The sequence below is a fragment of the Dermochelys coriacea genome, chromosome 2, assembly GCF_009764565.3.
Source record: "Dermochelys coriacea isolate rDerCor1 chromosome 2, rDerCor1.pri.v4, whole genome shotgun sequence".
Lineage (NCBI taxonomy): Eukaryota > Metazoa > Chordata > Testudines > Dermochelyidae > Dermochelys > Dermochelys coriacea.
Window position 1 is genome coordinate 181,824,883 of NC_050069.1, and position 144,179 is coordinate 181,969,061.

The 144,179-nt window shown below is 42.4% G+C and overlaps 1 protein-coding gene across 1 annotated transcript; it reads right to left on the bottom strand.

The window, feature by feature from the left end:
• Nucleotides 1–29,521: 29,521 nt before the first annotated feature.
• On the bottom strand, nucleotides 29,522–111,448 carry NPSR1 (neuropeptide S receptor 1). The gene is given in 11 exon segments (XM_038389091.2): nucleotides 29,522–29,716; nucleotides 29,893–30,073; nucleotides 36,342–36,443; nucleotides 38,614–38,619; nucleotides 40,599–40,669; nucleotides 56,740–56,812; nucleotides 61,560–61,653; nucleotides 63,789–63,802; nucleotides 63,805–63,891; nucleotides 92,370–92,508; nucleotides 111,302–111,448. Coding segments are annotated over 11 exon segments (1,005 nt in total). The 3' UTR covers nucleotides 29,522–29,625.
• Nucleotides 111,449–144,179: the final 32,731 nt, after the last annotated feature.

Genomic DNA, 144,179 nt, shown 5'->3' on the forward strand with positions numbered 1-144,179 from the left:
CTGTTATCCCTATAATATCTGGTTTCACTTCTTGCACCAGTAGCTCTAGTTCCTCCATTTTATTACCTAGGCTCCTTGCATTGGTGTACAAACATCTTAATTTTTGCTGTTTGGCCTCGCTCACATTTTGTACTCTATTAGGCACATTCTACAGCCAGTATAACCTATTAGACTAGTATCCACACTGCCCTCACTCCTTATATACATTCTCCTACCCACGGCTGTATCCTTTCTTACTTCGTCTTCTTCCCTCTCAATGCTAAAATCTGGTGTGAAGATTACCTGGACATCTCCCAACCATCTCCCCCAAATTCCTAGTTTAAAGCTCTCTTTATCAGTTGTGCCAGCCTTCATCCTAGAAGTCTATTTCCTTCCCTACTCAGATGAAGTCCATCCAGAGAAATGTCCTCTGTCCATGAATGCCTCCCAGTGGCCATACATCCCAAAGCCCTCCTTATAGCACCACTGCCTAAACCATCTGTTGACAGTCATAATCTTCTCACACCTTTGTTGCCCTTCTCTAGGAACAGGCAGGATCCCACTAAAGATCACCTGAGCCTCAATTTCCTTAAGCATCTTCCCCAGCCTAGCATAGTCTCCCTTAATACTTTCCAGCGAGAATCTAGCCGTATCATTTGTTCCCACATGAAGGATAATTAGGGGATTCTTTCCCGCTCCCTTTAGGATCCTTTTCAACCTCAGGTCTACATCCCATATCTTAGCACCCGGAAGGCAGCACACCCTTCTATTCTCTGGATCAGCTCTAGTTACAGGCCTGTCTATTCTTCTAAATAAAGAGTCCCCTATCACATAGACCTGTCTTTTCCTGGTGACAGTGCTATTCTCCAGTCTCTCCCCTGTTCCCTCTGGCTGCAAGTTCTTTCCATTCCTATTTTCCCTTATAATCTTCTTCAACCCATCCTGTATCCTCCTGGGGCTCATATTTGGTGTAGTCTCCCTTGACTCTTCCCCTTTTCCTATAGGACTAGCCTCTCTTCTCTTCTTCCTTACCCTTCCACCTTCAGCAACTACCTGCTGAGCCCCTTCTTCATTTTCCAACTCTGCAAACCTGTTCCTAAGCTCTATTTCTCCTTCACTAGCCCGTCTTCTCCTCTGCCTGGTTCTTTTAGTCACATGCTTCCACTGACCACTTTCCTCACCCAGTCTCCCCTCAAAATTCCCCAGCCCTGCTTCCATCTGTAAGTCTGAGCTTTTCCCTTCAGATACCTCATATCTTTGCTCCATCATCTGCTCAAACCCCTTCCTAAACTCAACCAGACTTTCCACCTGCATCTCCAGACCTTGGATCTTTTCCTCCATCAGCTCTATCAGATGGCATTTCATGCAGAAAAAACTCTTACCAGGTCCCCCCTCCAGGATCATGTACATACCACAGCTTCCACATCCAGTCATCCTCATTGTGTCTTCCACTACAGGAGTCACTCCCACAGCTGCCTCCATATCTGTCATCACCTTCCCATCTAAGTCCTGTTAATCTGGGAAACACAAGCCACACCAAAAAGACCACCCCCCCAGCAAAAGCAAACCCCAAACAAGCACCACAATACAAACTCCTCCAACAGAACTCCCACTCAAACTCCCCTGTTTACAGCTCCGTTTGCTAGTTCCTGTGCCGCTGCAGCTGTCTGATACAAAAGTTTGGGTTTTGTTTTGAAAAAGAGGGGTTTCTGAACATATTTTCCTGTTGTTCTATGTGAATAAATTCTAAGTATATTTGAGTTCTAATTTTATTTTGCAACCTCTTGACCAGGCACTTCAGCTACTGAATCTCAGTGACAACAAATCAATACAAGAAAAGGAGTACTTGTGGCACCTTAGAGACTAACAAATTTATTAGAGCATAAGCTTTCGTGAGCTACAGCTCACTTCATCGGATGCATTTGGTGGAAAAAACAGAGGAGAGATTTATATACACACACACAGAGAACATGAAACAATGGGTTTATCATACACACTGTAAGGAGAGTGATCACTTAAGATAAGCCATCACCAGCAGCGGGGGGGGGGGGGGGAAAGGAGGAAAACCTTTCATGGTGACAAGCAAGGTAGGCTAATTCCAGCAGTTAACAAGAATATCAGAAGAACAGTGGGGGGTGGGGTGGGAGGGAGAAATACCATGGGGAAATAGTTTTACTTTGTGTAATGACTCATCCATTCCCAGTCTCTATTCAAGCCTAAGTTAATTGTATCCAGTTTGCAAATTAATTCCAATTCAGCAGTCTCTCGTTGGAGTCTGTTTTTGAAGCTTTTTTGTTGAAGTATAGCCACTCTTAGGTCTGTGATCGAGTGACCAGAGAGATTGAAGTGTTCTCCAACTGGTTTTTGAATGTTATAATTCTTGACGTCTGATTTGTGTCCATTCATTCTTTTACGTAGAGACTGTCCAGTTTGGCCAATGTACATGGCAGAGGGGCATTGCTGGCACATGATGGCATATATCACATTGGTAGATGCGCAGGTGAACGAGCCTCTGATAGTGTGGCTGATGTGATTAGGCCCTATGATGGTATCCCCTGAATAGATATGTGGACAGAGTTGGCAACGGGCTTTGTTGCAAGGATAGGTTCCTGGGTTAGTGGTTCTGTTGTGTGGTGTGTGGTTGCTGGTGAGTATTTGCTTCAGATAGGGGGGCTGTCTGTAAGCAAGGACTGGTCTGTCTCCCAAGATCTGTGAGAGTGATGGGTCGTCCTTCAGGATAGGTTGTAGATCCTTGATGATGCGTTGGAGAGGTTTTAGTTGGGGGCTGAAGGTGATGGCTAGTGGCGTTCTGTTGTTTTCTTTGTTGGGCCTGTCCTGTAGTAGGTGACTTCTGGGTACTCTTCTGGCTCTGTCAATCTGTTTCTTCACTTCAGCAGGTGGGTATTGTAGTTGTAGGAATGCATGATAGAGATCTTGTAGGTGTTTGTCTCTGTCTGAGGGGTTGGAGCAAATGCGGTTATATCGTAGCGCTTGGCTGTAGACAATGGATCGAGTGGTATGATCTGGATGAAAGCTAGAGGCATGTAGGTAGGAATAGCGGTCAGTAGGTTTCCGATAGAGGGTGGTGTTTATGTGACCATCGCTTATTAGCACCGTAGTGTCCAGGAAGTGGATCTCTTGTGTGGACTGGTCCAGGCTGAGGTTGATGGTGGGATGGAAATTGTTGAAATCATGGTGGAATTCCTCAAGAGCTTCTTTTCCATGGGTCCAGATGATGAAGATGTCATCAATGTAGCGCAAGTAGAGTAGGGGCATTAGGGGACGAGGAAACTACAGTCCATTGGTGATCTTCCTAATAACACCATCCTAGCCACTATGGATGTAGAAGCCCTCTACACCAACATTCCACACAAAGATGGACTACAAGCCGTCAGGAACAGTATCCCCGATACTGTCACGGCTAACCTGGTGGCTGAACTTTGTGACTTTGTCCTGACCCATAACTATTTCACATTTGGTGACAATGTATACCTTCAAATCAGCGGCACTGCGATGGGTACCCACATGGCCCCACAGTATGCCAACATTTTTATGGCTGACTTAGAACAATGCTTCCTCAGCTCTCGTCCCCTAATTGCATTGTCTACAGCCAAGCGCTACGATATAACAGCATTTGCTCCAACCCCTCAGACAGAGACAAACACCTACAAGATCTCTATCATTCATTCCTACAACTACAATACCCACCCGCTGAAGTGAAGAAACAGATTGACAGAGCCAGAAGAGTACCCAGAAGTCACCTACTACAGGACAGGCCCAACAAAGAAAACAACAGAACGCCACTAGCCATCACCTTCAGCCCCCAACTAAAACCTCTCCAACGCATCATCAAGGATCTACAACCTATCCTGAAGGACGACCCATCACTCTCACAGATCTTGGGAGACAGACCAGTCCTTGCTTACAGACAGCCCCCCAATCTGAAGCAAATACTCACCAGCAAGCACACACCACACAACAGAACCACTAACCCAGGAACCTATCCTTGCAACAAAGCCCGTTGCCAACTCTGTCCACATATCTATTCAGGGGATACCATCATAGGGCCTAATCACATCAGCCACACTATCAGAGACTCGTTCACCTGCGCATCTACCAATGGGATATATGCCATCATGTGCCAGCAATGCCCCTCTGCCATGTACATTGGCCAAACTGGACAGTCTCTACGTAAAATAATGAATGGACACAAATCAGACATCAAGAATTATAACATTCAAAAACCAGTTGGAGAACACTTCAATCTCTCTGGTCACTCGATCACAGACCTAAGAGTGGCTATACTTCAACAAAAAGGCTTCAAAACCAGACTCCAACGAGAGACTGCTGAATTGGAATTAATTTGCAAGCTGGATACAATTAACTTAGGCTTGAATAGAGATTGGGAATGGATGAGTCATTACACAAAGTAAAACTATTTCCCATGGTATTTCTCCCTCCCACCCCACCCCACACTGTTCCTCTGATATTCTTGTTAACTGCTGGAATTAGCCTACCTTGCTTGTCACCATGAAAGGTTTTCCTCCTTTCCCCCCCCTGCTGCTGGTGATGGCTTATCTTAAGTGATCACTCTCCTTACAGTGTGTATGATAAACCCATTGTTTCATGTTCTCTGTGTGTGTGTATATAAATCTCTCCTCTGTTTTTTCCACCAAATGCATCCGATGAAGTGAGCTGTAGCTCACGAAAGCTTATGCTCTAATAAATTTGTTAGTCTCTAAGGTGCCACAAGTACTCCTTTTCTTTTTGCGAATACAGACTAACACGGCTGCTACTCTGAAACAAATCAATAGGGTCCATATTTTCAAGTAGTACAAACTGTTTATTCCCTTTGAACATTTTCTATCATTGAAGCTGCCTCTCACCAGCCCACTCCCCTATTTCTCTACAGTGCAACACAGCTCAGGTCAAAATGAGAATAGGGAGGGGCAGAATCACAAAAAAGCGTTAATATCAGGCACTTATCCTAAATTAGAGGGGCATAAGACATGCTGATACTAATCCCCAACCCAGTGTCACTGAGGAACCTACTACTGAAGGGACACATCAGGCCATTTAGAAATCAAACTGAAAGCCATGCATAGCACTGAACAGCTAATAATGATGGCATCAGATGCCTGTCTCCCCTTCTTTCTTAGTATCCTCCACTGAATAAATGGATGAAGAACCCAATGCAACAGTTGTTCCATCTACAGTCAAGGGAAAAAACCTTGAAGAAAGAAAGAACCTGCAGCAAGTAGTAAGAGTGACCATTACTGGTTTCTAGCCTGATAATGCTGTGCTGATGATTTGTGTTTCTGTATGTTTCCACAGCGGTACGGTGATTTAATGATAACAGATAACAATGGCGCAGAGGCTAAATTGTTTGTAGGTTTGTTGCTATGACCTGGGAGAAAAGAAAATTAGACAAACTTTGGAACTCAAGCACAGATGATAGATACTGAAATACTAAATTAACCTTTAAGCTCTCTTCTGAGAAAAAATAGAGACAGGAGAAGCAATGGATACTCAATATTTTATTAACCTTGACAATCACTGAGTATATATAATCAGGTTTTCTTATGTATTCCCTAGCACATCTCCAAGCTGCTAATACTATATTTTGTTTACATTTTGCTCATGTGTCCTACTAAATTAATAATATTATGGTCTGAACCAGGGGGATTGGTGGATATATTTTGCATAAATCTGGACTCAGTTGAGCTAGAAAGCATGAGTTAGAAATTTTCAACTCGCACATTATTAAGTTCACATGCCATTTTAGAGAGACTGTAATAAGAAGGCCAATCCCATACCTGTTGAAGTTAATAGGACCTTTGCCATTGGCTTAAATAAGTGTTGGTTCAGGTGCCAAATGACCATAGGGAGTACAGAAAAAAGAAATATTGATTTGAAAATTTAAATACAACAGATCAAATATTCAAAAGAGCCTTATCCCAGCATCTATTTCATGTGCGTGCATATGCATGTGGACACATGCACTCTGAGCACTAATATTGCATACACAGATGTGTGGGCTGCTGGTAGAAACGACCTAGGCAAAGCCTATTACTTAAGCTTTTGCAGATGGAGGCTACTACTTGAGAACTCATCTCAGAATATAGAACTGCATGGGAAGGCACCCTCTTGGACCAGCCTTGAATTTGTGATGTGATTATCTATCATTGATATTATATATAAAACAAGCTTCCCTACAAGAAAACATGCAGGAAGGGACAAAGAGGGATGAAATAGCCACAAGGATCTGTTCAGTGTTGTTCTATGTTTGTCACATTGGGGAAGAAGGGGGGAAAGGGGGCTTTTTCCAACCATGGAAAGAATTGTGGGGCCAGCTTACAAACATGAAGAATCCCCAGGAACCTACAGAATTAGTGACATCTGCACTGAGGCTCTAACCTCTACCCTGCTCCATGGCCTATGGGTACTCTTCCTGGCTTTGATTGCCCCACAAATACCCCCGCTGCAGAGGTGGCTCTGTGGAACGGGTCAGACAGCCTCAGGATTCCTTTCCTGAAAAATCTTCACAGGACCTGAGAGAGAGAGATGCAAAGCAGGGCCATGCTGTCCTTGTCCCATTCACTGTCTCCTTTCTCCTCTTGAAGATCCAGACCCCATGGAACACCCTGTGTGAATACCTGGGAAGGGATGAAGCTACCACTGATACCTGGTTTCACACTTTTCTTGTTTATCAAGCATGATCTTAACACTGTCCTTGAATTATGTTGAATATCATCATGACAAACATGTTGAGATGACAGACAATAAAATACAGTATTTTGCCAAGCTCCTGTAGACTTACTGAATGACTTAAGACCACAGGCATGTGATAGCCAATGCATGCAATTAACAAACTTTCTGGGAACAGCTATCTCTATTAGAATTCTCATTTTTTCAAAATGTTTAAAAGGACTAAAAATAAGGGATTAGAATAAACGTGCCATCTCATCCTTAACTTGCAGTGACATTGTAATAGTGAGAGCCATAAATGAGTTTAATAAAGATGGCAGGAGCTTTACAAATCCTTTTGGTTAAAACTTCAGAGTAGGTTAATGTAGCAACTCAAGAATGAAGGATGGGGAAAATCTGATCATACATTTTGTGCTAGCAATTAACTGGAGAGATCTTGAATATATTCTGCAAGTCAAACAAAGGAATTACAACAGTCAATTAAGCAATGTTTATAATTTAAACTGACTCACATTGACAGGAGTTTGCTTTAATTCAAAATGAAGTGTGGACTCCAATTCAGATGTTCATGGTAGGCTTGTTGACTCTTGAATAAATGTTGCTTATGGACCAAAGCCAACCCTGTTGAAGTCTGGAGGAGAACTTGAATGGATTGGGCTGGTATAACCTTCAAATTATGACAAAACGACAAGTCTGTGTGCTTTCTAAACCACACGGGTCATTTCTTTTCCTTGGAAACTAACAATGTCTGACTATCCACTGAATGTTAATGGATGCAAATTGCACTAAAGATAGGAATGAAGGCAGAGTAATAGTCAAATAACGATACATTCTCTAAAATGAAGAGTGTTTTAAAAATGATGTCAACCCAACATGTCCTACTAAAACTTACAGGAATGAATATATGAGTAAAGGACAGAACAAGGCCCTGGGAAGGGGGAGGGATGGATAAAATTGTTTTGAAAAATATGCCATTTTTAATACAAACCAGTAGATTCAAAGGGCAAGTAATAAAACCGTGCTCTTCCAAAGTACTCTTCCATATCCAGATATCAACTCAATTATTGAAAGAGATAGTATACACAGTGCTAAAAGCCAGAGATGAAACTAACTGAAATCTGACAGAAGCAGGGACACTTATCTATCACTTCAAGTTTTGACCTCTTTAGTGCTGACTGAGAAAAATGTTATTACATCTGTTGTTTCAAAAATATTCTATATACATTAATTTGCTTATTGCACCAAATAAAAACTGGCATAGAGGCTAAGAGGCCCATCCTTTTGGTTGTACAGAAAAATGTTTATTTTTTTCTCACGAAAATAAACAATTTTGTCCCAGTGCCATTGTTCTATATGTTGGGATTATTTTTGTACCCCTCCATTTTAGTAAACACCTTAATTACAATAAATCAAACTGTATATGTCTCTGTGATAACCATACAAACTTCTAAGATCAACATAAAGTATCCCTTCTATGCCTAAAAGAATTCATGACTTTAATATTCTATATCTACTTATTGTAGTGTTTTTACGTTGCTGTCCATCATCATAGTATCTGAGTCTCTTCCATGTAACAGCAATAGCAAAGTCCCTACTGGACTTCCTACAATCTCTGGCATTTCTCCCTTTTTGGAGTAACATCTCTGCTTGGAGTAGGGTTTTGATTTTGATTTTTTTTAAGCTTTTATTAATTTATCTTTTTAGATGGATTTGTTTCAGGGACTGTTTGGGAGTTTCTTTGCATGAGGTTTAATTGGCATGAGGGAGTGTCAATGTGGTGAGTGTCATTCTTATGGTGGAAATACCTTTTCAAAGAAGAAGGTTTTCTAGTGTTGTGAAGACCATCAGATTCTGGATTTTCCTAGCTGCTGTCAATTTTGTTCCATAGCTGGTTTCCCTCACTGAGAATGCTTTGTCTCCAGTTCTCAAGTGCTTACTCTCAGAATATCTTAGGAAAGTGTTCTGAGCCCTTTTGGGAAGCTGGAAATCTCCCTTTGCCATGGCCTAATGTTCCTATTTCTAACCCTGCAAAGATGTGAAATGGTGGACTTCAAAATTGTGACTTTTTATATGTAGGAAAGCTATTACTAAATACTGCCCATCCTAAGCCTGAGGCAGACATGATTTAGATGAGAGGTGGAGGGAACTTCAAAGCTGATGATGACAGTATTTCTAGCAGGTTGATTTTTTTAAAAGTCAGCTGCTCAGAGCTGCTCAGGGAGTTGGAATATAAGAATGAGTCTTGGTATAAACGGACAGAAGACAAGTGAAGTGCATGATCGATCATTTTATCACTTAGATACCAGCTCAGCATATGTGGCACTTATGTTGTACTAAGATGTAAAACCAGCCTTTTGAATACTCAAAGGCATTGGGATGGAAGACTCAGCACATTTCATCCATTCATTGTTTGGCAAACAAAAAAATCTCTTTTTCCAAGAGTCGTGAGCAAAAAGATACCTATAACAAGGTTATAAACATTTTCTCTGTAGCTAAAAAACTCTCTTCTCAGAGAGAGACACATAATGGTCTGATTTTTATCTTAATCTTCATGCTGCATGCAGTCTGCACAAGCCACCACCAGCCCTACAGCCTGCATGATTAACTCAAGAACAAATGATTACCTAGTTTGCATGCACTGTAAGACTTTCAGATATCATGGATGCAGTTTAACAGCTGTGCTTGAGCAAGTGTTAGAAATATGGGTGGCATGTTATTTTAGCATCCTCTGTTCAATACTTGACTCTGCATTGGTACCTCGGTCTCCCACTTCCTGGTGTCTCAGAACCCATCTGCAGCAGTGGCTTCACTCTACTTTGCCCTTCTGGTGGTTTTCAGACTCTTTAGATTTCCTCTGAAAAACTTATTGGTGTTTTCTCCTCAGGGAATTTTCCCTTGAGTCTCTTGCCACTGCTCTCCATTGCATTGTGCTGGACTCTATTTGAACATAAGTTTTCAGAACAGTTTGGGCAGACGTTCTGTGCTTAGCACTCAGCTTTCTGTACTTCCTGGAGCTGGTCCCACACTTTAATTAAAACTTGGATTAACAACTTTAAGTTTCTTCCTCTGGGATCCAAGTGCATAGGTAGCCCAGAGCTGGTTGAGGACTCCAGATGGGAAGGGGAGGGATCTTTCTGCCAGCACCTTTGGTGAGCGAGGGGAAATGACAGATTGGGCCAGGCCTTATTGACATTTTGGTATTGTCACAGTTTGGGTCATTTTGGTTAAAATACAGTTCGGTTTTGCATTTGGGGGCACTAAAATGGTGCTATCATGCTGAGAAGTGAAAGGACAAAAGAAATGCACCAAAAGTGCCTGGAGTGATGAGTTGCCATGACTGAGACTTCTGTCAGGCACCATTGGGTAAGGGAGGCTAGACAGCAGAAAAGGGGAAGAGAGAGAGAGAAAGTAACTCCTGTTTTCTGTTGGAAGCATGCCTCTAGCAGTACAGACTCTGGAAGGGTCCTATAGACCACTGATCTCTCGCCAAAGACTCACCACAGAGGTACCTTCAAGATAGCAAGTGGCTTTGAGGCAGCAGACAGAGATAAGCTGAGGTGGTTTGGGCCAAAGCTGCAGAGAGTAGTGGCCTACCTGAAGGGCTCCAGCATGGCCCTCCCTAACCAGCAATCAAAGCTGACATCACATCAGTTGGGCCAGGTAGTAGAGCTGCTGGAGCAGCCCAGGCAGCACTTCCCTTAGGAGTTGGAGACTAACCTGCCAGAATTCTTGGACTCCTCCAACCTTGGACAGCAAACTGTGAGTGGGAGAGCTGGGGAGAAGGGATATGGCTAGAATGTATCAGCCACTCACAGCTGCAAGAAGTTGGACCTATTGCTAAGACATCCTAGGGTATGCGTGTGAGGAGTCTTGCCAAATAGTGTTAATTTATTAATTGCTGACTTTCCAAGTTTATTCTCAGGTCCCTCTACCCAATAACATTCTGTTTGTAAAAACCCTTGTGATGGGAAACCTTACCCATCAATGACTCCCTAGGATGTATATTTAGGTTCCCAGGTTTCTGGATGGGAGCTCAAGCCAGTGTTTAAGTTTTCAAAAGAACTCCTAGAAAACTGAACCTGGCCTATTTTGCTGATGATAATACTTGGCAGAAGGGTTATATATATTTTACTCAAATTGATTTATTATGGATCCCTCAGATTATCTTCTTCAGTATGCCTTGTTCTCATCAGCCCAGTCATCCAGGAATGCCACTTACAGGTAGCAGCAAATAAGACTGATCACATAGCCTAAGGCTGCTGATACATTGCTTTATGTTCTCTAAAGATTTTTCTTTGATTGTGGAGAATTCATTAGGGGAATTACCAATAGTTGTTGCAAAATTTGTAAAATTGTAGTGATTAAATACCATTCCTTATTGACCTAGTATTAATTATTAAAGAGATTGTGTGATTTCTTTCTTTATCTTTGGTTTGGGATGGTCCTTAGTTCCTGGGGGATTTTGTTCCACAGACTGGGACCAGCCCCCAAGGAGGTTCTTACTGTTGAGAGAGCCACTGGGCCTGAGGAGCAAAGTGCTTGACAGTGACCCTCTTTTAAAGCTTGACACAATCTTGTAAATATCCTGGGCCCAGGCCATGGAGTGCTTGGAAGATAAGGACATGTCCAAAAGGAAGCTGGATTTGTCTTGGATGGTTTAATCACAACAAATCCTGCATTTTGGCAGGGGGTTAGACTAGCTGACCCTTGAAGTCCCTTCTAACCCTACGGTTCCATGATTCTATATGCATGTCTTGAAATTTCGCTGAGTGGGGATGCTGTTTGGTTAATGTCACAGAGGCAGAGGTATGTGAGAGAATACATTCCTTGGGAGAACAGGCTAGAGGAAAGGTTAGGTTTGAGTATTTGCTTACCAACATCAAATACAAATTTGAACATTATCCCAACTTGAAGCAAACTAAACCAAAACTGATTTCTTGGGGTTTTTTTTTTTAAGGTTAGGAAAATGTTGGCTAACTTTCATTTTTCATTATTTATCATTTTCATGCTACTATGCAGGTCCTGGTTCCAGCCGGAATGAGAAGTAGATGTGCTGAAGTACTATGGGAGATGCTTCTCCTTGTTGTATCTAGCCTGATTGACAAATTGAGACCAGGGCTGTGAGTAGATACTGCTGTCTTCTGCCCATGAAATTAGAGTAATCATTTGAAGGCTTTTAAAATTTTGTGTGTAGAATGTGTAGAACAACAAACAAACATGATACATACTCCTTAATAACCAGTTGTTGTCAGGGCTGGCATTCAGAGGTAACAAGCAGAGCAATTGCCCTGGGACCCACATCACATGGGCTCCCATGCCTTGCAGAAATCCAATGTGTGAGCAGATAAAGGAGCTCAGGTAGGGGCCCATCCCTTTATTTCTGCCCTGGGCCCCAGCGAGTCTGCCAGTCCTGGTTCCTGTAGTTCAAAATGATTCACAGGCATATTCCTGTGGTGTTTAGAAGATGCTTGTAATTATTAGAATTGGGAGCACAGGCTGTTGGGAGCCTTAGAGGACAGGAAACAGGAAGGAGGGGGAGGAGTTGAGAGGCTGGGAGAAAGCTATGAGAGTGGAGCAGCAGCTTGATAAAGAGGTTTCCACTTTGAAAATAAAGTCCTCTTGAAGCTTGTTAGTACCTTGCCTGGTTGATACAACAATTCCTTAATTAACTGATGCAAGGCCAGAGCGTGGACTGGTGTAAACTGGCATAGTTCCACTGAACCTGGTAGAGTTATGCTGATGTTCCCCAGCTGAGGATATGGCTCAGAATGAGTAAATAGCTATAAAGGTGTAACGCTGGGTTCCCAAAATGCCATTTCCATTTATTGTAGAGCGCTTTCTAGGAGTCCTTTCTTTGACTCCACAGTCAAATGTGTTTAAAAAAGTATCTTACTCATGTTTTTGGGACGTGAGGGAAGCATTTGTTGTAGTAATACTTCAGGCTAACTAATCTCCCCTACTAAACAATGTTTGTCAATCTATAGCAAGACAGGAATAGATGGATTCCAAAACCCTCCTGATACTCAGGGGTTAAATGCCCAATGGCAAGCTAATTGTGCAGTATGCAGAACTGTTTGCTGGTATCACAAACACTAGCACACTGAAGTCACTGCTTCCTTAAAAATTAAAAGCACATTTTTTCTCTCTGTGTCACATAGATAAAAAAATTATAGCCTGTGCATAATAATACTAGCTCACTCAGGCTTATAAATGTATGTCCCTTCACAGACCATTCTCTCAGTGTGGGCTCAAGCTAGGAAAGGCCACTAGACTCAGTTTGAGAACACTCTTTAGTGTACATTAGTGTGACAGATGGTTCAAACAACAGAGAGAGTCAAATACTTTCCAAGATATCCATTCAAGTGTATGATCCTTTAAGAGTTTACTTTTGGGCCTTGCTTACAAAATCTGAAAGTATAATCTAGACGAATGTGTTACTTGTTAGCACTTCTGCCACTTTCCTGTGCTACTGCACAGCTATATTCTTGTTTCTTAAGCTTTCTTTTCTCTTATAACATAGCCATGGAGAACACTTCTAAAGAAGGCAGCCACCCTTCCATATCATCACCAGTACTGTACGACCATAAAGTAATAATATCATTGCTATGTATTTATTTTTAACTGACCCAGGCTAGTCAATTAACAGTATATTGCAAGTAATTAGAGAATCTAATGGTTCCTTCTTGGGAAGAGTGGTTTCCATCAGTTATCTTGGAAAACTGGAACACAATCCAATATATTTTTTGTCTGGAAGTTTTTCTTGATGTTCATCCTAATTTCTCTTATTTCTTAACTTCATCTGCAATAATACCATTTTCTCCCATCATCAACAATGTCTCTGCCTCATTGTTTACAACCTTCAAATATTTGCTGATGGGTATGATTGGCCTTACTTGTCACTCTGCCGGTTAGTAGATCCATTCAATAACCATATGATTATGACGAAGGCATTTTAATAATTTATGGTTCCAGATTAGATTAAAAGGAAGATTTGATTTTTTTTCATATCATTTCTACATGGCATCACTACAGGGCAGAATTAAAGTTGTTTGAGCATCTGACTGCAGATTTCCATACTTAACATGTTTGGATTGCTTTGAAGTTTAACTTCAGTTCCGAACTTCTTGGCTTTGTAATGTTTCTTTTTAGAAATAATTACCACATTCAACTTGCATAGCTTTGCCATTTTTTGTCCAAGGAGCTATGTGAATTAAAGACAATATGGCCAAAAAGGCTAATGCAATCCTTGGATGTATCGTCTTGAATAGGCATAGGGATGTTATATTACCTTTGTATTTGGCTGGTGTGACCGCTGCTGGAAATCTCTGTCCCATTCTGGTATCCACAATTCAAGAAGGATGTTGGTAAATTGGGGAGGGTTCAGAGAAGAGTCACAAAAATTATTAAAGAGTTGAAAAACATTCCTTATAGTGGTAGACTCAAGGAGCTCAATCAATTTAGCTTAACAAAGACAAGGCTAAGGGGTGACTTGATCACAGTCTATAAGTACATACTTGGGGAACAAAACTTTGATAACAGGCAATTCTTCAATCTAGCAAATAATGGTATAACAAGATCCAGTGGCTGGAAATTGAAGCTAGACAATTTCAGATTAGAAATAAAGTGCAATTTTTTAGCAAGGAAAGTTGTTATCCATTAGAACAATTAACCAAAGGTCATGGTGGATCCTCCATCACTGACAATTTTTAAATTGAGATTGGATATTTGTCTAAAAGATATGCACTAGTTCAAAGAGGAATTAGCTCAGGGAAGTCCTATGGCCTGTGTTATACAGAAGGTCAGACCAGATGATCACAGAGATCCCATCTGGCCTGATCTACGATTCCTATAATGGACTTTTGATCTTAACTCCTTAACACCAGCTTAATATCCTGTTTTGCATGTGGGAAAATACAAATGTAAAGAGCTTTATAAATATTAACTTAAGTTGCAATGTTCAAAGGAACCTGTGGGGGAAATTGCTGTTGACCTGACCCCTTCCCATTCTGCAGCACAATCTATGCGCTATATGCAACATATACAAGAGCTGTAATGCAAGAGGCCTATAGGCCTTTATCCTGTAAGACTTGGCTTAAGCTAAGTGCATTTACGTATGCTGGGCTGTGGCACTTGACCCAGATAACGGACTAGGCCAATCTCTAATTAGAAAAGAACCAAAGGGCCTCCAGAAGAGTCCCTAGCTGTCCATTATATGCACCCTCCACCCTGCAAAAGTCCCTAGTCAAAACGCTGCCACAGCAAACCACAGATCTTGATGATGATAAGGTGCATCAGCACAGTGCTAATTATGAAACTGTCTTTCATTATTTCCTTTTAAGGCTTTATTAATAATGCTTGAGTGGTGAAAAATAAGTAATAAGGAAATGTATCATTTGGCTTGGATTTGGAGCTATATAAGACTGGTATTACAGGGGCAGGGTAGAGAGAGACCAGAGTGGCCCCTGCGTGTGACCATCTCTGTCTCCCTCTCCCTGCATGCTTGTATTCAATAAAAGGCCTCAGGCTGTTTGAACCAAACACATGGTGTGACTTGTTTTCCACAACAAACCTAATGAATCTGAATGCATTTGAGTTCCTAAATCCCCTGAGGTATTTTGAAAATGTTAGCCTCAAGCCCTGATCCTGTAAAGACTTACACACGTGCTTAATTCTATGCACTATGAATAGTCCCATTGATTTCAAATGCACTACACACAGTGCATAAAGTTAAACAGATGCATGAATCTTTACAGGAGCCAAGTATTAGTGTCTTCTAATCATTTTATACAGTCCATCACTATATCTAGCTATGTAATGAGTAAACAAACCCCACACTAGGGGACAGGGTGTTAAAGAGCTGCTCTGGGCTCAGTCAGTCCTGCCTTGCCACACCCACAAGACTTGCACAGGCTGGAGGAGGAGTTAAAAGGGAAGCAGAGCAGCCCATTTGTGGGCAGAGCAGGGAAGGGGTCAGACCTTTAACTTGCAGCTCCTGAGGAAAGGGCTTCCATAACAACTGCCTGAAGGTCCCCCGAGGGAAGGGAGCACATGATTTTGATCCATCCTGAAAAGGAGGCATTTCCCATCCCTCTCTCATATTGGCTCAATTTGTTTGTGTTAATTCCCCTTGTTTTTGTTTATGGATGACCTCAGAAGGGGAGAGACTTGGAAGTCACCTAGCTGGAGGGCCATGTCACAGTAAGCATGCCATCGCCAGAGCAGAGCAGACGGAGAGAGAGAGCTGCCATGCCATGCCACACATGGCTACAAGGAGGAGCCAAGCGGTGAGCTGACCCTTTCACAAGCTTATCATAAGGTCAAAGCCACTCTAATAATTATTTTAAGAAATTGTGGTGGTTCTCAATAAAGCTGTGCAGGAACTGAAATGTCAATTTTGAGGAAAATTCCACTATTTTGAAATGTTTGTTTACATTCCCAATTGCAAAGAACACAAAGAATTTTAAAATTTCCCATTAAATGAGATGTTTGAGAAAAATTCATTTTGGGTCCATCAAAATGTTTGTAGATTCAATAAAATTAAAACGTTTCATATCAGCTTTGACTTTTTAAATTTTTTTAATATAAAATAAAATACATTTCTAAATGAAAAGTCATTTCAAAATGAAAAATTGAAATATTCTGTTCTGAACATGTCAAAACAGAACTTTTTGACCATATCAACCTTTTCTTTTCCTTACCAAAATTTTGTCAAAATGGACACATTCCCAGGGAAAGTTTCAGTTTTGATGAACCAGCATTTTTCAAAGGAAAAATATTCCATCAGAAAAATGTTGATCAACATTAGTTCTCAACAACCTAAATGTAATGTGCAATGTGGTAATACATTTGTGAATGTCTCTGGGCATGTATTTCATATATTTAACACCTACGGATTACTGCAAATATGCACTTGTCCCTTAAAATTTTTACAAAATATTTTTTTGCATAGCACTCTCATTCTGAACTATTGTACTGAACAGCTTGCTTTATGTTAAAAACAATTTTTAAGCCACAAACAAGGCTCCAGGCTGGGCCAGGGGGTTGGGGAGCGGAAGGGGGTGTGGGGTTCTGGTGGCGCTTACCATGGCTCTGAGGAAGTGGCCGCCAGGTCTCTGCAGTCTCTAGGTGCATGGGCAGCCAGGTGGCTCTGCACAGGTGCTTCTCCCGCACAGCTCCCATTGGTCGTGACTCCTGACCAATGGGAGCTGCGGAGCCAGTACTCAGGGTGGGGATAGTGTGCGGAGCCTCCCAGTCCCTAGCCACCCCAGCACCTAGGGGCCACAGGGACCTGGTGGCCACCTTTGGGAGCAGCGTGGAGCCAAAGCAGGCAGGGAGTCTACTTTAGCCCTGGCTCCTGCTGCGCCACAGACTGGATTTTTAACGGCCCAGTCGGTAGTGCCGACAGAGCCACCAGTGTCCCTTTTTGAGTGGGCTTTCCGGTCAAAAACCGGACACCTGGCAACTATACAGTGGAGGCTCCAGAGCTCTCAGCTACTGCAGGCAGCAGGTGGCCCCTGCAGCTCCCCGCTGCCAGCCCCAGAGCTCCCAGTTGCCTTAGGGGGACCCTGGAGTGGTGGATACTGGATCACAGTTATTTTTAGTGAAGTCATAGGTCACGAGCTTCCATAATTTTTATTTATTGCCTGTGACCTGTCTGACTTTTTTACTAAAAATAACCATGACAAAACCTTAGCCTTAATTATAAAGTGCATAGTGGTCCCCAACCTTTCTTGTGGGAATAGCATATTGCTATTCCCAGAAGACTGTGGCGGGTGCCAGACACCCCGCCACCGAAATGCTGCTGAGAAATGGCAATGCTTGTCGGAGGCATTTCAGTGGCAGGGTGTCCTGTGGGTTTCCAAAAATGGCCCCAGCAGGCGCCATGGCACCTGCGGGCACCAAGTTTGGGACCCTGGCATAGAGCATACACGTGAATGAAGGGTGCCACACAAAGGAAACTGAATTCATTCTGTAGGTACCCTCCATTAGAGAGGCCTCTAAACTTAATTAGGAGTATTCTGGTTGGGAAGATCCTGAGTGCTGCAATACAGGCTTAATGAGAATTCTTTATGTACTATCATTTAACTATTTGGTCACTAAGAGAAATACATTCTTCTCACTCTGGCGGCTTCATAAAGGGCCTTTTAGCTTTTAATGTGAGTGATATTCGATACCTTGGGGGAGTGTACTATAACCCCCCATTCCTCATTTTCATATAAAGGTGATGTTACATATCAAGCATGCCTTGTAAGGTATCAGGGGAAAGTCATGATCTGCTGAAAGTCATTTCTCTTTCCATATATGGGTATCATTAATGCGTATGAAGTTATGAGAATTGTGTTGTATGGTTGTCACTAAAACATGCTGTGCATTGGGGAATCAGCCAGATATTAGCTCCCCAGAGGCAACAGCAAGGAAAGTAGCCAACACCCAGGTGGGGTGTCAATCAACCCATCAACAGCCATTGTCCAGTAAGGGAGCTACATACAGGTGATGACACCTGCATGAGGCCACACCAGGGGAATTGCTCAACCTTCCCTGGGGACTCAGCAATGCCACACAGACATGCCTGGACTTGTGTTCTACAAACACATGGACTGAGAGTATAAAACAAACAGAGTAGACACATACTGGGCCCTTCTCTTGCCCCCATCTATGCTGCAAGCAACCAAGACACTGAGAAAACAAGACTCCAACACAGGAAATTGGCCCAGGTTTAAGGAACAAACCTGTACGTTAAGGACTGCAATATCCAGTGGGGTGAGAAAAACTGCTGCCCAGTCTAATAGGATTGAGAGTTTAGACTGCATGCTTATATTTTTTTTTCTTTTGGTAATCACTCTGACTTGTTATGCTTTGACTTAATCAAAGTGTTATGCTAATCACTTAAAATCTATCTTTATAGCTAATAGATCTGTTTGTTTATTCTACCTGAAGCAGTGCATTTAGTTTGAAGTGTGTCAGAGGTTCCCCTTGGGATAATAAGCCTGGTACATATCAATTTCTTTGTTAAATTGATGAACTTATATAAGCTTGCAGCATCCAGTGGGCATAACTGGACACTGCAAGATGGAGGTTCCTAGGGTTGTTTCTGGGACTGAAAATATTGGCTAGTGTCATTCGCTTGCAAGTAGCTAGGAGCAGCTTACATGCCAGAGACTGTGCGTGAACAGCCCAGGAGTGGGGGTTCTCACAGAAGAGCAGAGTAAGGCTGGCTCCCAGAGTCAAGGATTGGAGAGGCCTAACAAATCACCAGTCCAGATAACACCAGAGGGGAACGTCACAAGGTGATCTAGGGAATATGACTTATATTAAATTGTCTGTGTGTTGAATTTTGAAAGATCCAAAACCTTAAATGCATCACGATTGTATTTAATCTTTGCCTCCTTTGGCTCATGTACGTACATGTTTGTTTAGTATTAGCCACTAGTTTCCAGTACATACTGTTCTCCAACCATGTAATGAATAACATATGTAGGATTACAGGTACTTAGTCACCATTTCATAAAACCATGAGTGTTTATGAATTTACTATTGTGGCAAATGCCCCTTAATACTTGACTGTAACTAGTTAGTTTTTTAAAGATCACTGATTGGGATAATTTTGATATTATGGCATATACCTTTAATGTTAAACAGTCAGGTTTCTTTTACTGTCTGGTATTAGGTGGGAGTGAGGGAATGAGGCAGCAAAGAATAAGAGTTTATTTTACTGATGATCTGAACATAGAAAAGATCAGTTGCTAGATGTTCTGCTGAAGCTTTGCTGTGACCTGATAATTTTAGTGTCAGGCTTTATAGCCACATATTTCCATTCCAGAACAAGCTAATGGTTCATCTAGTTCAGTGTCTTACCTCTGGAAGTAGCCACTAACAAGTTTCAGAATAAGGTGAAACCAGCCTCATGACACATTTCACCTGTTGTGCACAGCTATTACTTAAAGAGAAAAATTCCTTCCTTTCTTTATTTTAAAGCCTCTGTAAACAACAATGATTCAGTTAAAGAGGGGCTTTTCTCTAATGACCCTGATCTTGTATTGAGCTCCATGCAGGCAGATCGCTGTGTTCCCAGGGAGCTGTGTTGACGTAAATGAAGCTCCGTGCAGGCACAGGGATTTGCACATATGGACCTCATTGCAGGACCGAGGCCCTTATTTGCCATGTCTGTGTATCATGCACTTTGGTCCCAATCCTGCTCCCACTGAGGGGTTATTTACTACCATACTCTGTGCAGTATGTGAAATAAGCTCTCTGTGTTTGGGTGTGTAAACAGATACAAATTGTTATACTTAGACTAAGATGTCACCAACAATATGACAAAAGTGTATCCCATGGACCATTCACCTAGCATAACTCTTCTCTAAATTGAATGTTGTGTAAAAAAATAAATTGCATCTGTTCAAGGAAATGCAGCAGTTTTTAGTGCAAGGTAAAAGATGAATTCAAATTCTAAATCAGTCATGTTTCAAAGACCAGCCATGTTTGTGAAGAATCTAAAATTCCTGCTTATGGAAGCAGAAAATATTTTGGCGGTTTGTTTTAAACATGAAGTTTCCTGCATATTTTAATTTTTTCTGTTGAATATATTCTTCCTTTGGAACAAAATAGAGTGCAATGATTTGTTTTGCTATTGTTTTTACAAAGGCTGCACATGATCATGATTTTTGGCAGTCCTTTAGCAGTTCTCCCATTTTGATGATGTTATCCAGAGCAGGGGCACAACCAGAATTTTCCTAAGGAGAATGCCCAGAAAGTGCTGATTGGAGGGGGGAGTATCTCTCTGAGGCTGAGCATGTCATGGAGTTGGCCCATTGCACAGAAGTGTAAGTAAGGAGGGTTTTCCCTTCTAACCATAATCATGTTGTCAAGCCCCCATCAGGCCCAGGCCCTTCCCATCACTCCCTGCCTGGGTTCCCCACCTCAAAGATGGGGTCTCCCTGCTGGATCAGCAGCCTGTATCGCTCCAGCAGCTCTGCATTGTAGACTCAGCCCCCCTCGCAGCTGCAGAGGAACCTCAGCAGCCCAGCCTCACTCAGTGGCTCCATGCTGGGCTGGGTCAGCTGCAGGCAGGGCCCAGGGTGCACAGTCCCACACCACAATGCCTGTGCCATGGAGCCCCCAGCCAAGGAGAGGCACCGAGGGCCTCAAGAGCTGAGTGTTGTGTGCAGACCCCTGAGCAGTGCAGCTGTGAAGCATTTGAGCCCTGGACAGCCTCAAGCAGGGCTAGATGGACCCATTGCAGCTTCTGCCCTGAACCCTGATTCGCATCTATTCCCAAGGGAGTCCTGGGCCCCCTTAGGCCCCTCTCTTCATCGTGCCCATTCCAGAGAACACATGGGATGCTCTGTTGTGGGCTGGCTGCAGTGGCAGATAAAGTTAATTCCACTGCATCCTCATCATAAAAAGTGATATGGCCAAGATTTTCAGAAGTGACTAGTGATTTACTGCCTAACTTGAGGCACCTTAAAGAGGCCAGCTTTTCAGAAAGTCATGTGACCCATTCTCTGAAGACCAAATCCCTTTAAGATATTTCATAGAATCATAGAATATCAGGGTTGGAAGGGACCTCAGGAGATCATCTAGTCCAAACCCCTGCTCAAAGCAGGACCAATCCCCAACTAAATCATCCCAGCCTGACCTTAAAAACTTCTAAGGAAGGAGATTCCACCACCTCCCTAGGTAACGCATTCCAGTGTTTCACCACCCTCCTAGTGAAAAAGTTTTTCCTGATATCCAACCTAAACCTCCCCCACTGCAACTTGAGACCATTACTCCTTGTTTTGTAATCTGCCACCACTGAGAACAGTCTAGATCCATCCTCTTTGGAACCTCCTTTCAGGTAGTTGAAAACAGCTATCAAATCCCCCCTCATTCTTCTCTTCCACAGACTAAACAATCCCAGTTCCCTCAGCCTCTCCTCATAAGTCATGTGTTCCAGTACCCTAATTATATTTGTTGCCCTCTGCTGGACTCTTTCCAATTTTTCCACATCCTTCTTGTGGCAACAACAGCACACTGTTGACTCATATCCAGCTTCTCATCCAGCGTAACCCCTAGGTCCTTTTCTGCAGAACTGCTGCCTAGCCATCCAGTCCCTAGTCTGTAGCGGTGCATGGGATTCTTCTATCCTAAGTGCAGGACTCTGCACTTGTCCTTGTTGAACCTCATGTTGGTGTTACCCACAATCATGAATCACGTTAGAAAATCTTGACCTAACTGCCTTTCACAATATTGTCATTTTTCAGCCTACTAATTCCTGTACTTTCAGTAGAGAGTCTTCTTGAAAACTGACTGTTTATTTTTGTAAAGATGATGAAAAATTAACTTGTTACCCCAAAATTTGACATTCTTGTGTGTACCCCAGAACTTGACAGTACTGCAGTCAGCCATTTTGTACTTTCAGCCACTGCCAGCTGAAGACCAAACATCACATAGCTAAGGAAATCTTAGGCCTTTGTGAGGCAAGGTCAGACAGCTGCAATTTGTTAATCAGAATGGGAGGATGGGATAGAAGTTGTCATAAATATAAAGGGAAGGGTAACCACCTTTCTGTATACAGAACTAGGAAATCCCTCTTGGCCAAAGGCAAAACCCTTTCACCTGTAAAGGGTTAAGAAGCTAAGATAACCTCGCTGGCACCTAACCAAAAAGACCAATGAGGAGACAAGATACTTTCAAAGCTGGAGCGGGGGGGGGAAACAAAGGATCTGTCTATCTGTGTGATGCTTTTTCTGGGAACAGAACAGGTATGGAGTATTAGAACTTGTTAATAAGTAATCTAGCTAGAAATGCATTAGATTTCCTTTTGTTTAAATGGCTGGTAAATAAGCTGTGCTAGAGGGAATGTATATTCCTGTTTTTGTGTCTTTTTGTAACTTAAGGTTTTGCCTAGAGGGATTCTCTATGTTTTGAATCTGATTACCCAGTAAGGTATTTACCATCCTGATTTTACAGAGGTGATTCTTTTACTTTTTCTTTAATTAAAATTCTTCTTTTAAGATCCTGATTGCTTTTTCATTGTTCTTAAGATCCAAGGGTTTGGGTCTGTGTTCACGTATGCAAATTGGTGAGGATTTTTATCAAACATTCCCCAGGAATGGGGGTGTAGGGCTTGGGGGGACATTCTGGGGGGAAGATGTCTCCAAGTGGGCTCTTTCCCTGTTCTTTGTTTAACACATTTGGTGGTGGCAGCAAAGGGTTCAAGGACAAGGCAAAGTTTGTAACTTGGGGAAGTTTTTAACCTAAGCTGGTAAGAATAAGTTTAGGGGGTTTTTCATGCAGGTCCCCACATCTGTACTGTAGAGTTCAGAGTGGGGAAGGAACCTTGACAGAAGTTATGAAGATAGTGAGTGAATAGCGACCTTGGTTATAGGTGCCCCTGATATGTCATTGTTATGGCTAGAAATACTAGAACTGTTTTGAGATAATTGTTAATTTGAAATTAGGAGAATTGGTGACCCAGTAGAGGTTATTATGATGACCCATTAGAAGTCACTATAGGTTGTGTGCTTTGTTAGAGTTATAGATTAGATAATAGTAAATACCTTGGAGCAGTCCGAGAGAGCTTTTCTTTGGGCAAGGAGCTGATATCTAAACTCTGCATCTGCTGGATGGAAAGAGGGCTTCCGGGAAGCCTGGCTAGTGATTACTTGAAACCATCTCAGGCTGTGGGTAATTATATCTGCGATGTCCTAAACCGTGTGTGTGTGTGTGTGTGTGTGCGCTTAAAATCTAATAAATAGTAGTTTTAGATAAGAGCATGCTTGCTTGTATTCATTATTTATCAGATGGAAGTGCTGTGTTCAGATTGATTTTATTCCTGACACCACCTGGAGAGAAACAGTGAAGTTACTACTGCTTTGGGTTCTGAAAACCCTGAGTAACAAACTAAACTCTTAAAAATGACCTGTAAAGATTATTGTACCGAAATATCAGGAACTGTATTAAATTCCAGTAATAGTAGGCCCAATTTTACTCTTGGGGAATTCTGCACCAAAAAATTAAAAATTTTGTGTACAATATTTTAAAATTCTGCAAAATTCTTCATATTTTGTCAGAATAACACTATATAATCGCACCACTTTCAGTTATTTTGGTAATTTATTTCAAAATATCAGTAAGCAGCTATGTCTGTAACAATTCAGATACACACAACAATTCCCCCAGGAGTAGAGAGTTAAAGAAACCCCCGTGACACTGCACCCCACAGTCTTCATAGCTATGATACGATTATGGCATAATTATGATGCATTTTGTATGAGATGGGTCATGTGAGGTATCACTGGAAAAGTTATGATTTGCTCAACAGGAGTATCCTGTTTGTATGCACGTATCATTTTTGTATCTGAAGTTTTGAATATTGACTATGTATCTGTTTTTCAAACGTAGTTACATCTGGGTGACACCCACTAGACAAGATGTTTTCCATTTAGATATCTGGTTGAGAAGGGCCTATTCATGGTAATGAGCCATTAGGGAAAACAGTAGGCCTTAGGAGAAGCTTGTCTCCCACCTGGTGAGCCTTCCTGAGAATACTCCAGAAAGCCCGTAAGTAATGGCTGCTATGACTCTGCAAGGTATTCATGGGCCTGTGACCAGGCCACATAACTCTGGACTCCATCTTGGGATGTCAGTGTTTTTTCCACAAACTGAATTTGGGACAAAGGGTTCCCACCACATGCAAAAGCTATATAAGGCAGGAAGTGACATAATAGGGGGTTCTTCACTCCCCACACAAGAAGACTCCTGGAAACACCTGACACACAAAGATTGAACTGGGGGAAGTGCTGGACCCAGGCTAAAGGATTTCTAGCCTGTGTATGAAACACCTGGGGATTCCAAGCTGTAAAGCAAATGCAGCTTGTCCCTTAAGAATCTGCAGCCTGCTTGCATAGTCTCTCAGGCTGAGAAACTGCTAGTTCATATTCATTCTAACTAGTGTATTAGACTTAGTTTGTGTTTTTTGTTTATTTACTAGGTAATCTGCTTTGATCAGTTGCTATCACTTATAATCAGTTACAATTTATCTTTTGTAGACCCACTCTCACACACACCAAAGACAAATAAAAAAGAAAGACATGTACGGGAGGCTATGTCTACTCTACACCCTATGTCAGCATAACTCCTAAGCAACATAAATTACACGGACACAATCACTCGTGTGCACAGTTCTGCTATTCACCAAGGTGGGTTTTTTTATGCCGATGGGTTAGAATGTTGGCACAGAATGTTGTCACCAGACGTGCTGCAGCAGCATAGCTGCACTGGTGCTGCTGCAGCACTGAATGGGTAGACCTGGCCCAAGAGAAATGTATTATTGCTATTTTTAACTACTTGGGAGGCCTTCAGCTATAATTATTATGAAGCTATTTAAGCAAAATAACAGGAACTTTGTTACTCTGAAACCAAATGGTGATTGGTTTCAGATAAAGACCGAGGCCCAGAGCCTGCAACCACTTATACAGATGTTTAACCGTAATGGGAATTATTTATGTGCTTAAAGTGAAGCACAAATGTAAGTGTTTGAAGACTTAAATTAATTTGTCAAATGAAAATCTGTTTGACTTTCCCTGGGCCCCTCAAAATATCTGAAATGTAGATAATATATTTCTAAAATGTGCTAAGAATTTAAAAGTAGAAAATGTGTTTGCTTATATCAGAAAAGAAAAACAAAACCTCCCAGGCTAAGGCCAAGTTCAGCCTGAAAAATGTCTCCCCTCCCCCCCCCCCAAGGTTGTAAATAACTGAAAATAGGAAATATTATCTAATCCTTACATGCAGTCTCTCTAAAGTGACTCTGTTATGAGGAATTGTGTAGCTTCATTGTTTTAATGAATCATATGGCAAAAAACAAGATTTAACTGAGCTTTTTAATTATGGAAAGGATATTCTTATTGATTATCTTGGTCTCACGAGAACATATCACCATAAATGAGATGCCTTGTATCTCCTAATTTTAAAAAAAGACTACTGCAATTACATAAGATTTATTCAGGTTTCTTTGCAGGGAGCAAGCTGACTGTAAAGGATTATAAAAACTCATATAAACTATTTAAACACATCCCACTTACATAAGAGTGCAAATCTTGGAGAAGAAGTAAACTCAGATCAGAATTTATAGCACAATATACAGTGCAATAGAACTGATTAGATTACAGTATCATGCAAACATTTTATGATGCCTTACACCAAAATAAATATTGAAATCAGTATAGCTAGCGCACCAGCTAAATCAGTAAGACAGCATTGAGCTTTGCATTTGAGAAAACTAAGAAAGGAAGATTCCCTGAGAGTTTATGGAAGGGAATTCTAAATGATGGAAACATGGTGGATTACAGTCTATGGCCTAGTCCTGGATTTAACAAGACTGAACCATAAAATGTTAATTTCTCAAGCTTATCTTAACTTTGAGGCTCCATGACCCTCTAATTAATAGAGCTTGACTTCTGCCTCCTTCCTTGTAATTTGCCAATAGTCCCCTTGCTCCTCCCTGTTCCCTGGGTTCCTTTAATGACAATTTCCTTATCTGTAACCTTCCAATAGATCTTGCAGCAGCAGTCAAAAAAGCTAACAATGTTAGGATCCATTAGGAAAGGGATAGATAATAAAACAGAACATATTATAATGCCACTATATGATCCATGGTATTCCCACAATTTGAATACTGCATGCAATTCTGGTTGCCCCATCTCAGACAAGATATATTTGAATTGGAAAAGATATAGAGATGGGCAACAAAAATGATTAAGGGTATGGAACAGCTTCCATATGAGGAGACATTAAAAAGATTGGAACTGTTCAGCTTAGAAAAAAGACAACTAAGGAGGGATATGACAGAGGTCTATAAAATTATGAATGATGTGGAGAAAGTGAATAGGGAAGTGTTATTTATGCCTTTTCATAACTCACAACCCAGGGGTCGCCAATGAAATTAATAGGCAGCAGGTTTAAAACAAACATAAGGAAGTACTTTTTCACACTACGCAGTCAATCAGAGGAACACTTTCCCTTAGAATGTTGTAAAGGCTAAAAGAATAACTGGGCTCCAAAAAGAATTAGATAAGTTCATGGAGGATAGGTCCATCAGTAGCTATTAGTCAAGCTGGTCAGAAACACAACCCCATTCTCTGGGTGTCCCTAAACTTCTGACTGCCAGAAGCTGGGAGTGGACAGCAGGGTCACTTGATAAGTTCTCTGTCAGAGACAATGGGCTAGATGGACCACTGATCTGATCCAGTATGGCCTTTCTTATGTTCTTCCATCACAGCAGTGTCTAAAGGTTCTAAATAGGTCAGATCCCCATTGTGTTAGCACTATACTAACACAAAGAAAACTATCTCTGTCCCAATGATCTTACACCTTAGATCCCATCAATTCATCCCAATAGGGTCTCCCCATCTTTGACCCGTCTCCTCTTCATCCTACATTCAAAGCTCTCCTTTTTTTGCACACTAGGGTGCACAGCACATTTTAGAATGCATACAATAGTTTCAATTTATTGATGGCCTAGGACAAGCAGAGAGAGAAAGAGAGGTGCTGCATCCTACACTGGGAACTCCAAAGACACAGCAGTGCAAGAACAGGCCTACTGCGGGGATCTCAGATTGGAAGAGGAGGGAGTTTGGGGTTTATCAGAGGTTCATGAGGTAGAAGGAAACTAGGTGGTGTTTAAAGGTAAAAGGGTGGTAACTACATTCATGCTTGGAGTCAGAGGGCTGAAGAAGGGGGAATTAATTTAAATTGGAACCAGTCTAAACCTGAATAAATATTTAGAGTCAGCTGTTTGGGTAGGATGAAGATTTGAGCAGGCTGTAGTTTTTTTCCCTCCATCCCTAGCCGTACTTAAAAGAGGAACCTCTAAAATATAGATGGGCTATAGAGAGCTTATCCTGAGAAGGATTTATATGTGGGTAAGACTGTAATATCATATCACTGGTACATTCACTTTAAAGAATGTGTGTGGGAGCAGCAATAACAGAAAAGCAGGCAGGGCCGGCAGCATAAACAGTAGTGCATAGAGTAAATGAATGAAAGGCTCTGTGAAAATTGGCACTACCGTCCACAAATGAGAGAGAGCCAAGCTCAACGTGGTATTACTGTGCTTACCTAGTGCATTTACTAAAATGACCCAAAGGTATGCAAGAATGACAGCAATGGTAGCCTATTCCATATCACCAGGTTTGTAACATGTAGGTGCTAGTGTTAATTTTGCCTTCGATACAGTGAATAGATAATATTAGCTCTTTATATGCAGTATTACATAAATGGCCTCATATTTGCTATAGAGACTACCTAGCATACAGCAAAGACTGAGGTAAAGTTCTTTAGTTGCTGAAGGCAATTCATCAGTTGTTAAAGGTGAATACTTGTACTAAATATAACCTTTGGCAAACAGGAATATTGATATGAATTGTTGATTTCACTGAGACTACTCACAGAGGTGTTTTGGGGATCTGACTTTACATTGCAATTCAAAGGCTTCCCTATTTTTTTAACAATTTAAGCTATCTGCGCTGGTGTAGTTTTACAAATATTGTACTAGCTCTTACTTAAACAGGTGGGGGCAAGATCAAGAGCCATTGTAAATCAGTGGCATTCCAAAGCTTCAACAGTGCTACACCAGTTTATATCCCCTGATGATTTTGACACATTACCCTCCCCCGCCGCCTTTTTGTATATGTCATAAATCGTGATATATAAAGAAACCAAAATCTCACCAACTAAATTGAAGGTGGTATGGGCTGAGTTGAGATGATGCTGATGCTTCATTGTAAATGTATTAAATAATGTCTGTAATTAGCTCTAAATGCTCTTTACCAGTTACTTCATCCGGTAACTGTATGTAGCTTTGTCAAGGTTCCTTCTCCACTCTGAACTCTAGGGTACAGATGTGGGGACCTGCATGGAAAACCTCCAAAGCTTACTTTTACCAGCTTAGGTTAAAACTTTGCCAAGGTACAAACTATTTTACCTTTTGCCCTTGGACTTTATCGCTGCCACCACCAAACATCTAACAGGTATATAATTGGGAAAGAGACCGTTTGGAAACATATTTCCCTCCAAAATCCTCCCAAACCTTACACCCCCTTTCCTGGGGAAGGTTTGATAAAAATCCTCACCAATTTGCATACATAAACACAGACCCAAACCCTTGGATCTTAAGAACAATGAAAAAGCATTCAGATTCTTAAAAGAAGAATTTTAATAGAAGAAAAAGTAAAAAGAATCACCTCTGTAAAATCAGGATGGTAAATACCTTACAGGGTAATCAGATTCAAAATATAGAGAATCCCTTTAGGCAAAACCTTAAGTTACAAAAAGACACAAAAACAGGAATCTACATTCCATTCAGCACAGCTTATTTTCTCAGCCACTTAAAGAAATCAGAATCTAATGCATATCTAGTTAGATTACTTACTAAGTTCTAAGACTCCATGCCTGTTCTGTCGCCGGCAAAAGCATCACACCGATCAAGAGAGAGCCTTTGTTTCTCCCCCCCTCCAGCTTTTGAAAAGTATCTTGTCTCCTCATTGGTCATTTTGGTCAGGTGCCAGCGAGGTTATCCTAGCTTCTTAACCCCTTACAGGTGAAAGGGTTTTTCCTCTGGCGAGGAGGGAGTTTAAAAAGTGTTTAACCTTCCCTTTATATTTATGACAAGCTTCAACAAGATAATCTTTAAAAACAGATAGAAAATCCTGATATTCAGGTACACCACTTGGATACAAGCTGTACTTGGATACAGCTTCTCTGGAAATAGAGGGCCAAATTCAGGCTTGGCATAAGAACATGCAACTTTCCTTTTATCCCAGGGCTGAATTTGGCCCATAGGGTGATCAGTGAAAGAATTTGCAATGCCATTCTGAAATCCATATGCTATAGAAAAGAGTGAGATGTCAGCATTCTCCAGGCAGTACTAGTGGGAGTCTTGATACATGCATTCTAGACATATTCGGGCTTGGACAGAGCATGCATCTCCTGCCCATCAGTTTGGTCTCTGAAAGTTCCCCCTAAGTTTCTTGCTCTTCTTTTCCTAAATAAAATAAAAGGTAAAAATTAAAATATATAAAAAAATAGAATTATCTACACACACTCGGTAAAGTTTAAAAATTGTATTTATGTCCCCCCTCCCTTTTTATTTTATTTCAATTTTTTTAAGGGGAAAAGGATAGGTGATATACAGCAGCTACTGCAATAATGAAGCAATACCCGAAAGGACGGCAAAGGCTGTTGCTGAAGATGCAGTAGATGAGGGGATTAACGGCACTGTTTAAAGATGGTAGATTCTGAATAATCACAGATGCATAGAAGCGTTCGTTGGTCTCAGGGAGTACTTTGAAGTTGTCCAGGATATCAAAGAGAAAATAAGGGCTCCAGCAGAGTACAAATGCTACAAAAGAGAGAGGGAGATTTAAAATGCTAAAGTTAGATGGGGTGAGTATTTAAGAAGATTACCATAAAACAGATTGGTCACATATATGTTTGCTCATGCAAGTGTCTCTCTCTCCCTATTTAAAAAGTCCTAGTTACGGGATTAGTTATTAGATCTTCATATATCTGCTCCTTTATTTTTATTGTAAAAACCATAAAATATTGTGATTCTTCCAGTAAGTGTATTCATAAAGTGGTCCCCCTAGATACATCTAGGCATTATGAGAGAGCTACACAACTAAAATATAATCATAAGGATAAATAGATAGCCGATTAAAATATCATTACATACAGTGAATGGCTGTGCGAATGGTCCCCTGTGCTAACAGCCAGTGTAAACTCAGTCACCGCAAAACTAACTCCTTGTTAACCGCACTATGTTAACAAAATGCACGTAGGGTAAGAGACAGGATTCTCTTCTGCACTCTCACTCCAAACCACAGTAGACTCACTGTGGTTCTGCACAGTGGCTGAAGGGTGCTACAGAATGAATGCATGGGAGGACTCTGTGCCAGTTAAACATACGCCATCCTTGAAAACAGGATTTGGGGAAGAAGAGGGAGGGTTGCAATAATGTAACATGCATGGTTCACGGCCCCTGTTCCAGTCCAGAATATCTGTCACAGCAGAAATTAACAGGCTACAAAATTACCTCTTGCCTTGCCCATAGGATGGGGAATGGATTCTGTCCTACCCAGCCCCCATGTCGTGCCCCCCACACAACATGTACTAAGTCAAGGTTTATGTGGAGCTATTGGAATGGGGAATTCACCCCTACAGAATATCACTCATTGGCTGTGAATGCATGTGTAGCTGTGGGCTCAGAAAAGAGAACACTGCCCAACGTTCAGGAATACTTCAAAATAAAGCAATGTTATTTCAGGCAAGATCTACACTAAAAACGTACATTGGTATAACTCCATCGCTCAGGGGTGTGAAAATTCCACACTCCAGAGTGATGCAGTTACACCCACCTAAGCACTGGTGCAGACAGTGCTAAGTCAACAGGAGACCTTCTCCCATCGACATAGCTATGGAGGTGGATTAACTCCACTTATGGAAGAGCTTCTCCCATTTGCGTAGCAGCGTCTTCACTGAAATGCTGTAGAGGCGTAGCTGCACTGGTGCCACTGCAGTATGTTAAGTATAGACCTGCCCTCAAGTGCATATCCTGAGCCCACATTTTGCCACCTTGGAATGTTGTTGTATTTCTCAGCTGACACTTGTCTAAGCACGTTAAAGATATGCAAGGAATGTGCGAACTGCATATATATATGCTGGGCATTAACCACCAATTCCCAGCATCCATTGAAGTACAAAGCACAGGCTCTGGCTTCCTCCAGGCTCCGGGGATGCTCAACCCCCCTGTTCTGCCAGTGGTTGCTAAGCACCCACTAATTTTTTTTCTGTGGGTGCTCCAGCCCTGGAGCACCCATGGAGTCAACACCTATGGTACAAAGGGATTTATGTACCTTTCTCGCTGAGTCTCCTTTGAAAATCCCAGTCAGACATTTTTAATGAGCATGAGCTTCAACATTCAATAAGGTTAGCAGCTGTTATGACAGCCTTGTAGCGGCAGTAGACTGTAACAGCGGCTTTCTTTTGTCGCCACACAGATGATTTTTTAAAAAAAAGCTGTGTTTCGGTTCCTGTGAAAAGCATGATTCAGACATTTGTTTTTGGTCATTGCAAATGCTAGCACTAAACAAGCAACTACAGCGTAGTTATTTCCACAAAATAAGTCAGTATAAAAGTTATGCTTGAAGAGAAAAAGTACATATATCTCTGAGTATGCTACCATGAAAATACCCATCTGTAGATGCGGGCATGGGTGTCAGCTATATAAGTAAATGGCTACAATTGTCTTCCTGTGTGGCACTGCTGGCTAATCAAAAGCCCTCGGTGCTGCAGCCTTTATTTATCTCCATGCAGTGTCAGCATCATCATCATTCCACTAATATACTTCTGTTTCCCTGGGAAATGAATGCAGAACAACACCTGCTCCAAGACCTCCGCTATTCTGTGAAGTAGGGAAAGCTCACTGTTCCCATTTGGGCAATCAGCATGCTTCTAGCATTGATCGAGATGGCTAAACTTTTCTCTCCTCACCTCCTGCTTCCCAGATGTCTGCACTTCTTAGTCACAGCAGATAGAACAGTGGAAAATGAAGTTGATGTGCAGTTGTTTTCACAGTCTCTTTTTATGAATTAATTGTGTATGCCGCACATATTAATCAGGAACACCATGGGATGTAAATATCTCCAAACGAGATCTCAAACCAGACAATGTCAACCATTTAATCTTCCAGTCTGCTTGTTAATTTAAATGGTAATACATAAATCCTACATTTGCTCTTGAAGTACAAAAGACTTCACCATAAGCAAAGACTGTGGAAGGCTCTGAATGTAGGTGCCGCCAGCAGAATTCCATTGTTCGGGAAGTGGGTAAGTAGATGATTGCACACTACAGAGCAGAACTCTGAGATAACCATGTAGGTCTATGCAGAGAGAGATGGGGGCAGATCAGATAAATGAGAAGAGTTGTATCCAATGGAGCCACAACCATTCACATCCATCAACTACCTCCTTGTATGGGGGCGGGGAGGGGGTGATATTAAACATCGAGTTCTTTTTAAATGACTGAGGGTAAGGAGAGACAAGGTGGGTGAGGTAATATTTTTTCATTGAACCAACTTCTCTTGGTGAGAGAGAGACAAGCTTTTGAACTTACACAGATCTGTTCTTCAGGTTTAGCAAACTTAATCAGAGTGTCACAGCTCAATACAAGATGAACAGATTGTTTAACATAAGCAGTTAACACACATTTCAAGGAACCATTCAAGGTGAAGTGGCCTGTTAACATCCCTACGGTCATAGGGAGGAAAGGAATGGATGGTGGGTGGGTGGGAGGGAAGTTGTTAGTGGAGGTTACAAATTATTATAATAAGCCATAAGCCCAGTATCTCTATTCAGTCCCTGATTTTTAGTGTCTATCGAAGTTATGAATTTAAACTCTCAGGCTTGTCTTTTGAAAGTGTTGTGCTTGTTTCCTTTGAGGATGAGGTCAGATGATACTTTATCAAAGTAGAAAATCTCATTCTAGAAAGGAGTTAAGCTTATATCACAGAGATCAAAACTCAGTGTTTCCACTGCATCACCTTCTAGTAAAGTCATCCTTTGGGCTCTACCCTTACAGTGCAAGTTCCTCTGCAAATAAGTTCATGTGGAACTTTCATTCTAACATCTAGCTCTGTGTGCAGGCCCACCAACAGCAATGCCGGGGCCCAGGGCAGAACAGTCAGTGGGCTCCCACGCACGCACAAGCCATGCTCGCATGGATGCGGTCCGCCTGACATTTGGGCAGTGTGGTGCTGTGCCTGCACTGGCTGGTGCCCAGCGAGCTGCCGGTTGCAATGCTGGTCACACTCTTCCGGCACAGCCAGGGCTTCTACATGCCCGCCTGGGAGGGTTGCCAACTGTTGAATCACACAAATCCAAAGACCCTTGCTCGACCCCTACCCCACCCATTCCCTGAGGCCCCACCCCCTGCTCACTCTCCCTCACCCTCACTCACTTTCACAGGCTGGGTCAGGGATTGGGTGCAGGAAGGGGTGTGAGCTCTGGGAGGGAGTTTGGGTGCAGGACAGGGTGAGGGGTGCAGGCTCTGGGAGGGAGTTTGGGTGAGGGAGGGGTGCAAGCTTTGGGAGGGAGTTTGGGTGTGGAGTGCAGGCTCTAGGCTGGGGCAGGGGGTTGGGGTGCAGGAGAGGGTTGGCGCTTACCTCGGGCGGTTCCCAAAAGCAACTGGCACACCCTTCTGGCAGCAGCTCTTAGGCAGGGGGCATAGGGGGTGTCCAGGTGCCGCTTCCCACAGGCATCGCCCCCCTGCTGCTCCCATTGGCCACAGTTTCTGGCCAATGGGAGCTGCGGAGTCGGCACTTGAGCCGGGGTCAGCACGCAGAGACCCACCCCTCCCCAGGGGCCGCAGTAACATGCCAGCTGTGGCGGGGAGCAAGGGTTGGCAGGAAGCCTGCCTTAGCCCCACTGCACTGCTGGCGGCGGGACCCGGGGGCCCCCAGGCCCTTTAAAATTGCCTGGGCCCCGGGCAATTGTCCCCTTTCTCCTCCCCCCCATCAGTGGGCCTGTCTGTGTGTGTACATTTGCACAAGTCTTAGCTCTTGTTTAACTCCAGAAAGAGAGTAGAGTTCCTCTTTCTCCTTTTCAATGTTATGCCAGCAGGGATGATATCTTTGCCAGTCCCCTTTATATCTTTCTCCTAATTTATCTGTGAATTAATTAAGGGTCAGATTTTGCTTGCTTTCCTTGTACTGAGTAGTGCCTTATACCCCAAGCTGTCATATTAAATGTGAATAGAATATATATAGTGAGTGTGTTCATGTGTATATAACATATCTCCAGTAGTTTGGATCTATACAAAAATACATGTATTTAAAAATATAATTACAATAGTTACATAATTGTGGGGATAGGATGAGAAACTAGACAGGGATGTGATATAAGTAGTATAGAGAAGGCATTTGCCATAAAAATCATTATTTGGCTCTCTCTGGGTAAATGATTATTTGGCTCTCTCAGGCATGGTAAATATTGAGGTGTAATATAATAATTCATAATACTTAGCTCTTATATGGATCATTTTGCCAATTCAGATTAAGCTCTGATGGCTGATGGATGGTCTAATGGGAAATGAGTGGTGCTCTTATTTCAGACCCCACTGAAGAAGTGTGCACGTCATAAAAAAGAAAAAAAAATACAACAAACCTACACCCACATCCACAGCAGATGCAAAATGGAACTCTTCAGTAATTGCAGCCTAAAAGGTCATTTTCTGGGAAAGCTGTATGCAGCTGAAAAAGAGGGTTAGCAGTTAAATGCCATCTTTATCTATTGCTACTCTGGCACCATAGTCAGCTCTGAAGAGGATCTGGAATTATTCTGCTGAATGTTATGGACACAAAAGCTCAATTAACTAGTGACTACTGGAGCTGCTGCTGCTCCTGTTGAAGTCAGGGAAACTTTGGGACTCATCTACAGCTGATGAAACCTGTTTTGTTCCATTGAAGTCAATGGTGCTACATCAGCTTATTTCAGCTGAGGATCTGGCCCTTGCAGGAGTGCTGGAGCAATGTGTATAGCACGGGTGCTGAGAGCCATTGAAGCAAACTGTAAATCCTGAATATGATGGAAACCACTTCAAGCCAGGGAGTGTGACAACACCTCTAGGTCCAGCACCTATGGGCCCTTGTCTCCAAGGGGTGCAGGTTTAGACCTGTAAGGGTGGAAAATAGTTTGGGGTAGGGACCTGTATTTTATTTGTCTGTAAAGCACAATGAAGACACATGCTGTTGTGGAAGTAATAATACACATACACTGGACAAATACAATTCCAAGTTAAAATCATTCACAATTAAACATACTTTCTAAATATCTTTACTATTTGCTGATGAACCATTTATATTGTCTATAGCTAAAAGATCAGTTCTTCCATAAATACTTTGTAACCAAAGTTCTGGATTACAGTCAGTCTAATTCCTCTATTATCATAGAATATCAGGGTTGGAAGGGACCTCAGGAGGTCATCTAATCTAACCCCTGCTCAAAGCAGGGCCAATCCCCAATTTTTGCCCCAGATCCCTAAATGGCCCCCTCAAGGATTGAGCTCACAACTCTGGGTTAGCAGGCTAACGCTCAAATCACTGAGCTATCCATCCCTGCCTCCCTCTCCTACTGATAGCTATACTAGCTCTTTTCATTCTCTTTACCTGTATAGCTACCAACTGTATGTTTTTCACTTACCAAAAATAATTACAGGTTTCAGAGTAGCAGCCGTGTTAGTCTTGAATAGAGACTGGGAATGGATGAGTCATTACACAAAGTAAAACTATTTCCCCATGGTATTTCTCCCTCCCACCCCACCCCCCACTGTTCCTCTGATATTCTTGTTAACTGCTGGAATTAGCCTACCTTGCTTGTCACCATGAAAGGTTTTCCTCCTTTCCCCCCCCCCTGCTGCTGATGGCTTATCTTAAGTGATCACTCTCCTTACAGTGTGTATGATAAACCCATTGTTTCATGTTCTCTCTGGGTGTGTGTGTGTGTATATAAATCTCTCCTCTGCTTTTTCCACCAAATGCATCCGATGAAGTGAGCTGTAGCTCACGAAAGCTTATGCTCTAATAAATTTGTTAGTCTCTAAGGTGCCACGGGTACTCCTTTTCTTTTCAAGAATAATTACAATGCTGTACTTGATAGTTTTAACTTTAGCCTTTGATATGAGCCCTCGATGGGTGTAGCTGGCACAGAATTTGCCATCTGGGGAAATAAGAGGGAGAAAGGTCAAACGCAGGACTCCCGATTAACTAGCAGGAAATGCATGGGTCTATAGAGTTATAGAATCGGGCCAACCTTCCACTAATTGAAATCCACATCTATCAGATGCTCAGCACTAGAACTGGATGGGAATCTTCTGAAAAACATTTTTAATTTTCAAAAATGCTGATTTGTCAAAACCAAAACTTCCCAGGAAAGGGTCAGAGATGTGACATATTTTCCTATTTGAAACTTTTTTGGACAAAAGTTTCAAAATTATCAATCTCCATTTTGACATTTTTGAAATGTCAAGTGTTGTTTTCTGGTTCAAAATGAGTTTTCGTTTTGAAATTTTAATTAATTTATACTAAAAAAAAGTTTAAAAATAAAAAAAGGTCAAAATTAAACAAACCATTTCAAAATTACCAAAATGAAACATTTCAGTTGACCCAATCCAAATATTTTTTCTTTGGATTTTTAGTTTTGTTTTATAATTAAAGATTTTGACTTTTTGTCCTGATTTTTGGGGCAGGAACAACATTTGTAATCTCAAAAACACTCATATGATAGGAACACTGTTTCCTGCCCAACTCTACTCAGCCCATTCTGATAATCAGGCCCATTTAAGGCATCTCAGCTAGGGCATACAAAAACTGAGCCACCCCAAATCACTAGTCACTTTTTGAAAATCTTGGCCCAGCTAACCACTTACCCAGAAATAACAATGCTACTTTACATGCAATATTTTATGAAAGGTGTTAGAAATTGTCATAAAAAAGACCTTGAAAAACACAATTATTATTCATTTCTTAAATGCATTTTATTAAAAAGAATTTTAAAAAGCTATGTTCTCAGTTCCCTTAAATAATCCTTTTCTCTTTTTTATCCCTTAGGTAACCAATCATACATTTTCCCCTATTCATGTTTATTTAATAGTAATTTAAAAGGACTTTTGTTGAACAGCTTCTCAGAAATGAAATGTGCTTTGAATTTGAAGCCATGAACCTGACTCTCTTCTCAGTTACACTAGTGTAAATCAGGTGCAATTCTATGAAAGACACACTACTGTAACTGAGAGGAAAATCAAGTGCTATAATTGAATGACACCAAAATGATTACTATAATATACATGAATTCACTGTGATTATCCATTTTTCTTTTGTTACTGTTGTGATATCACAGGTTTTGAACCCAGCCTGAGGCCTCCGTAGACAGCTTCTACATCCTGCCTCCACGCAGTGTCTGCTGAAACTTGCTGGGATAAGAAGCTAGTAGGACTATAGCCTCAGCCAAGGCTCCGCCCACAGGAGTTCTGACTGGTGGATTGTCTGACTCCACTGATTGGTCCAACCATGCTAATTAAGTCAGAAGAGGGGCCAGGAAGTTTCTCTGAGCTACAAGGTAATTTCTTGTGGTGGTTGTATTTGACTCTGCTTGTTCTCCTGCACCCAACTTTGTTCATGATTCTTGCTCTGTTCCTGTCTCATTTCTGCCTTTGGTCCTGTTCCTACTGTGCTCCTGCTCCATGCTTGGTCCTTATCTCTCCTCTAGTTCCTGCCCTTACATCTCCTCTCCAATCACCAGTTATCATTCCTGGCTTTGATCCTGGCCTCCAACTGCTGACCCAGACTCTGGCTTTATCCTTGGGTCTAGCATTTAGTCTGACCCTCAGCTTTGATTCCTGGTTCTGATTCTGACATGCCCCTGGCAGTGGTGATTGGCAGTTGACTCTGGTGCAGACCCTTAGCTTCATTCCCCAACCTGGATGCCTGCTTGCCCACTACATCTGACTCCTGCTCTGACTACTAGCCCAGACCACCTACATCCTGGTCCATGACAACTATAAGGTAAAATTAATTACATTCAATGTAGTAAACACATTTTGGGATCATATCTATTAACTGACCTCTTGTCTTGTGTAGCTGCAGCTTAGAAGTGAAACTTTAATGAGCTCTTTGGTAATGGGACACTGTATATTATCGTCTTCTGCACTTCTTACAGCAAGAGCTTGTTGAGGCTACATAATTGGTATAACTGATGAAAAGGATCAAGATGGCTTTGTATCCAGTGAAAGATCCCATTAACATTAAATATGATAATGGGAGTTAAGGACTAGCCCAAAAAGGAGACTATGCCCCTTTGATGAGAAGATGGATTTCTCTTTCCAGGCTACTTGAGCCTTGTTACATTATGAATTTGGGGTGGCTGGAAATCTAAACCAGCCCTGTTCAGACTTGCCGAGGGGAGGGAAATCTTTGCAAGTTTTATGATTGGTAGGTTTGATATTCTGTTGCAATGTTGATTGTGGAAGCATCATCATGTCATGATTCTAGCCCATAAGCATTCATTGCTCATACATAAATGGGCACACTTCTGTACATTTACATATTCAAGTTTGCATAGCTGAATTTACCTGATTTATGCATGTCAATGTGGGATCTGCCAGCATTAAAAAGGTGCGTTCAAAATTTTGGATGCATAATTTTATTATTGGTAACCTAGAGTGTGCACATCAGAGTGGTATAATAATAAAGTCCCCCTCCCATCCAGGCATTCAGATTATATTACAATTTTTAATAAAATATAATTAAAAACAATTGAGATACCAGCATTTGAAATACGAGTTGAAGGTAAATCTCTGGAAACAGCAAAGGCCTATGAGTAATTGGAATCTCAGTTCAGGTGGTGTCACTGACTACACATTTTTGGTTTTATTAAACCATAGCTCTCCTTCCTATCTCAGTACTGTGGTTCCACTTAATCTTTAGGGTTAATTGATTATTTCATAGCACATACTGGTGTGAGTAGGGGAATGAGTAAGATGGTGACAGCTAGTGAGTAGGAAACATTCAGTGACTGGTAGTTTGGGTTCAGAGCAAATAGCTACCCAAAAACTCTTCCACTTTTCTAAATCACATCAGAACAGTCGGAGCCGCTTTGGCCTACAGAATAGAGATAGAAACCCCCAGGAGAATGGGGTCTCTGTTACTTTTGCACTTGGGTATTTCTGATGCTGACTGGAATCCGGAAGTGCAAAGGCATATCAAAATGTAGCAAAAGTATTGTCCAAATGCCTTTTTTTTTTTAAAAAAAAAGGTGTTGGTTCTAGACATGGACGCTTTTGTGGGAATAGGGGATCTGACATTTTTTTCTCATCTATCCCCAGGGCTCTCTGTCCAAGAAAAGAGGAAATTGTTCACAACTCATTTCTAACCTATCTGTACAAACAACCTGTCAAGGTTCCTTCCCCACTCTAAACTCTAGGGTACAGATGTCGGGACTTGCATGAAAGACCCCCTAAACTTATTCTTACCAGCTTAGGTTAAAAACTTGCTCAAGATACAAACTTTGCCTTGTCCTTGAACCCTTTGCTGCCACCATCAAGCATGTTAAACAAAGAACAGGGAAAGAACACATCTTTCCCCCGCAAGCCCTACATCCCCTTTCCTGGGGAAGGCTTGATAAAAATCCTCACCAATTTGCATAGGTGAACACAAACCCAAACCCTTGGATCTTAAGAACAATGAAAAAACAATCAGGTTCTTAAAAGAATTTTAATAAAGAAAGTAAAAGAATCATCTCTGTAAAATCAGGATGGTAAATACCTTACAGGCTAATCAGATTCAAAAGAGAGAATCCCTCTAGGGAAAACCTTAAGTTACAAAAAGACACAAACAGGAATATACATTCCATTCAGCACAGCTATTTTACCAGCCATTTAAACAACACAGAAATCTAACACATATCTAGCTAGATTACTTACTAAGTTCTAAGACTCCATTCCTTTTCTGTTCCCGGCAAAAGCATCACACAGACAGAGCCTTTGCCCCCCCGCCCCCAGCTTTGTCTCCTCATTGGTCATTTTGGTCAGGTGCCAGTGAGGTTATCTTAGCTTCTTAACCCTTTACAGGTGAAAGGATTTTGCCTCTGGCCAGGAGGGATTTTATAGTTCTGTATACAGAAAGGTGGTTACCCTTCCCTTTATATTTATGACACAACCATTAAAAGAAAATAATTCCTCCAATAATAATAATAAGTAGACATTGGGATCATACCAAGACTCTGAGTTCAGATGCTCCCAAGGGGATCAAAAGTTAGAAGATCCACATTAGAGATGGGCCAAAGACATAAAATTCTGAAGTCTAGACTCCCCAATACAGTTGGAAACAATCGCAGCATGAGGTTTACTCTTCATCCATATGGTTCGAATCACAATGAAGTAAATGACACTACAGTTGGGGAGAGAAGAGGGAAATAAAATAACCATTGAGACTATGAAGTGCAGTGAACTTAACTAAGGCCCTGGTCCTGCAATGACCTCTGCACCTACGAAGAGCTCTGGTTGTTTGGAGCTAATTGAGATCTCCTGAAAATAAGTATTAAATTCTGATACTGCAAAGTGCTTTACAAGAGAGATAAGTATCAGTATACCCATTTTATAAATGGGTGGCGGGGAGAGAACCAAGGCACAGAGTTGAAGTCATTTGCCCAAGGTCACGGAGCACATCAGTGGTGAACTGAGGATAGATCCCACTTCTCCTGAGTTCCTGGCCAGCATCTTGTTGGTTGTCATGTTTAGGAAAGGACTCAGTACAAAAATGTCACTTTCCTATGAATTCTCATAGACTTTAAGGCCAGAAGGGACTATCATGATCATCTAGTCTGACCTCCTGCACATTGCAGGCCACAGAACATCACCTACCTACTCCTGTAATAGACCCATAACCTCTGGCTGAGTTACTGAAATCCTCAAGTCCTGGTTTAAAGACTTCAATTTACACTAATTTAAACCTGCAAGGGACTACTCCTGAGGGAATTCTGTGCCCAAAATTAAAAATTCTGCACATCTTAAAATTCTGCAAAATTCTGTAAATTGTATTTGTTAAATAAATATGGAGGCTCCAGCGTGGCATTAAGGAGCACAAGCCATTGGCTGCACAGAGATGGGAGATCACTTTGCAGCTCCCCCTTGGGACATGGACTCAGTGGTCACGTTGCACCAACCCTGACACAGCACAAGGGCCAAGCCTGCCCTAGAAACATTCCAGGGCCCTGCCCCTCCATGCCAGGGGCACCAGGTGTGGGCAGGCAGGCTCAGCCCAGCAGGATCCAAGTGTGGAGGGGATCCAGGTGTGGGTTGAGAGGGTTCTGTGTGGGACAATGTAGGTGTGGATGGTTCGGGAGGATCTGGGTGTGAGGGGATCTGGATGCACGGGGGGGTTCTGGGTGCAACAATAATGGGATTCTGTGGGGGGGTCCAGGTGAAGGTGGTTAGAGCTCAGTGGAAGTGTTGGGGGTCTGGGTGCAGGGGAGATAGAGTTTGGCAGTGGGGTCTGAGTATGGGAGGTTCAGTGGGGGGTCCAGATGCTGGGTGAGTGGGGCTTGGTGTGGTGTGGGGATCTGGGTGGTGGTGGCAGCTTGTCAGTGTTCCATGGGTGAGGGACATGCCGCTGCTTCTGGGAGTTGCTTGAGGTAAGCGCTGCCCACAGCCTGGAGCAACCTCCTGTACCCCAAACCCTTCAGCCCTATCTCAGAGCCTGCACCCCTATCTGGAGCCCTCACACCCCATGCACCCCCATCCCACACTCTGAAACCTTCAGCCCCAGCCTGTAGTCTTCTTCTGCACCCCAAATCCCTCACCCCTGGCCCCATACCAGTGCCTGCACTGGAGCCCTCACCTTCCCCCTGAATCCCAACCCCCTGCTCCAGCCCGGAGTCCCCTCCTGTACCCTGAACCCCTCATTTCTGGCCCCACCCCAGAACCCACACTCCCTGCCTGGAGCACGCCCACCACCAATGTCCATCACTAAGTCTGGTAATTTTGTCAAGTGTCTGTCGTGCAACATGATGGTGCTGACCCCTGCCTGTAACTCCACCTTCTTGGGATGAGTCATGAGTTGGAAGGATATGAGAGAGAAAAAAGCAGGTATATGGTTGTTTCCATTCTAGGATCTGATCCTGCACCCATTAGAATACAATTATGCAGCTTCAGAAGCAGTTGCAGCTGCAGTCCCTAATACACACACATACTTCCTGTTTCCTCTTAGCTTTTCTAAATTCAAAGACTACAACTCCCAGCATGGGATCTGGATCTAGCAACTCCACAGTGAACTAGGCTTAAACTTGGGACTGTTTTTAATAGCTTTATAGAGATCAAGAAGTGTTTCACTCCTTTCTATCTTACGGCTCCATTAATAATAATAAACCATTTCTTTTATAAGTTGTCTTAATTTCAATTCACTTTCAGGTAGAGCTCGGAGAACAATACAAGAGGCTTTTCTGTAGATATTCTCATTTTGAGATTTGCAGTGGCCGTGCCTGCATCCCTTTTGGGTTCATTTCTGTAGAAATTAGTCATCTGATTTCCATGCACAATATTTGTGAAAATTGAATTTCAGTATCTGAACCAGAAGCATTTGCATGTTTAGCCAATAAGGGTTTCATGTACATCAGCTAAAGATTCCAGACTGTTCTCTTAGCCAAATGTTTGAATGAATGGAGCAATCTCCTGGCTGACTGTAGAATTTTCCTTTTGATCTTCAAAGGTTTTCAATGACTGGATCATCTCCTTCACATCTCTTTGCAACCTTTGAAAAATCTATTTCTGTCATTGACATTTCTCCTTTCATTACTCTGAGGCAAATAATTCATTCATTTTATTTTCTAACAAAGCCTGCCTCTTCGGACAAGAAATTATCTTGCCAACTTGTACAGATCCTGTTTTTATTTTATTTACCTGACCCCTTTTTCTCTTTATGGGCCAGAACAATATCTACTTCATGTGCAATTTAGTCTCTAACTTTTGATTGAACAATTCATTCTTTTATATACTCTGTTTCTTATTCTACCTTTAATTAAATTCCTGACCTTTCTTACATATTCACATAGGCCTTGATTGATTCTTGGTGCATTCATTGCTATCAGATGATACATAAATAGCACTTAATTGAAATGGTTTGGTTTTATTATTGTCAGCTTTTTTTCCCTTCTAGGCTCTTCCTTGACTGTTTTATTCCATTTCATCCAAAATTTTCTCCTACCAAAATGGTGCTAAAAGCCATATCTTGAAGCTCTTGATTTTGTTTCCCCTCAGCCCACATTTGAACACAACCGGAGTTCAACTTGTTTAAGCATTTATATCAACAAAATAACAAATAGTAACAAACAATTTACATTAAGTATCACTTTGCATGATGAAAGATCCCATAGTTTCAAAACCAATATAAATACAAGAACATTTTAAATACAGCTCCCTCTGGGATTGAGGGTGGCGGTAGCACATTCGTGTGGCATAAAAAATGACACTTTTCATAAGAGCAGTGGCTTGTCCTAGTTATCTTGTCATGAGATTTAATAAAACGTATAGGATCAAATTCTGCCTTCACTGGCAAACAGCTGTGCAGCCGGTGTATTGGGGGTTAACTAGTCACATGTATGGCATAAAGAACATCCTTCCATCCCATGGCAGAGCACCACATTTTACTGGTACTTTCTGTATAAGCATGGGCAAGGTGCAAGTCTGCTGCTGGTGAATCCTTGCCACTGAAGACATCCTACATAGTCTAGTTTGTCACCTAGCCTCACCCATTTTACAGAAAATGATGACCCTGTAGGTCATCAAGTACATCCCAGTGCATTACATGGCAGCAGCTTCTAGAGCATTCTTGTGTGTACACACATTCTGAAACATGCCAAACCAATTATTTTGGCTCTGCGTTTGGAGAAGGGAATTCTGAATTAGGTATTCAGTCTAAAAGTCAGAATACCTGGATCCCAGAATCTAAAGCACTCATCCTAAATGAGATTACAGAAATGTCCCTCTGCACTGTATTTAATTCAGGGGACACTATTTGGTCAAAGCTGATCTCCATTGTGGGAGAGAAGTATGAAGATTGGTGTTTATATCTAGTGCAGACTGAAGATGTGGATATCATATTTTAATGCAGAAATGATGACCCTGAGTCTTTAAGATTTCAGCCCAAAATAAATTGCATGTTACTTTGTCTACAGTATGCAGAATGCAAGAATGAATGAGCCCTGCCAGGATTTTACTATGTAGTTGCATCTAGGTATACAAGATCTGAGGCGTACAACATCCAATTAGTACACTGAATTTCAATTAGTGTAATTATTCTTATCATGGCTACTATTACTAAGTTGTGCTCCCTAATGCCCCCTGGATTCTCCCCTGTGTATCTCACTGATGTTGAAATAAATGAGAGAACATGGCAAAAAATCAGAGAAGGGTAAACAACTGAAAGGTAGTGGCTTCAAACAGTGTCACTGAAGGCCTTGAGCTACTTGATGAATCATACATAATGTGCATATATTTCTTTTTATCTGTGATAGTCAAAAATCAGGGACACAGTTCACTGCGGGTAGCTTGTTCAAATATAGTTATACCATCAGTGATTTTCTTTTTGATGCTCCTATTTATTGTTTCTTTTCTAGACTCATACAGCCTGCTGTATATTTGGTGATATTGGCTCCCTTGATTGGTAACGCCTAGATGTGCTGTAATGCTGCTAAGTTTGGGTTCCCAGCAAAGGACAGGCAGATCATTCTGGCTGCTTTCTGATGGCCGTTTTGTGGAGCACAGTGGCACCATGATCTCCGTCAGGGCTCTAAGTGCTATTGTCATACAAATTATAAGTACAGTTAGCTGTTAAGTTCCATTGGTGTTTGTTCAGCTGCAAAGTCATGGAATTATAAACAATTGTAAAGTTTTGTACTTTTAAAAAAAGTTCCACGTGTTACCAGCTGCAGTACTGGTTTTTGTTTTTTTTCAGTTCAAGTTAACTGAAGGCTTTTGCATGTGTTCAAAGCCATGGTAAAATGAGAATGTATTTAAGGCACAGTCCTCACTCCTTTTCTTAAGAAGGAAAAGCAAACGGAAAAGACAGTCCCAAAGAATGGGAAACGGTTCCCATTTGTGAGAGAGTGAGATGGCAGACAAAGAAAACAAAACAAAATACAGATAGGGAATGTAGTACAAAAATACAGCCATCTTTATGCAAACTGTGCACAATTCTAAGCATCTCTCAACCTTGTTTAACATCTCTTTGTATCAGCGTTCATGGTCAAGATATAAGCAGACTTTGTAGATGGGCGCACAACCTTGTAGTCTCAACCAAACTCATTTAGCAACAGACGAGATTTTCTCTACAAGTCTCTTGATACAGATTTAATATATCTGACAAGCCTTTCATAACAACCAGGGTGGTGACAGGAACTATGGTGAAATCCTGGCCCCTTTGGAAAAAAAATTCCTATTGACTCATAGACTTCACTGGGATCAAGATTTTGCCCTGTCTCTGAGCCTGTACAGTACTTAGCACAGTGGAACCCTAATCCTGAATGGGGGCTTAGTGGTGGGGGGTTATAAATCCCAAACTGACTGAGAAAGGGTTGACTAGCACCTGAGAACTCTAACCCCAACTTGTTACACCTGGAGGGAGTGGCAGCCTCAGGAAGGAGTTAAAAGAAAGGAGTTCAGTGCAGTTGTGTGAAAGGGACTTAGGAGAGAGGTGGTCTGGTGTCCTTGCTCTGTGGGAAGAATGTGATGGCAGGCAGCCAGAAGGAGAACCTAGGATGGACTACATGCTGAGGCCTGGGGTAGGCAGAAATTGCTTGGTTCCTATTTTTTGTCTTGTTTTTGAGATTTGCTGAGGGATGCCCTGCAAGCTGCTGCTCTGGAAGGAGAGTCCCATCACTTTTTTTTTTTTTTTTTTTTTTTATAAAATGTCAGCTGGTTAAGATGCATACAGGTGTCTAATGATCCTATGAATCTGACAGGAAAACATTAAGGAAAATCTACTTAGCTTTAAAAAAAACTGTATTTTGCATCTGATAAATATACTGTGGTAGCAGCTCATCCAGGCTCAATATTTAGAGGCTCACATCACCATTATGTTGATAAACAGACCTGAAATTCATTTTCTGTAGAATTGCTTACAATAATCATCTAAGTTTGTCTATTGTTCCTTTTTCTCTGCTTTGTGTAACACCATGAAGATGCATGGCTGTATTATGCCTCCTGGTTGTTGGCAATGACTCAGTGTTTGCAAATCAGTTGACTAATTTGTTCACACTTCACAGACAAATAATTGTAGGTATAATAGGCAAGTGAACTGTCAGGCTGACATTATAAATAATGTCAGAATCTAGCCTCTAGGTTTTTAGATGGACTCAGAAGCAGAAACTACTCAATCAAAATCAATAAACTGGCTTTGATATTTGTATTCCTGTTCATTGATTTCGTACTAGCCCTTTGTCTCACCTAGCCTCACTTTCACTCCAGCATCTTGTTTTTAAACTCCATTTTCTTTTTAAAATTGATTACTTTTTCTCTGCTTACTTTTTCCCTTGCTGCAGGCTGATTGTTCCCACAGATATTTCTCTTCCCCCCCCCCCCCCACCTGCCCAATCTGGCAGATTTTGTTCTCCATATTTCAAAATACTTTGTTTTTTTGTGAATTTAGACTTGTACTAAACAAGTGACTAATCTGTTAAATATGAGTAGTATTAACACCTAAAGTACAAGAAAGGACAATTTATGAGTTAATCCACTAAACTGAACACAAACCTTTCACAGATTCTGAATTTTTGGAGGCACTAAGTTCTAAACATCTCAAATGTGAGCTATTAACTATAGTGAAGCTCTGACACAAGAGTATTACAAGAAAGAAACCTTATCTCTGGCCCCTTCATATGACATGAATGAGTCAAGGATTCATATGATCAAAGTCTATATCCACTGACTCCAGTGGCTACTGTTTCACATCATTAACCGGTGTGCATATCAGGCAATTCCCAAGAGGTAATTGGCACCTTTTGACTCCTATTGAAGTTGCAGTATTCAGCATTTCTCAGAATCTGGGCAAGTGACTTCAATCACAGTTGATGGCACTTTGTAACACTAGACCCAAAATGAGCTTGGACATGTCACTACTGCAGTTGTCTGTCTGGTACTCCTGGTCATCTTGGTTTCAGGTAGATTGGAAATACCACCTCCAGAATAGTTGGGAATTTTGCCTGAATAATGACTGAAGAAACAGGGCCACTGTGGAAAATGGTCTGTTTTGTCAAGTTCTGGCATGTCTGATTCTTGCCTGACAAAAAGCAATAATTTAGGAGCTTTTGTAATGAAGAGTACCTATAACCCACACAGAGTTCATGTGCTTTGGGAAGAGGCTCCCATTACTACTTTTTATATTTGAACTGGTTCTGGCTCATGCTTTGGGGAGATGAGTAAAACATTCATGCATTTTTGTGTTTTGTTGTGAAACTGATTTTCATGGTGTCTTGTAAGCTCCAAATTCATCCCACTTTGCTGAAAGATTCATTAAACCTTGTGAATGTTTTAAACAATCCTGGGCTGATTTATGGTTTTGTGTTGAAAACCCTCCTTTTTTTTTTTTCCCCCTTCAAAACCATAATAAAATTGAAACTTCAGTGGTGTAGGTTAAACTTTTCCTTTGAGTGTTCAGGTTTGTTCAAACCCTAAACTCGCCTTGTAACTCAAGGTACACTAGAGTTTAGATTATAGATCATATTAGATTATAACTGTATTAAGTGTTGCCTACTGGGTGGTGGTTCTTTAAATAAATTTATAGAAGGGGAGGAAAGTAAAATAATATATTAATTGGTTGCTGAGACTGAGGTTCTGAGGAGAGGAGTTGTTAATCATAGGAACAAATCTTTCTAGATTTAGCAAAAAGAAAAGGAGTACTTGTGGCACCTTAGAGACTAACAAATTTATTAGAGCATAAGCTTTCGTGAGCTACAGCTCACTTCATTGGATTTAGGTCACTCAGGACCTTTGCAGTATTGCCATCCCCAACTATGCAAAAGCCATGAATCCAGGCCCCAAAAATGAGCTCTTTAGAAATATGCAGATATTTAGAAATTTTAGATTTTTAGAAATATGCAGATGTACCTTTGTTTACAGTTTGGTTTCTGAGCCTTTAGGGTACACTCATGTTACATTTTGGGGGCTCTTCTCTGCAACCAGGAGGGCAAGAAATGTATTTTAACAAAAGCTTAGGTTCCTTTCAAGGGCCGGTGCATTATCGAGAACACCAGCTATTCTGATACTTGTGATACAATTGCAAGAGTTGGTCATGTTGCCATTGCCTCAAATTTCGGTGCCATGAGGGTGTTCCAGTTGGAAGTAGAAATTGATTTTTGCAGTTTCCTTGTAAACAAGATTGCACCAAAGAAAATACCAAAGTCCTGCTTCTCCAAATGCAGAAGGGACTAAGAACAAAAGGAGTGATTTCTTAGTTTACAGCCTGAAGCCTCGTTGGCCAACAGACCTATAAGCTCACTCTCTAGCTTTCTCCAGGCTGTACACTGTGCTCTCAGGTACTGCTTGGCTTTCTTGCCTCTGCCTGCCTCTCTCTGTTGTTCTGTTTCTGTGTGTTCTCTCCTTTGCTTTTCCTACCCTTGTCACAATACTCAGTGGAACCCTTTGACCACATGGTGCTAATTTCTGGGCAGATTCTGTTAGGCCTTGTTTTAGATGTGATCCTTTCCCTGTCTTTACGTATCTTAAATGAAGATCTTATAACTTGTTCGTGCATCAGTTTGAACGAGATTCTAATTCAACCCATAATAAGGTTTCACCCAGCTCAGTACAATAGTAGGTGCTATAAATCAGCTGCACTATGAGAGAAGTCTGAAAGATATGTATGGTAACTGGACTAGAACAAGAAAAAACTGTTCAGTCAAACTTGCATATTTATAGCGAGTTACATTTTGTGTCTGAAGACGTAAAAGCTTATCCCTTGGTTACACTTTGGATATACCCTCTCAGATGATGTACTAGCATTCTACTCGTTACACTTCTGTTGAGTGAACAGTCTTTATAGAGATTCAGACAGAGTTAACTTAAAATAAATGGCACCTGATGGTGCCTTCAAAAATGTTTCAAATGTATCTGCAATGTTGTTGAATCAGAGTTGGTCTGAAGAGTAGATGAAGCAGGCGTACAAAGGTCTGTTACAAAAATGTTCTCTCCCTATTTTCACGTTTTGTTGTAAAAATTTTCCTAAGTAAAATGCAGCAAGTTGTCTGACTTCCTGTCTAGACCTAGTCCTTTCTTCTGTGACACTGTGCTTGTGTGTTTGGTGGGATGTATTTTAGTTTCAAGTAAAATTGTAAGACCATTTTTCACCTTAATAACTTCTCTGAGCTGTCCTGAAGGAGATGGGGGTGGAGAATTTTAAATGGTGTCTTGATTTAAAGACAGTTTTTCTGTGACAAAAGAAAAGCCCTGTTCAGTTTACTAAATTATGCCTCTCATTTTTATAATTACTGTCATGTGGTAAAGTACCATAGGAATATTACAGATTCCCCTCTCCCTCCTCCTTTCAAGATGGTGCCTTCTTTGTGATCAAATAACATGCATCTAAAAGCATTAGCCTAATGCTTTTAAATACCTACATGCATGGGAAATATAAGCTTTATGCAGTTATAGTTATTTCAGAAATTCTTTAAGTGCAAATCTCCAGCTGACTTAGCTTCATAATCTCATCAACATGGCTCTCATAGGCACTTGGAGCCTTTTAACTAGGCCCTGATCATGCATCCATTGGTCCCGATCATCAGTTAGTACATCCAGATGCTTAGCACAGGCCTGGACGAGGGGAACAAAGGTGGCGCTAAGTACTTTTGAGTTCCCTGGATACAAGTGTCATTGGGGGCCACGGCAATTCCTGGTGTCAGAGCAACCTTGACATTGCTCTAATCTATGATCTGCATCACATAACCTCCATGAGCCGTAAGAATCAATGAATGTGGAGGCTGGAGCACATTGAATTCTGGCCGTACTCCTCCCTGCCCTAGACTTCCCTCTTCATTCCACTCCTCATAAATGGTAGGCCCTGTATGTTATGGGCTGGCATAAGCTTGCTCTGGCAACTCCACAGGGGTGTGTTTTTAGGCCCCCTCTATTCCCCCAATAAAGTATTAAAGGGGCCTTGGTGGAACTGAGGGCCAGCTCCATCAAATTCAATGAGAGTTTTGCCATTGGATTTTTTTTTTTGAGGAGTGGAGTGTGTGTGCATGAAATAGGATCATGCCTATAATACTGTGCAGCTATTATATATTGTGTGTGACAGCCTAGAACATAGCAGTTGCCACCTCAACTTGTGTTTTTAGCTGATTCTTGAACATCACATTGACCATAGCTGACTTCAGGATCTTCAGATCAGAAAGGGCATCAATCTTGGAAGAGCCACATTAGGAAACCAGAAACGTGGGATGGGTCCAACCTCCAGGGCTACTCAGACCACACAGAAACATGTTTGAACGAGCAAGATAACGTGTTGCAGTGCAAACTCTTTCCCTGTTGAGACATCACTGTGGCATGGAAGGTTGTGGAGTGGAAGGAGTCTAACAGGGAGGTGGTAATTTACCACATCAAATTTTTGTTGGCCACCTTCACCCAGAGAAACACTTTTCCTCTCCTCCTCTTCCAACTAGATGTGTAAATTGCTAATAGCAGAAAGGATTATTTCCTAATGGTCACTAGCTATTTTGGATATCAGAGTTTATACATTGCAGTTAGTGTAGATGGATTAGCTTTTTAAACTCCTGGGCTTCCGAGAAATAATATAATAGCTAAGGGTAGCTTGATACCATAGTGATGAGCACCACACACAAAGAGCTTTTGTGGTTGGCGGTTGCAAAATACACTGTTCTCTGAAGTACTGAACTGAAACATTTTTAAAAATAACAGACATTTTTATGGTGCATGGCATTTGCTGACCTTTATATTGCTACTGATCTTATAATTTTATCCTGATGCTAATCCTCTGTAAAAGTGTTTGTATTCATCTCTCTCTATCTTACAGGAAAATATCAACATCTAGATATAGCAATAAAAGTACTTTAAAAAATTTTTTTTTTGATTGCAAGGCAACCAACTAACTAACTAGAGAGCCCCATTTGCAGCACCTAGGACCTGATGTGAATTGGCCTTCCTTCTGCCATGAGTTTTACTTATGGTATTGCAGGGGTAAGTAGTAATGAAGAATATGGGTGTATGTGGAATTATGGAATATTTGTGTGTGAGGAAGATTGGCCTAGCCTACAACTTGGGAGACAGGTTCAAGTCCCTTCTCTGTGCCTCAGTTCACCTTCTATAAAACAGGGGAAATAGCACTTTTCTACCTTGCAGTGCTTTTGATGATAGAGGAAGATTTGAAGGTGCTTGGGCACTATGGTGAATGGGGCCACACAAGTATCTAAGGTTGTATTCACATAGCCCATTTTCTTCTGTTCAGTGATTTCATATCAAAATACTGCATTAGCATCTTCCATACAAACTGTATCCACCAAAATTATAAGCTATATAATGCAGTTACAAAGTTAAAATATAATTATACTAGTAAAGATAGTGATAAGAGGGATGGACAAGGGAGAAATGTATATTCAGCTGATGGATCTAAAAATAGTGAAAGCAGTAGAGGAGAAATAACATGTATGCATATGTCCTTTTCTGAGATGTTGCACTGCTGGAATCTCCTGGAAGATTTCTGTATTAGGTTCTACATGCCCTGGTGGTATCCTTCTCCAAAAAGCAGTAGGAAGTTGAAATTTTTGGAGCTCTTATCTGATGTTTTCCATGTTGCAAACTCTGGCCTGAGCCAAAACCTTTAAGAATTTTTATTGAATGTGGTCGGCACATGCCAATTCTCTGCAGGCTTCCAAAATATTATGTTTAGAATTAACTATCTGCAAGAGACCATGATGATCACCTACAGAGCTGAAGGCTAATTGATTTCAAGTGGTTACACTTCTTGAGAGACATCACTGTGAGCTAATATGGATCCCTCCCTTACCCACACATTTGTCTGTCTGTTTGGAGAAGAACTAGTCACTTAGCTCCACTGCTTAATTCTTTAGCTGTGTCTTCAACAAAAACAATAGACCATAATCAGCTCAATGTCATTACAAATACCATCTGTAAATTTGTTTCAATTTATGTAGTTGGTCCAGTTTATACCAATGTCCATTTCAGGATTAGACCCTTTCCTTTCAAAATCTAAGGGACAAATGTTATGTAGCACCTTTTTAAAATGGAAGTCCATGTTGATTCTGGTCATCTCCTTTTCACTCATTGTCCTTTTCTTCCTTTGCTGCTTTTTCCTTTAATGCACTTTAGTGTCTCTTGAAGATGTGATTATTTTCCCCCCTCTCACCCCAGCTGGATTTTCACATGAATAAGAGTAAAACCACATGTAAGCAGAGTCAGAATGAGCTCTACCCTGACATCTGGTGCTGAGCTGTGGAAAAGGACTTCAGGGGCTGATCTCATTTGCATGGGCACACCCACCCTGCCTAGCATGATGGACTGCTTGCCCAAATGGTCACTTTGGCTGCTGTGGGATCCCCAGTGTTTCTGTTGTTGGGGCAGGAGTAATAAAGGGTGGTGATCCTGGTTTTGTGAATCAGACAGTAGAACTGTACTTGGCATTTTATGACACAGGGACTTGCCCTCAACTAAGTAGCACTCACTAGACAAGGGACATGGGTTCCAATTCCCAGGGAATTGAGAGAGGCTGGGTACAGGTATGTGTACCTGGTAGTGTAGGCCCCCTTCTGAGGGCTCTAAACACTACTTTGACCCCTCCTTTCTCCACAGTGTAATAGAGCAATTTTGGCTCCATTAGGAGTCTTGTTATATGCTGCAGAGCTGAAATCACCAACACCTAGGGCTAAGCATTAAACCTACTTTGGGCTAGTGGTGCACCAGCACTGAGGCTTCCCCCCTGCTACCAGCTGAAGTTGCTGAGAGATGTGTTAAGTGGGCAGAGGGGCTGAAGACAAGTTGGTGAGTGGACAGCAGGATGGTGAGAGCGGAGAGGAGCAGAGTGGAGCGGATAGGACAGCTAACAGAGAGACATAGCTGGTGGTGAAGACTGTAGCAGAACCCTATGGAGAGGCGTGGCACTTGGCCACTGACCCAAACAGCGGAGCATGTAAGATGCCCCCCCTAACTCCCTCCACTTCCACCCAGGCTGGGAGGTAAACTCTGCAGATGAACTTCTGAACTCTGGGGGGGGGGGGGGGGGCTGCACTGACCAAGGACAGAAACTGGGGGGGTGGTATTTTCCTCATGGTTGGTGTTATGAATCCTGTTTGTAGTGTTTCCCCAACATAATGCCACATTGTTTCCCTCCTTTATTAAAAGGCTTTTGTTACACTCAGACTTTGCTTGCAAGAGGGGAAGCACCGCTTCTTAGAGGCGCCCAGGGGGGGTGGTATGTAATTGTCCCAGGTAACTGGGTGGGGGCTCAAGCTGGCTTTGCATTGTGGGGTTGAAAAGGAACCCCTAGATACTGAACCCAGCCCTTGTTGCTGCCAACTCTGACGGGCAGAGGGGTTACCCACAATTCATATTTCCACTTTTCTGGTCTTGTCTCCCAGCCCTGTGGCTTCTGGGGCACAGTGCAGAGCCAGGACAGGTAAGGACTAGCATGCCTTCGACCCGCAGCACTGCTGACTGGACTTTTAACGGCCCAGTCGGCAGTGCTGACCAGAGCTGCCAGGATCCCTTTTCAACTGGGTGTCCTGGTCAAAAACCAGACACCTGGTCACTCTAGAATATACCAAGGATAATGTTTTGCCACAAATTATTCAACAAAAGGAAAGGTATTTGTGAAATATATCTGTAAGCACATTCCCACCTGTGACTGGAATATATAAGGTTTTGAAATGCAGACAAAGGGAATATGCCTAATTTCTCATTCATGAACCATGTCCTCCCCATATACAATTGCATTTTTAATATGATGTACACCAAGGATATTAACCCTAATTCAATAAGGTCTATCTTAATTCCATACAATTTGTTCAGGATACTGTCAGTCTGTTACACATTTCATTTGTTAATGAATTGCATGATGCGGAGGAGTGAAACCCATGTAATGCTTTTCTCACTTATATTTTAAGTTAGTATAACTAACAATGTTTAGATTCAAGTATGCTTGCTTAATGCATAATTCCACAGATGAAGAATAAAAAAAAAAAGCTATGATCTAGTCTCTTCCAGCACTGAGCCATAATTCAGCAAACCTATCCAGTTCAGGAAAGCACCTAAGTACTTGCTTAACTTTGAAATAGGTGCTTAAATCCAATGGACTTTAAGCAGGTGCTTAAGCCCTATTAAAGTTGAACAGCGATGGAAATGGATTTAAGCACATGCTGAAGTACCTTGCTGAACTGAAGCCTTATTTAAAAATGTCTGTGTATTATATTTTGAATTATAGGTGTATTTAAAATCTCTTTGCTTGCTTTCAGATTCCAACTAGCTAGATACGTCTGTCTGACCTCTAGACACAGCATAAACTTTACAGTCAATGGATGTTATCAGCCACTCCCTGTGACATTCCATGTAATGAGAAACATGCCAACATGACTAGGAAAGGGACGTTTATATCTATGACAGAGGATGTAGGGGTTTTCCCATGGAAAACTTCAAAATTTCAGACACAATTTGCTGAATTTTAGCAGTTAAGACATTCCTGAATTCACAATTATTCCCAAGTTCTGTTTCTCTAGAATTTTGTCCTAGTATTTCAGTTTAAATCATTACCCACAAAAGACCCTATGCTTTAAATTGCTGTATAGGTATCTTGTTTACCCTTTTTTGTTCTCTACTTTCATTTAAGTTTCATTCTTATTTAAAACTAGACTACCTTTAAAACACTTAAATGTTCAAGAAGAAACAATCCTTCCTGGGATGAAAGAATGATCCAGCAGGTGTGTTCTGAGTCTTTTTAAAAAAGAAAAAAAAAAAAAAAGACTGACTTTGTTAAGCCATCGGTCCTCTGGTCTAGATTGACCAGCTGTAACAAAGTTAATGTGGCCATGAGCTGAATTCAAAAGTTATTGCTTTTCTCTAGAGAATGACTTTAGGCCAAGTTGTATCACCAAAAGCTTTGGTTGATAGATGCTCACATGAAACTAATGGTTTGAGCCACCAAAGATCCTAAGAACTTAGTTGTTTTGTTCTGCTGGAGATGTCAGTGGTTCTGCAGCTTCCAGGAGCAAATCTGACTAAACAATAAAACTACAAAACACTAATTGCCCAAGAAGCTGCAAACACAACACATCAAGCTACATGGTCACATGTTCCCATCACTTTACATCAGAACCAACAGCATTTGGCTTACCTATGCCATACTATTGCAGTCTGGATGAGATGATCACATCACCTGCTGCCACTTACTGTATAATGAAACAAAAAGCTGATAAAGGCCCACATGCTTCTTGCATCATCTCTGGGATAGATCAGACTGGTGGTACTGTATCTTAATGAGAATTGGAGAAAAAAGTTGCTACAACTGTGCTTTTCTATTAACTTAATGAGGGACAGAGACAAATAAGAAACCATCTTGGAATATTTCTACTAGAAGACAATGAAAGAAACAAAGTAAAACAACAAAGATTGGCTCCACTAGCCAGGAGAACCTACTGCTATGTATCCTGGGACTGACATGGCTACAGCTACACTCCATACTGTTTCCAGTGGCATTTTCAAAACTGTTAAGAAAGGTGGTTCAATGTCTAGATCAGCAGCAGGGGTCTAGATTGTGTCTTTAACACCACACTCTGATGGATAATTATACATAGGACAAACACACCCTTTCACAGGGTGCAGCTGCTTGTTTCACTCACAGGTAGGGGTCTGTGTCTGAGGTTAAATAGCTTCTGTAACTCTGGAAATTCCATCTGTTTGTTCACTGTATGTATTTCCAAAATAATAGTTAATAGAAGTTAACCATGTGTTTGTGGTATTGAGGGAGCCTATTTAATGTTTCTCTTTCCCTGTTCTTTAGTGGTTTCCCCAGGCTTTAGGTAGATCAGAATCCCACCATTAACAGTGTCTTATGGGACAGGACTACCTGAGCTGTGCCTTTTAGCCATGAACCTAAACTGGTCTTAGCCTCTGAGGCTAAGGAATCATCAACCTCTCCTGGGGATAGACAAGGAATATCCCCCAAAGCTGACTAAAACCAGAAGTATACTTAAATAAAGGAAAATGTATTAGAAAATTGACTCAAGTTCAAAGATGTAGGGAACAAAACATGCTTAGGTCTAAGGCTGCATCCAGCCTTGCCTAAGTTGGCCAGAAGCTCTAAATTTACAGTAAAGAAGTAGAGTATGAGTCAACCTCTGATTCATAAAACACTCAGACTGTGTCTATTTTTCTTTGTCAGGGTCTTCTCTCTCTCTCTCTCTCTGACTGTTAAATCTGCTGACTTCTGCTGGTAGCCACCTAACCAACCTCTTGTATCCATGCTGATTGGCCTCATACTCTCCTTTGGATGACTTGCTGTACATTCTTCCTACTTCCCCACCTGTAGGAGATTAGGATATGTTCACACCACAATAAAAAACCTACAGTACCAAGTCTCAAAGCCCTGGTCAGTTGATTTGGGCTTGTGGGACTAAAAATAGAAGGGCAGACATTCTGGCTTAGGCTGGATCGTGGGCTCTGAGACCCACCCTCCTTATGGGGTCTCAGATTGTGGGCTCTGTGACAGGTTCTTCCCCTGGGGTGTCACCTGAAGCTGGGGTTACCACTGAGCCCTTTGACCTACCAGCCTAGGCTCCCTCTCTCACTGGGCTGCTGTGAGTTGCTGCAGGCCCGCTCCCGGTCCTACACTTCCATCAACAGTAACACAGCATTAACCCAGCTACAGTTACATATAGGATCTCTGACTATTCACTGCATGAAGCAACAGTCAAAAGGCTACAGCCAAGGTAACTATCAGCTCCCCAGCCACGCACCCCCTCTGGAGCATAACCCCAAAATTATACCATCTTGCAGTGCACAGGGATTTGTACAATGTAAACTCATATAGTTTGCCCTGCCTCAATTTGGAGAGGAATATACAACAGCCTTTGCCCCTTGAGCTATGATTTCCTATGCATTTCACTCAAACTCACTGGTTTAGATAAAGCAAAAACAAGTTTATTAACTACAAAAAATAGATTTTTAAGTGATAGCAAACAGATTACCTAGTAAATTAACAAATGGCAAACTAAGACTAAAATATTAGAAAGATAGGATATGAATTAGCAAATTCTCACCCTGGCTGATGCAAGCAGGCTGCAATTTCTTAAGGCACAAGCTACACTTGCTTTACAGCTTGGAATCTCCCAGTTTTCATACACGGGCTAGAAATCCCTTTAGCCTGGGCCCAGCACTTCCCCCAGTTCAGACTTTGTTCCTCGGGTGTTTCTAGGAATCGTCTTGTGTGGGGAGTCACAGATGATGTCACTCCCTGCCTTATATAGCTTTAGCATATGGCCGTAACCCTTTGTCCGAAACTCAGTTCGTGGGGAAAAAACTGATATCCCATGATGGAGGCCAGCGTTATGTGGCCTGATTACATGTCCTTGCATACTTGCTGAGTCATAGAAGCCATTACTTACAGGCTCTCTGGGGTAGTCTCAGGAAGGTTAAGTTCTTCCAGGGTCCATTGTCTTTCCTAATGGGCCACCAGCACTGTCTGGCTTCTCCATTTTTGTACCAGAAAGGCTAGTTGTCAGTGTCACCCAGAGTAAGCATGATTGAAATACAGATACATAGTCAGTATTCCTAACTTTAGACACAAAAATGACACATGCATACAAATAGGATAATCATATTCAGCAAATCATAATTTTCCAGACACCTCACATGACCTGACATGTAGAAACTGCATCATAATTATGCCCATAATCATCATATAATAATATCACTGTGAAGAATATGTGGTGCAGTGTCACAGCAGGGTCTCAGATCCTGGGCTCCAGCCTGAGCCCAATGTCTATACTACAATTTTATAGCCCCGAAGCATGAGCTAGTAATAGCCGTATTGCACATCTCTTACTGTAGTGTAGATGTACCCTTAATCCATTTCCTTGCTTAAAGAGATTCTGAACTATTAGATTTAATCACTTCAAGTTACATTTGGGGCACTCCAGTTGCTTGTTCAGATTGCTTGAATACACAATGTTAATGGGTCACTATTCAGGTCAGTTAGCTTGCTGCCCTGCCTTTCCAACAAGATCAAATAGCTAATATAGCAGTATAGTTAATTACAGAAATATTGCCACAAAATTGCTTTTCTATTTCTATTTCTCTAACAAATAGGGTACCCCTTAGTCACTGTTCAATGTCTCAGATGATACAAATAAAGCTATAGGAACTGCTTATTTGCAATAAAGAACTGAGGCAACACGGTTGTCTAGTGGCTAAAATATTAGAATAAGGAGCTAGGAATATGAAGCTCTAACTTTTGGCTCTCCCACAGAATTTTTTACTGGCCCTATGCAGCCTCTATAACCAATTTTTCTCAGTATACCCACCTATAAAATAGGTATAATAATACTTAACTGTTGTCCCTCGCTAAGTCCGGGTGTATGTGTGTGTGCATGTGTTTAATTATGGCAAGAGTCTAATACCCTTAATTACTAAGAGCAATATCTTACTCAAGTAGTCCCTCTGAAATCAATGGAAACATTCATGGTGGGGATACATCAGAGTCTGGCCTGCTATGTCTGAAGAGCTTTGAAATTAAGGCATGAAAGGTGCTATGTAATGCAAAGTGTTTATGTCCAGAGTTCTGATGTGGTTGTGCGAGATTCTGCTCAATGCACATCAGTGACATTATTTTTCTTTTCCTTTTAAAAAACCTCCTAATTACACATTAAAGTAGCGTTCTGAGCAATTCATGTCTCTTGCTTGTTTTTTGTATCATTTTTTTCTTTGTTTGCCATTAAGGAAAATTTCTCTTAAGAGGCTTTGGAATTTTCTTCCTTGCCCCCAGCTCCAACAGACCTTGTGCTTTTGGAGTACACGGCAGAGCTCATTTCACAGGCTTTCTCTGAGGGCTTGTCTTAACTGGAGTGTTAACTCTGGTGTGGATCACTCAAGCTAACTCTGAAGTTAGCCTAGCTCAAGTGAGAGCAGACCCATTGTGCTGCTCGAGTGTTGGTTTGCAGTGTTTAGATTATCAGCACAGAGAAGCTGAGTCCCCACTGCAATACTAGCACCAATGTCAGCAACACTTGAGCTTCCACCCACAAGCCCTGACGGGCCAGTTAGCTCATGCTCAAAGCCAGAGGCAGATTAGGGTTTGTGGGGCCCTGGACCAGAGCAAGTGGGGGCCCCTCCCCACCCCTTCTGCCTGCAGTTTGGAGTCAGGGCGCGGGGGCTTGTCCCACTCACCCCGTGCTCCTGTTGGGGAGCGGGTTTGAGGCACGGGGCTTTTCCCACTCCCCAGCAGGAGCACCGGGCAGGCGGAGCAGGGCATGCTCCTGTGCCCCAACCCCACTCCATGGCAGAAGTGCTACAGAGAGCGGGTTGTGGTGTGGGATGCCCATTTTTCCAGGGGCCCCGTTGGCCCAGACCTCAAAATTTCTGTGTGAACAGGCCAGTATAGGGTAGCTGCCTTACATGTGTTCTTGTTTTTTGTAAATGCTCCGTTGCCTTGTGGCTGGTGTGTCCTAAAATAAGACTTTACATATACTATATGTAAAGTATAAATAAAACACACTGTCTCTGAATAGGATGTTTTAATTTACAAATTTGAGAAGCTTTTCTTTTACAAAAAAATTAAATCATGACTTTGCTGGTTTAAAATAAGATTTGGATGTATTCTAGTGGTCATAGATAGAATCTGAGAATCTCAAATTTATAAATTCTAATCCTAGCCCTGACACTGACTCTTTATGGCTTTGATCATATCACATTGTGTCTCAGCTCCATTTTCCCTGTCTAAAACTGAGACAGTATCACTTACTGAATGGCCAAGTTGTTGAGGATTAATTATATAAGATTTGAACAGCTCTCTACATATGAAAGAATTATTTAAAGGTCTGATTCTAGATTATCATTATCCTACCATTCTTTATTGCATATTTTATTATTTCTGATGAATTTTGTTTTTGAATTAGATGTTGTGTATAGAGTAAAATTTGAGGTTAGTCTACGGGTGGGACTTAATTTTCTACTGTCTTGCACCTTTTATAGTCATTAACACCCATGCAAAGGGAGAGTAAAATACTTATCTTACTGTCAAAACTAATCTTTGTAAAGGACTTGCCAAAGCAAGTCTTTCAAAAGTCTTTCAAAGCACTTTCCTGTCCTAGCCTGAGGTTAGGAATCATAGTCTTTGTTCTAGCACTAGATCTTGAACTCTTTCACATAGGATGTTAAGTATACTTCTCTTTCTTTTACAGAGAGGGGGAAACTGAGGCACAGAATAGTTTACTTACTGAAAAATACAGTTTTGGGTGACCTGAAGCCATTTGTCAGTTTGATCCATTTAGTTTCAGCTGGGGAAAAGATTTTCAGGGCCAGCTTTGGGATGTAATGAGTACAATAATGTGAGTTTTGACTAAAGCATATCTTAAAGAAACCAACCACTACTGTAATCCTTGTCCTTCCTCACCTCATCCCCTCCCTACTTCCCCCCCACACACACATCATATTTAATATTGTAAACTCTTTGGGTATGGAAACATCCTTCTGTATTGTACAGCAGCCAGCATGCTTTTGGGTGTTGTAAAATGAATGAAAATAATAAAATTATGCCCAACTTCTCTCTACACCTTCTGAATGTCACTTATCAAGGAAAAAAAACTACCCCTTTACAGATATTTAAAACTCAACCCCCCCCCCCACCCCAGTAATTTCATATAATGAGCCAACAGACTGGAGGAGCTCATGCTGTATTTAATAGTGTATTTTATTTCCCCAGTTTTGCCTATTTACAGTGAAAAAGCTCATTCAAACACTATATGTTAAATGAAATGGTCCAAATTCATCCCTGGTGTGATGCCTGTAGTCAATGGAATTGCACTAAGGACAGTTTTTTGTCCATTGTGTATAATAATTCTTTTCTGAAAATGCTGGAAGATAATGGGAAACCTTTACACTTTTTTTAAAATAGTTTTATTCCACATAATATAAATATTGCCAAGATCAGGAATTTAATAAAGGATCTTAGTACACTAATCATGATAACACTGCTTTCACTGAAAAGTTGTTTAGTGAAATAAAGACATTAAAACCACATCTAGAGCAGTAGCAAGGTACAAAATTTCTCCTACCTCCCTGAAGGAACTTCATTGGATAAACTATGGCACGGTAATGGTCTATGCTGAGTGAAACCAGAACATACGTTGAGGCATACAGAAGGACAACCTGAGGTAGAAGTGGGGAAAAACACACTGATAAGCAATTTAAATTACAATGTGTAGAATTCATAAGGGGAATTTAGACTGAGCATTGCAGTGCCTAACTTTTAGGCACCCTGTGTGAAATGTACAGCCTTGAGTTGGGTGCCCAGGCTCCCTATACATTGCATGGGGAGAGTTAGGTGTCTAAAAAAGATTCATAAAAGCCAGCACACTGAGTGGGATGGTGCCTAAGCTGCCAATAGGAAATGCTGAGAAGAGGGATGTGGCGTAAGCCCCACCCATCAAAGGGAATTAGCTGCTTATGTCTGGGTGTGAATGAAGTGGTTCCCTCCACTTGGGATCCACAGCCATGAAGCCTCTCATGGAGTTAGGCACCTAAACCAGGCCAGTCCTTCCTCAGGAAAGAAATCTGACTTGGAGGAGCTGCTGCTCCCACCCCATGCCCAGTAACGAGCACTCACTTGCAGTATAGGGGACACAGGTTCAAATCCCCACTGTGTGCGAGAACGCCCTAACCTCTAGGCTATTGGGTGGAGCAGGTCTCTCAAGCTCTCCTGCGGAAGCTGTGCCACTTTGTCTAAAATACTTAAATAGTCACTGGGCCAGAAAAGGCTAGGGCTAGAGCACCCACCTGGGATGAGAAGCCCAAGTTCAAGGCTTTACTCCTGTGATTATTTAAGCTGGCTTCTGAGCACATCCGCTGGACCAGGCCATCAAGGCAATGTCCAATTTGTGAATCCTCCTTGGGCTTAGGTGTGAGTTAGGTGTCAAGACTGAGGCAGCTGTGTGCATGTCCATTTGCAGAAATTTAGGACTTGGCAGTGGAAATGAAAGCAGCTCATCAGATATTCTGAGGATCAAAATTTTGGATTGAGGCCACTTTAGGGACATAAGTCCCCCTTGTGAATTCCCTCCCCTCCCCCCCGTATTTCTCAGTGTGTGATATTTGGCAAACACTTAGGGCAAGATTCTGCCATCCTTTCTTTGACTTACTCCATGAGTAGTCACACTGAAATCAATCAGTAAGACTACCTTCTAAGTAAGGTGCTACTGAGTGGTAGAATCTGTCCCTAAGATTCCATTTGGGATATCCCTGTGAGGAATTGTTTTAGATTGAGGAGTATGAACACAGTAATTAAGTAGCATACACTCTTGCAGCTGATTCAGTTATGATTTCCTCTCCCTGTCTCAAAATTTGGTTGCAATTGGCAAGGTCCAACAACCATTAAATCAGACACGCAATTTGTATACAAAACAGAAGCCCTATTAAATACCATCATTCTTCATGATCAAACTTCAATCGTGTGCGGGATTACCGAGAAGATATGGTTGGGCCAGCTAAGAAATAACTATTGCTTTCGAGCCTTCTGCCACCCAGTAGACATCCTTACTCATGAGAATGCAAACCTCACTGCTCAGGATAATTTCTAGAACTGGACCAGATTTTTGCTCCCAATTACATCGTTATGAATTTGAAATAACAGCACTGATTTCTGTGGAGTTGCTTGGGTTTACAACAGGCTAAGTGAGATCAGAATCTGGCTTGCTATTTTTGGAATTAAAAATTAAATTTTGGAATTAAAAATAGGGATTTGGGGGGGCAAGAAGGGGACACTTTTCAAAGACACAAATGTCAGTTAGGTACCCAGCTCGCAGGGAAGATCAATGTGAATTAGGGATCTCTCTGACGTTTTTGCAAAATCTCCCTTCAAGACTAATTACTTTTAAATACTGGTGTTATTGTCATTAAATGGCACTTTTAAAAAACTCCTATGCTTAGGGAGTAGGAGAAAAGGGACTACATACATTTAATGGCTGAGGTGCTGGGACAAATTCAGCTCTAGTGTAAGCAAATTCATATCTATTGTCTTGAATGGAATTTGCACCTACTTACAATTTTCTCCATGACTTTTTCCATTCTCATATCTACCATTTAATATATAAGCAGTTAAACTTTCATGCCTTATTCTTTAAATGCCAGTTTTGTTAGCTTCTTTGATGACTGGGGGCAATTTAAGGGCTCTTACACAACAATTTAACAAGCACTTAATGTTACAGTAAATTGTGATACAAGACTTTGAGTTCTTATCTAGTTAGGATGTGCAGTTGTGGGTACTAGATATTGAATAGTTTCTGTACCTGCAAGTAGCGAAAACTCTGCAGACAAGATCAGGGGCCATGAAATCTCCTGTGAAGCGCCAAATTATATCAGTCAGTATATTTATGAATCCTGTAAAACAATCTGGAAACAAAAATAAACAAAGATACATTAATGGAAACAAACACAAGGCAGTAGTTAGTTTAGTTATTTACTGTTACATCACTTACTTTGTGCTGCACTTTTAAATCTGTAAGGACACATCTGTCTACTGAGACACAGAGCCATTTTGTGAACCGTTCAGTGCAGACTGTTAGTCTAGAAATGCACCAGATGGAGACTTTACCTTTTGTTCTTCTTTTAACTTGTTCTCTTAATCTAAAATAAAATCAATTCAATCCATGGCAGTATTTGGCACCTAAGTTCCATTTGTAGGCACCACTGAGATCCACAAGACTCCCACTCAGCTGTCACTTAGTCCCTAGGTGCTTAAATCTTTCTTGGTGCCTAAGTTTTGGTACCTATGTTTCTGTCTCTGGGCATGCCCACTGCAATTTCACTCTAGGCACCCGGACTCCTATTTCCCACTGAAGCACCAGAACGATTCCTAAATTGGGAAAGGTGGGTGTTTCATACATGCCAAACCCATTTAAAAAAATGCAGAAATTGGACTTGGTTTTGGCTTAATTGGCTTGTGAGTTGCTTGTTGGCTAGTTTTTGGCTTGTTGCTTGTTTGACTTGTAGCTTGTTGCTTCTTTTTCTTTGATTGGCTCCCAGCAAGGGGGGGCAAGCAGGGGCAAGGGGGGAGAGAGTCAGGGGTGCACAGCAGGCCCACCACAGTCCCAGAGGATCTTATCTGTGTGCCATATGCCTTCTGCCTATGTTGCTAGGCAATTGAAACACACTGTAACTAATATTATTTCTGTTTTCCCTCCTCAAGGTAGAGAAAAAAGTCACAGACTAGTTCTTTTTCCTCTCCTTTTGATGGGAAAAATAACTGTTTACAATTGGTGAATCTGAAAGTATTCTGCAAAAAGAAAAGGAGTACTTGTGGCACCTTAGAGACTAACAAATTTATTTGAGCATAAGTTTTCATGAGCTGCAGCTCACTTCATCGGATGCATGAATGCACTGGATGAATGAATACATTCGATGAAGTTAGCTGTAGCTCACGAAAGCTTATGCTTAAATAAATTTGTTAGTCTCTAAGGTGCCACAAGTGCTCCCGTTCTTTTTGTGAATACAGACTAACACGGCTGATACCTATAATTGCAGTGATATGGGGGAGGAAGGTTAGTGGTTCTATATATTGCAAGGAAATGAATTTGTTTTGTTTTTTAATTGCTTTCAAAAATTCCATGCAACATTAAACAAACAAATAAAAAATTCTAGTGGGATGGGTGAACTAACATCCGCTGTTAGTAAGACCCAAATCCTGGTTGTGTTTCTAAGGTATGTTCCTTTGACTTAAGTAGGATTATTTGTCAAACAAGATTTGGCCTTCTGACTATGAAGTTTTTTGTTCTTAAAGGATCTGATCCCAAGCAAGCTTAACTTGTTAAAGAAAAAGAAAACTTTACAAAATGCAGCCTTTTTAAAAGAGATTTATTAAAAAGAGACAGAATCACTGGAGAGTGGAAGTGGGGAAGATCTTGTCATTTCTAGGAGACATGAAACAAAGCACTGAAAATCCAGCTAGAACTTTTATGGCTGGAAAAGATTGCAGGGGGTGAGGCAAAATCTGAAAATAATGGACACCAGGGGCCTTTTCTGCTCTGTTACATATTGTGTTCTGTGGAATTACCAGGGTATTTTCACTAGTGTAAATGAGAGCAGAATTTGGCCCTAGAGAGTTGTGACTAATGGAGCAACTAAATGCATAAGATGACTACAGAGACTCATGTGGCACAGCTTCCTGAAATGATCAAAGAGAATAGAAAAATGAAAGGGGTGCACACTTCTGAATGCAGGTATGCCATTGAGACTAACTAAATAAAATAGAGACAATTCCATTACCCAGAACAAATGAAGGTAATTAATAGGGCTGTCGATTAATCGCAGTTAACTCACGTGATTAACTCAAAAAAATTAATCACTATTAAATTTTTTCACAATCACAGTTTTAATTGCATTGCTAAACAATAGAATACCAACTGAAATTTATTAAATATTTTTCAATATTTTTCTACATTTTCAAATAGATTGATTTCAATTACAACACAGAATACAAAGTGTACACTGCTCACTTTATATTAGCATTTTTTATTACAAATATGTGCTTGGGGCTGTTTTATTTACAGCACCAAATTGCATGAGGTAAAACAGCAGCACGTTTTGTAATGCAAGACAGAGGGCATTTCCTTGTAATGATACAGGGTTTCCCTTAGCGGAGTCTTCTGTGGGTTTCCTTGCATATACATTTTCTTCACCAACCTCAGCCAAAAGGACACTTCTTTCATGGATGTAGGAATCAATAGTTTGTTGTGCCTAGCATGTAAGAGAGGGCTATACTGTGTAATTACCCTATTGAGCAGATAGGGCTCTACACCCATAAATACTGTGTTTTTGAAACAGCTTAACAGCTTTTCCCAGAACACTGTCTTGCTGGTTAGCTGTTTATATCTCTCCCTCTGGTTATATTGTTGCTTTAGATTCTCTTGATTTATATTTTACAGTTGGCATTTTGTGGCAGAGCTACCTTTCAACTTGTTAAAACAGCTGATTTCATTATAACCCTCGAGACTCAGATGGACATACGGTAAAATGAACTGAGTGCTCTTAAGGTGCTACATTATCAGACCTGGAGACCAAAGTTCTTCACTTATCCACAGAATGGGTATAATATAAGCAGTAGCAGTGTAAGCTTTCATGTCCCCACCCTCTACACATGCACATCACCTGCTTATGTAGCTCAGAGAACTAGAAGGACCTCCTAGGAGAGTAGAAAGGTCTCCCTGCTCATCCATTCTTTGGACTGTCTTCTTCACTAACCCTTCTAATAAGGGTGTTAGTATTCCTGGCTTTGGAAGGGCCTCTGTGATATGGACTCATGTCCACTTGAAACCCATCCTTTCCTTTCCATCCTCTCACTCCCTACACCTATCAAAATAATTTGATCACTTCTGACCTGGGTAGGATTTGAACTGGTGATCTAGAATGAAAGACTCCATATCCCATTAGCAGTCTCCTGAGACATTCAGACAGAACATTGCTATTTTCTGCAAAGGATTTTAAAGTCTGTTTCTCTTTATTTTCTTTCTCTCTTGGTAACCAATCATTTAATCCTGGTTGCTAGCACTTGAATTTGCAAAATCTCCCTCCAAATGTCATAATACCATTGCTTAAGCTCTGGCTTTTTATAAGCTTACTGCTAAGGCACCACAAAGCAGCTGGCAGAGGTCTGGCAGCAACAATAAGTGCTATTTCTCCTGCTGTCATGCTGGACAGCACCATGAGCAGGTGGCAGAAGGGTCACAGACTGTAAATGGGGCCAAGCTGAATTTATTTATTGAAATGTTGATGAGAAACAGATGGAGATATTCGTATTTACTACTAGGTTACCAAGACCCCAATTAGGAATGCATTGCTAATAGCAGTTGTATTGGTCCCATTACATGTTGCTCTGAGCTTTCCTTGGAAACCAGCAAAAACATGCACTACCTCTTTGTTGTGGCACAGTGCTACATTAGTGTGTGCACCAGGAAGTATCACTGATGCTACGAGCGTACTCCACACTTCCCAGAAAAAAACATGCCCCCTGCCCCAAAAAGTTTATAACGTAAATACATAATACAAAATGCACTGTAAAGGGGTGGGTGACAGCAGTTTTATTGCCATGGGATAGCATTTTGGAGCTATTATTCTTGTGCTAAATGCTATACAAACACACCTGAAAGACATGGTCCATGGCCCAAAGAACTTACAGTTTAAAAAAGCCAAAAGGGTTGAGGAAGGGGTATAACATACAAGAAAGAGATCAGGCTTTTAAACTTTTATTTATTAATAAATCAATCCCTATCTGTCCCTTATCCCACCATTGGAACACACAGCAACAGCTCAAAAATTACAACTGGGTGAATACCAGCTGTTTTGCTGTATGTACCATGCTTAACCTAGCATTCCACTGATTTTAAAAGACTACTAAAACAGTAGCAGTAGAGCAGATATAGCAGAGGACTAGTAATAAAAGTGGTCTTGTTAATAGGCCCCATAACATTCTACGTTGTCTATGGTTTTGAGCATATGGTTTTAAGAGTCCTTCAGAAAAGTGGAGCATGTGTTCACATATGCCTGGAAGGATCAGGGTGTGGAATGGAGAGTACTGCCAATGCAAAACTATGCTTCCAAGATCTAGTGTACCAGGGAGCCAGGCAGGAATGCAGAGGCAAGGGACCTTTGCCTCAGAAGGATTTGTAATGATTCACAGATCTGGAATATCCAGTTGCCTGTATGGTGGGAGTGAAAGGGAAACCAACCCACTAGACTGAACATTTTCAGGGAAACTTCACTTGTTAAAATGGAGTTGCCACTCCCCTCCCCTATTTATTTCCATGTAGAGAAGAATGTGGCCCTTCTATTGGGGAGGCCACCAAGACCAAGCAAGCATTCTGACTTTTTTTTTTTTTGTAACTAACAAACATTTGGTGTCAAATTGTTTTAAAGTTACATACAAAATCCAGTTGGATGCTTATTGAATGAACTTATTGAATGAACAAGAGAGGAGCTTTAGAACATGTTCACTTAGCAAGTCCTGACAAATGATGTGACATTTTTGGACTATAGTCAAGGGATCCCCATTTATTGGGTCTTTCAATGTTGATCCAGGCTTTGCAGTGGAAATACAGGTGTACATGCCTCTTTCTTAACTTTTGTGTTCATATTCTTGCGTGCTAAATCAACAAAGTTTTCAGTCATTAGTGTTAGGACAATTTAACCCAAATTCCTCTCTATCAGGTCATGAAAAGGAAGAAAAGAAAGAAATGGCAAGAGTTACAGAACAGGTACAAAGAACACAGGCATCAGGGAAATAATCCGTCATATTGCAAACTACAGAGGGCCCAACTCCTCAGGTGTGTTTATGGACATAGTGCCTCTGAAATCACCAACTGAGGAGTTGGCCCTAAGGTTCTGAACAGATAAATAGAAAACAAAGATGGAGTTCCTCTAATCAAGGATATGGAATTCAGATTAATTTAATTACATTTTCAACATTTTCAGTAATCTGTATCTTCCCTCCCCTAATACACAGTTTATTTTAAGATGCTGCCTAGATTTTTTTTCCAGATTCATTTTAATAGTTTCCTTCCCCAATATTTTACATACTATTTTATTGTCATCCCCAAGTTCCTTCCTAGGCCCTTTCCTACAAATCAAAATGTCTGTCTCTGTAGTAATTTTAAAACTGCTCATCAATGTCTAAGGCTGGGTTTACACTTAAACTGCACCACTGGCACATCTGCACCACTGCACTCACTACAGCAAAGGATCATGCTGTTACTATGACTGACAAATCAGGGTTAATGTAGTTTGACTGCACACAGGATAGCTCTGAATAATGAACTGAAATCACTACCTCCTCCTTAACCTCTTCACTGCTCTTCTAACATGCCAGGAACATCCAGCAGAATACACCTCTACTACTGCTAGATATCTCAAATGCTTCTGAAAATGTGCCATGGCTTTCCACTGTGATTTTGATGCAACTTAAGTTAAAAATGCAGCATCCCAAATGCTGGAGTGGAAGATCTTAAGGAGCTATACATTAATGAAATATTCAAACCAGATCTTGTCACAAAAGCGCATGAGATTTCATGGGGAACTTGGAGTAAAATGCAGTTATGACCATGCTATTTGTAGGCACAACATTGTGAAATACAGCACAAGGTGATGGGTGGGTAGGAGTGGGTGGGTGAGATTCTGTGGCCTGCATTGTGCAGGAGGTTGGACTAGATGATCAGAATGGTCCCTTCTGACCTTAGTATCTATGAACATCTATGAACTTGGGAGATAACTCCTGTGCCTCTTTTCCCAAGTAGAGTATGATTGAGCCAGTCAAATGGGTTGAAGAACTTGTTTAATTGGTGAACATGTAGACTAACCCTAGTGAAGCTGTCCATTGGCTGACAGTACTACCTGTGCCTTCAGCTCATTAACACAGCTGAGAACTAAACTGAGAACCTTATAATTCATAGGCACCATTTTCCCCAGGTGAACCAGAAGGGGACAGCCTCCCATCAGCTTACATGATGGACCATAATGATTACACAGCTTTTAATAGAAAGCACCCTGGGCTAGATTCACTAAGGGACTTGGGTGGTCTGACACCAAGCATCAATGCATCTAACTTTTAAAGAGCTGGAATATCACAGGAACAGCACTGGAATCCGCAAAGCCTAGACTCCTATACAATGAATGGGGAGAGGCAGGTGGCTTAGAATGCAATCCATGGAAGACAGCACGTTAGGTGGGGAGCTACCCAAGCTAGCCAATGGGAGATTCCAGCAACAGGGGTGTGTCTTAAAGCCCTCCCTTCCCTTGGAGATAGTCACCTAAGTCTGGAATACTAGGGGGCACCCGTCTCTGCTTAGCTATCCACAAACAGGAACCCCTCTCCTGCAGTCAGATGGCTTAGGTGCCTAATTCTTAGGTGTGAGAATGAGTTTGGCACATTTTGGAGTTTGCCTCCACACAAAACAGAAGGGGGAGGTAGTAATGGTGTTGCCCACCTTATAACTTAGCCCAATGGTTAGAGCACTCAGTATATGGGAGGCATAGATTAGTTCCCCCTCTGCCTGAGGCTCAGAGGATTTGTTTGGGGTATCCCACACCTCTCAGAGTTTTCTAATCACTGGCCTATGGGATATTATGACCTGGGGTTCCCTTAGCCACTCCTGTTGAAGCTGTTCCACTGTGGATAATTAATTAGTCATTAGAGATGGGGGACTGGACTCTGTGTCTCCCACCTCCCAGCCCTGACCACCAGACTACACAGTCGTTCTCTCTCTCTTTGACTCTTTCATTATTTATCCACAGTGGAATAGCTTCAGCAGGAGAGATCAAGGGAGCCCCACATCAGAATATCCCACAGTTCAGTGGTTAGAGCACTTACCTGAGAGGTGGAAGACCTTTGTTCAAGCCTTTCTCCCTCTCCTGGAAGAAGGGGGAATTGAACCTGCATTTCCCACATCCCAGATGAATGCTCTAACCGCTGAGTTAGTAGTAATAAGGTGAGCAGTAGCCTCATTGCCAATGCCACTGGTTCCCATTCTATATCTGGCAGGAGTTCTTCCATGCACACCTACCTTGCAGAAGGTTTCTAGTAGATCCAATGGAAACAGCAGGTTCTGTGGATAGAAATCCATTTGCTCCTTCCTTTGTGTATGTGTATAGAATACTGTTCTGGAATGACATATGACAGGTTCCATGGACAATACTGTTTTCTTCTCCCTGGCTCCTAATTGTGGATTTTTCAGTGAAAGGGGCAATCTAGTCCACCATTAATAGCAGCATAGCCAGATGGCCATAGTTTCCATCAGACACTGCTGGTTTGGGGAATCTATGTATGACTTATGAGTTCTGATTCATTCTATGAATGTATAACTATGCACAACTCTAACCCTCAATGTGTACTGAATCAGCCATTTGCTAGAGAAGACTGGTCAGATGTCTCACAAACTTTGCCTGGACGCTGCTATGGAGCATCAAAAATAGGTAGCACTGAATAATTCTTCTCTGGGAGACCAATGCATAAACTAAAGAGATTGGTCAAGCTAAAGGAAACTGGTAAGGGACCATATGTCCCGTTTTGGCTGGGGCAGTCCCTTTTTTAAGCCCTGTCCCGGCCTTCCCGTTTTTCGTTGGGTTTTTTTTGTGTTTTTTTTTTTTGCGAAAGTGGGCATTTGTCCCTGATCAAGTTGGCAAGAGCAAACGGGACAAATGCCCTCTTTTGTCTAAAAAGTGGGGTGTGGAGGAACATGCTGGAGGTTGGGTGAGCAGCTATTTCCAGTCCCATGAAGAGGGGGAGGCAGGGCTCGAGTGAGCAGCGACACCAGCCCCAGTCTGAGGACACTGGAACAAGGTTTTGTGCATTCAGATGTTTTATATTTGCATGAAATTTTAAGTCTCTAGGCTTTCTCTAAGAATAAAGTACAGTATGTGCATTTTAAAAAGTTACTTTGCAAAGCCTCCAAGTTCCTTGCTGAAACTGTCATGTGTCCCCTAAGGCTTAAACTGTAAAATGGAGTACCTTCAGGGTGGAGCTCTGGGAAAAGGTGTGTTTAAGGTACTAGGAAGACTTGGGGAGGGGGAGGTTCAGCATTGTGCAGCAGATCACAAGTACCAGACTGGGAGTCTACAACCCAGACCTGAGGGGCTAGAAACAGTGCCTACATGCTACTTAAACTTAGTGAGCTAAGAAGCACATATCATCCAATGTTTTGATTCAAACACAGTAGCTTGTTGAATGTCCAATAGGTGAAATTTGACTATGACATTTACATCTCTGGTTTCAGAGTAGCAGCCGTGTTAGTCTGTATTCGCAAAAAGAAAAGGAGTACTTGTGGCACCTTAGAGACTAACAAATTTATTAGAGCATAAGCTTTCGTGAGCTACAGCTCGCTCACGAAAGCTTATGCTCTAATAAATTTGTTAGTCTCTAAGGTGCCACAAGTACTCCTTTTCTATTTACATCTCTGGTTGCTTTACCTTTGTCTGGTGAGTCATTGATTATCCTCAGCAGTAGTACATGCAGGCTGAGAAAGTAGCCTCATTTAGACAAAGGTTTTGGAAAGTGTGTAGGAGGCTGTAAGAGGCAACAAAACACTAGCCCCAGATTTGAATTAGTTACACTGGCAAGGCAAATTAGGAGTAAGTTTACACTTCCACTGTCAAAGTTGTACCTAGTCTCTGGATAAAGAAAGGACTTCAATAGACATCTATAGAAAAAGAATTAGAATTAAATAGGAATTAAACCAATAGTTATAAAGAGATTAAACACTTACCAAATTTAATAGTTATAACTTTATTTCTATAGGGTTTTTTAACCATCCTATAAAATTCTGTAGTAGAAATATAACTATTAAATGCTACAAGGTGACTCAAAAAGCCTACTATATAGACAAGTAACCAAATCTCTATCTCTTTTTCTATTAAATTCTAAGAGTTTTTCCAATAAACACCATTGTAAGGCTGACAGACCCCAGTTGTCAGCGGGCAGGATTGAACCAGGGATCTTCGGAGCTCAGTGCATGAGCCTCTACTGCATGAGCTAAAAGCCACCTGGCTGTTAGCTAATGCTGTAGAGCAGACTCATTTTATCTCTCTCTTTAAGTGGTCTCGGTGTCACTAGCTGTGCCAGAATACCACACTCAGAAGGTGTGTGGCTTACACCATCTTAAAATTATATTTTATACAAAGATACTTTTTTCATTATAGATCCAAAGGCGGAAACTACCCTGATCCATTTATGGATGATCTTATCCTTTTTTCCCTCCATATTCATGAGTGATAAATCTCAAAGCTGATTTTGCCTGTACTTGTGTCATGGGATCAGCTTGCAGCAAGAGATGAGGGTACTCAATTCCAAGTCAGAGCCTGGGGCTATCCTTAGCAAAATGTCTGAGTGTCACTTCTTAAAATTGTAAAGTAAGAGCAGGGCAATACCCAATGAAGCAGCTTCAGCTTTAAAAAGCCCCATCCTACTAGAATTGGGTTTGATGGATGGGAAATCAACAAAAAGGATTGATGCTTCAATTGATGATTGAAAAAGGCCACTGGTTGGGCTGCTCACCTGGGATGGGACCTGCACATTGAAATCATTTTCTCTAATGAATACGTATTTGCACAAATACAGTTCAACAGGAGAGACTGAGAGAGGCCAACTCAGAACATCCAATAGCCTTGTGGTTAGGGTACTCAACTACGCTATGAAAGATCCAAGTGCAAACCCCTGTTTCTAAATCAGCCAGAATAGGGCTTTGAAACTAGGTCCCCGCACATCCTGGGTAGTACCCTAACCACTGGGTCATTGACTATAATGGGGAAGCTAGTGTCTCTTTCTTGTTTTTCATGAGTTAGGCTTATGCACCTAATTCCAGGAGAGGGCTCATGGCTGTGAATCCTGAGCAGAGACAGCTTGGGGGAGGAGGGCAGCATGGCGAGATTTTGACCAAGTATCTCTCCTTGACAATTCCTTCTGGCTAGCTCAGGTAGCTTCCTGCTCAGCTTGATGGTTTCTATAAATCCCTTTCTTAGGTGCTTAAATTTTCCCCAAGCATTGCATGGGAAAGCTGGACTCCTAAAATGTAGGAGTGGTAACACAGAGTGTGTGTGTGTCATAAGTCCCCTTGATGGATCTAGAGCATGGTGCTGCTTTAGCTCTGGCAATAGAGGCTTATGCTATAAGATCCTTAGGACTGAGGTTCAAGCCTTGCTGACAATGACCCACTCAAGGGTGCAGAATTATAAACAATGACCTGTGGGGGGAATCAGAGCTGGACAGACCTTTGCAGCTTGGGAACAGGAGCAGTATGTATCCCATACCCACTCCATGCTCTCTCCCTATCTTGTGGTGGCTGGCCTACGCTACCAGAGAGGAAGTAGTTTGCTCTTTGATTTAAGATAAAGGATTAGAATGACTGTTAGCTACAGTCAGCTTATGAATATAAGTGATATGTTAGATCAAGGCTACAGGCTGCTAATATTAGACTGCGTTGCTCATGCTCAGTAACCATATGTTTTAGGTTTTGTCACATAGCCCAGCTCTGGGCCAGTTTTGACAACACCGTAGTTACAGTTTTGGGGGTAGAGTCTGTACCCTGTACAGTAGAGGCTGTACCCTGACTCTAGTGTATTCCCACTACGGCTAACAGTAATAGCGCTATATCGGGGTTTGCAACACTGGGATTTTTTTCAGACAAAAAGGCTACTGAACACAAAGTCACTCATGCGGCAAAGACGAAGAAAATGATCAGTGTCTTCCCTCTTTCAAACACAGATCCCCCTGAAAATGAGAAGAAAATGGATTTCAAAGAAGCTGTTTACTGTACGAGTATGTTTAAAAACAAAGCAAAGATAGATTGGGAAATGCACTGTACATGTTCTAACATGTTAAGCAATGTTATAAAAAGGACTCTCATGCACCAGCCACTTTCCTGTGAGGATTGGCTTTTATGTGATCAATGGTGGGTAAAGCTAGAAAAACGTTTTTTCTAATAAAAGAAGCATGAGGGAACAATTTATTCAGAAATATTTACGCAGTGACTTGTTGGATATTGTTAAATCTGGGGTTAACTGGGACTCAGTCTATGGGCTGGATTAATACAAAGTGGTCACAATAGGTGAAAACCATATTCTAGGCATAAAAGAAAAGGAGTGCTTGTGGCACCTTAGAGACTAATAAATTTATTTGAGCATAAGCTTTCGTGAGCTACAGCTCACTTCATCGGATGCAACCGCTGAAGTGAGCTGTAGCTCACAAAAGCTTATGCTCAAATAAATTTGTTAGTCTCTAAGGTGCCACAAGCACTCCTTTTCTTTTTTGCAAATACAGACTAACACGGCTGCTACTCTGAAACCTGTTATTCTAGGCATAGGTTCACCCTGTGGGAGGGACGGTGCTGGGATCACCACCATCTGCCCTCTGTTGATGCTTCTGTTGAGGGAGCACAGGTTTAGTTGGCAGAGTTTGCTCTGATTCAGTGCATCCCCAAGTCACTCTGTCTACACTCCGTCTCTGGTCAGCACAGCCCAGTTTATGAGCTGCACTAGCCTCACTCAAACAGAGCGGGGATTGGGGTTGCTTTCCTTACACCCTCTGACAGACTTTCTTCTTTTCACCATCGCTAGGAGACTTTTCTCTGCCTGGAACCTGTGGCAGGATTATTCATGCTTTGTAGGTTTCAGAGTAGCAGCCGTGTTAGTCTGTATTCGCAAAAAGAAAAGGAGGACTTGGGGCACCTTAGAGACTAACAAATTTATTAGAGCATAAGCTTTCGTGAGCTACAGCTCACTTCATGCTTTGTAGAACCTCAGGTAAATCTGCATCCAAATTTCAGATGAGTTCTAATTCAGCATTTGAACTGCAGGTGTGGAACCAACATGACGTTTGCTACCATCCCAATGATTGCTTGGCTTGTCTACTACTCTGTACAACGCCTAGGATCATGGGGCCCTGATCTTGGTTCGTTCTTAAGCACTACCATAATAAACATGATAAAATAAGGTATAAAGCAGAGATGCAGCCATCCAAGCTTGCATGTAAACTGCAAAAAGACTTCCCCACATGTGTAGTGGAGGCATTGGTCTGTAACCTGGTGTCACTGTATCATATCACCTCTGGAATTGGAGAAGTATTGCAAGATCCCTGTTCTGAACACCTCAGAACTTTGCTGAACTTCAGATCCAAACTGTGTAGCTCAGGCCTGTCTCTGTTTAAAATGAGAAAATGATTTTGGGGAGGTTCCCTTCCTCCTCTTACCTACATAGCTATGTAACATTAAACACAGGGCATTTTGTCCCATGTACATCCCAGAGTGTACCAGATGCTTAATAAGGAGCTCCATTACTATGCATAATGTTTTACTATGTGACAAAGTTAGACCAGGTACCAGCTCATGCCAAAGTCCCCATGTCTCAATTGAACACTGAGAAATATGTAGCTGGAATCAGTCTGGTTCACCTGTGTGTTTAGTATTGTTAAAATAGGTCTTAGAATGATAAAATGTGTTTAGACTTTCTTGAGTGCTTGTGAGCTGCTGCGTGCATTAATCTCAGTTATAACATCTGTATCCCAAATTGTAAGGTAATATTTGAGCAGTTGTATTGTGAGACTCTGCGTCTGTGTAAACCACCAGACAGGAGAGAGGCATGAATTAATGTGAAGTGTTGATCTTCAGCAGAAGGTGTTACATCCTTTCCAGCAGGAAAGGGTCTATTGACACCACACAGACTATTGTGGGATGTTAAAGGAGACCAAAGACTGTTGTTGTTCTGCTATCCTCCTCCCTCGAAGATGAGTCCGGCAAGTGGGTTCCTCCTTTCAGCTCAGAGCACAAGGCAGGAGGGAGGATAAAAATCCCTAACAAGTAGGAACTGATTATCTCTATGTTGCTTGGACTCTGGGCGAGGGGAAGGGGGGGACATGTTTTCTAGGCAAAAGCAAGGGATCCCTAGCTGCATTTACCCTTGGGTAGCCCGGCCTAAAGGACATATCATAAGCAAGCTCTATAGAAGATTCTATTACCTTTTGAAACTTAAGATTGTAACTCATTTGTTTGTGTATGTTTATCTGATTTAACCTGGTAAATAATTCTCTTGTTTCCTTTTCCTATTTAATGAAGATTTATTAGTTTATTACAGGATTGGTTACAAGTATTGTTTTTAGTGCAAGATCTAAGTTGCAACTGACCTGGGGTAAGTGACTGGTCCTTTGGGACTGGGAGTAACCTGAATATTGCTGTGATTCTGGGTGTAAGGGACCATCTACCACAAAAGTATGCTCCCATGGGTGGCGAGATAGATGGTGTAGTCCAGGGGACTGTCTGACTTGATGTCAAGGTTGCTATAATTCCTGAGGAGTTTACACTTGATAATTGGTAGATGAAATCTGAGTACAGAACTCACGATCACTTTGAGATTTGTGCCCTGCTTCCTAACAGTCTGTCCTGAGGTTGGTACCTCACGCTCTTGAGTTACTGCAGTCAGCATTAGAAGGGGTAGCTATGGTTCCATAAGCTCCCCACTGGTGTAAATCGCTCAGGGAATACTCTGAATCAGTGCATCTTATAGCTATGCCTGCTTCCCAACCTGCACTACCCACTTTGGCTACTCTGTCAGCAATTCCCAACCACTTTGGCAGATTTTCCATGAGCTCTGTTCTCCCTTCCAGAAAGTGACACATTTTAAGTAAAAGTGCTTCTAACTCACGACTGAGTAAGGACCTCCTCAGGATTTGGCACAGAGTTTGGGCTCAGATCCAAAAAAGACAGCGACTTCCTGAGTGAATGCCCTCTGATTTTAAGGAGGTCACTCATGAATCCAGCCATCACTAGCTGATCCAAGGTTATCTGTTTCTCGCATACAAACATAATCCCCTGCCTCCCTAGCAGATTTGTTCTGAAATAAGGCACAGAGAATAAAAGCTTGAAAATTGAGTGGGTTTGTATAGCGATAAGCAGCCAAACATCATCTCTCTCCTGCACTTCGCTATGAAGGTGAGATCTACCAGTATTGATTAGAGCCTAGTGTAGGACAGGTTGAGTATTTAAAAATAGCCTGGATGTTACTCAAAAATCACTCTGCTTTTACTACAGAATAAATCAGCCTCAAACAACCAGAGCAGGAGCTGGTTAGCCAGCTTCGATAGCAGACTAATTTAGAGGGAAAAGTCTTAGACATGCCAGAGGCAGCAAATTATATTCTCCACTAGTCTCTGAAACTCATTATTTAAAAAACAGAAACACGGAACTTAAATATATATTTAAATAAAACTGAGGCAAAAAACCTGTTGAAAAATGGTTAGGCTGGTAAGACCTCATTCTGTTTACATGAACATAGAGAAAGCAGGGAACTATATTTGTCCTGATTCTCTGCTGCTTTGCTCCTTGTGTTGTACAAAGGAGGTGTACAGTGCCATCAAATGCACACTGCATTCACTTTGCACATACATAAATGACTATGAAAGGTGCAAGGCAGTGGAGAATCATCTGAGCTCCTGCATTTTAAAGAGTTTTCCTTTTATAGCCCACTGTGTGTTTATTTAGGTACCTTTTAAAAATGCCAAACATCCGGTTTGATATAACATTTTCCACTAAAATGAAAACAAGCTGTAGATGCTCCCCACACTGAAAGAAATCTGGACCTTTATTTTGGTGCCTAGTTCCAGCACCCACATTTGAAAATATTGTCCTTCGGCTGACCAGTGATCCAGCAAGTCTGTGTCTAGTCAAGTATCTTAACATCACAGGGCTTTCAGAAGCAGAACCATCTACAACCTGGATCTGCAGAAACATCTATGTAACGTGTCTTAGAGAAAGAAGAAACACCATTGTAACTGTTAATGTTACACTTCCTTATATTCTCAGAAGATCTGTGCTCATACATTTATACAGGGTCTTTTGCAATGCCCTTATTTCCCAAAATAACAAGTATCTCTCCATTAACATCTGAAGCATATAATTTCCTCTCAGTAGTACAGTTTGCTGCCTTCCTGCTCTAAATTCAGAAGTATTGATATGTGGTTCAAGCTGTTCCTGAACAATGTTCTCCTGGGTCTAGAAAATAGAACAAGAATCCATCTTGCCTTGCCATGGGGCGTACTTCTGTGTTTCCTTTTAATGATGTAACTTACATTGCCAACCCGTTTATGAAATGTAATTAGTACAAACTGCTTTCTTGGTCATTTCAAGCAGCTTTCCCATCATAAGCACTGACTTCCTGATTTCCCTGGGGGTGCTCCACCCCTCCCCCCCCAGGTCCCACCCTCACTCTGCACGGAGGCTCCTACTGTAACCCACACATTGTTGTAAGTGCCTCTTCCTGATGGACCCAGCTTTTCTGTCACTTGGACACATATACTTAAAGCTGTGTGCAGCCACCTAGCACGTGGCTTGCTGTCTGCTGTGGATTGATGAGACTCCAGGCCCTAGAGTCCTTGTGACCTCTTCAGTGCCAGATGCATGCATCTCCCATCTGTTGTCAGTTCTTTAGTGTGGGCCTCTGTGCAGACGTACTTCTGTGTACTACAAAGTTTCCCAATTACTCTTTTTCCTGGTAATGACTCCTGTGTTTCACAGAAGTGTGTTTTTGGCAGCATTTGAGAGGATACTTCAGGGAAATTATAATATATACCCAGTGCAGTTGTTCCTTAATTAATTAATACTGGATGACTTACTTTTGCACACTATGAGCCTCAAAGGCTAAGTTTGAGGCTCATGGTGTGCACTTGGCAAGTCAAATGAGATTCTGATTGAGAAGGCGCAATGAGACTTGCTGCTAATACCTCTTCAACGCCAAGATCATAGTTAGTGTCTTTCAGAAAGTTTTAGTGGCTTTCAGTAACAACACTTTGGGATCCAAACCAACATAATTGTTTTGGGGGACAAGGGGTTATTCATGCATTCATTCTTTCCCAATCAGATGTTCAGGGGAGAGATGCTGGCAGGCTAGACACCAGCTGTTGCCCAGGCTACAGGCATTGGCTAAAAACTGACAAACTCATAGCTGGTGATCAGACCAGTTCATCTGTCTGTTGGTTTTGCTCAAAACAGGTATTAGTCTTGTAAGAATGTATTTAGGGTTTAGACTCTACGGAATGCTTGTAAATTGCTGCATGTGTTAATCTCATTTGTAATGTCAGTGTTCCCTGCTATAATAAAATATGTAAATTTTGCTTTCTAACTTTGAAATTGTTTGCTCTGAACTTGTGAACCCTGATTCCACTCCCACCCTCTGAACCGCTTGGTCCCAGCCCAGAGCACCCTTCTGCACCCCTAACCCCTCATCCCCAACCCCACTGCAGAGCCTGCACCCTCAACCGGAGCCCTCACCCCCCCCCCCCACACACACATCCCCCAACCCCCTGCCTCAGTCTGAAGCCCTTTCCCGCATCTTGAACACTTTATTTCTGGCCCTACCCCAGAGCCCACCCACCCTACCTGAAGCCCTCACACCCTCCCGCACCCCAACTCCCAATTTTGTGAGCATTCATGGAGTGCCATACAATTTCCATACCCAGATGTGGCCACCAGGCCAAAAGATTTGCCCATCCCAGTATATACGGTGACCATATTTCCCTATGCTGAATATGGGACACCTGGGAAAATTACTCGTATTCAAGCAAGTTCAACAGAAATCCATCAGAAGCATGCAGTACAAATGTTCAATTTGACTGAGCCCCATTGGATTCTTTTTTATTTTCCTTCTTATCTTTAAGGCTTTATGGTTCAGAGGGGGAGAGGTGACACACACATTCTCGTAAACCTCTCTGACACGGGGGGGGGGATGTGATCGATTGACCCGACCCTCCCTGCCAGGCACTCTCCGCCCTCCATGCCTGGCTGGGCCCCCAGGACGGATCCACCTCTCTGGATACCTGATGCCGTGTCTTCCCGAGGCAACACTGTGGGGACATGCAGGGTCACATGCCCCCTCTCCCCAGATTTCTGCCAGGGTTCACATCAGCATGGGGCCAGCCAGCAGCCTTTTTGCACTGTGCAGGAGGGAAGGGACCAGAGCTGCTTTCAGCCACAAGGGGGGAGTGATGACCTGGCCTGTGTCTTTGCAGAACTCATCTTCTTCTTTCCCCCACCCTCCGCTCCCCTGTGGCTGGAAGCAGCTTGAGCCTTCCTGCTCGCACAGTGTCGAAAGGCAGCTAATCCTTCCAGGCTGCTGCTGACTACCGACATAACCCAGCTGCTTCCTGTCCCCCGGCGACAGTGCAGGCAGGAAGGGGTTAAGGCCGCATTGTGCACCAGGGCTCCTGACTGCAGGGGCTTCAGCCAACCCGGCCAGAGACTCAGCAGGGGAGAGTGCCTAGGCGATGGCACAGCCCCCCAGTTCCTGGGGTGAAGAGGGTGCCAAGCCCTTGCCCGTGGGGCTGCTGTGGAGCCTGTAGGTTCCAGGGCGTGAGCAGGCTGGAAATCTCCCACCACTCCAGAGCTTAGCTGAGCTGCAGAGAAGCTTCCCCCTGCCAGGGCTGTGCAGCGCCCCGGGCTGGAGGGTCTTGGGCTTTCCTGGGGCGCAGGCCCAGCCAGAGCCAGTGGGGGAAGGAAGGAGCCTGCCGTCCAGGGACTGGTTCTCCGCACAGAGCTGGGAGTGGGACACTCCCCTCTGAGAGGGCATATGGAGGAGCAACAGGGTTTGTGGGGGGGGGGAAGGAGCTAAGCAGGGAGAAGACAGCAAGGGGAGAGCACATAAAGGGTTGATGGGTGGGCAGCAGAGGTGACACGTAACCAGCTGCACCTGCCTAACAATGCAGCTCGCAGCCAGTACCAGCCAGCAATGGGACTGTGGGGGGCGGGGGCCCTGTTGACTGAGAGCTGGCATGCAGTGGGGGCTGCGCTGATGGACCAGCAGGGGGAGTGGCCGGCCCTGCACACTGCATCTTCACCCCGTGTTGGATTTACAGTGGCTCCATGGAGCCGGGTCCATGCTCAGAAGGGGCCCCGGCCTGCTGCGCTTGCACTGTACCCCGAGACCCCGCTGGCTCCCCCCACCCAACATTTGCTCCTCTCGGCCTGCCCGCCGGCTGGCTGAGGGCTCCTCTCTGCCCCCGGCGCGACCCCAGTCTCTGCTTTCCACCACCTAAGGGGCCCCGTCTGGCAACTGCTGGTTTGTAACTAGTGCCCTCGCATTGGGCAGAGCAGGGCCGCCCCTGTCACGCCTTGCCTCTGGTTGGCCCCTCGCTCTGGGGACTGACCTCCCCGCACCATGCTCCAGTGCCGCCATAGGGGCCCACAAATATGTTTGGCGCCAGGCCCACAAAAGGTTAATCCGGCCCTGTCTTCACTCCACCACCAGCCTTGCACACCCATCCCCATTGTCAGCCACTGGACCCCCTCTGCACCCACCACCGCTGGTGAGCAGGCAGCTGGTGAGTGCCAAAGATTTCAAAGATTTGAACTAAATTTCTGATTAGAAGAATGATCCCAATAATATCACATTTGGTAAAGGGAGACTCACACCTGAGACCTGAATGTTAACTCTTATTTTATAGTAATTATGATGGAATTTAATGCAGAATTATTTCATTGATACAACATGGCCACTGAGTTTCACTATCTTTCGTAGCTAAATATTTTTATAACTCTTGTCACCGACAAAATGAAACTTGTATGGTGCAGTTCAGGAGAAGTAGTAAATCTATGTTCCTGATTCTGTATTTGTATTTGGTCATGGCTCTGATTTTCAGGAAGCAAGCTAGCATGCAAGTAGCTCCATTGAAGTCAATGAGACTCTGGTTATCTACACTGCAATCACAGGGTGTAATTGCAGCATGTGTAGACATACCCAAGCTAGCTCAGGTACTGGAGCGGTGAAGCTGCAGCAGCACGTGCTTCAGTGCAGGCTAGACACCTGAGTAATTACCCGGGCTTCAGGGTGGGCTTGTACAGCCTGCACTGGTACCACAGCTAGCTAGATTAAAGCTAGCCTTGGCAAGTCTACGCCCTGGTCTACACTAGGAGTTGAGGTCAAATTTAGCAGCGTTAAATTGATGTAACCCTGTACCTGTCCAGACGACGAAGCCTTTTTTTCGACTTAAAGGGCTCTTAAAATCGATTTCCTTACTCCACCCCCCCCACAAGGGGATTAGCACTGAAATCGGCCTTGCTGGGTCGAATTTGGGGTACTGTGGACGCAATTAGATGGTATTGGCCTCTGGGACCTATCCCAGAGTGCTCCATTATGACCACTCTGGACATCACTCTCAACTCAGATGCACTGGCCAGTGCATAAAGGCCCACGAACTTTTGAATTTCAATTTCCTGTTTGGCCATCATGGCAAGCTGCAGGTGAGTGCAGAGCTCATCAGCAGAGGTGACCATGATAGACCCAGAATCACAAAAGAGCTCCAGCATGGACAAAACGGGAGGTACGGGCTCTGATTGCTGTATGGGGAGAGGAATCCGTGCTATCAGAACTGCCTTCCGGACCCGCCAGGTGGAGAAGGGACCTCTGTTGAGTGTACCTTTTAAAAAACTATACATGGTTTAAAATCAAGCATGTTTAATGATTAATTTGCCCTGGCATTTGCTGCTTTCCTGGATGTATTCCCAAAGCCTTTGCAAAAGGTTTCTGGGGAGGGCAGCCTTATTCCGTCCACCATGGTAGGACACTTTACCACTCCAGGCCAGTAGCACATACTCGGGAATCATTGTAGAACAAAGCATTGCAGTGTATGTTTGCTGGTGTTCAAACAACATCCGTTCTTTATCTCTCTGTGTTATCCTCAGGAGAGTGATATCATTCATGGTCACCTGGTTGAAATAGGGTGCTTTTCTTAAGGGGACATTCAGAGGTGCCCATTCCTGCTGGGCTGTTTGCCTCTGGCTGAACAGAAATGTTCCCCACTGTTAGACATGAGGAAGGGGGAGGGACTAGCCACATGGTGGGGGGAGGCAAAATGCGACCTTGGCACGAAAGCACATGTGCTATGTATGTAATGTTAACAGCAAGGTTTACCGTGAAAGAGTGTACCCATTGTTCTATAAAATGTGTCTTTTTAAATACTACTGTCCCTTTTTTTTTCTCCACCAGCTGCATGTCTTTCAAGGATCACAGGATCTTCTCCTTCCCAGAGGCTAGTGAAGATTAGAAGGCGAAAAAAACACACTCACGATGAAATGTTCTGAGCTCATGCTGTCCTCCCACACTGATAGACCACAGACGAATGCGTGGAGACAGACCATGTCAGAGTGCAGGAAAGTACAAAATGACCAGGAGGAGAGGTGGCGGGCTGAGGAGAGGGCTGAAGCTGCAAGGTGGCGGCAGCGTGATGAGAGGAGGCAGGATTCAATGATGAGGCTGCTGGAGGATCAAGCTAATATGCTCCAGCATTTGGTTGAGCTGCAGAAAAGGCAGCTGGAGCACAGACCGCCGCTACAGCCCCTGTGTAATCAACCACTCTCCTCCACAAGTTCCATAGCCTCCTCACCCAGAGCCCAAGAACGCGGTGGGGTGGCCTCCGGCCACCCAGCCACTCCACCCCAGAGGATTGCCCAAGCAACAGAAGGCTGGCATTCAATAAGTTTTAAACTTTTAAAGTGCTGTGTGACCTTGTCCTTCCCTCCTCCACCACCCCTCCCAGGCTATCTTGGCAGTTATCCCTCTATTTGTGTGATGAATTAATAAAGAATGCATGAATGTGAAGCAACAATGATTTTATTGCCTCTGCAAGCGGTGATCGAAGGGAGGTGGGGAGGGTGATTAGCTTACAGGGAAGTAGAGTGAACCAAGGGGCAGGGAGTTTCATCAAGGAGAAACAAACAGAACTTTCACACCATAGCTTGGCCAGTCATGAAACTGGTTTTCAAAGCTTCTCTGAAGCGTACCGCGCCCTCCTGTGCTCTTCTAGCTGCCCTGGTGTCTGGCACCGCGTAACCAGCGGCCAGGCGATTTGCCTCAACCTCCCACCCCACCATAAACGTCTCCCCCTTACTCTCACAGATATTGTGGAGCGCACAGCAAGCAGTAATAACAGTGGGAATATTGGTTTCACTGAGATCTAACCAAGTCAGTAAACTGCACCAGCGCACTTTTAAACATCCAAATGCACATTCTACCACCATTTTGCACTTGCTCAGCCTATAGTTGAACAGCTCCTGGCTACTGTCCAGGGTGCCTGTGTATGGCTTCATGAGCCATGGCATTAAGGGGTAGGCTAGGTCCCCAAGGATACCCATAGGCATTTCAACATCCCCAATGGTTATTTTCTGGTCTGGGAAGAAAGTCCCTTCCTGCAGCTTTTGAAACAGACCAGAGTTCCTGAAGATGCGAGCGTCATGTACCTTTCCCGGCCATCCCACGTTGATGTTGGTGAAACGTCCCTTGTGATCCACCAGTGCTTGCAGCACTATTGAAAAGTATCCCTTGTGGTTTATGTACTTGTCGGCTTGGTGCTCCGGTGCCAAGATAGGGATATGGGTTCCGTCTATGGCCCCACCATAGTTAGGGAATCCCATTGCAGCAAAGCCATCCACTATGACCTGCACATTTCCCAGGGTCACTACCCTTGATATCAGCAGATTTTTGATTGCTTTGGCTACTTGCATTACAGCAGCCCCCCCAGTAGATTTGCCCACTCTAAATTGATTCCCAACTGACCAGTAGCTGTCTGGCATTGCAAGCTTCCACAGGGCTATTGCCACTCGCTTCTCAACTGTGAGGGCTACTCTCGTCTTGGTATTCTTGCGCCTCAGGGCAGGGGAAAGCAAGTCACAAAGTTCCATGAAAGTGCCCTTACGCATGCGAAAGTTTCGCAGCCACTGGGAATTGTCCCAGACCTGCAACACTATGCGGTCTCCACAGTCTGTGTTTGTTTCCCGGGCCCAGAATCGGCATTCCACCGCATAAACCTGCCCCATTAGCACCATGATGCCCACATTGGCAGGGCCCTTGCTTTGAGAGAAGTCTGTGTCCATGTCCTCTTCACTCTCGTCACTGTGCTGTTGTTGCCTACTCACCCCGTTTTGCTTTGCCAGGTTCTGGTGCTGCATATACTGCTGGATAATGCACGTGGTGTTTAATGTGCTCCTAATTGCCAAAGTGATCTGAGCGGGCTCCATGCTTGCTGTGATATGGCGTCTGCACAGAGAAAAGGCGCGGAACGATTGTCTGCCGTTGCTCTGACAGAGGGAGGGGCGACTGACGACATGGCTTACAGGGAATTAAAATCAACAAAGGGGGTGGCTTTACATCAAGGAGAATCAAAAACTGTCACACAGAATGGCCCCCTCAAGAATTGAACTCAAAACCCTGGGTTTAGCAGGCAAACGCTCAACCCAGTAAGCCGTCTCTCCTTCTGGTATTTCAAGCAGGACTGAATCTCCATTAAAGTTTTCAAGTTGCCCCTGACAGACCTCACCAAAACAATTGTCGGCCGTTGATTTCACAGAGGGAGGGAGGGAGGGGGGAGCAAATAAATACAAAACAAATCTGGTCTATTTCTTGTTTTGATCCACTCCATCTATCTTTTACATCTTTGGCTGGCAGCAGACCTGCAAGCCATCCACATCTCCTGGCTGCTCGGCAGAAGATGGTACAATAGGACTGCCTGCAGGACTAAAGAGAATGACATGGTCGAGTCACTCCTAATTTAGGCCCTGCGCCTATATCTACCCAGGTGCTCCTGGCGACCTTACCGAGGCAGTCAGGAGCACCTCAGACACGATGAGGATAGTTTTCAAGCCTATTGCACCATCTGCTGCCACAAGGCAATGGGTTGCTGCTGCTGCTATATAGCAATGCAGTACTGCGTCTGCAAGCACCCAGGAGACATACGGTGACAGTGAGCTGAGTGGGCTCCATGCTTGCCGTGGTATGGTGTCTGCACAGGTAACTCAGGAAAAAAGGCACGAAACAATTGTCTGCCGTTGCTTTCACAGAGGGAGGCAGGGCCTGATGATATATAACCAGAACCACCCGCGACAATGTTTTTTGCCCCATCAGGCATTGGGATCTCAATCAAGAATTCCAATGGGCAGCGGAGACTGTGGGAACTGTGGGATAGCTACCCACAGTGCAATGCTCCAAAAGTCGACGCTAGCCACGGTACTGTGGACACACTTCGCTGACTTAATGCACTTAATGGGCAGCGGAGACTGCGGGAACTGTGGGATAGCTACCCACAGTGCAACACTCCGGAAGTCGACGCTGGCCTTGGTACTGTGGAAGCACTCGGCCGAGTTAATGCACTTAATGCACTTAGAGCATTTTGTGTGGGAACACACACAATTGACTATATAAAAACGATTTCTAAAAAACTGACTTCTATAAATTCGACCTAATTTCGTAGTGTAGACATACACTACATGAAGCTGCAATCACAGCCAGTAAATGCGGTATGGACATACCCTATGCTCAAAGTTAGGCATATGCTGAAATGCCTTTCTGAACTGAGACCTATGAAAACAGAAGTTCTTAAAGCTCTTATGATAGTATTTCTGACTCCACACAAAGCAAAAAACATCACAATAAAGCAGTGTTTCCGGTTCAGCTTTCCAGGAGTAAGTTTTGAATAATATAGCTGAGATTTTGTATAAGCTTCTGAATTTTTGGACACTTAAGTGAACCTTAATAGGTTCTGTTATCAATAGTATTTAGAGCTGGGTGAATGACACATAAATAATGTGCTATTTGTCAGCTATGTTATAGAGTTGGTCAGATGATGGAAAATTAGATGAATAATTTATCTGACAAATAGCATCATTTGTCCAGCTCTGCTATTGATACAAAGAGACACATTCGTCAACTGTCAGAGCAGCGGTATAAGAAAACAGCTCCCAAGAGCTCTTATTTGGTAAACTAATCTAAATTCATGGAATAATTATTCTTGAGAAACACTGTAATTCATTAAAAAGAAAAGGAGTACTTGTGGCACCTTAGAGAGTAACAAATTTATTTGAGCATAAGCTTTCGTGAGTTACAGCTCACTTCATTGGATGCATTCAGTGGAAAATACAGTGGGGAGATTTATATACACACAGAGAACATGAAACAATGGGTTTTATCATACACACTGTAAGGAGAGTGATCATTTAAGATGAGCTATTACCAGCAGGAAGGGGAGGGGAAGGAAGAAAACCTTTTGTGGTGATAATTAAGGTGGGCCATTTCCAGCAGTTAACAAGAATGTCTGAGGAACAGTGGGGGGTGGGGGAGGGGAGAAATAACATGGGGAAATAGTTTTACTTTGTGTAATGACCCATCTACTCCCAGTCTCTATTCAAGCCTAAATTATCCAGTTTGCAAATTAATTCCAATTCAGCAGTCTCTCGCTGGAGTCTGTTTTTGAAGTTTTTTTGTTGAAGGATAGCCACTCTCAAGTCTGTAATCGTGTGACCGGAGAGACTGAAGTGTTCTCCGATTGGTTTTTGAATGTTATAATTCTTGATGTCTGATTTGTGTCCATTTATTCTTTTACGTAGAGATTGTCCAGTTTGACCAATGTACATGGCAGAGGGGCATTGCTGGCACATGATGGCATATATCACATTGGTAGATGCGCAGGTGAACGAACCTCTACAAAAAACCACAAAAGGTTTTCCTCCTCCCCCCCTCCCTCCCGTTCCTGCTGGTAATAGCTCATCTTAAGTGATCACTCTTACTGTGTGTATGATAAAACCCATTGTTTCATGTTCTCTGTGTGTATATAAATCTCCCCACTGTATTTTCCACTGAATGCATCCGATGAAGTGAGCTGTAGCTCACGAAAGCTTATGCTCAAATAAATTTGTTAGTCTCTAAGGTGCCACAAGTCCTCCTTTTTTTTTTGCGAATACAGACTAACACGACTGGTACTCTGAAAACTGTAATTCATTAACACTTTAAAGCTTCATTGCTGGGACTGTGCTATTGCAAATTGGGCAAACGCTTTTAAAGAAAAAACATTCAGTATCAGTTTGTGCAAAGACTGCTTTACCAATTGCTTCTCATCATCTGCTCTGATACAAATCAACAGGACCCCATTCAAACTACATTCTCATTGTACTGCCCAAGATTTAACATCTACAGTCCAGTTACAAGTAAATGCTAATATTTAAAAACTGCTTTGCCATGTGAATTCTGGATTTTCTCTTAGGATACAAGTCTTAATTTTAACGCTACCTGCACAATATATTGCTAGTCAGATTCTAGAGGAAGTAAAACTGTAAAATATTTTTATAATGTAATTAGACTGTAGTCCTCATTCACTCCTCACCTTAGTTTTACCCTGGTGTAAATGTGTTGATTTCAATAGAGGTACTCCTGATTTATGAGAGCAGAATCATGCCCTGTGTTTTTATAACAAATATAAAGAGAACAGGATGCAATAGAATAAATTACACTAAAATTTCACCCCCACTAATGAAACTCACCCACTACACCGACTTAATTCTACCACCACACGAGGCATAGAGTTTGTTGATGTAGTTAGGTCAACACAGTGTCAGTGTAGACACCGAGTTACTTACATTGACTGCTGCTGGCTTTCAGAAGCCATCCCACAATACCCCACACTGACAGTTCAATAGGTGCAAGCACTCGTGGCGAGGACGCACACTGCTGATACAAGGAGCAAAGTGTAGACATGCACAAGCAACATAATTACTATGGCAGCTGTATGCCAAAGTAAGTTAGGTCAATTCCATTTTGTGATGTAGACATGCCCTAACTTTCAGCCACAACATTCCAAAGATACACCCTTTTGTCTCTTCACACTGTCAAAGCTCTTGTTCATGCCTTTGTCTTGTACCGCAACTACTGTAATCTCCACCTCTCAGGCCCTGGTTCCTCCATTTTCCCCTCCTTAAGTCCAGTCAAGATGCTGCCATTGGGACTATCATCCTGGCTCATTGCTCCAGCCAGGTCACCCACCTATTTGCATCCTTTCACTATCTCCTCCTTTTCTGCTGCATCAAACAGGAAGTTTGTCTAAAGCCCTTCATCTAGTGTTCCTATGGGGCTTCATATTGTATTACAGTGCTGATGCCTGCCTTTGCTCTGACAACAACACCAGCCTTCCCGTGCTGTCCCTTACAGGTGAGGGCCATCACCTTCTCCTTCTTTAAATCTCTCCTGCAGATGTTCCTTTGCCGAGATGCCTACAAGACACTGCTATCCCACAATGAGTAGTCAGGTAATAAGCAGAGACTATCAATTGATTTTGCAAAACATGCTTCACTGACTTTTGCCCCATCCTCCCTCTTCCATCCTGCCACTCCTTTGTCTGTTTTTTCCACCTGTTGTGGTCTTAACCCTGGAGGTTGAGCTCTGTGGGCAGGAACTCCCTCTCTTGCTCATTTGTACAATGCCTAGCACAACAGGTCTTAATCCTTGATTGGGGCATCTCAGCCAGTGCTTAATTTGTGCCGGGGCTTGGCAGTTCATAGCCCCAGCGTCTTTTTCATTACAAATGAAGCGCTGATCTCAGCACTACTGTAAGTGCAGTATCCTTTTATCCAGGGGTGCAGGTATAAGAGGCCAGGGGAGGCTAAGCCTCCCCAGCTAGAGGTGTGTCGGCCTGCTGCTCCTCTTCCTGCACTGCCTCTATCCCCCAAGACCCTGCCCTCACTCCCCCTCTTCCCATCCCCACTCCTCCCCTTCCTCCGAAGCCCCCAACCACCTACTGCTCGCATCTCTCCACTCCTGGTGGGCAGCGGGGTGGGACCTCGGGGAGAGGGCCTCAGGGCACAGCAAGGGCATGGCCCCCCACTTCTAGGGAGCTTCCGGCGCTTGCTCCTAGCCTCCCCAAATGCCGGAGTCACACGCCGCCCATGCTCTTATCTCCCTGGAAGGAGAGGGTTTCTAATGAAAAATGCTGCTGACGCATATCCTTAAAAAGAGTGATAAGCAAAACCTTTAATTATGTATGACTCATATGAAATTAACAACAGTAATAATCTGTCGGTATTGTACCAAGGAACTACCACAAACATTTGCTTTCTTAGCTCCTTGGCCCAGATTGTCTACAGAGTTATGGGCTGGCCCCTTTGCACCACTCAGCTATATAATCTAGCTATCTAATCTAAGTGAGAAAAGGGAACTCCCTGCTGGTACAAGGGTTCCCATTTCCAAACCTTAAGGGTTACTGGCAGACGGGATGAATGCTGGAGGCATGGCATGGTGGAGCAGAGCTGCGCTACATTTGTCCTTCACTGGCATAAGGTCCATTAAGAATGTTACGCCAGTGGTGCAACTTAGAGCTGCTGCTGGGCTGCTCTAAGTCACATGCAGGATGGATGCCCTCAGAATCAGGGAGAAGTAATGAGCTCTTGGATTCTTCACTCACTTCTGTGCCACGCAGAGCTCTGGTACAGGAGAGATTCTAGCTCCCACTACTTCCCCAGTTAGCAGGAATTCATTTACTTGTAAAGTGAGGGGGTAAGAGTCTGAGGAAGCTGTGCAGTTGCTTTTCCAGTTTAAACAAAAATTGCATCTCAGAATCCTAAGGAAGGATGCAAATTCATTGGGCAGGGGAACATATGAGGTTGTTCTTTATTGGAAATGTTCTATCGTTCTTGAAATATTTGCTGCAGATGGTGATAAATATAGCTCAAAGTTCAACTTGTATCATTTTGCAGAAGGGATTATTGGGAAGAATTTGTTATGGGTTCTGGTTCTATTCTCACTGGAATATTTTTTTTTAAATACTTGCAATCCAGTCATTCCGAGGGCCACGAAAGTGTGCTCTTTAGACACAGGTGTGGACCATATGTGCACTTTTCATTGTCATGGTTTGATTTCATTCTTATCTGGCATGATTACTACTTTACCAAACACCGATTTCCTATCAACTTTCTTTATACATTTAGGGCCTGATGCAAAGCCGAGTGCAGTCAGTAGGAGTCTTTTTCCACTGAGCTGTGGATGGGACCTCTTTTCTCCCAGTCTAAAAAACAGTACCTCCCTCCTCCCATTAGCACTTCGACATATGCATTTTTGTGACAAACCAGAACCCCTGATCTTACAGATAGGAATCTGTTTTCGTGCAGCAGTGCAAGCATGCATTTAGGGATATTAGTCTTTTAAAAGGTTTTAGCAGAAGAGCACTGGAGACTCATTCTAATCCAGTGTAATATAAATAGGTCTGCGATGACACTTGGGAACAGGGAAGTGGCACAAATTTAGACTCCCAGATAAGCCTCCATTAAGCTGTCAAATTGGCACCTGTGTCCATCACAGCTAGTGGAGTGTCTTTTTTAGATCAAGGACCAAATTCAAGCCTAGTTCAAACAGATATTGCACTGAATTCAATGGAGTTGTACCGGCTTACTCCAGGGCTGAATTTGCCCTCAAGAGAAATCTTTATTCTAAATGGAAACTGAATTATTCACCCTTCATCTTGCATTTGCATATCAAAGTAATGAAAACTGCTGGTCTTAACCCTACCCTTCACCCCAGTCCATATCCCCCTTCCCAGACAATACCTGTGATGGCTAACTGTGTCACAAAAAAGGTCATTCTGGATTTCCTCTTCTTCTTCCACTTCCAGGTAGAGAACAGCACAATGGAGTTTCCAGCAACTGTGACAATAAAGAGAATCCAAAGAGTAACCAGCTGTTCTGTCTGCATGGGGGGAAAAGAAACCACGCAAATGAATCAGTTTTCAGAGTAGCAGCCGTGTTAGTCTGTATTCGCAAAAAGAAAAGGAGTACTTGTGGCACCTTAGAGACTAACAAATTTATTTGAGCATAAGCTTTCGTGAGCTACAGCATCCGATGAAGTGAGCTGTAGCTCACGAAAGCTTATGCTCAAATAAATTTGTTAGTCTCTAAGGTGCCACAAGTACTCCTTTTCTTTAAATGAATCAGTGGGTGGGTGAAAGTGACTTGGTTAAACAAGGTGATGCAGACTTAGCTATAACAAGCAGGATGGGAATTAATACAATGGGATTTAAATATGAATTGACAATTGATTTTTCACTTAATCCAAAAAGTATTTTTCATCAGAAAATGTTAAAATGCAGCAGTGTTTTTTTTTTAAAAAAACTGAACAGTGAAGTCCTAGTTTTAATTTGATAGCAGCTAAGTGCGTGGGGTAGGAGTAATAATTTCACAAAGCCATCAGAAGTACATCATCAAGTATCACTGAAATGGGAAGCAACCTTCAGTTTTCTTATGTTGCTCTAGTGGACCATTAAGTCTGTCTGACTATAGAAAAAAAATTTCCTTGAAGAAACTAGGGAAATAAAATGCTTTGCTTTCTAACCCAAGCAAGTATGGATCATGCAAGTACATCATAAAAATCAACTCATTATGTAAGAGGAGAGCACTAAGTCTAAAAAAAGAACATTGCCCTATGGTACTAGTGGAATCTTGCTGCTGAGAGAAATATATAATAGCAAAATGCCCCCAAGAGGTAGTATGTGTAAAAATAATAGAAATGAAAGAAAGGTTATTCAAACCTTTCAATACCTCAAAGATTGAGCAACAAAAGTGAAGGAAGGATGCGGGGGAGAGAGATGCTTGTGTATGCAATCTGTTTTTTTTTAACCCATTTTCTCATGTTGAGATATGGATACAATTTCTGCACCCACCCCCACTTTTTAGTGAAATGTCTTTCAGTCATTGGGGAGCACAAAGATCATGCTTTCTTCCTTTAATGGCCATGCCCCTCAGTTCTTAATTTTAAGAAGTACTGAACCTGGTGTTTAATGGGATTAAAATGGAGAGCAGACATAGCATTTACACAAACAGTTCATTCACAAAAACCTTGCCACTTATGATGTTGCCCATGACAAGTAGATTGTACTCCAAAGGAGGATTGTGCTGTTCTTTGATAGCTTCTCTTAATAGACTGGCTGTTAACTGCAGTCCCATTCATACTGGAGTGAACTTTTTATGGTATATAACTTGTCTGGTGGGGATGTATTGCAGTATCTTGATGAAACAAGGGATTAAAATGTGATGACAACATAATATAGTGATCTAATCTTCCCCAGCCTCTCTACTCACACAAATCCCATTGTTACAAAAGTACAGCTGGTCCGGATTTTAACCCAAATTATAATGTTAAAATTCAGGCAGTTCTTAGGCAGTAGGACAAGTTGAGATTTGGTTTTTAACATAGGCAAGAGAAAGAAAATGAAACACTGTTTTTCCTTTCCCGGAGTCACTAGCTGCAACCCCAGAATGTAGGGCACTGGGAGCTGGAAATGAGGTGATGAGCTGCAGATGAATGAAGAGCTGAATTTATAGCCACCTTTGGTGAGATTGAGAAGCTGCTGGAGAGGAGGGGCTGCTCATTGCCTAGGCTGCAGGGTGGGGATGGGGTACACAAGGTTGCTGCTAGTGTTAGTGGCTCTCCTGAATTGCTTGGTAGGGATGGGGACAGGAGAAGGTCTGCAGGAAAAAAGTTCTTTAAGCAGCACAGAGCAGAGGGGAAATATCTCTTTGACATACCTCTCTATACCACAGCTGAGCAGGGAGGTGCAAAGTGGGAAGTCAAGCCCTGATGACCACCGCCAGGAAATACTCAGCCATGGGAGTGGAGATAGAAGTTTAGAAGGGAGCAAGGCCAGGTGCATCTCACTCCACGGAGCAGTGCTACAAAAAAGAGGAAGTTTTGCTCCTTCTAAACTTGGGTCTTGTGGTTTGGTTTGCATCTTCTGTGTCTGAACTGGTTCACTATTCACTAGATAGAACACAATAATCATAGGACTGCAATAGACCTTAAGAGGTCTTCTAGTCCAGTCAGTGGCGCCAGAACTGGGGGGGGGGGGGGGGAATGGCACTCCCACTTTTTGCCAAGGTTGACTCTCCCCCCTTTCACTCCGCTCCTCCCCAAGGCTCCACCCCCCAGCCAGGCCAGCATGGAGCCCGGCTGGGGAGGGGAGCCTGGGCCCGGGGCTGAGAGCAGCCCCCGGCCTGTATCCCCGCCCCCAAGGCTCTCCACCCAGCCCAAGGCAGGTGAAGGGTCCGCGAATCTGTGCCAGCTCCCCACAACTGCCAGCCTGGCTCTCCCTGACCCCGCTCCAGATGGGAAGGCGGGGGCAGTGCTGTGGTCAGTTGTGGGGAGCCACCACCTGGGGTGAGGGGTGGGTTCCCTGGCCCTTCTCCAGCTTGGCAGGGGTCAGAGCCTCTGGGGGAAGAGGCAGGGCCTTTGGGGGTGGAGCCCCAAGGGGTGGGAGCCCCTGGCCCCCTCACCTTTGGGAAGGTTCCGGCAACCCTGAGTCCAGACCCCTGCTTTTTAATTCCCTAGTTACTGTTTGGTTTCTTTATGGCTGCCATGATGTTTGTTGGTGAAAAGTAACCTTTACATATTAGCTCACATTTGTCACTGAGGACAAGAGATTGACACAAGGGGTGAGTTCAGGATAGTGTTTCTTGCTGGGAACTGACATGAACTATGAATGAGACTGTCTGCACTCTCCCTGTCAGTGGTGCAAGTCAGGAATATTTCCTCAGAAATAAATGATGTTATGCTGGTGACGGCGAGAGCAGAATCAGGGCCTTTGTTACTAAAATCTTCTTGAGGTTTTGCCGGAAGAAATAAATGTGGATTTGAAGATAGCGTGGCCCTTTCATCTGGAGTACAAAACTCATTGTGCGGAAGAAGAACAAATGCCATATAAATTCCATCCTGCTTAATTAAGGAGCAATACCTGACTGTTTGTAATTCAGTATTCTATGGAAATGGACAACGGAACTGCCCACACACAGATAATAACTCATTTAAATGAAAGATGAATACAAAAGGGACTGTTTGCCTGACATTAAGCTTACACAAAGAATCAAATCAAGAAATAAAGCTTCTATTCTTCAGTCCAGCAGGGATTTACATCACTGAAAGAAAACAGAACGGGTGCACTAATATGAATTAAGGGTCAACAATGTTCTGTTTTAATTATCATAGCCTTTGCAGGCTGACTTCAGCCTGCATTGAAAACTGCATTGACATCGATGTGATCCAGGGCAGCATCTGGCTCTATGCTTACCATGCTAATGATGTATAAACATAGATGCTTTTCATTTAATTCACTTGTTTGCTTTTTAACAAAAATACTTGTACAGCAACTTCTGGCTAAGATTCTGAAAATTATTCACACATCACATAAATGGTCTCCATTAAAAATTAATTATTTCCCAACAGATGTTCAATTACTACTTATTCTTTAAAAAAAAAAGGGGGGGGGTCAGTTGTCTCCCATACCACAGCATGGCAACTCTTGGCAAATGGTGATTTTGTAAAAGGTGACTGCTGTAATTAATCTGCACATCACTTTGAGGTAGGTATTTATTATCAGCCACTGCTTACAGATGGTACACAGATTAATTAAGTGACATGGCGAAGGTCACAAAACCAATCAGTGGTAAAGCTGAGCATGGCAGTCAGGAGCTCATGGATGTTTGTAATCTATTGTAACTGCTACTACTCTATGAGATGGAGTTGGAATATGGCAATATTTGTCATCTGAAGCTGCTATCAATATTTTGCTAATTTACTTTATGATTAAGAGCAACCTTTGCCCATGAACCAAATTAGAAAACTGCATCGGAAACAAGAGGGAACGCTGCAATTGGCCTTGTTCTGCATTTTGTATTCAGGCAAAATTCCATTTGACTTCAGGGAGTTTTGCCTGGATGAAGACTGCAGGACCAAGCCCCATATGGATCGTTGTGGTTATTCTGGAAGTATGTTAGCTCTTCCACTGTACAGCATTTGAATCTGCTCACTGTGTTTTACAAGGGGGAGTAGGTATCATTATCCCCATTTTATACCTGGGGACATAGAAGTGAAGCGACTTGCCCAGGGACCCACAGCAGATCAGTGACAGAGCTGGGAATAGAAGCCAAGGCTTCTGCCTGCCAGTCCGATGACCCACCCATTGAACCAGGGTGCCTCTCAAAAGCAAAATGCATAATTTGATTACTCTAAGTACTAGTATTCTGGAAGCTGTAAGGCTGCTATTTGCCTTTTGGTGATGCTCTAATTAAAATGAATGGTCTTTGCTCTATTTGCCCCCAGCATGGTCTAGACAAAGGCAGTACATATACTGTTGGAGAGCTGCTGCTTTTTCTCTGCTAACAACTGAAACAGAACCTGGCATTTTGTCTCACATGACAGGTTTCAGAGTAGCAGCCGTGTTAGTCTGTATTCGCAAAAAGAAAAGGAGAACTTGTGGCACCTTAGTCTAATAAATTCATTAGTCTCTAAGGTGCCACAAGTTCTCCTTTTCTTTTCACATGACAGGATGTGACTGGAATAGAAAGATAGAAATATTTATCAATAATAGATGTCAACAATTTTATTTTCACAATACCTAGATCAGAAGTGCCACTCTGCTGTGTTTGGGTAGGAGATGGACGGTAAATGGGGACAGCCTTACTCCAGCAAGATGATTTACCCATCCCCACGCCTCCACACAGGCACCCTTCAGGAAAAGGACAACTTGTTCCATTTCTGAATGTCAGCAACTAAGCAGCATTTCTTTTTCCATATTTATCTTTTCATGTAGTGAGTGTTCAAGGAATAATTACATAATTTCTGCATTTTCGAAAATTAGCTAATAGAGATATACTGGATCAGTCACTGGTCCATCTTACAGTTACGTTACTGATGTGTGAGTAAGTATAAGCAAGTCTAAAGTATGTAGATTATTATAAAGGAATTTAGCCCACATGTCACAACTGCACTTAACCAGTAATGAAATTGTCAATCCTTGTTAACAAGTGCACTAAGAAAAATTCCCTTGTACCTATTGCTGCTGCAGAAATCCAAGTTCACATGTATGCACAAACGTACACAGCAGCATAACTGGAAATAAAGTATTTCTAATACATCAGTACATCAATACTTTCACTATTACTTAGCACTTTCTAAGTGCTGTATAAACATAAACTAATTTATTCTGACAATGCCCATGAACTAGGTATATATGTCATCGCCACCATTCACAGACTGAGAGACCGAGAATCAAAAGTGACTCGATAAAAAACACATCAAGACTGATGGTCAGAACCAGGATTAGAACTCTGGAGTTCTGGCCCCTGGTCCAGGGTTCTGTCCATGAGATAACACAGCCTCCCAAATGTGATTCTCCCACTCTTTTACAGGGACACAGTGAACCAGAAGTCACCTACTACAGGACAGGCCCAACAAAGAAAATAACAGAACGCCACTAGCCATCACCTTCAGCCCCCAACTTAAACCTCTCCAACGCATCATCAAGGATCTACAACCTATCCTGAAGGATGCCCCATCACTCTCACAGATCTTGGGAGACAGGCGAGTCCTTGCTTACAGACAGCCCCCCAACCTGAAGCAAATACTCACCAGCAACCACACACCACACAACAGAACCACTAACCCAGGAACCTATCCTTGCAACAAAGCCCATTGCCAACTCTGTCCACATAGCTATTCAGGGGACACCATCATAGGGCCTAATCACATCAGCCACGCTATCAGAGGCTCGTTCACCTGCGCATCTACCAATGTGCTATATGCCATCATGTGTCAGCAATGTCCCTCTGCCATGTACATTGGTCAAACTGGACAGTCTCTACGTAAAAGAATAAATGGACACAAATCAGACGTCAAGAATTATAACATTCAAAAACCAGTCGGAGAACATTTCAATCTCTCTGGTCACTTGATTACAGACCTGAGGGTGGCTATCCTTCAACAAAAAAACTTCAAAAACAGACTCCAACGAGAGACTGTTGAATTGGAATTAATTTGCAAACTGGATACAATTAACTTAGGCTTGAATAGAGACTGGGAATGGATGAGTCATTACACAAAGTAAAACTATTTCCCCATGTTATTTCTCCCCCCCACCCCACCCCTCACTGTTTCTCAGATGTTCTTGTTAACTGCTGGAAATAGCCTACCTTGCTTGTCACCATGAAAGGTTTTTCTCCTTCTCCCCCCCCCCCCCCCCGCTGCTGGTGATGGCTCATCTTAAGTGATCACTCTCCTAACTCACAAATTCAGTTCAAACTAAATGGAAGGATTAACAAAAATGAATCTGCAACTAGGGTTTTTGATTTCAAAAGGGCTGACTTTCAAAAATTAAGGCAATTAGTTAGGGAAGTGGATTGGACTGAAGAACTTATGGATCTAAAGGCAGTTGAGGCCTGGGATTACTTTAAATCAAAACTGCAGAAGCTATCGGAAGCCTGTATCCCAAGAAAGGGGAAAAAATTCATAGGAAGGAGTTGTAGACCAAGCTGGATGAGCAAGCATCTTAGAGAGGTGATTATGAAGAAGCAGAAAGCATACAGGGAGTGGAAGATGGGAGGGATCAGCAAGGAAAGCTACCTAATTGAGGTCAGAAGATGTAGGGATAAAGTCAGAGAGGCTAAAAGTCGAGTAGAGTTGGACCTTGCAAAGGGAATTAAAACCAATAGTAAAAGGTTCTATAGCCATATAAATAAGAAGAAAACTAAGAAGGAAGAAGTGGGGCCGCTTAACACTGAGGATGGAGCGGAGGTTAAAGATAATCTAGGCATGGCCCAATATCTAAACAAATACTTTGCCTCAGTCTTTAATAAGGCTAAAGAGGATCTTGGGGATAATGGTAGCATGACAAATGGGAAGGAGGATATAGAGGTAGATATTACCATATCAGAGGTAGAAGCGAAACTGAAACAGCTTAATGGGACTAAATCGGGGGGCCCAGATAATCTTCATCCAAGAATATTAAAGGAATTGGCACCTGAAATTGCAAGCCCATTAGCAAGAATTTTTAATGAATCTGTAAACTCAGGAATAGTACCGAATGATTGGAGAATTGCTAATATAGTTCCTATTTTTAAGAAAGGAAAAAAAAGTGATCCAGGTAACTACAGGTCAGTTAGTTTGACATCTGTAGTATGCAAGGTCCTGGAAAAAATTTTGAAGGAGAAATTAGTTAAGGACATTGAAGTCAATGGTAAATGGGACAAAATACAACATGGTTTTACAAAAGGTAGATCGTGCCAAACCAACCTAATCTCCTTTTTTGAAAAAGTAACAGATTTTTTAGATAAAGGAAATGCAGTGGATCTAATTTAGATTTCAGTAAGGCATTTGATACCGTGCCACATGGGGAATTATTAGTTAAATTGGAGAAGATGGGGATCAATATGAACATCAGAAGGTGGATAAGGAATTGGTTAAAGGGGAGACTGCAACGGGTCCTACTGAAAGGCGAACTGTCAGGTTGGAGGGAGGTTACCAGTGGAGTTCCTCAGGGATCGGTTTTGGGACCAATCTTATTTAATCTTTTTGTTACTGACCTTGGCACAAAAAGTGGGAGTGTGCTAATAAAGTTTGCAGATGATACAAAGCTGGGAGGTATTGCCAATTCGGAGAAGGATCGGGATATTATACAGGAGGATCTGGATGACCTTGTAAACTGGAGTAATAGTAATAGGATGAAATTTAATAGTGAGAAGTGTAAGGTTATGCATTTAGGGATTAATAACAAGAATTTTAGTTATAAGTTGGGGACGCATCAATTAGAAGTAACGGAAGAGGAGAAGGACCTTGGAGTATTGGTTGATCATAGGATGACTATGAGCTGCCAATGTGATATGGCTGTGAAAAAAGCTAATGCGGTTTTGGGATGCATCAGGAGAGGCATTTCCAGTAGGGATAAGGAGGTTTTAGTACCGTTATACAAGGCACTGGTGAGACCTCACCTAGAATACTGTGTGCAGTTCTGGTCTCCCATGTTTAAAAAGGATGAATTCAAACTGGAGCAGGTACAGAGAAGGGCTACTAGGATGATCCGAGGAATGGAAAACTTGTCTTATGAAAGGAGACTTAAGGAGCTTGGCTTGTTTAGCCTAACTAAAAGAAGGTTGAGGGGAGATATGATTGCTCTCTATAAATATATCAGAGGGACAAATATAGGAGAGGGAGAGGAATTATTTCAGCTCAGCACCAATGTGGACACAAGAACAAATGGGTATAAACTGGCCACCAGGAAGTTTAGACTTGAAATCAGACGAAGGTTTTTAACCATCAGAGGAGTGAAGTTTTGGAATAACCTTCCAAGGGAAGCAGTGGGGGCAAAAGATCTATCTGGTTTTAAGATTCTACTCGATAAGTTTATGGAGGAGATGGTATGATGGGATAATGGGATTTTGGTAAGTAATTTATCTTTAAATATTCAGGGTAAATAGGCCAAATCCCCTGAGATGGGATATTAGATGGATGGGATCTGATTTACTATAGAAAATTCTTTCCTGGGTATCTGGCTGGTGAATCTTGCCCATGTGCTCAGGGTTTGGCTGATTGCCATGTTTGGGGTCGGGAGGGAGTTTTCCTCCAGGGCAGATTGGAGAGGCCCTGGAGGTTTTTTTGCCTTCCTCTGTAGCATGGGGCATGGTTGACTGGAGGGAGGCTTCTCTGCTCCTTGAAGTTTTGAACCATGATTTGAGGACTTCAATAGCTCAGACATGGGTGAGGTTTTTCATAGGAGTGGTGGGTGACATTCTGTGGCCTGCGCTGTGCAGGAGGTCGGACTAGATGATCAGAGTGGTCCCTTCTGACCTTAGTATCTATGAATCTATGAATCTATGAATCTTACAGTGTGTACGATAAAACTCATTGTTTCATGTTCTCTGTGTGTGTATATCAATCTCCCCACTGTATTTTCCACCAAATACATCCGATGAAGTGAGCTGTAGCTCATGAAAGCTTATGCTCAAATAAATTTGTTAGTCTCTAAGCTGCCACAAGTACTCCTTTTCTTTTTGTGAATACAGACTAACACGGCTGCTACTCTGAAACCAGTGAGTACACTGGTGTTGTTTCTGGGCACACCCATTACATTTGACATTTTAGCACTTCACTGAAATTTGTTCCTGAGTTGAATTGTTTAATTTTCTTTCCCCGGCAGGTCACTCATTGTTTTTGATGTGGTGCCTTACCATAGGCGGATTGGGCCTATTGATTTTTAACTCATGCTAGTAATGTTCTATTACTATTATAATAATTGAGAGATTTATCAAATACTTAGGGGACTCTTTCCTTGACTTCTCTTGAGGTCGATGCATGCTTCAAGAGAGTTAGATCGATATTAAGGGAAATAAATTGGATGATGAATAAACCATATGAATAAACCACAAATGATTCAGTGATTCATCTAAATTCATAATTCAAAAACCAAAATCTGTGCCCAATCCTGCCTATCCCACTGTTGGAGCAGTTCTCATCAATTGACTCTATTTAGGTCCTTTTCATGGATGTGAAGAATATTCCTGCCCACACAGATGACATAAATAACTTATCAAAATCACAGTAACAATAATAGAACAAACATAATGCCACCTAGCTCTTACAGAACACTTCACATCAAGAGATCTCAAAGCACTTTATGAAGGAGGTCTGTATCATTATCCCCATTTTACAGATGGAGAAACTGAGGCACAGAAAGGTGAAGTGAATTGCCCAAAGTCACCCAGCAAACCAATGTCAGAACCAGGGTCTCCCAAGTCTCAATCCAGTACCCTATCTATATTATTTTGTTTCATTTATAGCCCCTGGAAATGATTTGCATATTTCATTGGTTATTCTGATTTTCATAGATTCATAGATACTAAAGTCAGAAGGGACCATTCTGATCATCTAGTCCGACCTCCTGCACAGCGCAGGCCACAGAATCTCACGCACCCACTCCTGCGAAAAACCTCTCACCTATGTCTGAGCTATTGAAGTCCTCAAATTATGGTTTAAAGACTTCAAGAAGCAGAGAACCCTCCAGCAAGTGACCCGTGCCCCATGCTACAGAGGAAGGCGAAAAACCTCCAGGGCCTCTTCCAATCTGCCCTGGAGGAAAATTCCTTCCCTACCCCAAATATGGCGACCAGCTAAACCCTGAGCCTATGGGCAAGATCACCAGCCATACCGAGGAAAGAATTTTCTGTAGTAACTTAGATCCCACTCCATCTAACACCTCATCACAGGCCATTGGGCCTATTTACCATGAATATTTAAAGATCAATTAATTTCCAAAATCATGTTATACCATCATACCATCTCCTCCATAAACAACTCCTATGTGACACATGGCCAGAAAGCATCCTGCAGGATAAATGACCCAAATTCAACCTTTAGGGACATATTGCTAGATAATGTTTGTGTTTTTGTGTGTTTACATATATATCCTTAGAACAGTTCCGGTCTATGCTGTATTCTGTTAATCAGAGCTCAAAAGAAGATCTTAACATTTAAATGAGCTGTAAATATAGTCATATCACTGTATTGATCTCTTTGAAATGTATAGCAAATCACTTGCGAATGCTGGAAAACAGGCAATTGTTTTACATTAATCTGTGTACCTAATCACCAGTGATGCTTAGGAAATAGGTCTACTTCAAAATCTCAGTGATTGCCTATTGTTCATCTAAGGACTCTGAGCTGTCAAAAGAAGAGCTGAAACTGTATAAAAAAACCCTTGGGTCCTGATCCTTTTTATCTCAGATCTGTTTGATGCCAAGGAAGCTTGAGTCATAAGACTGAGATCTCCAGTTCCACGTGAATCACCCTGGATATGAACATTGAACTATAACCTATGGACTAATTCTGAAAGAACTCTTTGCAACTACAAAGCTCACAATCTCTACTATGAAATTAATCTCAAAACTGCACTTATGTCTGTATATATACTGGTCTTTAACCAATACTCTTTCTTTTTTTAAAAAAAAATACATTTTAGTTTAGTTTAGTTTAGTTTATAAGAATTGGCCATAGGTGTGTATTTGGGTAAGATCTGAAATATTAATTAACATGGGAGGTAATGTGTCTGATCCTTTGGGATTGGTAGAACTTTCTTATAGGATGAATAAGATTTTCAGTAATCCTCCTCATATTTGACTTGGGTGTCTAGGTGGAGACCAAGGCTGGGTGGCTTTAAGGGAACTGTGTTTTGGCTTCTGGATAACCAGTAAGGTACTATAGCTATTTGCGTTGGGTTGGTAAATCTAAGTATTGGAATATCCACAAGCTTTGGGGATTGTCTGTCCCATTCTTTACAGTTTGCCCTAGTTGAGTAATCTCAGTGTGGCTCCCCTGGGAAGCCGGTCACACTCTACAAAACATTTTTTTTCTGCTTATATATCATACTTAAGTAACCTATGTATGTTTGCATTTGCATCGTGGGAAATTATACAAATAAATGGTAAGTGCCATGCACCCTCTTCATTGCAGGGGAGAGAATTAAGACAGAACTTTTTTATAGTTTCAAGAAGTTTCTGGTTACATATGTGGCAATATCAGAGAAGAAGAAGAGGGTGATTGTCATAAGATAAGAGATGCTAATTTACAGGACATCAAGAATATAATAGCCTATAATTTTGTAAAAAAATTCTAGAGTAGTCTGATTTGAAGGCCAGTATATTATGCTAGTTGCTAAGAGCTGAAGCCCAGATTCTCTCTAGTTATTTAGGTACCTAAGTAAGTGTCATTGTAATCAATGTGAGTTAGGCTCCTAAATAACTTTGAGGATCTGGGCCTAAATGCTTTTGTAGTGGTTCAAAGCTGGTGGAAAGCGAGTGGTTTGACACCTGAAGGAGATCTGTTCTCTTCTAGTAAAAAGAAAAGGAGTACTTGTGGCACCTTAGAGACTAACAAATTTATTTGAGCATAAGCTTTCGTGAGTTACAGCTCACTTCATCGGATGCATTTGGTGAAAAATACAGAGGGGAGATTTATATACACACACAGAGAACATGAAACAATAGGTTTTATCATACACACTGTAAGGAGAGTGATCACTTAAGATGAGCCATCACCAGCAGCGGGGTGGGGGGGAAGGAGGAAAACCTTTCATGGTGACAAGCAAGGTAGGCTATTTCCAGCAGTTAACAAGAACATCTGAGGACAGTGAGGGGTGGGGTGGGGGGGAGAAATAACATGGGGAAATAGTTTTATTTTGTGTAATGACTCATCCATTCCCAGTCTCTATTCAAGCCTAAGTTAATTGTATCCAGTTTGCAAATTAATTCCAATTCAGCAGTCTCTCGCTGGAGTCTGTTTTTGAAGTTTTTTTGTTGAAGGATAGCCACTCTCAGGTCTGTAATTGAGTGACGAGAGAGACTGAAGTGTTCTCCGACTGGTTTTTGAATGTTATAATTCTTGACGTCTTATTTGTGTCCATTTATTCTTTTACGTAGAGACTGTCCAGTTTCACCAATGTACATGGCAGAGGGGCATTGCTGGCACATGATGGCATATATCACATTGGTAGATGCGCAGGTGAATGAGCCTCTGATAGTGTGGTTGATGTGATTAGGCCCTATGATTGTATCCCCTGAATAAATATGTGGACAGAGTTGGCAACGGGCTTTGTTGCAAGGATAGGTTCCTGGGTTAGTGGTTCTGGTGTGTGGTGTGTGATTGCTGGTGAGTATTTGCTTCAGGTTGGGGGGCTGGGCTGTCTCCCAGTAAGCAAGGACTGGCCTGTCTCCCAAGATCTGTGAGAGTGATGGGTCGTCCTTCAGGATAGGTTGTAGATCCTTGATGATGCGTTGGAGAGGTTTTAGTTGGGGGCTGAAGGTGATGGCTAGTGACGTTCTGTTATTTTCTTTTTTGGGCCTGTCCTGTAGTAGTAGTGACTTCTGGGTACTCTTCTGGTTCTGTCACTCTGTTTCTTCACTTCAGCAGGTGGGTATTGTAGTTGTAAGAATGCATGATAGAGATCTTGTAGGTGTTTGTCTCTGTCTGAGGGGTTGGAGCAAATGCAGTTATATCGTAGAGCTTGGCTGTAGACAATGGATCGTGTGGTATGGTCTGGATGAAAGCTAGAGGCATGTGGGTAGGAATAGCGGTCAGTAGGTTTCCGATATAGGGTGGTGTTTATGTGACCATCGCGTATTAGCACTGTAGTGTTCAGGAAGTGGATCTCTTGTGTGGACTGGTCCAGGCTGAGGTTGATGGTGGGATGGAAATTGTTAAAATCATGGTGGAATTCCTCAAGGGCTTCTTTTCCATGGGTCCAGATGATGAAGATGTCATCAATGTAGTGCAAGTAGAGTAGGGGCATTAGGAGACGAGAGCTGAGGAAGCGTTGTTCTAAGTCAGCCATAAAAATGTTGGCATACTGTGGGGCCATGCGGGTACCCATCGCAGTGCCACTGATTTGAAGGTATACATTGTCCCCAAATGTGAAATAGTTATGGGTGAGGACAAAGTTACAAAGTTCAGCCACCATGTTAGTCGTGACATTATCGGAGATACTACTCCTGACGGCTTGTAGTCCATCTTTGTGTGGAATGTTGGTGTAGAGGGCTTCTACATCCATAGTGGCCAGGATGGTGTTTTTAGGAAGATCACCAATGGATTGTAGTTTCCTCAGGAAGTCAGTGGTGTCTCGAAGATAGCTGGGAGTGCTGGTAACGTAGGGCCTGAGGAGGGAGTCTACATAGCCAGACAATCCTGCTGTCAGGGTGCCAATGTCTGAGATGATGGGGCGTCCAGGATTTCCAGGTTTATGGATCTTGGGTAGCAGATAGAATACCCCAGGTCGAGGTTCTAGGGGTGTGTCTGTGTGGATTTGTTCTTGTGCTTTTTCAGGGAGTTTCTTGAGCAAATGCTGTAGTTTCTTTTGGTAACTCTCAGTGGGATCAGAGGGTAATGGCTTGTAGAAAGTGGTGTTGGAGAGCTGCCTAGTAGCCTCTTGTTCATACTCCGACCTATTCATGATGACGACAGCACCTCCTTTGTCAGCCTTTTTGATTATGATGTCAGAGTTGTTTCTGAGGTTGTGGATGGCATTGTGGAGGCTGTGGACGGCTGAGGTTATGGGGCAAGTGATTCTGCTTTTCCACAATTTCAGCCCGTGCACATCGGCGGAAGCACTCTATGTAGAAGTCCAGTCTGCTGTTTCGACCTTCAGGAGGAGTCCACCCAGAATCCTTCTTTTTGTAGTGTTGGTAGGAAGGTCTCTGTGGGTTAATATGTTGGTCAGAGGTGTGTTGGAAATATTCCTTGAGTTGGAGACGTCAAAAATAGGATTCTAGGTCACCACAGAACTGTATCATGTTCGTGGGGGTGGAGGGGCATAAGGAGAGGCCCCGAGATAGGACAGATTCTTCTGCTGGGTTAAGAGTATAGTTGGATAGATTAACAATATTGCTGGGTGGGTTACGGGAACCACTGTTGTGGCCCCTTGTGGCATGTAGTAGTTTAGATAGCTTATGCAAGGCACTGAATTTAGCCGTATAGAGTGGAAATCTGTCAACTTCATGAAAAAACTCGTACAGATACAGACAGACATCATCTTCCTCTCCAAATGCATACAGATGGACATCATATCAAAAGGACTGAAGGTAAAAAATCCATTACAATCTACATACCACACAGACTATGTTGACAGCTTGTGCCACACACTCTCAAAGAAACTGCGGAACCACCTGATCAACATCCTCTACAGCAAACAAGGAAAGATTAAGAATGAGCTCTCAAAACTGGATACTCTCATAAAGAACCAACCTTCCACACAAACTTCCTCGTGGCTGGACTTTACAAAAACTAGACAAGCCATTTACAACACACACTTTGCTTCTCTACAAAAGAAAAAGGACACTAAGCTAAAAAAACTTCAAAAACGGACTCCAATGAGAGACTGCTGAATTGGAATTAATTTGCAAACTGGATACAATTAATTTAGGCTTGAATAGAGACTGGGAATGGATGAGTCATTACACAAAGTAAAACTATTTCCCCATGTTATTTCTCCACCCCACCCCACCCCCCACTGTTCCTCAGATGTTCTTGTTAACTGCTGGAAATAGCCTACCTTGCTTGTCACCATGAAAGGTTTTCCTCCTTTCTCCCACTTGCTGCTGGTGATGGCTCATCTTAAGTGATCACTCTCCTTACAATGTGTATGATAAAACCCATTGTTTCATGTTCTCTGTGTGTGTATATAAATCTCCCCTCTGTATTTTCCACCAAATGCATCCAATGAAGTTAGCTGTAGCTCACGAAAGCTTACGCTCAAATAAATTTGTTAGTCTCTAAGGTGCCACAAGTAGTCCTTTTCTTTTTGCGAATACAGACTAACACGGCTGCTACTCTGAAACCTCTCTTCCAGTAGTTTGTTTGAGGGAAAGACAGGGTGGTTTCTTTTTCTCCACTTAGAATCTGTAATTAGTAACCTGGATGAGGAAAAGTCAGCATGGTTACATAGTTAAGGGCATGTCCCACTGCTGTGTTCCCACCATGCCCCACCGTGATTCTGTATGTTATCCAAATGGCACCTCCAGACAATCTATGGCATGTAATAGCCAATTCAAATGTTGCATGTTAAGTTCCACTTTGGACGTCCTGAAATATGAGTGGAAATAAAGCAGAGAAGGGACTATAGGTGAGATGAGCTAGGGAATCCTGTCACTACACTTTTCCCTGCACTGATCATAGCATAGTATTAAAATTTAATCAGGGATTGGTGCTGTTGAATTATTGATTATTAATTTCATACTAAACATAAATAATCAGGCTCTGCGGAAGAAGCAGGGTGACAAAGAAGAAAGGAACCTGAACAGATGTCACAACTGGGCTTTCATGGATATTTTTACTCTGTAGAACTGCAAGACTTAAGCATAACAGTGACGTGACTATGCTGAGAATGGACCTCCATGTGTATCCTGAGACGTATTGGCCCACTTCACCCACAGACTCCACTGTTGGATCTTCCACACTGAATGGGCAGATGTATTCAACACCTTTCAGAAAAACAAAGACAAGGGTCACGATGTCTGTATCTAGGATGGATATGCTACAAGGAAGTTTTAGTGGGCAAATTCTCTGCTGTTATTCACTGCTACTGCTGGCCAAGTAGTTAGTCTTGAGGACTATAAAGAAAGATGCTTGTTACTTTGAGTAGAAGAGATGTTTTGTCTAAGAGGAAAAATGAAAAAGGAGAATTAGGGTGAAATCCTGGCCCCACTGATGTCAATGGCAAAACTCCCCTTGAATTCAGTGAGGCTGGGATTTTGCCCTTAAAGGTCTAAAGTGTAATTGTCTTATGTGGAAGAAATTCAAATACTGCTGAACAAGGGAGTAAGGAGGCATTCAGTGACTCTTCTGTACAGTTATGATGCCAGTGTTCTTACTTCTACTACTGGACACAGCACTCCAGAGAACAATATGCCAGTTTGACCCTTGATAGAATGTCTCCTGAGACAGGTGTGTAAGAACACTTAACGCTTATCCAGTGTCTTTCCTGTAGGTCTCTCTTAGTGGGGAAAATGATGTACAGAATGACCTGGCAAAGGTCACTGTACAGTGTAAGGAATAGAACGTCGGCCTCCTGAATCTTAATCCTCTGCTCTAACCTGCCTCCTTTCATATCACCTTATGAACAGTAATCTCATTTTACAAACCATTAAGTCTCAATTCCCCTTACTTCAGTATATATCATACCGATTAACAGCTAATCAATGGGAGAGATCAAATGGTTTTTCTGTTGGAAGAAGCCACTTGGGTGAAATTAAAATGGTCTGCGAGACTGTGACTGTTTTGGTGAAATTCCAGTGCAAACCTTCCTGGTTTCCTGCCCGCTTGCCTGCCAGACTCTTGAGCAGATCACCTGGTAGACTGATGGTGAACCTGGGCTCCTGGCTCCAGGGCAGCCCACCAGGGTGTACAGGAAGGATTACAGTCTAACCTCTTGTACACTAATGGACATTTAGAATAATTCCGCTGACTTCACTGGAGTTACACCAGATCTACACTGGTCTGTCAACGATCAGAATCTGTCTCTGAACATATCCATCTATATCTCACTCATCATTATCTAAACGAGTACCTCAGTCTACTTGTCTGAATTCATGATGGCACAGAGATCGCTTTCAAAGGTAGAAATACCCTGCCATCCACAATACTACATATATTTCTACTTACATATTTTATACTGGGAACTTGAATGGTACCACATAGCTACCATAACAGAAGCATGGCATGTATGCAGCCTGAACTTAAGTGCTATATAAAGGATGACAGCAGCCAAAGCAATCTAAATTAAAGATAGGAGTACTTGTGGCACCTTAGAGACTAACAAATTTATTTGAGCATAAGCTTTCGTGAGCTACAGCTCACTTCATCGAATGCATTCAGTGGAAAATACAGTGGGGAGATTTATATACACAGATACACAGAGAACATGAAACAATGGGTGTTACCATATACACTGTAAGAAGAGTGATCACTTAAGATGAGCTATTACCAGCAGGAGAGCGGGGGGGGGGGGGGGAGAAAACCTTTTGTAGTGATAATTAAGGTGGGCCATTTCCAGCAGTTGACAAGAACATCTGAGGAACAGTGGGGAGTGGGGAAATAAATATGGGGAAATGGTTTTACTTTGTGTAATGACCCATCCACTCCCAGTCTCTATTCAAGCCTAAGTTAATTGTATCCAGTTTGCAAATTAATTCCAATTCAGCAGTCTCTCGTTGGAGTCTGGTTTTGAAGTTTTTTTGTTGAAGAACAGCTACTCTTAGATCTCTAATCGAGTGACCAGAAGTCACCTACTACAGGACAGACCCAACAAAGAAAAGAACAGAACGCCACTAGCCATCACCTTCAGCCCCCAACTAAAACCTCTCCAACGCATCATCAAGGATCTACAACCTATCCTGAAGGACGACCCATCACTCTCACAGATCTTGGGAGACAGGCCAGTCCTTGCTTACAGACAGCCCCCCAACCTGAAGCAAATACTCACCAGCAACCACACACCACACAACAGAACCACTAACCCAGGAACCTATCCTTGCAACAAAGCCCGTTGCCAACTCTGTCCACATATTTATTCAGGGGATACCGCAACCTGTTCCCTATATTCACATGGTACAGCGCTGGAAAAAACAGAGCTGCACTTGAAAAAATGCATTCATTCTTATCAGCTCAATTCTCAACATCCCTGTCACTGCCATGCTTGCCACATTCTTAAAAACAATCTTTTCCTCTCCTTCAGAGCCCCCTCAAAGTGCAAAATCCAGTCAGCACCACTCCTGATTAAAAACAACTTTTTTTGTCTGTGTACAACATGTTGCTGAGACTGATAGATAATTGATATCAAACCGTACATATTCAGGTGACGGTTGTAATACTGAGTTTAGCTAACACACTTAATTCAAATAAAAAGTTGCTGATATGAAAAAAAAGCGGTATAATGACATAGCAATCATAGGAATGCAGCACCATGCTATCATACATGATTAAAGATCTTTTAGGGCTTCAATTACATGGGGCCCCTCAATAACTGCCTGATAGAGGAAATACAAAGACAATCACAAATTTTAGGCATAAACTCATAGTATGAAGCTTTTAATGAATAATCTGAGTCTCCCCCACCCCGCCAAGCTACTGAAAATGCAGAGAGCTGCAAACAGGTGAGAACAGTAAAGCATGCTGTCTGTACCTTAAAGGAATAGTAGAAGGATCCCCATTCCTCATCCTCCACCACTTCAGTGAAAGTCATTGTTTCTGTGCAAGCTACAGGTGTAAAATCCAGCCTCTCTCTGTTTCCATTTAAGTTGCTGCTGGCTTCTGTGAAACTGACTTGCATTACTATGTTTTGTTCTGGTTACGTTGGTGTTGCTGCTGTGACAGAGAGTTAAAGACAGCCAAGCTCTCCTCAGAAGAGCACAGCAAAAAATACAGCTTCACTGCTCCACGACTGGCTACGTGAGGCATGAGGCTTCCATGCAGATGAGTGATTAAAAATCCAAGCTGGACGCTTTCCCCCAAACCGTCCATACTGACAGAATTCTGAAAATAGCTGGCCATACTCTCCTCTCCAGTAGCAGCAGTAGCCGCCAGTAATGTACCTAGTGCATGTGGAATCATCTCAAAACCTTGCTAATGCTTGCTTGTCCTACATCCAAAGTTTCTAACTCTAGGAGTCAGGATTGTCTATAAAAATGTTAAGCGGTATATGATGTTATAGTCCAGTACACTGGTTAGGCCACACTGAATATTAGCTCCTTATCTTTAGCGCAGCCCAATCAGGTTTTTTTGCATGGATTGATTGTGTTTTAGTCATCCCTCTCGGGTTATATAGTCATTGGAGAGGAGGAGTACTTGTGGCACCTTAGAGACTAACAAATTTATTAGAGCATAAGCTTTCGTGAGCTACAGCTCACTTCATCGGATGCAACCGATGAAGTGAGCTGTAGCTCACGAAAGCTTATGCTCTAATAAATTTGTTAGTCTCTAAGGTGCCACAAGTACTCCTTTTCTTTTTGCGAATACAGACTAACACGGCTGCTACTCTGAAACCTGCCATTGGAGAGGGGCATCCAGTTCCATAGCACATAGGCTAGGAGTGACAGGGCACTGGTAATTGACATGTAGGTTGTGAAAAAAATTGTGCACAAAGTGAAAGTGAAGACTGGTGGTCAAATCAGCAATGAGTCAAAGGATGTTTAAATGGAACCATTTAGACTGCAGGGCCAGGTTCATATGTTACATTGGTGTTAGTCTGGATTACATTTCACTGTAGTCAGTTGTGTTACTCCAGAATCACAGCAATGTAATTGAGGAGATTCTGCATCCCTCCCCACACGTGAACTAAAAATCTGATCTCATTTATAACACAATACATTCAAAGTAACTACCTGCTTCAGTGGCATTACTTTTCCTTCACATTGATGCAACTGAAAGCAGAATTTGGCCTATTTCAGAGTCAAACACTCACATGCCAATAATTTCCTTTTTGTTACATAATCACTGATTCCAACCCTGGATTTTCAAACAGTCTAGCAAAAGAAAAAAAAATCTATTTTCCATTTATTTCTGTGTGGTCCCAAATTGAGCCCCTTGGTTTCCCTAGGGGAGCAGGATTCTATTTCTAACACAGCCATAAATTTCCAATGTGACCTTGAGCAAGCCACTTCAGGATAGATTCCAATACCCTTACATACGTTGTGTAGTTCCTTATCTGGTCCCTGATCCAAAGTCCATTTTATCAATGGAAAAACTCTCATTTGCTTTAGTAGGCTTTCGGTAACGTCCTTTGCAAGTAGTCCATTTTCAGCAGGACCATTTGAGGAGTTAGATACTACCCAAAGTACATAAGGGCAGGACACTCTGCCATTAACCTCAATGTGCTTGAGTTTCTTCCTTAGTAAAATGGGGATTATATATTTCCCTCCCTTAAATAAGTGATGTGACGCTTAATTAAATTAATTAATTAATGTTTATAAAACTGAGATTTTCTGTTGGCAGGTGCTATAAAAGTACTTTTTTGTTTGTTTGTTTTCAATATACTTTTTTCACCTTCCTCTTAAACACAGAGTGACTTAGGGCTACACCTTGCCATTCCTAATCATGTGAGTACTCAGTCCCATTAGTTTACTCATGCGAGGGCTTCAGGATGGAGTTGTGACACCATCCAAGCTGGTATTCACATAGTAAGAGGAGTATATGGGTTCTTCCACAGGAAAAGAATGAAGTTTCTTATAAAAGCCACAGTCATGACACCAAACTCATCAGCAATTGGGTATAGCATGAGTCCCTTGTCATAAGTGCCATGGAGTGTGTTTGCTAATGGGAATCTCAGATCACCGACAAAGGGGTTTTTCTAAGGCCTCAGGGGAAAGTCATTCTCACATGCACAAATCCTTAACTCTTGCACCTTCCAGGTTATTGAATCATGGCCCCATCAGCAATCAATTAACCTAGTTTATTCTGAGCTAGTGGATGAAGGGAATGGAACAAACAGGCTCTTCTTCCGGATGAAGAATCTAAATTGTCTATAAAGAAACCAAGAACTAGGACAAAGGGGGCAGAATGAGCCCCATTGCAATGAGACCAGGGCAGTAGTGTGGGCGAGAGTAAACTTCTCATTTGAGGAATGGTGTAATGGTAAGACTTTGATTGCTGCATTTAGATTGAGCTCTCAATCTCATTGGCCACAGCAATTCAGAGGAGGCATCAGCAAGAGGGCATCACACCACCACTGACCTTATCACTCCACGGTGTTCCATCAGGACTGATTTTTTCCCCTCACAGTTTCAGTGTGTGGCAGCAGAGGAGCAAGTAACAACTTGCTTCTCCATGCCGCCAGGGCTTCACCAGCCAGGAGTTTTTCCTAGCAGAGTTTGGCCCAAAACATCAAAGAATTTGGATCTAGGTCTGAATTTTGATCTCTTTTATCCCCCAAATTGGAGGCTCTAGTATCTGGGCTCTTGTTTAACACTTCTCTATTTTACAACATACTGGTAATAGAGCAGAGGAATGCAGACCATCAGCAATGTACATTTTACCCTATAGGTAAGTCTACTGAGTCTCTTGAATATACTTTGAATAGGGAAGTGGAGCTCTAGCTGTCCTGGATTCACTGGGTGAGAAAAAGAGGAAGTTTCAGGGTCCTTCTGAGCTCACACTGAGTGGGATGTGGTAGTAAATACCAGAGGATTTCGGGGAGGGGAGGGGAGGTGTAAGATTCCGCTCCAGCTTTTGAACACCCCAAAGTTTGGGTGTTCTGGATCCAGAAGTTTGGGTTGTCCCAGTCTAGGGATATGGAAGAGCCCTGAAATTCAGGTCAAGGTCCCCATTTCAAGCCTCCGCAATGATTGGGGATGGGAAGGGGGTCTTTGGATTCAGGCTTTTGGCTCAGGCCTACCTCTAGCTAACACAATTCAGAGACTGAAGTGAGGCCACTTAGTAAAAAGTGACATGTGAATAGTGATTAATGGTGCTACATTTCTGTAATTTAGCAGGGAGAAGACCCATGCAGTGATGGGACATGATCAGCCACGATAAGCATGTACCAGGTAACGCTATAAGAAATAAAGGGGATTATTCCCAGATCAGAGGGTAATGCAATAAACAATGGCCTGATGCCATAGGGAGAAATTATTTAGCTGAGAAGTGAGGGGACATGTATTAGGAGTCAGTGGAATAAACTAGCAAAAAAGGTTCCATCACTGCAGAGACAAAGCTTTAGGTACGACAGGAAGAGGAAAGGAATTAAGTCAGATGGAAGGTGGGTGTGTGAATAGACCCAAATAGCATCCTGGGGGAGAGATCAGTCAAAATGCTGCAACATCACTGCCAGTGGTAGGTCAATGGTGACAGCATTGCTGGGGTTCCACGGGGTGATGATCCCAGGCATGCCTTTCAGACCTCTGTCACTGGGAGAGACACAGTCAGAACAAGATGAAATTTAACATTGTTGCTATAATAAGAATGTTTCTCTCTACCAGTCTGACAATTATTCCTGGGGGAATTCTGAGCCACTGCGCAATGCAGAATGTTGCAGAAATTAATGTTGTGCGTGCAGAATTTCCTTTTCCCCACAGAAATGGGCTGCAGTGCTGCTGGCCACCACCAGGGGCTGATGGACCAAGCAGAGACCATCTTGCACATAGAAAAGACTGCTGGGGGTAGGGGAAGGGAGCTAAAGGGTTCCTGGCAGGTGCAGTTCCCTGCAGAAAGAAGGACAGGGCGGGGCACAGGAAACTCCATACAAGTCTGGGACTGAACTGTTTCTCCTTCTGGATCCCTGGGTTCTGGGGGGAGCGGGGTGCAGCTGGGCTCTGCGGTGGGGAAGGGGATAGAGAAACAGGAACTGGGTTGTCATAGGGGTTTCTTTAAGTCTCTACTCCTGGGGAAATATTTGTGTGTGTCTGTATTGTTATAGACATACTTGCTGACAGGTATTTTGAAATAAATCACCAAAATAATTGAACGTGATTGATTAAATTGGCATGATTATATAGTGTTATTTTGACAAATAAAATGTGCAGAATTTTTAATTTTTTGGCACAGAATGCCTGCAGGAGTAGACAAAGCATTAGACAATGCAGAAACATCATAATTCAAGAGAAAAATAAAGAAGCTGCAAGAGAGAGAGCACATGCGTGAGCACACAAGTGATACAGCAAGAGATGGGGGACCATCAGCAAGCCCTGAGAGCCCAGGAGGCACTTCACTCTGTCTTGCACCCACTTGTAGAGAATCTGGGATGGAAAGTTTCTCTTATTTTATTTAGGCCCAGCTTGTTTCCACTTTACTCCCACTGAGGAATAGTTACTTGCAGAAGTAGTCATATTCACTTCAGTGGAACAATCCAGGTAAATGTTCATTGGGGTAGCAAGTGATTGGGGAAGCGAGTTGTATGGGCCCATGTTGCCTGGGATCCAGGAATATTGAGGGCCCAGGGCCACCAATGATTGGGGCCAGGTCTCTCCCCCGGCCCTGCCTGGTGTGTCCCCTGGACCCTGCCTGCTATCTCTCTACATGCCTCCCCTGGCCCCAGCCCCAGCCCCCTGCGTGCGCCTCCCCCAGGTCCTGGAACATCCCTGTCTGATTGAAAGCGGGCGGCTCCCCTGCCGCTCCTCATTGCTCTCCCTCGCCTGTGCCGCCGATCGCTGCTGCCTAAGGCTAGGCTACAGCACAAGAGCGGCACTGGTGGCAGGCTGAGGCAGCTGGCTGCTTCTGCACCTGAGGAGGGGAGGAGGCACACACATGATCGGCTGCCCTCCACTCCCCTGGCGCCCACTAGTAGGCAATGCCAAGGGGGCTTCCAGCCAGGAGACATCTGGACCTCACTCACCTGAGCAGCTGCTGGGACTTTGGCGCTCTGCGCCCCTCCTCCCACAGCCACCGCTCCTGCCCCACGCTGGGCAAGGGGCAGCCCCATCCCCTGTCAGGCTACGGTGAGGGGCAGCAGGCTGCAGCAGGGGAGAAGGCCACATGGTGGAAGCCTCCTCCCCCTCCAGCACCCACCCACCACAAGGGAGATGAGCAGGCTTCCTGGACCTGACAAGCTGGGCCTTGGCTGAGAGTTTCAGAGTGAAGGGGAGCTTTCTTTATGACCATTGTGCCCAACAAGATGGACACTAAGGATCAGTAGCATTAAATCACTGCTCCACAACTATGAGGCCATGATGAAGTGCCTAGATGAATTTAGAGTAGCAGCCGTGTTAGTCTGTATTCGCAAAAAGAAAAGGAGTACTTGTGGCACGTTAGAGACTAACAAATTTATTAGAGCATAAGCTTTCCAAATGCATCCGATGAAGTGAGCTGGTAGCTCACGAAAGCTTATTCTCTAATAAATTTGTTAGTCTCTAAGGTGCCACAAGTACTCCTTTTCTTTTTTAGATGAATTTAGTTACTCTTCCAATGAATTTGGCTCAAAATGTAGTGGATTCTCAAAGCAACTTCAAGCTTTTTCAACGTACTTTACACTAACAGTTCTTGTGAAAGCCATGGGTCCTGTACAAAAAGCTAACACAAAAATTCGAAGCCCAAATGTATCATTGGCAAGCGTTATGAAGAAAATTGGCCTGTTGAAAGAGGTGTTGAGTGGGATGTGCACCGACTCATCGTACAATTACTTCTGAGAAACAACAGAGAGAAGGCAAGAAATCTTTATATAGATGATCCTATACTCCCAAGAAAACACAAGCCACTGAGATGGCTTGACCATGGAAGCCTTCCTCACACCTTCAGTGATCTCAAAGAGTATTTTCTTGAAATATACTTCTGGATCATTGATGCTTGCAAAGTTGCCATTGAACAGAGAAAAGCTTTCACCAGAAAGCTTTACACTCTCAGTAAAATTGGAGAAGCATATAACTGATGCAGCAAATGACTTGAAATAGGACATTGTCCCAATAAGTGAAGCTTTTCATGGTGACATTAACACAGAGAGGCTATTTCTTCATTTCGAAATGTTGAGTGATATTTGCAGATCGAGAAATTGCCAGCTTAATGCAGTGAGTGAAGTGAAGGAATTTCTGAAACAAAGTGAAGGCTTGAATATGTTATCAGAAGTTACAATTCTCCTGAAATTATTCTACACAATTCCGACTACACCCTGCACTGCTGAGCGATCATTCAGTCGCCTGTGCAGACTGAAAAATTATTTGCAAACAACAATGGGCCAAGAACATATAAATCACTTGCATTACTGCACATTCATAAGAACTCTACTTCTGAATTGTACATTGTAAGTCTCCCAGATGACTTCATTTCAAGAACTAAACAATGATGAAAAGTGTTTGCTGCCTCCTGAAGAACATCGCAAAAGAAGGGGCTATATTTGTTTTAATTTTAGAAAGTATTTGCTTTTGAGGGTTATTGATCCAAGAGTGCTTGGTTATTTCCATATTCAAAGGAGTATTAATAAAGTTGATATTCTTAGTTAAATAGAAAATTTTCTTATGATAGTGATATTGTGCAATAAAGGGAAATTGTTAAATGCTTACTTTTTCCAATCCATTTTTACATTATTTTAAAAAATATATACCAGCTTACAAGGCAGGGGTAGAGGGATGGACTTCTGAGCACCACCAAAAATTATACAAACCTGCCTCCCCTGAGTGATCCACAATCTTGCCCCTTTTCTGTACGCTCTGAGGCAGAGCCCAGCCTTATGTACCTGTTCTGTAAAGTGCCGTGTGTATTTATGGCACTAGATTCTGACACCTTTACTCAGTCTGAGTAGCCCTTTACTCAGTAAGAGGTGCTATTGGAATGAATGGGATTGCTTGCAGTGTACGATACAGTAGAATCTCAAAGTTATGAACAGAGCTATGAAATGACTGGTCAACCTCACCCGAAACTGGAAGTATGCAATCAGGCAGCAGCAGAGATGAAAAAAAAAAGCAAATACAGTACAATACTGTTGTAATGTTGCACTTCATATGATTGTATGAAAATATGCGAATGAGTTGAATATAATGTAACTGGAATATGCTTCACACGAAAAGTCTCTTGTAAGGTATCATTACAAAGCTTATAATCTACTAAGTGTGATAATCATATTTGTATAAATGTATTAGTCTTGTATCTGAAACTAGAAATATGAAATAGAACTCTGAGGTCCTATTGTAATTATGCAAAGTATGGACCGTTAATAGTGGTCTGGAATCTTGATGGCTCCCATTAACCAGGATAATTGACTGTAGATGGCTCTGTTTACTTGCAAGTCTTCCTGTGAGACAGGCTAGGAAGAATGAAGGCTTGGGGGTCTCACAGGACATGTGACCACATCACCTGATACTGGAATCCATCTTAAACCTGGTGCTTTTCCATTTAGAAGGAGGAGTGAGAACCCAGAGAGGGACAAAGGATTCCCACCTTGTGCAAAAGATATATAAGGGGGTGGAACAGAACAAAGGAGACTGCAGTCAAGAGAAATCCCCTAGTTACCACCTGAGCTGGAACAAGGACTGTACCAGGGGAAAGGATTGGGCCCAGACGAGGAAGGAGACCAGTCTGTAAAAGAAGCTTATTGAAACATCTCTGAGGGTGAGATTTTATCTGCATTTAGTTTCCTACTGAATTAGGCTTAGACTTGCGTATTTTATTTTATTTTGCTTGGTAATTTACTTCATTCTGTCTGTTATTACTTGGAACCACTTAAATCCTACTTTTTATATTTAATAAAATCACTTTTTACTTATTAATTAACCCAGAGAAAGTATTAATATCTGGCAGGGCAAACAGCTGTGCATATCTCTGTAGAAGTGTTATAAAAAGAGAACAATTTATGAGTTTACCTTGTATAAACTTTATACAGGGTAAAATGGATTTATTTGGGGTTTGGACCCCATTGGAAGCTGGGTCTCTGAGTGCTGGAGACAGGAGCACTTCTTTCAGTTAAGCCTGCAGCTTATGGGGGACGTGGTTCAGATCTGGATCTGTGTTTGGCAAGGTACTGAAGTCCCAAGCTGGCAGGAAAAACAGGGTCAGAGGTATCTAGGCACACCAGGTGGCAGTCCCAAAGGGGTTTCTGTGACCTAACCCATCACAACTGTGTTAAACGTAAAGTTTAAAAAGAAAGATTTCACAAGTTAAGGAAAGTGTTTCTGTGCTTGTTTCATTTAAATTATGATGGTTAAAAGCAGAATTTTTCTTCTGCATAGTAAAATTTCAAAGCTGTATTAAGTCAATGTTCAGTTGTAAACTTTTGAAAAAAGCACAATGTTTTGTTCAGAGTTATGAACAACCTCCATTCCTGAGGAGTTCATAATTGAGGTTCTACTGTACTATTCAAGGAGAATAAGGATGGCAGAATATAGCCCTAAGAAAACTTACCTTGCATAGCATCTTACTCCTTGTGTACTGCCATAGCAATCAACAAATCTGAGTAAGGCAGCCTTTCCCAAATGTTTGAAAGCTCTGTCCCTTCAGGAAAATGACACTATTCCTGCCCCTTTAGCCCTGCCAGGTGGTGTTAAAGACCGACCCATCTTAATGTGTACATCTTCCATGCCCTGCTGGTTAGGCCTTTGCATCATGCCTCACACTATGAGAAATGTAAGGATGGCAGTATCTGCTCCTGTAGGATTTAGGATTCACATAGACATCCCACTGTGACGTTCTCCTGGTGTTATCTAGACTGGTGATCTGCTAGGTCACCCCAATCCTCGACCCTGGCAGCCAGTCATACCCTGCTCTGCTGTGAGAACCCCCACTCTTGGGCTGTTCACACACAGCCTCTGGCATGTAAGCTCCTTGGGTTGCGTAACCGAATGACACTAGCCAATATCTCCAGTCCCAGACACAACCCTAGGAACCTCTGTCTTGCAGTGTCCAGTTATGCCTACTGGACGCTGCAAGCTCGTATGAGTTCATCAATTTAACAAAGAAATTGATATGTACCAGGCTTGTTATCCCAATGGGAGTCTCTGACATGCTTCAAACCAAACACATTGCTTCAGGTAGAATAAACAAACAGATTTATGAACTACAAATATAGATTTTAAGTGATTATAAGTCCAAGCACAAGAAGTCAGATTTGGTCAAATGAAATAAAAGCAAAATGCATTCTAAGCTGATCTTAACACTTTCAATGCCCTTACAAACTTAGATGCTTCTCATCACAGGTTGGCTGGTTGCCCTTCAGCAGGCTCTCCCCATTGATCAGCACTTCAGTCGCTTGATGTGGTGTCTGTAGATGGAGGTGGAAGAGAGAGGAAGAGCATGGCAAATGTCTCTCCCTTTTATCATGTTCTTTTTTTCCTCTTGGCTTTGCCCCTCTCACTTCAGAGTCAGGTGAGCATTACCTCATCATAGTCCCAAACTGGTGGGAAGGGAAGCGGGGTGACTCACTCAAGAGTCCAACAGATCCTTTGTTGCTGTCTAGGTCAGTGTTCTTTGTTCCTGTGAGGCTGGGCTGGGTTTGCCCATACATGCCCTGATGGGGTATAAACTGCCCCTCTGTTCCTGAAGAGTTTTGCCTGGGCTTGTTTTAAGCCATGAAGATACATTTTCAGCCTCATGACTATATACATGAAATTACAACCTATAACATTAACATTACTATAACAACAATGCTCAGTGCATCATGAGCCTTCCGAAGACAGCCGACATGACAAATTTTGTATTGGATACCTCACAATCATATTATAAGGATGAACACGGGGGCACATGGTATTCCCTCAAGGTACAGAATGTGACACCTACATCCGTCCCTTTCAGGCCATGCAAAAGAAAACAGACCTATGGTTTGCTTCCAGAATGTTAAAACTTGAATTTATATAGATACAATAAGTAATATCAATTCATGTGCTGCAGGGTTTCAGCTAGTTACCTACACAGGGTGTAGGAAGGAGTCTCTCTTCCCCATCCCCATTCACAATTGGCCAGATTAATTATGAATTTTCTTGCCTTCCTCAAAGCATCAGATATTAGCTGTCTATGCCACCAAATTACGGCGCTACTTTGGTGAAATGAGAAAATAGTTTTAAAAATGTCCTACTCTCTACTTATTCTGTGGCCTGGAAGTGCACTAAGCTGAAACAACAGCCTCATGCAGTACACCAAAACTTATGGTCCTAGATGGTTAGCTGCATGAGCTTTGCTCCTATCACCATTGTCTGGCTTGTCCTCATCCCCCCCTCCATGAACGCAAGTCAACGCCACACCATTCTGTTTTGTTGTGAGTATGTTCTTTCCATTTCTGGCCAAAAGTTTTGTCCTGGGATCAGCCTAGCATGGTCTTCCCAGCAGTCGCTTGTGGTCTCTGGGGATCCAGTCACTGATGTGGGTTGTCCACCTATTGTCTTGCCTGCGAACTACATGGCCCGCCCATCTCTGCTTTGCGTCAAACATCACCTGTACTACATCAGTCACTTCTATATGCCTTCTGATCTCCTCATTCGCTATGTGATCACGGAGCGAAATCTTACACTTTTGCCTTTCCATTGCTCTCTGGGGGATAGTGAATTTTTCTTCTTCTACTTTAGTCATTGACCAGTTTTCCGTTTCGTATGTCATGGCTGGCAGAAAGGTGGAGTTAAAAGAGTTCTTTCCTTTTTCTTCATGGGCAGTTCATCATCTGTTAGAGACATATTTATTTTATTGAAACTTGCCCACTCTCCCTTTCTCCTCCTACTGCATTCCCCTTTGAATGAGTTGTCTCTGTTCAGCTGCTGACCCAGGTAAATATATTTGTCCAAACTCCCGCCCCGAGCCTGTGCACTGCACCCCCTGATTATGGTATTAGTGTAATGCTTAGGTGCCCTGATGTTCGGTGTATAAGAAAAACCTTAGAAATGGAGCTATACCACCACACATGCCAAAGAGCCCCAAAACACTTTGCAAACTATACACATACAGCATCACTGAAATGATGGAGAATATCAGTGGACAATTTGTTTCATGGTAGAAAGGGGAGGGGACGTTTTGGCCAAACACCGGGGAAAGTTCTGTTCTTCATGCATCCAATGAAGTGAGCTGTAGCTCACGAAAGCTTATGCTCAAATAAATATGTTAGTCTCTAAGGTGCCACAAGTACTCCTTTTCTTTTTGCGGATACAGACTAACATGGCTGGTATTCTGATACTGTAGTATAGTAAGTGAAAATTAATTCACACTACTGTGGCTCTTTTGGGTAATGTTGACCACTAATTTGGCTCCTGGACCACTGAGGTCTGAGTATCACTGGTGTAACATTTTTGGGAGAGATTAGATAGAGAAAATGTCTGAAGCAGAGAGCAGACTAGGTGAACTAGGAGATCAAGAGAAAAATCTAACTTTCTAGAATTTGATACTTATATTTGTATAATTACAAATTACTTATATTTGTATATGGTCTCCATCTCCTAAAACATAGAAACAACAGTAGCTCTATACAAAAAGGGAACTATGTTGCATTCAATGCAAATAGGGAGAAAACAGGCTGAGTAAATAATAACCAGACACAGGGGATCCTGGAAGGGGAAGAAAAAGGAAATAGACTTCATCTAATCCTTCCTTAACAGACTACATGGTTGCATAGAGCTCTAGATTTCAGACCCCAGGAACTCCGTCTCCCAAATTCACACTAGTGCAGTTTGCAAACTAGCAAATAATGCAAGGTGTGGGGGGCAAGAAACGAAAAAACCCCTAAAAGAAAGTAGAACTGATTGGAAAACAGATATTCCTTGATCAAGTCTACTCCACCAAATTAAGGTGTTACTTTGGTGAAACTAGAAAATCATTTTAAAAGTTTCCTTACTTTCTAATCATTTTCATGCTTGGTGTATACTAAAACTAGGGAGAAAATAGGCCAAGTATTGTCGGAAAAAAAACACAGTTCTCACTCTCAGGTTGGGTGCAGCAAATCAGATACACTTTATTACCTCAAGCAATTGCACAGAGGGAGAGAGTGCACTAGGACACAGGGTTTCCCCCACCTAGGCAGGTCTCTCCCAGATAAACAATTTGAGCAAGTATTTATATCTTTATTACAGACAATAATAAGCAACAACTGCATATTGTTTATACATATTCCTTCATGATATCTTATTTTTCTTACCATTTCTCTTATAGTCTGCATTCTATTCTTATCTCATACAAGGTCACAGCAGCCTCTTTCACAGTTGTTTTCCACTCACTTCGCAGTATCCCTGCTTCTACAAATCTCATGTTATTAAAGCTAGAGTTAGCCTGACTCCTGCTCAATTTAGAGGCCTGCATCCAAATTCCCTTTATCTACTTCCACAGTACACTAAGATTTTATATAGGTATAGCTATGTCCTTCAAGAGTGTGAAAAATCCACACCCTTGAGACACACAGCTATACCAACCTAAACCCTAGTAGACAGTGCTAGGCTGATGGCAGATTTCTTCTGTTGACCTAGCTATCACTTCTCGGAAAGACAAATTCTCTACATCAATGGAAGAACCCCTCCTGTCAGGGTAGGTCATGTCTACACGACGCGCTACAGTGGCGCAACTGCTGCAGGATCACTGAAACATTTTAAGTGTAGACAAGCTCTCAGTCCTCAATATGGCTAATCTTGCCCACTGGAGTCCATTACTTCTATTCTAATCCCTAAAGACTCTTATCAGCTCTTTGCTATCTGGAAACAATATTTTCTGAAACACAAGAAGATCTGTTTAAAGACATCTAAGAAATCAGAGGCATAGAGAATGAAAAGAAAAACCATGCCATCCATCAGGGAGATTTGCCACACCAAGGCCCAAGTGCCCATAAGGAGGAACAAGATCAAATCTGAGCAATTCTTCTGAAGAAAATTATGAACTTGTTGGTTCTCCACACTGACTTCATAGTTTCTCTCTTCCTGGACTTTGACAGGAAGATATCATTTTGTGAAGAGGAAACCTACTGAGAAGCTCTAATGCCTCTATTTTACAGAAAGAGTTCCATATACCTGCTTGGCTTCTTCCCTAATATAACTTGCTCCCAAACTGTTCCTCTCAGATAAGGTCTTCTCATTTTCTACACAATGTGATGCCATTTTCTTCACCTGGTTTGTGAAACTCTAACTTCAGTATTCTGCTGTGAGCACGCTTGTTGAAAGAAAAATTAAATTAAGGGAGTTTATTTCCCAAGTTGTTTAAGTAGAGAGAAAGCACAATGGTGAGGGAGATAGGGATGGAAGGAGACTAGTTTCAGAGGCTATTTGCATTCTAATGTTAGGCATTCTCTTCACACTAATCCCTAAAAGCTACAGAAAGTCTTGCTGACTTCCTAAATGCCTTAGTCCCATCTAAATAAAAATTAAAGCCCCCATGGTATACAGGTTTGGAGCATAGTTTCCCCTGTAGGTGAAAGAAGTTCTGGGAAGACGACCAGAATACTAATGGACTGAGTGAGGAGGAATTCAAATATCACTTCTGGAAAAAGTTTGGATGAGGATCTAGGATAATTTTGTCCCTGTGGCATACAGTTAAAGGAGGATCAGCCAATGAAGCCTGCAACTCACTGACACCACACAGATGTATTTGGGTTACCAGACAACTGGGGTAAAGAGCACATTCCCAAGCACTCAAATGGTCAGTCACCGTACTTCATCAGCGCCTGGATGATTTCTCTGACAAATGGCAAGATGTTTAGGAGTCCCATGAAGTTGTGATGATTGAATGAATATATTTGTCAGATGATAAACTGAGAAGGCAGGTAGGTGGCCCTGGAAAGAAAATGGAGAGGCTGAAGCCTGTCTACAGTAGGAAATTAGATTGGTATAACTACGATGCTCAGGGGTGTGAAAAATCCACACCCAAGTGATACAGTTAAACCAACCTAATTCCTGGCATAGACAGCGCCAGAGCGACTGAAGAATTCTGCCATCAGCCTAGTTATTGTCTCTCAGGAAGGTGGATTACCTATGCCAAGGGAAGGCTTCTCATGTCAGCATAGGTAGCATCTTCACTGAAGCTCTACAGCAGCATATCTGCACTGGTGCAGCTGTGCCACTGCAGTGGAAGTGTAGACAAGCCCCGAGAGATTTTAAGGGCAGGAAACAGGGCAAAGTAGATTTAAACAAAACAACCCCCTCAACCCTTGAAATTTCACCAGCATGGAGACAAGGGCCCAGATCCACCAAGGTATTTAAATTCCAGACATTGGAATCCACATAGCATCCACAACACTCCTGCTCAGGGCCACCTCACCCTGTAAGCACTTAAATTGACCTGGCACCTAAATTGTTGCTGTCAGAGTTCCGTAGGCACCGAAGTTTCTGCCTCTAGGCCTTATTCTAGGCAGCCAGGCACCTGTTTCCTGCCTAAGCCCCAGGACAATCAAGAACCAAGGGAAGACAGGCAGAGGCCTGAGCCAATCAGCATGCTTAGAGGGCACCTGTGGAATCAGGTTCTATCCAAAGTTGGGGGTGGGAGGGAGGAGGTGGTGGTGTGGCCATCACTCACTTTATAACATTGAGCTCAGCTGTTAGAGCAGTGACTCTGAGACTGGGGCTCAGGCACCGCAAGTGCTCTTTAATGTGTCTCCTGCAGCTCTTTCAAACACTAATTATTAACGCAAGTTAACAACCAATCAGGAGGCTTTTACTATGTTATTACCCAACTGTAGTCGATAAAAAATAATAATACTTGGTCAGTCATTTTGCTGTAAGAATAATTTTATATATTAAAAAACTAAATATGAATATAGTATTATAGGAAACGAAACAATGAATTCACACGACTGTGGCTCTTTTGGGTAATGTTGGGTGGCTAATTTGGCTCCTGAACCACAGAGTTAGAGGATTCATCCAGGAGGAGGGCGATCTGGGCTCAGTTCTCCCCCTCACACACACGTTTATTTGATGGGGGAGATAGGATATGAACAGCAATCTCCCACCTCTCAGGAGAGTGCCATAACCACTGGGCTATGGGATATTGTGATGTGGGGGCTCTCTCAATCTCTCTTGAAGCTGTTCCACTGTGGGTAAACAATGACTATAGCCTGTTGCTTAGGGCACCCACCTGGGAAGTGGGAGACCTAGGGTCCAGTTCCCCACTCCAGTGACTATACACAGAGGAACAGCTTCAACAGGAGAGACTGAGGGAGCCCCACTTCAGATTATCCCATAGCTTTTATATCACCAAACGGGGGGTGGGGGAGATGGAGAATTGAACAGGGTTCTCCCACATCCCAAGTGAATGCTCTAACCACAAGGCTAAAACATATAGGAATGGCAGCACCACCACCACAGGCCATTTTGGGTATGTGCTTAGTGGTTCAGAAACTCTTTATCACAAGAAGTGACAGGTGTCTAACCTGTCTCATTCCAGGACAGGGGTTCCCAGCTGTGAATTGCTAGCAGAGAGAGGAGCCTCGCTGCAGCCAAGACTTAGGTGTCTGTCTCCATGAGACGGGCAGGGCCTCAGGCACACCCCTCTCATCAGCACCTCCTCTTGCTAGTTTAGGCAACACCCTGGCTAACATGCTGACTTCTGTAGATCCTATTCTTGGGCACTTCTCTCTCCTTGTGCATTGTAGGCACCTAACTCAGGCTTTGGGGTTCGCAGTGTTGTTCTAGTGATTTCCTGGGTGCCTAAAAGTTAGGCTTTGAGACACTCAGCATCACAATGTCAAAGTCCTTTTTGGATCTGTGCCTCCACCCACAGATGAGATGGCTGGGGCCATGTGACCCTTTTAGAACCCCAGACTTGAGCACCCATGATCTCTGCTATGAATGTATGGCATGAGAAAGTGCCTATGTAGCCCCATTGGGTACTGCTGACTAAGCTCACAGACACCCACAGAAATATTGTATTCTTTGAAAGGGATGATTTTCCATTCTTATAGTGGGGGTGCTGAGAGCCATTGAACCAAACTGTAAACCCTGGATATGATGGAAACCATTTCAAGCCAGGGGGTGCAGCAGCACCCCTAGTTCCAGAACCTATCATATAAAGGGACAATAAATAACAAAATTCATTAATGCTGATGGCTTGTTGTTAACCTATTAACTGAAAATGGAAACCATGATAACCTACAGAGAACAAATGTAGAGGAACTTGTATATTCAGTTGGAATATTCATGCTTTCAGATATCTGAGTACAGTATTATAAACTCATTTAGGCAGCCAATTAATACAAGTTCTGTTATATGCCTCCTTGACAAAACACAAGATCTTGACAGTGATATGGGCATATATAACCACCTAATAGATGGAAAACATTCAAATACATTACACATGCAATCAAGAAGCACTTTCTTTAATGATCCCCCACTCCCCATTCCACAGACATTATTTTATTATGCGGCTCAACCAGAAATGGAAAATATCCCAGATATGATCTGCCAAGTGGAAAACAGCTGCAGATACCCTTCTCTCTTTTCCATTGTGGATGGCAAAAGTCAAGAATTAAAGCTGATAAATCCCACTCAACGGGGCTCAAAATATTTTTACATCATGAAGCAAGAATATCATTTGCAGCCTGTCTATGCTGCAGGGGGAGGGGGAGATGCTTTGCCTCCTCTCCCCACTTTACAGTAGATGCACTTAAAGTGTTGATTCATTTTCAAAGATTTGACCAGTTTGACAGATACTTTCTGTACTTTAAGCAGGGGCCAGAGGTATTGGTGGACTCTCCAATGGCACAGTGAGGGGGAGAACGGTCTTATGGTTAAGGCAGCGGACTGGAATTCAGGAAGGATCTGTTGAGTTCCTGGCTCTGCCACAGGCTCCCTTTCTGACCCTGTGTAAGTCACCACATTTGTCACATAGTTTTCCATGTGACAAAGGAAGATGGTTAAGACAAAGGGCTGGGAGGAAGGAAGTATTATCCTATTTGGACAGTGAGCTCTCTGGGGCAGGGATTGGCTTAGTATGTCTATGTGTAGCATAGCACAATGCATCCATGATCTCTGCTATGAACGTACAGCAGTGCGTGTATTCCTCCTTTGTAAAATGAGGATTTGTTCTGCTATAGGTGTCAATCAGAATTGTCGGTCTCGAACTTCAGAATTGCACAAACTTCAAGGAGCCAAGAATATGAGAAGATGTGATAAGAGATTCCAACTCCTCATTCTAATTTGAGGAAGAAATTTAATCTGGAGCAGTAATGAATAAAATCCATCTTTTTGTAATGAGAAACTGAAAGCAGAAGTATAGATTTACAATGGAGAAGGGAAGCGATTAGATGAAGTTGCATAACTTTCCTATTGTTTAGTTATCATGCATTAACTAGAGAGGTTATACATCCACTATATAAAGGCTACAGAAACTGTGCCTAGCCAGAGCACCAATAATCTGCAGTACTAGGTATGTTACCCTCTGCTGTCACATTTCCAAAAACAGCCAGAATAAGCGTACTTGGACAGAAGGGAGCAGGTTATGCTCAATCCTCCCTTAGTAAAACATAAGATAGTAAAATAAATGTCACCATACTTCTCTTAGGAATAGAGATGTGGCATATAATGTGATGTGCACAATTTGCTTACCTCTTATAAGCAGAGAAGGAGAGGCCTTGCAGAGAGAAGGATGGCCTGCTTATAATGGTATGCTCCACTCCACAAACAGTGCATAAACAGGGAACAAGCTGTGTGCAATTTAAATCAGTCTCAGGATAGGCTGGAACTGCTCCTGGACATCAGAATGTGACCTATATTGGCAGTGGTCATTTCTATTTGGGGGACAACTTGTACTGGCAACAAGCTGACATGATTTTTGAGATATGGCTGTCGTAAGGACTTTGTGCTCCACTTAGTGGAGCTCAAATGCTCTGGTTTGTGTAGCAGGAGTGGGGGAAACTGAATGAACACTGTCTGATGGAGCCATCTGAAATGCAGAGATGCATATGGATGTAGTCTCTGTTCCTATGTGTTTATGCTGTATAGTGCAATAGCATATTTCCAAAGACTCTTTCTAGTTAGACACTTTCTATCCAAGAAACAGGTCACACCGTTCCTATCTATTGAAATCTGAAATGGGCTCAGTACAGGAGCCCAATCAGTTATTGGCCTCAATACAGGAGTAACTGGATGAAATTCTATGGCCTGTGTTATACAGGTGGTCAGATTAGCTGACCCAGTGCTCCCTCCTGGCCTTTTACACAAAAAGCTATGAATACCAGGAGTACCCGTGCTTGAGAGAGCACATTGTAAAACCATCCTTGAAGATAAGGTAATGGAGGAATAGTATGAGCAGAAACATGAGGTTTTTGAACCATGGATAATCAACTGTTCACACTTGTTGCTTGTAAGATGTGTTATGACTAAAACCAAACTAGATATTAAAAACATTTCAAAGATGAAAAGGAGTACTTGTGGCACCTTAGAGACTAACAAATTTATTAGAGCATAAGCTTTCGTGAGCTACAGCTCACTTCATCGGATGCATTTCACGAAAGCTTATGCTCTAATAAATTTGTTAGTCTCTAAGGTGCCACAAGTACTCCTTTTCTTTTTGCGAATACAGACTAACACAGCTGCTACTCTGAAACCTGTGATTTCAAAGATGATTAAGGAAAATTCTGTTTGTAAATAAATGGAAGTGATAAAAAAAATCTTGTACAGTAAATAGAGTAAAACCAAAAGGGTTCTCAGCATAAAGTAATAAAAGGAAAATCCAACACAGGAAAAAGGATATATTGTTTTGTTAAACAGTTTTAGAAATATAATTTGAGTCAATGTGTTGCTTATCCTGCCCTGAGCTAAGTTCTCAAAGTCTCTCATATCATTGAAAGGGGAAAAGCTGCCAGAGAATTATGCAGCACAGTCATGGTTACTTAGCTTTTCTTCTTAGTACAGACAGATTTTTTTTTGGGGGGGGGGGATTAAAGATAAAGAAAATGATTTTATTGCTATTAGGTCACAGGTCCAATCAGGGAGATTTAAGATGATGAAAAGTAAATGGTTTCTGTAGCTGCAGAACTTGTACCCAGTATAGGTTACAATTTTAGGAGAAGGGCTTTCTAGGATTATGAAAATGAGAAAACTTTGAACTCTAAATTGAAGTACTGCTCTGGGATAAAATGAGAAATGAATATCCTCCTCAGGAAGAGGATTCATTAGACATCCTTGACTTCAGAAGGGAAAAGGGGGAGGGGGGAAATCGTGTGTATATAGCGTCTGATTTTTCTCTACTCTTTTGGATGTATACATTGATAGATGTTGTTTAGCTATTTCTCATGACTTCCCTTTTCTTTAGAAGATTAATCATCATTTTATTTTATTAATTTATCATAGAACTCCCCTTTGAAATGCCAATTTAAATTAGATTTGGGCAACTGTAGGCAACACTGTAAATATTTAAGGTCTGCTGATACATTAATTGAAGCAGTTCTTGTCAGCATTTGTGTATATGTTCTTTCACTATTTCCCCCTGCCCTTCATCCCAATATTCTAAACTGAGGAATTAGTTGGAAAGCCCTTATTTCAGGCAGGGCCTGGCCATACATGTTGTGTGAGGCACTTCATGTTCTTGACAGAAACAGGAAACCTTCCCCTGTAAAAAAAAAGAAAAAAGAAAGGAATAACTGCCACAGATTATGTGTGTTGTAGCTATTTCATAGCACAACATACCACTCTTTCACACTATCCACTATTACAATAGACACAGTAATGAACAGCAGAGGGCAGTTTCCCCTAATATGGATGCCTTATGTCCCTAAATGCAACAGGAAACTGTCTTGTTAATAGTCCTCACTGGATTTCTTCCCCCTCCCACACCCCACATAGAAAATTTCATTTATGTTTTCAGTGGAAAAATTGACCCATCATCAAAAAACTGAGATCTGAAAATTTGCTCATTTGTCCCCCCCCAGATTTCAGTTTTCTGATTAAAATTGAAAGAAAATCACACTTTCCATATTATATAAAAAAACATAACCCAAAAACCAAAAAAAAAAAAAAACCACACACACACAAAATAAGTTTCAATAGAACAGATTTGAGCAGCCTTAGTTGTTAATGCTATTTGCCATTCTGTAGGAACCTTCCACACTGTAGGCATGGCACACAGTGGAGTTTGGGTAATTGTTAGCTAACATGTTAACTAAACCTGACCCCAACCATGTCTTTTTCCCCTTGTGTTGACTCAGCTTACCATCTTTTACCTCCTAGGCTTGATCCAAGCCAGTTGATTGAAGCAAAGAGGATTGATCAATGTCTACACTAAGGAAAATGTTGTAGTGAGGTTAGGTTTAGCCCTTTTCCTAGTCTAGATATATCCTCGGGCGCTGGTACAGTGGCTCACAGATCATCGGCTCCTTTCGGTGTCACAATGAAATGTGAGTATTTCACTGATAATCCCCAATGATTCTTGCAACCAGTTTTCTCCTTAAGAAGCAAATTAGATACTTTGAGTGAAAGTGTGAGGATTATGGTACTCTAGATCTGGCCTCAGTGTGCTTTACGAAGCACTGAGGCACAGAGAGGAGGGCGACCTTGGGCAAGTCACTTCAGCAGGCCAGTGGCTGAACTGGGAATAGAGCCCAGGTCTTGTGAGCCTCAGGACAATGCTCCACTGTCTCTCCCATACAGATCATTAGCATTTTCTAAACATTGGAAAAAAGAGAAAGTGCATTTAAGACAAGATGTGCACTGGGGCAGATCTTCAGCTGGTGTCAACTGTCATAGCTCCACTGAGGTATGAACTCACACCAGCTAAGAAATCAAATAGAAAAAAAAATCTGTGCAGAGATTCAATAGAGTTAGGGAGGTTTTATGAGAACAGAAAGTACACAAATTTAGTGAATTTATGTTGTGTAAGCAAGGAATGATTAAAAGTGCATCAAAACTGACATGTATATGGTTATCAAAAACTGTTTGAAAGGCTTTGAAAATAACTAAACAAATCTCCGTCCTTGACAAGGTATGTATAAAAAACAGACCGTACAGGGTGTATCTAGTTCATATTGACATGTGCAATATTACAAATTGGGAGTTGGAACCACCCAACAACAAAACATTGTATCAATTTGAATGGGGGTTGTAGTTTCTCAGAATGTGGCCAAATGGAAGATGCTTGTAGTCAGCAGCTCCCGGGATTTGATCCATTGTGAAGTCCATTCTCCCCAACTCCAAAAAATAACCCAGTGTTTCTATAATGGAATTTCACTACAACTACAATTATAAATTGGCACATTAGAACAACTTGGGACTTAAGTCCTACTACACTGAAAAATGGGGTTAACTTACAGATAAGTTAAGAAATGGATTGCACAGAAATACCCGTGTCTCTAAGGTGTCTCATTCCTGAAGCCTACCCAATATTTCTATTGAAAATATCGTGCAAAGGCAACGTAGAAGTGACTTACCAGCAAGCTCACCCCCACCCCATGACTAAGTGGAGCATTGCAGGACCTTCCCTCAGAGGCTTCCTTCTGATAGCTGCTCAGGTCCTCTGGTGATTTAGTTCTTCTAGTGACTCAGGTCACATACAGTCTCAGCCCTTCTAGGGCATCAATGTCCAATACAATACTAGTCATCCATACAAAATCTTGCACTCCTCCTGGGCTCATCTTCAATCCCACTCTTCTTTCAGTGAAATAGGCTGCCAATCTTCTCCCGAGAAGAATTCAAAAACCTACATGAAACCAGGACTGGATTTCCATTAGGCACAGTAGGGGCACTGGCATTCTGGGGTGCCTTACCTCTCTAAAAGAGTGTGGCAATGCGAAGGTCAGCTGTCGGCTGGGGGTGCTGAAGGTGCTGTGCCTAGGGGCACGTAAGGTGTAAATCTCACCCTGCATGAAACCAAACACATCTTAAAGCATTGCCACAAACCCTGGGCTTCTGTTTTTAATCTTCCTGAGTTCTCCCCGGCTCCTTATTCGTCTTCCAGAGCACCAACCCATAGTCCCACCTCCCTGGAGCCCTGTCCTTCACTCAGGGCCCACCACAGGGCTAACTCCACTCCTGTAACTTCCCCCATAGTTCTCTTCCTAGACAGCAGAACTCTAGACCCCTTCTCTCCTGGGTCTTTTTTTTCCATTGCTGAGCTCCTTCCTTACATATGTCTAACTCCTCCCCAGCTGGGTCGGATAAGAAATTAAGCCTGATACACCATCCGGGGTAACAAAGTGGGCTAATTGAACCTTGAAGCTTCTGTAAACTCTTTATCTTCCAGTGTGGGGTTTATATATGGCATCCCAGGCAGGTGGAGCCATTAAATTTAGGCCCAGTTCCTCAACTGGTGTAAATCAGCATAGCTCTATTGAAGTCAGTGCAGCTACTGAGATTTACATCCACTAAAGGCCTGTCTCACAGAATTCAATGGGGATGCTATAAAGATTCCTCACTGTAAATGGCCTTTGCCAATTAGTAAGATTTTTGTGAGGCACGGGGGATGAGATGTTGGTGTTATTCTGAAGTTTAACAGGCATATTCACATAACTGTATGTTGGGTACACGCCTGCTGCCAAAGACACCTGGCATGTTCTACAAGCTTTACTGAGGGGGAATTAAGTCACTCAGACCTTTCTGAGTGGAAGATTCTCCTGGGATGGGTAGAGGCAATGTCTGAGTATTCTTTGACACAGGAGCTAAAGTGACCAAAGTTCTAAAAGGTGGGCTGGGCTGCTCAAGCATGAAATCACTCCAAGTTGACTTCCAAGCGTAAGTGTGGCCTTTTGGGGAGTGGGATGGACAGACTTCAAAACATGGTCATGCTGGCAAGTGTCGGATGGGCTTAATCAATGAAGGAGGGAAAAGCCTAGGTAAAAAAAAAAAAATTACCCAGTAGCTCAACACCAGGGCTCAACCTCAGGAATAAGTCAAAATACAAGATTCAACTAGCTGTGCTAGAAAAATATCTGAACGTTTTCTGATTTGACCCCATACAGCAGAATCCTGCAAGATGCGGAGTGTTATCAACTCCCACAAACTCCCCATTCAAACAGAGGACACTCAGCAATTTCTAGAATTGAGACATACATGAATTAAATTAAATATCTACAGTGAATGGTCACATTTTCTGTTTCCTTTCATAAACTTCCTTTCATAATTGTGCTCACAAGGTAAAGTAACAATAGGAGGGGAGACTAGAGGAAAAAGAAATCTGTTACATAGGAAATTACACTGACAGTCATTGAAAGTTAATCTTTTACTATGCAGTCTTCTCTTCCTGTTTTGAATTCTAAATTCATCCTGATATTAATGAGTCATACTGTCACTATGAAGGAAGAAAGTTAAAGTTAAAGATAGAAATGTAATTGGTGAGGTGATGCCAATCACTCTTCATATCAGTAACTAGGGTTCTGGGAGGTGGTGTGAATAGAGTGTTGTGAAGACTATGACATCCTGATTCTGATCACAGCTTATGACGTGTACTGATTCTAAAGGAAAGGTCTTGCATAGGGCTGGATGGCTAATGTAATTTGCCCAGTTTCAAACTCATTCATATATCATTAGCTTGGAGTTAGTATGAGCATTTGGAAATAACCTCAGGCTGGGGAGAGCAGTCTCCCAAGAAAGAGACAAGGTGCCATCCAATAGTCTGTGAGCCACAGTTTCCAATACTCTTGAGCTAAACTAGGGAGAAATGAAACTCGCTGGGATACGAGTGGTGGGTGTTTCAAATGAATGAAACTAGCTGGGATACGAGTTAGTGAAGGGTGTTTCAAATTCAAAGCTACTAAAAAAGAATTGAAATGTCTGTTATGAAAAAAGCAAACAAAACAATAGCCTTACACTGAGTTTGTTTCAAAAACTGCTTAAATTTGAGCAGTATCCCTGCAAGAACCGTAGGAAATATAATATAAAAATAGCCTATTAGGACCAAATACAATGGGGACGAACCCAATGTAGTTGAGCAGTTTGTGACACTCTGTACCCCAAAGCAGTACCCTGGAACCTCCATATTCACCAGTGTAATATAATTATGATATTTTTGTACAAAGTAGGCCTTGGGAGATATCATTTTAAAAAGCTTGATCTGTTGAACATAAATATCCTGTTGGATCGTATGTGCTATTATTATATGGGAAGTTATGAAGTTTTAATGTGTGTGTTACTGAAATGTGTTGTGAGGTTGGGAACACCCACAACCAGCCTGTCAGGTGCCACAGTGGAGCAGCCAGATGCTGACGATGGTCCATTAAAGGGAGTCTACACACATGACTTTCCTAGGGACTGTATACAATGGAGACTTCTCAGAGAGAGCACCTAGACAATGGATATTGCTTGACTCACATCACAAAGGATCTTTCCAGCAAGCTAGAAAAAAAAACTATAAAAAAGAGGGGAAGTGACATCATCACTTGGCTTCTCTCCCTCCACAACTCAACACCTGGAAACATGTCTGGAGGACAAAGACAGAACTAGAGGTGGCCCCAGGCTGGAAAGGAGAATCCCAGCCTGTATATTAAGGAATTATACCATCAGGGTGAGACACTGCTTGATTAAAATCCAGTCTAATTTATAGACCTCAGATTGCAATTTTATTTTTATCTGTATGCTTATTAGTTATAAATCTTTCTATAGTTAATAAATCTGTTTTATATTTTACCTAAAACTGTGCGTTTTGGATGAAGTGCTTGGGAAATCTGCTCAACATACAAACGCTGGTGCATGTCCTCTCCACACTTAGGAAGGGGCGGACTGGGTAATAAACTTACACTGGTCAGGCTTCTGACAAGGGCAAGATGGTAGAGCTCTGAGGTCCTAGACTGGGGAGCTGTGGGGAATTGGTTGGAGCCTCTCTATTGTTGGTTCATGAGTGGCTGGCAAAAAAGCATTCATGTAAGTCAGATGGATGTGTCCCTACCTGAGGATGACTGTGTAACTGCAGAACGTGGAGAGGTTTACAGCTTGTCACAGCATCACAGTGTGAGAGGGAGCCCAGGTTAGTACACCAGAGGGCTCAGCAGTACCCCAGTTCCAGATTGCATCCCAGGGAGAGTATCACACAGTTCTCTTGGCATCCAGTCACTAGTAACCCTATTGGCAGGGTTCCCTTAAACACTGTATTAATTGTGCATACTTCTAAAGCTAAAATGGTAGGTGCATTTGGATTTTGCTTTAAGTACTCTAGGCAAGTTCCAGGACATGGTCTGCTACTAACTCCATCTTCATAGATGCTAAGTGAGCTATTATAAAACACTGGTTCTTTTCAAAGAACTTTATAGACAGGGGTCTGATCCTACGCCTATTTAAACCAATGGCCTAACTCCTTTTGACTTCAGAAGGGAGAAGGACGGGTCCCTTCAGATGATTATATGAGACCACACACAAGTCCTACCTATTTGGTCGCAGCATAAACTCTGGGAAGGAAAAAGAGGATGAATTACTTAAAGTTTGTATAGACTGCTAGGCACCCCACTCCACAATTCCTTCATAAATTAATTTTCCCCTCATCTCTCTCTCTTTCACACACACACACACCTTCATTTATTCCCAACTCCCCCAGACACATTTCACCACTATCCCACCACGTCCATCAGTAACCCTTTCCAGGGCTTACAAGGACTGATGTCTATAAACCACCAGCTTCTTGATAGTCCAAATGAGACATTTACTCTACTAATAAGGGCATCTAGTGTTCATTGACAAGCCTAAGAAGAGGGTTTATTTGTTAATGCACTGAACATGGTTAGAACACTTAAGGACAGCACCTTCACACATGTAACATGTTCCATATACCGTCTCAATCTTGTAGTTCATGATTTTCTGGAAAAGGAACAGCACATATTGAATCACTATGAATCTTTTTAGTCATTTCTCCTAAGGTCCTTAATATCCTGTTTAGTATGCAGCCAAGAAAAAGTTTTCCCATGAAAAGTAATTCTAGAAGGCAAAGTCCACCTAGCTTATCAGTTCTTCCTAGACAAGGCTGTATATCATAGCCAAGATAGGCAGCTTTAGGTTAGAAACCACTTGGGATAGGATTCATAAAGGGATTAGGGAACTAGAAAGTCACAGGAACAATAGTGCACTCCACAAAGCCTGGTTTCAGAGTAGCAGCCGTGTTAGTCTGTATTCGCAAAAAGAAAAGGAGTACCCGTGGCACCTTAGAGACTAACAAATTTATTAGAGCATAAGCTTTCGTGAGCTACAGCTCACTTCATCGGATGCATTTGGTGGAAAAAGCAGAGGAGAGATTTATGTTTTCTGTGTGTGTGTGTGTGTATAAATCTCTCCTCTGCTTTTTCCACCAAATGCATCCGATGAAGTGAGCTGTAGCTCACGAAAGCTTATGCTCTAATAAATTTGTTAGTCTCTAAGGTACCACGGGTACTCCTTTTCTTTTTTCCACAAAGCCTGAGGCCATCCCTACGCTACGGGCTAAATCAGCACTGCTGCGATCGATGCAGTGGTGTCAATTTAGCGGGTCTGGTGAAGACATGCTAAGTCGATGGGAGAGCGCTGTCCCATTGACGTATGTACTCCACCTCCCTGAGAGGTGGAAGCTATGTCGACGGGAAAGCATCTCCTGGTGACATAGTGCGGTGTAGACACTAATGTAAGTCAACTAAGTTACGCTGACTTCAGTTACATAAGTTACGTAACTGAACTAGTGTAACTTAGGTTGACTTACAGCATTAGTGTAGACCAGTCCTGAGTTAGATGCCTAGAGTCCTATACAATGAATGGAGAGAGATAGATGCCTTAGGCTGTGCTCCACAAAGCCATCACAGTAGGCGGGGAGCCTCCTAAGCTTGCCAATAGAAGCTGCCAATGAAAAGGGTATGTCCTTATCCCCACCTCCCTCACAGAGCTAGGCCCTTAACTTCAGGCTCCAGGGGGGCACCTATCTCTCCTTGCAGGTCACAGACTGGAGAAGATAGGTGGCCAAATGCCTAAGTCACATGCAACGGCCTGATTTGGTGGATGTGATCAGAAGCACATGAGGTTTTTTCTGGTTCATAAAGAAAGAAACATTAAAAAAATATTCACACTGAAAATATAAAAGCTCCCCATCAGAGGCAAATTCCTCTGTGCTGACTTTGCCTCAGGCCTCTCAGCTCATGAAAGGGAAGAAAGAGCATCAAACGGCATAGAAGAAAAGAGAAAGGAGATCATTAAATTGCAATAGGTGGGGAGAACCACCCATGGAAGCATGGGACCTAAGGGGAATGTGGGAGAACCTCAGACTTGAGGGAAGGGAAGTTAGTATTTTGAAACACTGGGACTGAGGTGAAAGGCGAATGCAGGGCCTGTAAGTAGTGAGGAGCACACATCTATGCAGGGCAGACCAAGATAGGAGAGAATAGTCTGAGACACTCTCTCAACAAAGTCTTCCTTGATTTAACAGAACTAGGCTTACTGGCACGGCTTCCCCATACTAGCATGTGGCCTACACTGAACCATCACTCTTTCCAAGTGCCTCAGTTGAGCGCTGAAGGATGGAGCCAAAGCCCTTTCATCAGCTTCACACTGTTGCAGCCTTGTGGGTCCTCAATTTATCTACCACTTAGTCAGGACATGGCCTCTGGTGGAGCCTTTTGGCCACCTGTCTCCATTTCTGGACAAAAAGTTGCAATTGAACTTGTGACAGGCTGGGGGATTTCTGCGCTCAGTTATCATAGAATATCAGGGTTGGAAGGCACCTCAGGAGGTCATCTAGTCCAAGCCCCTGCTCAAAGTAGGGCCAACCCCAACTAAATCATCCCAGCCAGGGTTTTTTCAAGCCTGACCTTAAAAACCTCAAAAGGAAGGAGATTCCACCCACCTCCCTAGGTGACCCATCCCAGTGCTTCACCACCCTCCTAGTGAAAACGTTTTTCCTAATATCCAGACTAAACCTCCTCCACTGCAACTTGAGACCATTACTCCTCGTTCGGTCATCTGCTACCACTAAGAACAGCCTAGATCCATCCTCTTTAGAACCCCTTTTCAAGAAGTTGAAAGCAGCTATCAAATCCTCCCTCATTCTTCTCTTCTGCAGACTAAATTATCCCAGTTCCCTCAGCCTTTCCTCATAAATCATGTGTTCCAGTCCCCTAATCATTTTTGTTGCCCTCTACTGGACGCGTTCCAATTTTTCCACATCCTTCTTGTAGTGTGGGGCCCAAAACTGGACACAATATTCCAGAGGTGGCCTCACCAATGTCGAATAGAGGGGAACGATCACATCCCTCGATCTGCTGGCAATGCCCTTACTTATACACTTCAAAATGCCGTTAGCCTTCTTGGCAACAAGGGCACACCATTGACTCATATCCAGCTTCTCCACTCATATCCACCATAACCCCTAGATCCTTTTCTGCAGAACTGCTGCCTAGCCACTCCATCCCTAGTCTGTAGCGGCGCATGGGATTCTTCCATCCTAAGTGCAGGACTCTGCACTTGTCTTTATTGAACCTCATCAGATTTGTTTTGGCCCAATCCTCTAAATTGTCTAGGTCCCTCTATATCCTATCCCTACCCTCCAGCGTATCTACCACTCTTCTCAGTTTAGTGTTATCTGCAAACTCTGATGGTGCAATCCATGCCATCCTCCAGATCATTAATGAAGATATTGGAAAAAAAAACAGCCCCAGGACCAACCCTTGAGGCACTCTGCTTGAGACCAGCTGCCAGCTAGACATAGAGCCATTGATCACTACCCGTTGAGCCTGATGAGCTAGCCAGCTTTCTATCCACCTTATAGTCCATTTATGAATTCCATTTTATTTTATGAACCACTATTTGGAATGGTAACAGTCATTATGGGTGGGTTACAACATCCATTTTGTAGCAGAAAAATGGCTATGGTTGAAAAGTTGAAATAGGGCCATCAACCTCAAATGGCCCCCATTATGCCACCAGGGAAAGGCATCAGCCAAGCCATTGACTTTTGAAGACCCTCTACCAGCAATTCCCTCCTAGGGCTGAAGCATGAAAAATCCCAACATAAGAAGAGGAATAGGAAAAGATGTCAAACAGATTTTCAAAACAGACATGCTCTCTATGACAGGGGGCAGACCATCACCAGAAGCAGATGACTCAGTGAGAAGTGGAGGCAGCTCCTGGCCTCCCTGAAAAACACTAACCAAAACCCCAAAGATGCCCAGAAGTCCTGAGGACCCCAAAGGGAGGGATTGTGTTCAGGTGCTTGTTTTGCATAAAGCTGACACTTTCATGTACTTTTTAAAGAGTAAAGTTTGTGGTATTTAAGAAGCCGGTGTTCCTTGTTTTGCCTGTCACATGGCCCCCAGAGATTTGAGCTATAATCTGGAGTGCACGTGGAAGTGGAGCTTTGTGGGAGCATGCAAAAGCCACTGGGGAGGTTCAGCTCTGGTCTCAGGGCTGAGGACAGTTGAACTGTGGATCCCACATCCCAAGGAGAGGGTGCAAGATCCAGAAACAGAGGCAGTCTCTAGACACTGCTCAGACCCAGTTGACTTGGAAGCACATGGGATCTACAGGATGGTGACCACAGCAGTCTGGTGACAGGGCGAGACTCAGGCAAGATTGAAAAGGAGCTGATGGACCCCTCAAACAATGTTATGAGCAACCCATTTTTGATTGTTTGTTGTTCATAACATTATGAACAGTTCTAAAGTCTGGTACTTATTTAACAAATACAGCAACAGTTGCCTTAAGTATACAGATATGTAGTATTCATGGCCTGTTAAAAAAGTACTCATGTTATGCTCTACAAAAATCTTACCTAGCACGTTACAAACAAAATCAAACTGCAGCTATCCTTCCCACAAAGGCACAATAACAAAAGAAGTTAATATACCCCACCTTTCCAAATATACCAATCTCAGCCATTGCCCCAAAAGCCAGAGAAAATGATGAATCTTTTGGCATTTCCTATACTTCAGCATCTGGAGGCTATTTTGGACCAGCAATGAGGAAGTGTTAATACACTCATAGAGACACTCTGCCAGCAATTTCCTCTTAGGAAATATCTATACTTGAAAAAACCTGCAGCAGCAAGTCTCATAGAAGTTTCCACTGGGGCTGGAGCATCATCAGCATTTCTCAAATGCAGCAGATATTTTGCAGCCACAACAACCTTCTAGGCAGAGATGGGAAGGGAGATGGGGGGACAAAGCAGCAGCCCCTCCCTGCAGTGTCCAGCTATTTCTCATGGATGCACCATCTTGGTGTTTGCTGGTGCCACCAGCAGGGATCAGCGCCCTGCACCACGTAGCCTTGTTATGCTTATGCAAAGCGCATGAGATTTTTTTTTAAATAGGGGAGAAGGCAACACGCCGCATTTATTGAGAATACAGCAGTTAGTATATGCTTTTTCGTCTCACACACACACACACACACACACCATGCACAGAGTCCCGCCGGTCGATGTTTATAGTTACCAGTTCAGAGTCTGGATCAATCTAGTGGCCAGTCAGATTGGTTGCAGATGGGAGCCGGGCTCTGTTGGTAGTGAGCTGATGTTCCTGGAGTAATGGCAAGACAAACCTGAACTCCCATGGCAAAGCACCCTGTTCTTACAGTCTTTTTTCTCCATTGAAATTTATGGATTTTGCTGTGTCAGTCTGTGACTGGTTACTCCTTAAATCGGTATTATCTTCTGATGTTAACATTTTAAAGCACCTTCGAGAGGGCCATTCTGTTCTTTTGATTTAATTAATGGTCTTGTCTTTAGGGGTGCCAGCCTCCACTTTAGGGTTGTTAATCTGCCTTTTTTCAGTCATGGATGCGCATTAACTTTTTTTGGCATCGATACGTTGGTTAAATTTTTTTACTTCTTCTCTCTTGACCATCTGGCGTGGACAATAGCTTTTACACTTTTTTTGAGGTTGGGGGTTGCATGCACTTCTTATTTACACAGTCTTTTACAGAGACCTTTAAAGGTATACAAACAGCAGCATTTTATATTGAGCAAAAGACATTGTAAATTAAGCCTTGCTAAATTTTATAATTAGAACAGTTTACACTGTGGCTTGGGCCTCTAATTTTAGCATTCCTCCAATTTTATTAACATAGACAATACATGACCCTGCCTTTTACTCACTAAACCTTAAAACACAGAAATGACTAGAGAGAAGTTTATAATACATACAGAAAACAAGACCCCATCTTTTATAATACAACTTATCCTAAAAACAATGCCCCAGAGGGTCATCCCTTTTTGCTATTCAAAAAGGGTGGCTGTCAGGGTAAACTATGGCCTTTAATATAAATATAAAATCCCACCCCTACATATCCCCCTTTTGACCCCTGAAGAACAATTCTTGAGTAGATCATATTTTATATAATTGTTTTATAGCTACATATTGAGAGATAATTTGAGCTTGTGGTTGCAATTTAACAACTTTTTTTTTATTTAGCAACACATACATATTATTTTAATTAGGCAAATGCGGGATAATACCAACACAATTAACAATGGAGAAAGCGTAATTGACAATATACCTTTGGAAGTGGGAAACCAGCCTGATAAAACATTATACCAATGATATGCAGTAAGCTTTCTTTTAGAATTAGCTCTTTTAATTATATTTTTATTTGTATGTGTTATTTGGAGAACTTGCTTTTTTACATCTTTTTGAGTTGTCTGCAACAACTGCGTTACTTTGGCTTTTAAAAGCAGATGTTTAGCTAACTCAGGAGCTCTGGGCAACGCCTCTGGAGCCACATGGACCTGGTATGCACAGAGCTGGAGGAACCTGGGACTCTGCAGAGAGTTCCTGACCCACCTTCCTGGGGGTGGCAAGGCTCCGGCTTGGAAAAATTGTACACCAGCAAAAATTGGTGGCTGCCCTCTGAGGCCACCAGAAATAATGTTGTGAGAACCCCTCACCGCTATTTTTAGCTATGTAACATGAGCCAAAGTTAGTTGACCTGTACTCCGAGACTTGCTGCCATTGTTTTTTGGTTGGGTTTTTTTTTTGGACCAGTGTAGATGTACCGTTAGTGACCAAGACAAATCTAGCTTGAATGTCTTCATTGATGGCAACGGTGGCATTATCCCCATGGAGAAAGAAACAGGTCTCTCTGGCATGCTGGTCTCAAGCCATTTATGGCTTTATAGATAAACAATGTAAACTCCACCTGGAAAAAATAAGCAGTCAATACAGAACATTGAACACTGGTGTGATATTGCTGTAAGTTAATAGCCACTGATGAATTAACATAGAATGAGGGCATGCTGCTGCTCCTATTCAATTCAGTAGCAAAATTGCTATCGACTTCAGTGGCAGCAGGAGGTGGCTTTTGAGGAGATTTAATATCGGTTGTACACAATGTACTGTGCATCTAGCCCAGTGTCATATCTCAGACAGCAGCCAATGCCAGATCCTTTGGAAGGTGAAAACAATCCAGCAGTAGGCAAATGTGAGTTTATGCCTCCCATTAAGCAGTCTCAGCCTAACCCCAAATAGGCAATTGGCATAAATCCTGATGCATGAGATTTTATATCCCTTCCAAAACTCTTAAGAATTAACCATTCTAACTGGATATTCTTGTTACCCATATACATGTCCAATCCCTCTTTGAATCTTGCTAAATTCTTGGTTTCAGTGACATCCTGTAGCAGCAAATTCCATAGACTAATTATACTGTGTGGCAAAGTATTGGTTTTGAATTTGCCACCTTTCCATTTAATTTTGTCAGTTCCCTTTTGTCCTAGTATGGGGCAGGACAGAAGCTCCTGGATCTACCCTTTCTATGCCATTCATCATTTTATATACTTTTGTCACTTTTGCCAGAAGCTGCGAATGCATGACGGGATGGATCACTTGATGATTACCTGTT